This window comes from Rhinoraja longicauda, chromosome 21 (assembly GCF_053455715.1).
Source record: "Rhinoraja longicauda isolate Sanriku21f chromosome 21, sRhiLon1.1, whole genome shotgun sequence".
Lineage (NCBI taxonomy): Eukaryota > Metazoa > Chordata > Chondrichthyes > Rajiformes > Arhynchobatidae > Rhinoraja > Rhinoraja longicauda.
Window position 1 is genome coordinate 19362681 of NC_135973.1, and position 142909 is coordinate 19505589.

The following is a 142909-nucleotide window of genomic DNA, read 5'->3' on the forward strand; positions in this document are numbered from 1 at the left end:
CCACTGGAGATCCATACGTGGGTTGCAAACGGCGCACTGAGCTGGAGATCATTGGCGTTTGGTTGCTTGAAGTTACCTGTGACTTTGTGAATGACGAGCTCCACCTTGCCATACGTTCCCTTTCCCAGCTCCCGAATGAAATCATAATGTTTGTGGATGTCCGAGGTGGACAGGTTTCGCACGGTCAGGCTCTTCTGCGCCTCTTCAGTCACGCCCACCATGGTGTACGAGCTTCGAGGCGGCTCCTGCTCAGCCCCACAAACGCTCATCCTAACACTAAAAGGGCCAAAAGGACAGCAAAGGGTTAGCAGACCTTTGTAGAGTTGGAGAGAGCAGCTTGGTTAAAAGGCTTTAGACAATGACCATCTTGGGCAGTAGCAGTTTCCTCCTTCCCTTCTACCACCCTAGGCTCCTTGCTGCCAACAGACCTTTAAACATTACTTCATCCACAAAACCACATGCATCTGCTGTGGGGGAGTTTACCTTTTGGCAACCATTGTTGTACATGTGCAAAATATATCCTCTGGGGTCATTGGTACACAACATCAGCCTGGTAAAAGCGGGCAGGCAGAAGGACACTAGCCCATAAACTGTCCCAGTGATTATAAAGTGAAGTTGGATTTAACCGTTCGAGCTTCACAATTTTTGAAAATAATTTTAAAAAATAAATGCCAAAAACAATCTGTTGGAGTAACTCAGCAAGCCAGGCAGCTTCTGAGGAGGCAGAAGGATGGCCATGCAAATGATTAGGTATCGACTGGATTTATTTCATTGGAAGACAGAGACACAAGGAACTGCAGATGTTGGAACCCTGAGCAAAACACAAAGTGCTGGAGGAACTCAGCAGGTCAGGCAGCATCTGTGGAAGAAAATGGACAGCTGACATTTTGGGCAAGGATCCTTCTTACCCAAAACAATGCCTGACCATTCCTTCCACGGATGCTGCCTGACTTGTTGTGTTTCTCCAATACTTTGCATTTTGCTCAAGATACCAGCACCTGCAGTTCCTTAAATTCCTCCTCACTTGAGCCAAGATTTCCCAACACTCCACCTGCTTCCGGAAGACTGTCCATACATTGTCCTAGCCTCGAGACACGGAGTAACGACATGGACGCAGACCTTTCCGATGACCGTGTACACGCCAACCATCAATTGTCCACTTTCTCATCCACTTCCTACACAATAGTGGCAATTTACAATGAACCTACAAACCCGCACATCTTTGGGATATGGCAGGAAACTGGAGCACTCAGAAGAAAACCACACGGTCACAGGGAGAACGTACTAACTCCACACAGACAGCATCCGAGGTCAGGATCGAACCCTGGTCTCTGGCACTGTCAGGCATTGGCTCTACCAGCTACGCCACAGGGTTGTCCCTTTGGTCCAGTGACTGGACAAGTCTGACCTACATGGCACTACAAGGATAAAGTGGCTCGGAAAGGAAGGAGGCTGCAACAAAGCCGCTGAGTACAAGGAGAACAGTTTCTATCTCGGTCAAAGATAGGCAAGCATCATATTAATGACTTACCACTAGAAAAGAGACAGGAGTGCAAGTTGGAGCCCCTCCATCTGTCTGTCTCTCTCTCCCCACTTACATTCTCGGAGGACATGGCATAGTTCTATTTCTCGCATCAGCCAGTTTCAATGAGAGTATCTGAAATTCAGTGCATTCATCAAACAGCCACTGATTTAATCGGCCCCATTTACCCTTGGTGCGGTTGACATTTTCAAATATTTTGAACAGTGGCCCCCTTCACCCAGTTCCCAGCTCATCACCCTCCCTCATTGTAGGCGGTGAAAGATGCACTGTGGCAGAGTTCTCTGACTGACATGAGCCTTCCTAGTCGGCAAACTGTTGGGAAATACTCATTCATTCAAATGCAAAGTAATAACAGCGTTCCTTCAGAAAATAACGTCTGGGGAGATGATCGGAGGAATTGAGAGACAACATCTGCCTCATGTTCCAGAGGTTAGAAAAACAGGTGGACCTTTGGCTCACAGTGCTCCACTGCTCGTCTATTGTGGACTCAGTGACCGAGATTGGTGTTAATAGACAATACACAATAGGTGCAGGAATAGGCCATTCGGCCCTTCGAGCCAGCACCACCATTCAATGTGATCATGGCTGATTGTTACTAATCAACAACTCCACGCAGCATGCGACTGCAGATTGGTGTAAAACGGGCTACAAATATTGGGGAGGTGGAGGGGGAAAGCATAGGATGCTAGAAATACTCAACCGATCAGGCAGCATCTGGTCCTCCCTGACCAAGTCCCGTGTCCACTCAGCAAGGCCCTTCCTCCAACCCGAGATGCTGATGAATCTGCACAAGGAACTGCAGGTGCTGGAATCTTGAGAACACAAAGCGCCGGAGGAACTCAGCGGGTCAGGCAGCATCTGTAGAGAGCACAGAGAGATGGCTTTGGGGTGGGGGGGGGGTGAGGGGGGAACCCTTTTGGTACTGCTGTGACTCAGTCTGGTCCATCACAGATAGATACAGCCCTCCCCACTCTCTAAAACACCTATTTGACATTGGTTTATATTGATCACATGTACCGAAACAGTGACAAACGTTGTATGTTATTCAATCAAATTATACTATACATAAGAACAATGAGTATTAGCATGGCACATGCTAGAGCTGCTGTCTTACAACGCTTGAGACCCAAGTTCGATCCGACTACGGGTGCTATCTGTATGGAGTTTGTACGTTCTCCCCGTGGCCGCATGGGTTTTACCTGAGATCTTCGGTTTCCTCCCTCACTCCAAAGAGGGACAGGTTTGTAGGTCAATTGACTTGGTATAAGTGTAAATTGTCCCTTGTGTGTGTAGGATAGAGTTAAAATGCGGGGATCGCTAGTTGGTGCGAATTCAGTGGGTCGAAGGGCCTGTTTCCGCGCTGTATCTCTAAACTAAACTAAAATGAGTACAGTCAGGCCATACTGAGGTACAATAAGGTAGTGCAAAGAGAAAAATAATCAAAATATAATGTTTCAGTTACAGAGAAAGTGCAGATAAAAAAAGTGTAAGAGCTGCAATAGGGTAGGCTGGAAGATCAGGACCACACTCTAGCTTTTAGTAAGTGCTTTTAAGATGTTGTGTCTTCTGTCTGACAGGAGCGGGAATGACCAGGGTGCGAGTGGTCCTTGATTATATTGGTTGCTTTGTTAAGGCACTATGAAGTGGATGGTGCGGAGTGTGTCCCGTGCTACATCTATAATTCTCTGCTATTTCAGTCTCGAGCAGAGCTGTTGCCAGACCAGATTGTGATGCATTCCGATGGGATGCTTTCCACGGGGCATCTGCAGAAGTTGGCAAGATCTGTTAGCAACATGCTAATCCTTAGTCTGCTGATAAATTAGAGGCATTGGTGTGCTTTCTTGGCCGCAGCTTCAATGTGGTCGGGCCAAGATAAATTATTGGTGATATTTACGCCTGGGAACATGAAGTCCCACACCACCAGGTTTAGGAAAAGCTACTTTCTCACAACCCCATTAGGTTCCTGAACCAACTAGCACATACCCAATCCGGTCTCGGCAACCGAACACCTCCGCTCGCTCGCTCACCTCTTTGTACTATGGTGCGCTTTGATTTTTTTTTCTTATTGTATTTTGCACTGAGGTCTTGTTATTTTTTTGCACGGTATTCTTTCCTTTAGAAAATGTTTGTGATTTATGTGCATTAATTGTGTGTGTTACATCAATGTGCTTGTATTGCGGCTGCAAGACTTTCATTGTGCCTGTACCTCGCCACAGAGGTACTTTGGACAACGAACTCGATGTGACACAAGTCGAGGCTCAGTCTAATTCGGAAGACCATTGACAGCGAGTGGTGAAAGCCTCTCGTGAAGCGATGGGGGCATGACTGTGTCGCCGAGATATATCCCGTACAGAATCTGGTCTACATAAACAATCACCACTACCTCTACTTTCAATCTACGGACCCGAAACGTCACCTATTATTTTTCTCCAGAAATGCTGCCCGACCTGCTGAGTTACTCCAGTATTTGTGTGTTGTCTCCGGACAACGCTTGTGTTCGGAGTATTCAACTCTGACCGCGCTTTGTCATTGCTGTTAAACAATAGACTGGGCGAGGGGACACCGTGCTTGGTGCGACTCGGGATGAAGGGCAGACACGTGGTGGAGGGTGTGCCCGGAGGAATACTCCCCATCCCAGGGAAGCAACAAGCCATCCAGCGACGGTCGGGTCGGGGAGGAGGAGGCGAACATGCCGCCGGACCGCGGTTACAGGGACCCGCATCGCCCAGATCAACGACGCTTCTAAACCGTCCCCTTTGTCAATGGCAGCGCTACAAATAACAGCCTCCCGCCGAGAGCCGCTGTCCCGGGCAGTGGCAGAGCCCACAGCCCCGGAGCCCACAGCCCTTAGCCCGGAGCCCCAGAGCCCGGAGCCCACAGCCCCGGAGCCCACAGCCCCAGAGCCCACAGCCCATAGCCCGGAGCCCCAGAGCACAGAGCCCCAGAGCACAGAGCCCCAGAACCCAGAGCCCGGCCGCCAGCAGGTGCGTTGCGGGAGGAGGAGGAGATCCTTTGTACTCGGCGCCAGCACCTGGCGGCGGCTCGGCCGCTCCCCCGCACTCACCTGCAGCTCCTCGACACCCGAATGTCCTCCACATGCTCCCGCTCCCTCGGCTCGTCCAGCCTTTCCTGTCTGTTGCCCAGTTGGAAGTGAGGGGTGCCTCGCTGGGGCCGTGAGAGTGACCGCGCTCCCCCTCCCCTCCCCCGGCACCAGGGTCCCGGCGATGCGCCTTTGTCTGCTCCGACCCCTCTTCCTGCTGACCAGCCGCTGCTGCCCCCCTCTCTCGGTGTCTCTCCTTCTCTGTCTCTCCCTCTCTCCCTCTCTCTGTCTCTCCCTCTCTCTCTCTCTCTGGGGCAAACTTCAGACTTTGCCCTCCCCGTGGGTTGCAGGACAGGTGCCAACCACGCTCCGCTCCGCTCGCTACTCACTGACAACAGCCGCTCTGCTCGCTGTCCCACGCACTGCTTTCACATCGCGTTCCGCCCCACACCATCCCTCCCCATTCAAGAATTAAACCCTCCTTCACGGCACTTGAGTCCTCTCGCCCTGCCCATACAAGTCTTAAACCCATCCTCCAATAACAACGTCGGGTCCTAGTGCCCTTTCCTTTCCCTTCCCATTCCAGTCTAAACACATCCTCCTTAACAACGTTAGGTCCGAGTGCGTTCAAACCTTCTACCCCTCTTCACAGCCCTATGTCCTAATGCCCTTCTCATTCAAGCTTTAACCCCCCGCCCCCGCCGCCTTGTCCCTCAACAACGTTGCCAGTGTTAGTTCCATATTTGATTTGTTAACCTGTAAACATCCAATATCTGTCAACCCCTCGCCAGTGCCTACCTATTACCTGCCCGCTCTGTCCTGCCTCTGCCCTTTTCTAGCTTTCTTCATCTTCCCCCCCCCCCCTCCCACTACAATCTGTCTGAAGAAGGGACTTGACCCAAAACGTCGCCTATCCATGTTGTCCAGAGAGATGCTGCCTGACCTGCTGAGGTACTCCAGCACTGTGTGTCCTTTTTGTGTATTTACCAGCATCTGCAATCCTTTGTTGCAACATCCAACATATTACCGCTCTATCCTTCGCTGCATCACCAGCACTTTACCTTTCAATAAGCAACGCTTTACAGTTGTGCAAAACTCCGGCCCATCTTAAAATCATGTTCACTAACTTGTTCACAAACTCCTCCTCTCTAACTTGTCTTCTCAGTGTACTATTTTTAGGTTTATTATTGTCACGTGTGCCAAGGTGCAGTGAAAAGCTTTGTTTTACATGCTATCCAATCAGAGCAGATGATACCATACATCAATACAGTCAAGTCAAACTCAAGTACAATGGAATGAGCAAATAATCTTTGTGGCCCTTGCACTTTCTCTTATCTGCTCTTTCTCTATAACTGTAACACTATGCACTCTGTTCATTCTCTCTTTTGCACTCCTTGATGTACTGACATGTGGTCTTATCTGCCTGGGTAGCACGCAAAACAAGGGGTTTCACTTTATCTCAGTACACGTGACAGTAATGAACACGTATCAAAGAGATGGTAGATGAAATATATTTGGGGAAATTATTAGTTTAGCTACATTAGTGGAAAGAAAAGCAAAATAGGTCTTGAGAAACTGTACGTTGATAAATAGAAGGATTCCGTGTTCTGATTGATGAAATCCAGCACGTAAATACTGTATAGCAAACAATTGCATAGGTAAGCAGTGTGTTTATTGCAGGGAGGTTAGCGTATCAAAGGAAGTATTGTTAAGAATGTGCATGTGTTTGATGTGGCTACATATGAAGTACTGTGTGCAGGTTTGAACTGTGTACCTAAAGAAGGATGTCATTCCTTTGTGGCCAGTACAACATAGCTCCACACAGGATTGATTCTGGGACTGAACAGAGTGCTGGATGGGGAGGGAGTGAGAAAGCAATTCTTCACCCAGAGGTCAGTGAATTATTGGAATCCTCTGCACACAAGGTGTGAAGGCTCAAGTGCTGAGTACATTAAAGTTGATAAAGGTTTAGACTTCCCACCATTAACTCCATCCACATTTCACGCTGCCTTTGAAAAGTAGCCAATATAATCAAAGACTTTTAACCCACCCTGGTCATTCCTTCTCTCTGTTCCCATCCGGCAGAAGGTACAGAAGCTTGAAAGCGTGCACCACCAGACTCAGGGACAGCTTCTTCCCCTCTGTTATCAGGCTTCTGAACGGTCCTTCCCTAAGCTGGGGTACTGTCCAATTCACCTCTACCCCATTGTGGACATTGGACTTTGTCTAAGGAACTGATGCGCTATAATGCTGAGAACCATATTCTGCACTCTGTATCTTCCCCTTTGTTTTACCTATTGCACTTGAGATTGACTTGATTGTATCCATATATGGTATATCTGTTTTATTTGGATAACATGTAAAACAAAGTTTTAAATTGTATCTCGATACACGTGACAATAAGAAATCTGAACCTAAGATATTAAGGGAACATGATACTAAGGTAAAAAAACTCACCATGAGAAGCAGTGCAAGCAAGGGGGGACCACTGTGAGGGAGGGGGAAGAGCAATGGGGACCTGGTGTGTGGGGGGGGGGGGGGCGCCGTGAGGGAGGGGGGAAGAACAAAGGGGGGACTGGCTTGGGGGGGAGGGGGGGTATTTGTAACTTTGTAAGCGCCTTCTATGGGCGACTATTTGCATACCTTGGGCATGCAAGCAAAGAATTTCACTGTGACTTGTCATACGTGTATTCAATTCAATTCAATTCAACCTCCAGGTTGTGGAATGGTGGCAGGGCTGGACAGCTACTCCTGCTAACACAAGCATGTTAACCAAGGGGAACACAACCAACAACAGACTGAAGCAAAGAGAGTTGTTATGAATGAATGAACTGCACAGCAGAAACGGGTAAAAGTTTGGCCACATTAAGGATCAATTGAAGAGACATTTGGTAGTCGTGTTAAGGACAACCTGCAGTGCCGGCGCCACGGGGCCGAGGTGAGTGGCACCCTCTCCCCTTCCCTGTCTCCCCTTTACGAGGAATGGGCCCAATGGGTTCACTTGGTCCAGTTTAATAAATAAGCTTTGAAATGGTCAGTTTCTGGGAAAATGACCTTGTTAGCTGTAAAATTGCAGATAGAAGATATTACCACATCATTCTTCGGTGAACTAGAATAGACCTTAGAAACATAGAAACATGGAAAATAGGTGCAGGAGGAGGCCATTTGGCCCTTCGAGCCAGCACCACCATTCATTGTGATCATGGCTGGTCATCCACAATCAGTAACCCATGCCTGCCTTCTCCCCATATCCCTTGATTCCACTAGCCCCTAGAGCTCTATCTAACTCTCTTTTAAATTCATCCAGTGAATTGGCCTCCACTGCCCTCTGTGGCAGAGAATTCCACAAATTTACAACTCTCTGGGTGAAAAAGCTTTTTTTCATCTCAGTTTTAAATGGCCTCCCTTTTATTCTTAGACTGTGGCCCCTGGTTCTGGACTCCCCCAACGTTGGGAACATTTTTCCTGCATCTAGCTTGTCCAGTCCTTTCATAATTTTATATGTTTCTGTAAGATCCCTTCTCATCCTTCTAAACTCCAGTGAATACAAGCCCAGTCTTTCCAATCTTTCCTCATATGACAGTCCCGGGGATTAACCTTAAACCGCCTGCAGAGCCCAGAACGAGCAATTGGCATCAATGTAGAAATAAATCACCACAACACAATACTGCAGTGGCATTCACGGTGGCAACAAATGTAGAGCGATATTTACTTGGTTTTCAAGAAGGATTTGGGTTAGTGAACCATTTAAAGACCAAGTCTTGTGAAATTAATTATAGATTAGATCGTTGAATTAAAAATTGCTAGTGAGGAGAAAAAAAGAGGATGTTAATGAATGGGAATGTTCCGGCTGGGAACAGCGACAGTGACATACAGCCGACGTCATTTGACCCAGAAAAAAATAATTTTGCGGAAACATCAGTCCATGTGCATGTTTGAAGTCACAAGGAACTGCAGATGCTGCTTTACAAAAAAAGACACAAAGTGCTGGAGGAACTCAACAGGTCAGGCAGGATCTCTGGAGAACATGGAAAGGTGATGTTTCAGGTCAGGATCTTTTTTTCACACTGAAGGGTCCAGTCTGAAGAAGGGTCCTGACCCGAAACGTCACCTATCCATTTTCTCCAGACATGCTGCCTGACCTGCTGAGTTACTCCAGCATTTTGTGTCTATCTTTTCTTCTTTAACCTGTTGGTCATGGTTTTCAGACTCCTGTACCTTTTGTTCTGGCCAGAGGAAGGGCCGACCCAGATCAGCAGCGTCTCTGTGCATTCACCCGGACTCCACCGCTGTACAGAGTACGCCAGACTGTGGACACTGGGCTCTGAGCCTGGGCTCCAGGGGCCCTCTGCTGTCCTCTAGCTGCATGTGCACCACCAAGCCAGCCCCATCCTTGTTTGTCCCTGACTGTCAGGCGGTCAGACACATGGAAAGTGTCCTCTGGGAAGCCATCGCTGCAGAGCAGCAGAAGACCTGACGGACATGAAGTGTTCTGCAGGAAAGTTCAGAGAAGTTTACAGATAAAGTGCCCCTTAAACAAGCAAAGCTGCAGAGAAGCAGATGAACTGAGCCAAGCCTCAACTGGCTGTGATGGTGTCGGGCAGTGTGCAGTCTGTGACTCTGATGTGATAAGTACAGTGTGTAACATGCGCCCAGCCGAGTGTCATTGTTTGTTATTTACAGCTGTACTAACGGGATATGGTGAGATTAAAAATAAACCACAGTACTGAAAGCAGAGGTAATTTACTGCAACAATACCATTTTAAATGTATAAGGCTGCAAAACAAAATCCCACTGGGAGCCTGCAGTGGCGATGAAACTTGAACTACAATCCACTTTCCACAGATACTGCCTGATCTGCTGAGTGTTTCCGCGGTCTCCGTTTGTAGAGCAAGACTGCAGTTTGACAGCAGGAGCACTTAACTGCATCCTGATTTTTTTTAACCAATGCTCACTCTCGATTGAGTCTGCTGCTTATCTGTCAGTCTGTCCTGGTCCAACCACATTGACGCTATGACCAAGACAGCACACCAACATTTCCGCTTCCTCAGAATATTAAGGAAATCACAATGTTTCTAATGTCTCATCAATTTCTACAAATGCACCATACGAAGCATCCTATCGGGACGTATCACAGCTTGGTTCGGCAACAGCTCTGTCCAAGACAGCTCTGTCCAAGACAGTGAGAAATTGCAGAGGGTTGTGGATGTGACCTAGTCCATCACACAGACCAGCCTCCCCCCCCCCCCCCCCCCCCCCCCCACCGAACTGATTCCATTTACACCACGCTGCCTCAGGAAAGCAGCCAATATTCAAAGACCATTCATAAATCGGTCATTATCCTTCTCTCCCCCACCCCTCCCCATCAGGCAGAAGATACAAAAGCTTAAACACGTAATACCAGATTCAGAAACAGCTTCTTCCCCACTGTTATCAGACTCGAACAGACATTTCACGTGCTAATATATTCCTGATCCTCTAATACTGGACTTGTTGCTGCACTTTTTAAAAAATCTATACTTTTACTATACTTTGTCAAGTCAAGTCAAGTCAATTTTATTTGTATAGCACATTTAAAAACAACCCACGTTGACCAAAGTGCTGTACATCTGATTAGGTACTAAGGAAAAAAAAAGAAACATACAGTAGCACGCAAACAGTTCACAGCGCCTCCTCAATGAGCCTCAAACTTTGCACTCTGTTTATTTTTCTCTTTTGCACTACCTCATGTACCCATGAATGGGTGGATTTACCTGGAAGCATGTGAAACTGTTTTTCACTGTATCTCGGAATAAATGACAATAATGAACCATAAACCTGCCCGCCATGGTGGGCTGGTTGCAGTTACTGGAGTCCAGGCCCACCGTGGCCAGAGCAAGGAGTGTGCTCACTTTGCTCCACTGTTGGCACTGAATGTTCAATCCCTGGAGACAGGCAAATGCGGTGGAGGGGTGAGGTGCTCTGCCACCGGTCCTCATGTCATACGCATGCTCGCCCACACAAATTGTCATGAGCCGTCGAACCGTCCCGCCATAACAACATTTCTGCCCTGAATCATGTCTGGACTCTGCCGGAGCCCTGAGGCAGAGCAAGAACTACTGGCCTTTCATCAACGTCACTTCCGAGCAGCACAACCAGCCCTTGGCCACAGGAAGGCATGCCAGCAATGGGAGTCGTGTGACTACAGGCAAATCTGCTGGAGTTCCCTCTCTGGCTCTGCCGTGGTGTTTGTTATCAGACCAGTAGCTATTGTGGATGATGACAGACAGGTTAAAACATGCCTGGATATACCTACCCACTTCTGAATGTTATGAAGGGTCCGGGCTGAAACATCACCAGTCCCTTCCCTCCACAGATACTGCCTGACTCACTGAGTTACTTCAGCACATTGCGTATAGCTCAAGATCCCAGGATCTGCAGTTCCTTGTGTCTCGGTGTGTGTGGTTGTGTGGTTGATGGGCTCTTCCCTGTGGGATTCCACAGCACTCAACACACAGTTCCCCATGGGTTAGAGTGCATGCTCCTGATTTATGCTAATGATAAAGGGCCACGGTAAAGACGTGTGCTTCGAATCAAAAATGGGCTGTGTGGTTGTCATTGAGGAGGGGAGTGCAGGATGTTGTAGGTGGCCTTGTCAGTGGAACAGAATGGTCAGGGAGGTGTGAGGCACTGCAACGGCAATACAAAATAATGGGCGGAGGCACAGGGGCTGCTTGGAGGATATGTCTAGAGATTACTAAAAGTGCGCAGTCGGCTTGCCTTCATTAGCCAAGACCACGGGGTATGACTGAGGGTAGGAGTGCTGTGGACTGCCCAGACAGCACCTTACAGGAGGTACACTGGTGCTGGAGAGGGTGCCGGGAAAGTTTATGAGAACGATGCTACCAATGGAAAGTGTTAGCTGTGGAAAAGATCAGGTCGGCTGGAGTCATTTTCCTTTGGAAAAGAGGAGGCTGAGGTGAGACTTAATTCACGTACAAAATTAACAGCAACATTTAAAAGACATTTAAACAGGCACATGAATAGGCAGGAATGGAGGGACATAGGCTATGTGCAGGTAGATGGGATTAGTTTACATTGGCGTCATGGTCAGCACAGACATAGTGGGCCAAAGGATCTCTTTCCTTGCTGTATTTTCTATGTTCTAAATAAGAAGGATCTTTTATTCCTAGCAGAGCAGTCAAAAGCTACTGAGCATGGATTTTAAATAATTTGTAAACACAAGAAACTACAGATGCTGGCCTAGAAAATAAAAACACAAAGTTTTTATAAGAGTTGGTCTTGGCATCATGTTTGGCACAGACATCATGGGCCAAAGGGCCTGTTCCTGTGCTATGCTGCTTTATATTCTAAGTGCTGGATTAACTTAACGGGTCAGTCAGCATCTCTGGAGAACCATGGATAAGTGATATTTTGGGTTGGGACCCTTCTTCAGACTGATTGTTATTAGTAGAATGATTCAAGGGGTGATGAAGAAATCTGTTTGGAGCTCAGGGTTTGATTTCTGCTGAGAAACACCTTGATTTAGTGCAGCCCCTCGAGTTTGGTTCTGTACGTTGACTGGTAGTTGAGTGCTGACTCATTAAAGCTAACCGAGTCTGGATCTGATTACAACCTCCCCAAGAACAGCTGTGCTGCCTGTTATGGCCTCTCCCAGCCTTTGCTCAGGGCCTGTGCCAGCAGACCTGACCTTTCGAGAGGCAAGTTGGCCATTCCTGACCTCGGCTCCTCTGCACTTCGCAACGGATGGCATTGCCCTCCAAACAGTGGCAGTGTGATCAGGATGCAGCAATCCAGGCGTTTCCCAGCTTGACGTTGCCAGGCAAGAAGGGGTTCAGTTCACAGCTGCGGATGTCCCTCCCTCCCTCCACACACCGTAACTGCGCTCACACTCCCCCCAGCTCCAGATCTCTGCAGTTCAACATGAGGGGAGCAGAGGCACTGACACACCTCGTGTGACCTTGACATCCACTCAGTAACCCTGTAATGCCCCATTTATCCCCTCTTCCCATTTTAAAGAACAGGACGGTTCAATGACATCATGGGTAGAGCTGCTGCCTCACAGCGCCAGAGTCCCGGTTTCGATCATGACCTCAGGTCTGTCCATGTGGAGTTTGTACGTTATACTGTGATTGCGTGGGTTTCCTCCGGGTGCTCCCAAAGACGTGTGGATTTGTAGGGTAATTGGCCCAAGTGTGTAGGGAATGGATGAGAAAATGGGTTAACATAGAACTAGTGTCAATGGGTGATTGATAGTCTGCGTGGGTAGGAAAAAAAACTGCAGATGCTTGTTTAAATCGAAGATAGACACAAAATGCTGGAGTAACCCAGCGGGTCAGGCAGCATCTCTGGACAGAAGGAATGGGTGACGTTTCAGGTTGAGACACTTCAGACTGATGTCAGGGGAGGGGGCAGGACAAAGATAGGATGTAGTAGGAGATAGGAAGACTAGTGGGAGAACTGGGAAGGGGAGGGGAAAGAGAGGGACAGAGGAACTATCTGAAGCATGGGTATATCTTTGTACTGTGATTGAAATGGCAACATTGATTATTTCACATCCCTGATTTGGAGCTTGTTTTTAATCCTACCGCCGAGGTGCTTTGTGTGATGAGATTTTGGTATTTGAATCCGTGTCTCAGTCATGCCTTTGTGACTGGGGGGAGGGGAGGGGGAGGGGGGGGAGGGGAGGGGGAGGGGAGGGGGAGGGGGGGGAGGGAGGGGGGGGAGGGAGGGGGGGGAGGGAGGGGGGGAGGGAGGGGGGAAGGGGGGGGAGGAGGGGGAGGAGGGGAGGGGGGGAGGAGAAGGGGAGGGGGGAGGGGGGGAGGAGGGGAGGGGGGGGAGGGGAGGGGGGGAGGGGGGGAGGAGGGGAGGGGGGGAGGAGGGGAGGGGGGGGGAGGAGGGGAGGGGGGGGGAGGAGGGGAGGGGGGGGGAGGAGGGGAGGGGGGGGTCAGTGGTGATTGGCAGATGGGTAAAGTAAAAGCGAGAGGTGAATGGGAGACAAAAAGGGTGTCTGATAAGGAAAGAAGATGAGTGAAATGTAAAGCTGAAGGGAGGGATATGGGTGGAAGGAGACAGGGAGATGAGGACCATATAGTGGGAATAATAGATGCGTACAGTGGAAGAGTGGAAAGAACCGCAGATGCTGTTTAAAATCGAAGGTAGACAAGATGTTGGAGTAACTCAGCAGGTCAGGCAGCTAGTCAGTGGGTCAGGCAGGTGAATGGTCTAATCATCATCATATCATCATATATATACAGCCGGAAACAGGCCTTTTCGGCCCTCCACGTCCGTGCCGCCCAGTGATCCCCATACATTAACACTATCCTACACCCACTAGGGACAATTTTTTGCATTTACCCAGCCAATTAACCTACATACCTGTACGTCTTTGGAGTGTGGGAGGGAACCGAAGATCTCGGAGAAAACCCACGCAGGTCACGGGGAGAACGTACAAACTCCTTACAGTGCAGCACCCGTAGTCAGGATCGAACCTGAGTCTCCGGCGCTGCATTCGCTGTAAAGCAGCAACTCTACCGCTGCGCTACCGTGCCGCCCTGAATGTTTTGGGTTTGTTTCTCTCTCCACAGATGCTGACCGAATTGCTGGGTGTTTGCAGCATTTTGCATTGCATTTATTCAAGGCTGAGGTCAATGTTTTTTTTAGACACATATTGCCAGGGAGGACTGAATGAGTGAAAGCATATTGGATGGGACGAATGGTCTCATGTTGGCCTTGCCGTCACCCCAGCTCGCGTGACGTCTGGTCACCTGACCAGCCAGTTGGTCGTCGCAGAGCAGCCAATAACAACAGCGCTTGCGCATATTACCGCATCCGAACTGACCAATAGCGGAGTGCGCTCCACCCGACCAGTCCCGGGGCACGCTGCCGCCAGCCAATAGGGAGGCGCGAGTGCCGCGGCCGGCGGCCAATGGGGGAGCGCGTTGGGATCCGGCGCGATCCGGTCTGAGGCGGCGGCTCGCGCATTGGGCGGTTCCAGGCCGGCGGCGGAAGTGGCGGCGGGAGGCCTGGCTTGTAGGCCCGACAGCAGGAGAGACGTAGCGCGGGTACACCCTGTCTGCGGACACCCACACACCCCGCCGCTTAAAGGGACTGCTCAGGGCGCTCGGAGCATGATCTGGGCCGGGAGGTCATCGCAGCACAACCATGGTGAGTGGGCCTCGGGCTCGCCTGCGCCACCCGCCCCCGCCCCTCCAGTCCGAGACCTTCCCTGGCAGCCTCCGAGCTGCAGTAAGCAGCAGCCCCACTGCGGGGTGAGGCTGACCTGTCCTTGGTCTGTCCCGGCCTGGCGCACAGCCGGGCCCCAGCGCTGCCTTCCCAATAACGGGACGGCGTGGGGCTCCGAGCCTGGCCTTGCTCAGCCGCCGACTCCCGACCACATTGACGGATGTGGTGTGAAGAGGAGGATCCAGCCCTGCCCTGGCGTCCCGCTACTCTGCCTGTGCTCTTTTGCGATCCGGGTGTTTCTCCCGTGCAGTCAGGCTGCAGGTCCCCATTGCCAAACTACATTGCCAAATCATTGCTTCAGTGAAATATGGGCACAAGGAACTGTAGGTGTTGGTCTACAAAAAAAGACACAAAATGCTGGAATGCCTCAACGGGCCAGTCAGCATCTCTGGAGACCACGGTCCACGGACAGGGACATCCTTCCACAGACTGCACAAGTTTTTCATTAATGACCTCTTATATGAGATGCTATCGATCTTGTTGATTTGAACAATGACTTTGCAAATGGTGTGGCTGAATTGGGTGATGTTATCCAGAAGATGTATCTTGCACACACACTGATGTCTATATTGATTGAATATTTGGCATGGAATACACGGCCAGTGAAAGTTAGCTCCAAAAAACACCCTTCAATCCACAGTCTTGACCATTAATCTACACTAATGCTTCTTTTAAGTTCTTCCTTGCATTCACATCAACTTTTAGATTTACCAAGGTGGGGGAAAAAGTCCTGTCCCATGTCGCTGCAGGGATGTTCAGTGATAGATGGCAGTGGCTCTCCCACTGTTGTTGAGCCGCTGGACTCTGGGCAGCCTGGGGAAGGCGCTGAGTGGCTGGGGAGAGGAGGGGGGGACAGGTGAGCCGAGAGCAGGCTCAGCACCAGGCCTCGGCCTCCACCAACGCTCGGCCTCACCGCCGCTCTGCTGCTGCCTTTCTCCTTGGCCCACCTCAGGCTTGCGATTACCTGGTCATGTCCAGGCTCCGGCTGCTTCTCCTGGCACCAAACCTGGCTCTCCCGCCCCCAAGAGACAGGAGGCAGAGCCCTGCTCAATGGGCCCCAACTGCACAGGCACGGACGTGTTTTTTTGTGCACGCGTGGATGGGGTGGCCATGTTACGCAAGTACCAGATCAACGGAGCCCCAACTGTGCATATGCGTTTTTTTAAACTTTAAAATGTGTATAATTTAAAAAATATAGCACCAATTTCAATGAAACTTCTTCCATATGACCACGGGACGACGGTGAGTAGGTGGGCCTAAAATTGTACCGTTTTGGCTGTAGTTCACGAACAAATGAACAAACGAGAGTTTTAGTATATAGATGGAAAATGCTCAGATGGAGGTTACGATGTTGAGAATGTGCATGACTAATATCTGGAGCAAAACAGATCAGTTAGAGGGTGGTGAGTCTGCGGAATTCATTGCCACAGAGAGCTGTGGAGACCAAATCTTTGGGTTTTTATAAAGCGGAGATTCACAAATTTTTGATTAGGAAGGGTGTCAAAGGTTATGGGGATAAAGTAGGAGAATAGGGTTGAGAGGGAAAGTTAGATTAGCCATGATTGAATGGCATAGACTCAATGGGCCGAATGGCCTAATTCTGCTCCTATGATTTATGAACTTATTGAAATCAAGGTAATGCAAAAAAGCAAATGATTTTTTTAATAGGTGTAGTGGAGTCCAATAAGGTTACATATGTAGGCACAAGGAACTGTGGAAGGTTGAATCTTGTGCAAAATACAAAGTACTGGAGGAACTCAGCGGGCCAGTCAGCATCTGTGGAGGGAATGGATCGGTGACATTTAGGTTTGGGCCTCTTCTTCTGACTGAAGAAAGGTTCTGACCCAAAATATCACCTATTCTCTCCTCAGATGCTGACTGGCCTGCTGAGTTAATCCAGCACTTTATGTTGTGCACACTTATGCAATTATTGAATTGGAAGACTGCTTCTGTTCACACAAAATTAAAGATGATAGACATTTAATGTGAAATATGTGTTTAAAGAAGATAGTTCCTTAGTGGATTTGCATCTCTAAAATTAGGTAAATTTTTAGGCTCTGGTAAATTGAATTACATCTGTAACAAGAATTAAGGGAGGAAATGCAGAGGCTCTGATGTCAGGCATGATGCTGGTGGACAGAATGATTGCTAATGGGGTACATTATTTTTAAAAATGCAGAAAGATCCACAGTAATAACAAACCAGCCTAATTCGGAGGGACGTTAACTCATCTAGAAAGGCTCGTTAATCCAAGACAATCAAATGGTTCTCTGGAGAAGATTGCATCCGATTAACAAAAACATTATGAGGAGGTAACATGGTGGATTGATTGAGGGTAGTATTTTTGAGAAAGTATATTTCGATTTTACTAAGGTGCTTAATCAAGTAGACACTCAGAAAAGTGAAATTCCACAGAATGCAAAGGACCAAGCCACGTCCAATTCAAAATTGGCTTCTTAGTTAAAAGAGCATACAATGGTTATGGAGATTTAACACCTGCAATCCAATAACATTTGGGTTCTAGAGCATTTGGGATTAAAGCCAAATACAAAAAAATGCAGCTGCTGGAGATGCTCGGCAGATTAGATGGCAACATTGGAGAGAAACTTTTTGAGCCTCTTAAACTTTTCCCTCCATCCCTCTCTCCCCTTCCCCCAAATGTGCCATCTCTGGATCTTAAGGGCCTGTCCCAATTAGGCGATTTTTTTAGGCGACTGCCATAGTCGTAGCAGGTCGCCGAAAAACCGGCGACTGGACCCCCCACGACAATGTCTACGACAAGCTACAACAACCTACCACCTAGTCAACGTCATGCTACGGTAAGCTACCGACAACCGGTGACCCAGTCGTCGCGAGTAGGACGTCCACCTACGACCGCACCTACGACGACACCTATGATAACCTGCCAGCACTGAGGCGACAACCGAAGTTAACCTACGTCCACCCGCGACATGCTATGACAAACTAAGACCCTGAAGACTGAAGACAATTCACGTTTCACCCGCTTTCCCTATAAAAGGAGGTGTATGGTAGGCATCATGACTATTTGAAAGTGATGCCATGAGAAACTACTCTGAAATACAATAACTTCAATTTTCCGCCAAAATGTCAAAAATTTCCTTTATCGATATTGAAACAAACAAAATTTTTAAAAAGATTGCTAAGAACATACAACAGTGCACACAAAAATATTATAATAAACTTCAATAAATCTCAATAAACTTCAAACCTCAAACTTTAAAATTCAAACTTTAAACAGAATACAAGTGCAAAAACATACAAAACCTCACATCATTTATGGACACATTACACAGATGGGTGATCAGATCAAGTCCACACTTGGAATTCACCGAAGTCAGCACTGGCGACAACCTACATCATCTGGGACAACCTATGACAGCACCTACATCACGATACGTCAGGCTACGCTCATTGACGTCAGACCCACTGTCGCCGAAAAGTTTTCAACATTCTGAAAATCCAATGGTGACCAGAAAGATGCTACGACTCTTTGGAGACTACTTACGACCATACAGGCGACATCCCGGCGACCATGTGGCGACAACCTTGTCGCCTAAGTGGGGCAGGCCCTTTACGTTTTCCTGGGCCTCAGGGATTATAGCCCTGGAATGTTGACCATTTTTTCCTCCACACCTTGGTGCCTGGCTTAATATTTATAGAATTTTCTGTTATATTTCAGTGCTGGAATACCTTGAGGATTATTAATGATGAGACAAAATAGGAAGAAAGATATAGAATGCCTGAATGAATCAATCCATGTTCATCAAATGTAAAAATAAATGCAAGGAAACACATTTTGGGCAGGCAAACATTTTTGTGCTGTGCACTGGTGACTCTGTCTTGGGAAAACACTAGCAATTGCACTCAACATTACTTTCCCAAAGCTTTGAGGTGTTTAGTTTCCACATTAAATTCTTTGAAATTGATTGTACTCCCATGGGGTGACATCAATGGGAGCCATTGATCTATAATTTTCATGTGTGCCCACTAACTTATTTATGTTCTTGTATATGCTGCATACCAGTCAATGTGGATCTGCTTGCCATTGTTGGATTCCTGGAAACATGGTGCTTTACACTTGCCCTCTGGGAAAGTCATGAGGCATGCTAACTCAATTGGAAAAGCAGCCAGGCGTAGTTTACATCACCAATAGCAGTTAATAAATAAGATTCAAGAGCTATGGGTGAGTGTTGAGCTGGTACTGTTGACCAGAGGTGACTCCTTATGGATGCCAGGACTTGTATTGCTAATAATTTGTTTCTATGTTGCTACTTTTAACAGTGAAGCAGATTCGTATCCCTAAAGATTTGGTTTGAGCTCATGGATGTTCGGTTGACCACAGCAAGATTTGCTGTAGATTTTGTTCTTGCAATTGCCTTGAGTTGTGCATCTTTGTTAGTCTATTGTAACTATTTCTCTTCTCACTCACTAGATGTTTGAAGTTACTTGGTTTCTAGTGATTTACTAACACTGTTGGTGACGAAACGTCTGAAATTTATCAAGGCAATAACACCCTCAAGCACATACTACCACGCATTTAATTGGGTGGTCAGCTAGCCCTCTTGGTCTCGCATTGGACTAAAGTGTTTGGCTTCCTGATGAATACTGACAAACTTTCAGAGTATTAAACAGCTTAAATAATTTTGTTGATGAAATTCCAAAATATATACGCAATTCACACAAATGCAGGCTGTGTTCTACACATAGTTTCAAACGTTTACAGTCACACATGGAGTAATCTCTTAAGAACAGGTTACTTTGTGCCCTTGGGTTGATTGGTGTAAATTACTTTTAGTTTCCTTCCAAAGCCCTTTGAATAGATACCAACATGCCTAACACAACTTGCAGCAGCGAAACTGCACTGTGCTAGGTTTGAGTTTATTATTGTCTGAGGTACAGTGAAAAGCTTTGTTTTGCATAGCATCCAATCAGATGAAATAATAGTACAGTAGACAAACGCAATCAATTCATACTCCAGCACAATAGGTAGAGCGAAAGGGAAGAAACAGAGTGCAGAATATAGTTCTCAATATTGTAGCGCGACAGTTCCAGAGACAAAGTTCAATTTTCTACACTGGGATGGAGGTGAATCGGACAGTGCCCTGGTTTGTGGAAGGACCATTCAATTGGAGGGAAGATAGAGCATCCCTCACTAATCTCCAGGCTACATTTTGGTTTCTTTTGGATAATTTCAGCCACACGATTGCTCTGTTAAATGACATCAACCATCTGGTCAGGGAACTGGCCAGTAAAACCTACTATCACTTCACAGAATGCTGAGCGCATTGGAGGCTAACTGTTGTCTCATGGCTTTGTATAGAACTTCATTTGTCAAAGTTCCTATATCAGTGCCTTGGACCAACCTTCAAAATAGGGAATGCTTTCACTTTTATTGTGGGTGTGAGCTTCAGTTTTGTAACTGGTGGTTGGGCAGGATGTACAGCTGGCTCTGGAGCACACATCCTCTCTACTGTAACTGGGATGTTGTCAGTTGCCTTGTCCTTTGCTGTGTCCTATGCCCCCAACTGATTCTTGATATTGTCTGAATTGAATTGATTGAAGACACTCATCTTTGTGTCTGTGGTTTCAGGCACAAGCCCTTCTGGCTGCGAATGCTTCAGTATTGACAGTGCTTGCTCCAAGCCCTGCCGTTGTTCAGAGTAAGGATGTTCTTGCAACTGCTACCTGTTGGTTCATCTATTCGTGACTAGATTACACATTGTTGGCACGGATCAATTAGTTCTGCAGTTTAGCTCACAGAGTTGAGCCGATTTATCAGGTGGGCACCTCGTGTTTATGGAGTCGGGGCTACTCTGGGCCAAATGGTTACAGTGTGCAGATTTCTGTTAATGGTTTGCAGCGCCTTATGGATGTCCACTTTTGAGATGCTTGATCTGAACTGCGTCTGTCACATTTAAAACAGTGGAAGTGCCATGCACCACAAAGTGTGTGCTCTGTATGAGATTTAGGACTTCGCCATAAGGATGACCACTTCGCCAGTGGTCCCTGCTGTCGTGAGACGATAGATCAGCCTGAGGTAGTTTGGTGATAGAGGTAAAATAGATTATTATCTTGCTGATTAATTTTCTGCCTGCTACAGGCCAGCAACATTGAGCCAACTTAGCTAGTGAGATGGGGCCACCCAGGCACTCCAAGTGCACCAGAGTGTGTTCTCTCTGCTACTTTTAGTAGCTTCTACTGTGTATTACTCAGCATGGAGTAGAAGTGATTTGTCAGCAGAGGGAGGACAGTGGGTGGTGATCTCACATAGAGAATGATGTTCTTAATATACAAGGAATTGAAGGGTTGATCAGATGTTGTTTCCATGTATACCTAACACCTATCGTTCTTTCCCACTGGCCCCTCAAAGTGCTAATGACTTGCTTCACTTTCATTTTGTCATTCACTCATGTTTCGAAGAATGTTTCTATATTTTCTTACAATACTGGCCAAAGCAGTCTGTGCTGCCTCTCTGAGCACCACCACCCACTTATTCTCCCACTTGTTTTCCTGCAACCTATTCTCCCTCGTGCTCATCACCTCCTCCACATCCTCCCCCCACCAGCTTGTCTTGGAGATGGGGGATGCACCGGAGGTTGCAGCACTGAAAAAAAAACCCAGGCAGTCACAGAGCCCAGAGCTGTGTGGCAGTAGGGCTTGCTGCTATGCCACGTATGTGATGAGATTCCATCAAAATGTACAAAATACTGACATGGCTCAACAGGCCAGATGTCGGGAAAGGGTTTCTCCTGACTAGTGAGGACTAGAACTAGGGGGTCATGGTCTCAGAATACGGGTAAAGCATGAGAAATTTCATCTTTCAGCATGTTGTGAAAATCTCTTCCGCTGAACGCTTTCAAGAGAGAGCTAGATAGAGCTCTTAATGATAGTGGAGTCTGGGTATGGGGAGAAGGCAGGAACCGGGTACTGATTGTGAATGATCAGCCATGATCACATTGAATGGCGGTGCTGGCTCGAAGGGCCGAATGGCCTACTCCTGCACCTATTGTCTGTTGAACACTATTGAGGCATGGTTGCTGAGGCCAAGATAGGTGCAGCTTGTAGAACAAATGCCTCGCAGGTCCAGTGTACTGTGGGTTCAGTCCTGACGTGCAGCGCTGTCTGTATAGAGTTTGCGTTTCCCCCCTTGGCCTATGTGAGCTTCCACCAACTGCTCCAGTTTCTTGCAACATCCCAGAGACATCCTGGATGGTAGATTTAACCTAAGTTGGGAGTAGGAGGAATGAGGGAAATTAAGATATGGGTGTATAGGATTGCTCTGGGGGCAAACAATGTGAAGGACTATGAGGCGAGCAGGTATTGAGGTGGAGGATCAGTCATAATGGTACCAAAGGCAGAGTACCCCTGAAGGGCCAGGAGGCTGCCCACTGGGCACTTTTGTTGATGTGCTCCAGAATTGATAAAGGATGTACTGGCTGATGATCAGATTCTCTCTCCCCTTGTCATATCAAAGCTCATCCAAAGTGGAACTGCCTTCAGAGATATGTTGGGCAATTCATTTGGGGAGTTGCCTTAGAGGGAGTACAGAGAAGGTTCACCAGATTGATCCCTGGGATGGCGGGACTTTCATATGAAGAAAGACTGGATAGACTAGGCTTGTACTCGCTGGAATTTAGAAGACTGAGGGGGGATCTTATAGAAACATATAAAATTCTTAAGGGGTTGGAGAGGCTAGATGCAGGAAGATTGTTCCCGATGTTGGGGGAGTCCAGAACCAGGGGTCACATCTTAAGGATAAGGGGGAAATCTTTTAGGACCGAGATGAGAAAACATTTCTTCACACAGAGAGTGGTGAGTCTGTGGAATTCTCTGCCACAGAAGGTAGTTGAGGCCAGTTCATTGGCTATATTTAAGAGGGAGTTAGATGTGGCCCTTGTGGCTAAAGGGATCAGGGGGTATGGAGAGAAGGCAGGTACAGGTTACAGATCTGGATGATCAGCCATGATCATATTGAATGGCGGTGCAGGCTCGAAGGGCCGAATGGCCTACTCCTGCACCTATTTTCTATGTTGAAGCCTGACAAGAGTGCGTACTGTAAATGGGAGGATAATACATAGAACATAGAAAAATAGGTGCAGGAGGAGGCCATTCAGCTCTTCTAGCCAGCCCCACCATTCAATATGATCATGGCTGATCATCTAAAATCAGTACCCCGTTCCTGCTTTTTCCCCGTATCCCTTAATTCCTTTAGCGCTAAGAGCTAATATTGAGTAGAGTATGGGAACGGGGACCATGGGGGTTTGTCCACAGATATAGAAAGGCAGTAGAACATAAATGAGGTGCTCCCAAATATGTATGGGATGTTTTATTTTATTAGTTGGGGCAGAGGATATAAGAACAGGGAGGTTATGTCATACAGCACTAGTTTCTTTAATTGTATACTTGACAGCAGTGCAATATCTATGGAGAAAGCAGCGTGCTGAGAGACTAAGGACACATCAAACTATGGTGTTTGGTCGGAATACAATGGATCTCTGCTTGAGGCAGTGATTATCTGGGTTACGTTTCTCAGGATTGCCTTGTGCCTAGCCACTTGCCACACTTCCTACATAAAGAGAGCCGTTGTCACTAATGAATTGCAAGTGAAAGAGCAGCTGAGTGTCATACTCTCTCCAATATATACAACATTCTCATCACATTTGAAACAATCACAAACAATTTTGTGCTTTTGCCTGAAAATCAGTTTTAGGTTGAATAGCGAGGTTATGGCCTGCTATACCTTACTGGCCAAAGAAACACGACTATTTACCCTGTGGAGCGATGATGTTGGCTAACCTGCCAGACAGGGCGCCTCCACTGCTTTAGGTGTAGGTTTATTATTGTCACGTGAACAGTGAAAAGCTTTGTTTTGCATGATAATACTATAGATAAATACAATCAAGTCAAACTCGTACAATAGGAAGAGCAAAGAGGAAGATACAGAGTGCAGAATATAGTTCTCATCAGTAGTGCATCAGTTCCAGAGGCAAAGTCTACAGTCCGCAGTGGGGTAGAGGTGAATCATACAGAACCCTAGCTTAGAAACATAGAAAATAGGTGCAGGAGGAGGCCATTTGGCCCTTCGAACCAGCACCACCATTCATTATGATCATGGCTGATCATCCACAATCAGTAACCCATGGCTGCCTTCTCCCCATATCTCTTGATTCCGCTAGCCCCTAGAACTCTATCTATGCTCTTTTAAATTCATCCAGTGAATTGCCCTTCACTGCCTTCTGTGGCAGAGAATTTCACAAATCACTGGATGAAATTCTTTTTCTCATCTCAGTTGTAAATGGCCTCCCCTTTATTCTTAGACTGTGGCCCCTGGTTCTGGACTTCCCCAACGTTGGGAACATTTTTCCTGCATCTAGCTTGTCCAGTCCTTTTATAATTTTATACATTTCTATAAGATCCCCTTTCATCCTTCTAAATTCCAGTGAATACAAGCCCAATCTTTCCTCATATGACAGTCCTGCCCTCCCGGGGATTAACCTCGTGAACCTACGCTGTACTGCCTCAATAGCAAGGATGTCCTTCCTCAAATTAGGAGACCAAAACTGCACACAATACTCCAGATGTGGTCTCTGGGACCCTGTACAACTGCAGAAGGACCTCTTTACTCCTATACTCAAGCTTATGGAAGAAGCATTCAGAAACCTAATACAGAGGGCACAAAGGTATTCCCAAGTCTGGTGGTGCATCCTTTCAATCTTCTGCACCTTCTGCTGGACAGGAGCAGAGAGAATGAGGTGTGACTGGGTGGGACAAGTATTTTTGATTATATTGGCTGTTTTCTGAAGCAATGCGAAGTATAGATAAAGTCAATGGTGGGAGTCTGGTGTGTGTTATTTACTCTCTGCAATTTCTTGCGGTCTTGGGCACAGCTATTCCCAAACAAAGGAGTGATGCAATCTGATACTATGCATTCTATGGTATATCTAGAAGTCTGTAAGAGTCACTGGAGATGTGCAACATTTCCTCGGACACCTCAGGAAGTATACGTATTGGGGTGTTGCCTTGGCTGTTGCATCAATGTGGTTGGTGCACGACTGATCATTGGTAATATTAAAGCCATGGAACTTGAAGCTCTCAACCATTTCCACTTCAGCACTATTGATGCTGATTGGGCATGTGCTCCACCATTTATTCCCACATCTGTAATGCTTTTGTATTTGGAAGAAAAAGCGCCCACAATAACAGTAGTGCTGTCTTCACATGTGGCACGATAAAAGAGCAAATGATCTGGTGGTGTCAAAGGTGTAGCCCACCTCAACTTTCCTCACTTTGCTCATGTCTCAATATTTACTCATTAGATTTTGACGGGAGGAGCTACAGGCATTGAAAGAATAACAAACTTGCCTGTGGGACTAAGATACTGATTGATAAGGTCTGTTTTTTTGGCACAATGCTGTATGGCAGTGAAGCTTGGAATACACGTGGTTACCAACCTCCAGTGTCCATGGTGTATTCTAGGCCTTTTATGTTAGGTAGTTTTATCCTGATACATTAGATTGATTGCTGGGGGCCTGGAACACCCAGCCAGGGTTGGTGGTGGAGGCAGATATTGTAGTAGTATTTAAGAAAGTGCAGGGAATAGAGAGATATAAATTATGCACAGGCAGATGAGATCAGTTTATTTTGACATTATGTTTGGCACAAACATTGTGGGCCGAAGGGTCTGTTCTTGTGTTGCACTGTTCTAGGATGTTCTATGTACCTTTCAAATGCAGAAATTTCAAGCAACCCAGCACTTACCAGGCAAGAACACAGCAATGGAGTAACTCAGTGGGTCAGACAGCATCTCTGGAGAAAATGGATTGGTGAAATGTAATCGGTGAAAGAGTGAAATGTAAAGCTGGAGGGAAGGATAAGTGTGGAATGGCAGGGAGCGGAAAGCGCTTTGTGGTTTCTTCTGCTGCCATTTCTGCTCTTGGCTGTGGCTCTAGCGATTAATTTAAGAGAATGCTGGGAGTGAAGCTTAAGTGAGAGTGTGTGTGTGTGGTTAATATATTTTGTGTTTGGTTGACATCATGCAGTTGGACTCATCAGTCATCTGAAAAATGTACAGGATAGAAACATAGCTTGAGTATGCGAGGGGTTTGGCTGTGTTGATTAAAGCAGAAACCCAGGCACTGTCTTGGTTTATTATTACCGAGATATAGTGGGCAAAATTTGTTTACGTACATCCATTCAAATCAGACTGCACACGAGTACTATCGAGCCCTGCACAAGTACAACAGGTAGTGTGTGGAGAAAAACGCTGGAGCGCAGAACGTACTATAATATACTCGGGGCGAACAGTGGTGCAACGGTAGAATTTCTGCTTAATAGAGCCAGAGATCTGGGTTCGATCCTGACCTTGGGTGCTGTCTGTACAGAGATTATATTTTCTCCGGTTTCCTCCCCACACTCCCAAGACGTGTAGTTTTGTGGGTTAATTGGTTTCAGTAAATTCTAAATTGTCCCTAGTGGGTAGGATAGTGCTAGTGAACACTAGCATGATTGCTGGTCGGCATGGACTCGGTGGGCCGAAGGCCCTGTTTCCATGTTGTATCTCTAAAGTCTTAAGACCATTCAGCATTTATGGCATTACAAGTAGGCTGGAAGATCAGGATTACACCCTAGATTATGGAAGGACGGCTCAGCGGGGAATAAACTGTTCTTCAATCTGGTGCTACATGCTTTCAATCTTTTATATCTACTGCCCGACAGGAGAGCGGGGAGATGGAATGACTGGGATGTCAAAGTTCCTTGTTTATGCTGGCAGCATGAAGTTAGATGCATTTAATTGGGGGGGGGGGGGGGGGGGAGAGTCTGGTCTGCATGATGAACTGTGCTACATCCAGGTCTCTGCAATTATTACACCCTTGGGCAGAGCAGCTGCCAAACCATGTAGTGATGCATCCCAATAGGGCACTTTTTATGGTGTATCTGTAGAAGTTTGTGAGAGTTGTTGGAGATATGCTGAACTTCTTTAGTCTTTTGAGGAAGCAGAGGCGTTGGTGTGCTTTCTTGGCTGATGCTGTAATGTGTTTGGTCCAGGAAAGGTTGGTGATATTTTGCCTTGGAACTTGAAACTCTCAACCATCGCCATTTTGGCACCATTGACGCTCATTGTGCCCTTTCCTTGTAGTGTTAAGCAAGTGAAATTCTCCATCTGCGTGAGACTGAGGCTGCAGGAAAGTGGCAATGCACCAGTACTTTGTTGTTAAAAATGAATTGGGATCAGTAAGTTTCCATATTGTAGATAGACACAAAATGCTGGAGTAACTCAGTGGGACATGCAGCATCTCTGGAGAGAAGGAATTGGTGACATTTCGGGTCGCGGCCCTTTTTCAGAGATGCTGCGTGTCCCGCTGAGTTACTCCAGCATTTTGTGTCTATCTTCGATTTAAACCAGCATCTGCAGTTCTTTCCTACGCAGTTTCCATATTGTGCTGCCGTGGGTAATTTCAGGAGACTGCAGCTGATTGGGATGAGGATTAAAAAAAATTAAAAGTTTTTTTTCTTCTATACAATCTGTACTCCAAATCTTCCATGCACAGTAGAGCTCTAAACAACTATGGTCTTTTTCTACATTTGAACAATGGAAGAATGGAGTAGAATTCAGCCTGTAAATGGGTGCGACCAGATACTAAGATCAATAAATTGTTTGAAGACCGGAATAGTTATGGACAGGTAATATTGCTGCTTTGATTAGTCAGGGATGTGAGTCAATCAAATCGAGCTCTGTAAAGCGTTGTACTTTGCCCCTGTAATGTATGTTAACCTCTGCCTTTGATTGTTCTGTCAGGGTAATATTATTTTCCTTGTTGTGAGGAATTTGAGAGTGCTGACTGATAAAGGAAAGAGGAATAAAGGAATGTAAATCCATGGGATGGGATTAAGGTTTGGTTGGCCCCATTGGTCAGTTTTGCTATGCAATCTATGCATTGTCAACAACTAGAAGGCAGTTCTGTGCTTTGGGCTCATGCCTGTTTGGAGCTGGATCAGATCTCTGGATGAGGGGGGGTTGGGCATTTCTGCTTGATTGTAGGCCAATACAGCTTCATGTAGAGGCTGAGGCTGCTCAGGATCACTGTGTAGACAGTTATTGGTAACGTGAGAGGCAGTGATTTCTTTGCCATTTGTTTACAGGTCACCTAAGATTGAGGAAGGGAAACTGAATTTCAATTTTACTGCTTGTAATAGTACAATATGTAGGCCCACAACCAGCAAGAGGGTATAGAACTGATGTTTTAAATTCCCTTGTTCTATATAATTTTATTTTTCTTTGCTACATTCAGATAAACCAAACTGCACACCTACACTTCTGTGTGAGTTAGTGAGAAAGAGACCCTTGAGTAATTTGGGGCTGCCAGCATGTAAATTTAGGTAAGAGTGTGCCTGGACTTGCAGTCATGAATGCTGATTGAAGCTGGCAGTTTGTGGTGTTGAACAGGACTGTTTTCAGATGTTTACAGTGAAACTGCCTTTGGCACACAAATATTCTGAATAACAAGATGGCTTCAAGAACACTTTGAATGCACTGTGATGTAGCAAAGGCAACAGGTTGGGGAAAGTTTGAATGCTGGATTTGATCTTGTCGCAGTTTCACTTATTTTAAAAAGAATTTAAACCTCCGTTCTTGGACACAAGTGTTGGAATGTTCAATGTAAAATTGAGAGTCAGCTGCAAATATGAGGCAGTTGAGTCTGGTTGTTCCTCTAAACAGCTCCTTCCCCCGTGTCTGTGTACCTTCTCACTCCCCTACTCCGTCTTCTATTTTGCCATTTCTTTACCATTTTCCCTTTCCAGTCTGACTTGGCACCTGCTGACTCCACTTCTACTTTATTTACTGAGTTTTTTGTGTTCATTTTTTTGTTGTAGGCTGCACTTGCTTTGACTCATCAATAAAATCAGGGACTGAGACAAAAACTAAAAGGGTCAGGCAGCATCTGTAGTAAAAGAAACAGTTAAGTGTGTTTACTTGTTGCGTGTACCTGCAATGGAACAATAATATTATTTCTTACTGCAGCGTTACAGGTCCATTAATGCAATAACGTAGATATAGAAACAAGTGGACCCATTGGGCGCAAACCTCCTGCATTGATGCAGCACCCACTCCCCCTCCATCCCCCACCCCCTCCCTCCCCCACCCCACTCCACCTCCCCCTCTCACCCAACTCCACCTCCCCCTCTCACCCACTCCCCCTCCCCCCCCTCTCGAACTCCCCCTCCCCCCCCCCCGGGAACAATAATATTATTTCTTACTGCAGCGTTACAGGTCCATTAATGCAATAACGTAGATATAGAAACAAGTGGACCCATTGGGCGCAAACCTCTCCTGCACTGATGCAGCATCCACTCCCCCCTCCCCCACACTCCCCCCTCCCCCCCACTCCCCCCTCCCTCCCCCCCACCCCACTCCACCTCCCCCCACTCCCCCTCTCGCCACCACACCCACTCCCACCCCCCCACTCCCGCCCCCCCTCCCCCCACACCCCCACCCTCTCGAACTCACCATCTCCCCCCCCCCGGAACAATAATATTATTTCTTACTGCAGCGTTACAGGTCCATTAATGCAATAACATAGATATAGAAACAAGTGGACGCATTGGGCGCAAACCTCTCCTGCACTGATGCAGCACCCACTCCCCCTCCCCCACACTCCCCCTCCCCCCCCACTCCCCCTCCCCCCCCACTCCCCCTCTCCCCCACTCCCCCTCCCCCCCACTCCCCCTCCCCCCACTCCCCCTCCCCCCCACCCCCCTCTCCCCCCATTCCATCCCCCTCAACCCCCATTATCCTCCCTCCATCCACCCATCCCCCCTCCCTCCATCCCCCCCCCCCCCTCCCTTCCTAGGAGATAGATTTAAAATTTTAAATGTGAATAACTTAAAAAATACAATACCAATTTCTATGAAACCTTTCATTAGGTCCAAAGGGACGACGGTGAGTAAGGTGGGCCTAAAGTTGTCACGCTATCGTGTACCGTTTTGGCTGTAGTTCAGGAACAAACAAACAAACAAGAGTTTTAGTATATAGATAACATAAATTAATCATCAGTAATACCCTGTCAATGTTTATAGTCTGTGAACCTCCTTATTTGTTAACTGTTTTTATCTTTAGTTTCAGATATCATATCATATGTGCAGCACCCGTAGTCAGGATCGAACCTGAGTCTCCGGCGCTGCATTCGCTGTAAAGCAGCAACTCTACCGCTGCGCTACCGTGCCGCCCTATATCCTGCATGTGCAGGTTTTTATTTCCAGAGATTAATTTCTTCTCCAGTTCTAAGGCCTGCCAGTGCACCTCTTGCCCCCTCAAGATTGTGCCAGTATGTTTCAAGATGCCAAAAAGAAATACTTTTTAAGTGGCTTCAGGCTGCATTTTGTGTGAACTGAACGTTGAATCTGATGAAGCAATATCTTTGCATCAACTTTAAGGTTAATGTTATCTGTTTTGCTTTGTAGTTTGCTGCATTGTGGTGTATTGTAGTGTCACTTAACTACCATAAATTATTGCTTACTGTTACACATTTAAGGGGGGAAAAATGAGTTCTAAAGTAGTTCATTATAAAGGAGGAGCAGTGTGATCAGAGAGTGAAGGGTGTTGTTCATACTATCTTTGCTTTATAGCCGAAAGATGGAGTTGATCAGCAGTCGAACATATTGGAGGCCACATTAGATATAATTTTGTGAAAGTTTGGTTAAGTCTTACAGTGTGTGAACACTTATAAAATAGCAATCATGATCTACTTCAGTGTAGTGTTGAAAAGAGAGATGTGAAACAGCTACCCGGCTTTCTAAACTTTTTATTGTAAACTAATTTTTCTGACTTATTTTCTATGTAATGAGATGAAGAACATCATGATAAATAAAGAAAATCACCTTTGAATGTAAATATTGTAGAGTTGAGAGAGTTGTTTAAAATAATTTGTGATGTGGAAGCCTGAAGGATAAGATCTTTGATTGGTGTGGAAAGCCATGCAGATTCTGATTTTCAAATTGCGATGAGTTATTGTCCTGTGCACCAGGGTACAATGAAATTCCTTGGTCCTATGAAGCTCACAGAGTAAACAGTATACATACAGTAATGATAAATACAACAATCATACATACGCTTGCAAGGCAGCAGATGGTGGAAGATATCCGTGCAATTCAAAGTAACAAAAAATATTAATGTTTATCATGGAATAAGTGGAGGTGCTGCCATGTACCAGCTTTCTCCCCTATTCTATCAGTCTGAAAGGTCCTGAATCGATATGTCATCTCCTATTTCTCTCTATAGGTGCTGCCTGGTCCACTGAGTTTCCTCCAGCAGGTTTTTTTTGCTGGTGTTTAATTGCAAAGAGAGATTACACAAACCAAGATATTCTCTGGAATTTAAAAGGTTATCAATTTGATATTCTGAATGTAAAATAATCTGATATGGTATTTATAGAAAGTATTTCCACCAGTGGGTGTCAAGGAATAGGTGGTGCATTGTAAAGATTAAAGCCAAGCCTTTTTAGGAATAAACTTATGGAAATAGCTCTGAAGTGATAGAAAGAAAGAAGTCTTACACAAACAATAAACCCTAATTACTAATTTTACATTAAGAATTGATTTTCATTAACAGATGTTATTAAAAGATATCAAACAATAGTAGGCGGAAAAAACTGCAGATGTTGGTTTAAATCGAAGGTAGACACAAAATACTGGAGTAACAGTGGGTCAGGCAGCATCTCTGGAGAGAAGGAATGGGTGATGTTTCGGGTCGAGGCCCTTCTTCAGACTGATAGTAGATAAGTAGAGTGGATGGCAGATTGACAGGTTTATTAAATAGCTCTGGAAATACAAGGGGCCAGATACATGATCTCTGTTGTCTGGTTCTGGTGTGTAGAGCTGTGACTGTGAGACACCACCAGGTGAGTGGCTTCCATTTCATCCAATGTTTATAAAACTAGAGAGTTTAATATGACAATGTAAAATGTGTAAGCTGGAAGAGGGTAGAAGTGTTGTATGTATTGTTGTTTGGCCTTTTATTGGCTTGCTGGAACACCACACAAGTAATGTTTTGATAAAGGAAATAGCTTGTCTGGTTTTATGGTTTCACTATAACAGGAATGTTATTGTTGAATATTTGTCTACTTCTGATCATCAGCAATGTGATATCGAAGTAATCTCCAGTGCCCATGTGGGTATTGCCTGAACCACGCAGCTCCAGCCAAGGCTTTATCACAGCCTTAGACCAAAGATCGGCCAAAAGGCTAAGTTCCAAAGTGAGTGAAGTGTGAGCACTTGAATGTGTGTCATGGAGCCGTGGGAAAGTGAAGGTCATTGGGCATCAAAGTGAAGCTCTCCGATTAGAGCTTGATCTCTTTTGGTTAGAATACTGTACACAGCTATGGTCAACCCACTGCAGGAAGGATATGATAGCATGAGAAAGGGTGCGGAGGAAATAACCAGGATGTTACCTGGGAAGGAGAATGATGGTTATGAGAGACTTTAGGTTATTGTTTCACAACGAAGGAATATATGTTTTGGCAGGTTTAGCTGAGAGCGAGAGTGAAATAGAGAGCTATTTCCCCTTGGAGAGATCCTAAGCAGGGGACACAAATTGAACATGCAGTAGACAGAGGGTGAAAGAATATCACCTGATGGGGAGTAGAATCGTGGATCTCTGCCCCTAAAGGCTTTGGATGCAGAACACTTCAGGGCAAGATGCCTGTGTAAGCTGAAATTGGTGGGGCTCTGTCTGGACAACGAGCTAGCAACTGGGGTTACCTTGAATAACATGCCTTTCAGACTACATAGATGTTGTGGGCCCTCTTGGCTCATTTAGGAGCCATTGGATGTATCATTCCCACGTGGATTGCAGTATGTGTTTTGATGGCCCAGGAGAAAGTTTCAGCTGACCCAGTCTCTGCTTATAAGCCCAGTGGTATGAACGTTGACTTCTCCAACTTTAGATAGTTCCTCTGTCCCTCTCTTCCCCTCCCCCTTCCCAGATATCCCACTGTCTTCCTGTCTCCACCTATATCCTTCCTTTGTCCAGACATCAGTCTGAAGAAGGGTCTCGACCCGAAACGTCGCCCATTCCTTCTCTCCTGAGATGCTGCCTGACCTGCTGAGTTACTCCAGCATTTTGTGAATAAATACCTTCGATTTGTACCAACATCTGCAGTTATTTTCCTACATCATCTATAATGGAAGAGGGGAAGCCCCGTTTCCTGAAGAATGAGGACATCTCTGATGCCTTAGCGTGAAAAACCTCATCCTGGGCGCAGATGCGGCGTAGACGGAGGAATTGGGAGTAGGAGATAGACATTTTGCAGGAGACAGGGTGGGAAGAAGTGTAGTCCAAATAGCTGTGCGAGTCAGTGGGTTCATAGTAGATGTAGGTCACTCGTCTGTCTCCTGTGATGGAGATGGTGAGGTCCAGAAATGGTAGGGAGATGTTGGAGATAGTCCAAGTATATTTAAGAGCAGGATGGAAATTGGAAGTGAAGTGTATGAAGTCAGTGAGTTCTGCATGGGTATAAGAGGTAGCACCAATGCAGTCGTCGATGTAGCGGAGGTAGGGTTTGGGGATGGGGCCAGTGTACGTCCGGAAACAGGGATTGTTCGACGTACCCGACAAAGAGGCAGGCATAGCTAGGGCATGCCCATAGCCACGCCTCTGGTTTGGAGGAAGTGGGAGGAGTCAAAGGAGACGTTGTTAAGGGTAAGAACCAGCTCTGCTAGGCGGAGGAGAGTGTTAGTAGATGGGGATTATAGTCGAGGAAGAAACGGAGGGCTTCAAGACCATCCTTGTGGGGGATGGAAGTGTAGAGTGACTGGACATCCATGGTAAAGATGAGGGAGTGGGGGCCTGGAAACCGGATGTTATCGAGGAGAGGGAGAGCACGTGAGGTGTCTTGGACGTAGGTGGGGAGGGATTTGACCAGGGGGGATAGGATGGAGTCAAGGTAGGTGGAAATAAGTTCGGTGGGACATGAACAGGCAGAAACAATGGGTCTGCCGGGACAGTTCTGTTTATAGATTTTGGGAAGAAGGTAAAATCGGGCCGTGCGGGGCTGGGGAACTATAAGTTTGGAGGCATTAGAGGGTAGAGCGCCGGAAATGGTGAGGTCCGTGATGGTGTTGGTGATTAAGGTCTGGTGTTTGTCGGTGGGGTCATAGTCCAAGGATAAGTAGGAGGAGGTGTCTGAGAGTTGTCGTCTGGCCTCGGTCCGGTAGAGGTCAACACGCCAGTCTACCACAGCACCTCCCTTGTCAGTGGGTTTGATTACTAAGTCAGGGTTGTTGCAGAGTGAGTGGAGGGCTGCACGTTCAGGAGGGGAGAGGTTAGAGTGAGTCAGGGGAGTGGAGAATTTGAGGTGGTTATAACTGCAGTTTTTCAGACTGGAGTGTTCGCTTCCTATTTCATGTGTAATTCGCACAGACCACACTGTGATCATTTCACTCTGCATGAAATTAGCCCAGCTTCTCAAATGCCTGATGGCTGAGAAATGTCCAATGGTTGTGAAATGCAACTGCCTAGTTTGTAAATAACACTTGATATGCAGAAGTTGCAGAATGTTATAAACAGCTTTGGGGGAAGAAAGGAGGGTTTGAGTGTTGTAAATATGTCCATGCTTGAGAATCTTAACATGGCTCACTATTCTTTTGTCCTGGCACATTAAATTTTCTTGACTCCTAATGTAAAGTATTTTTCTTTTCATCTGTATTGCAATTAAACTACATTTTAACTGTGGTATTTTGGGGTAAGGCCAGCATTTATTGCCCTGGAGAATGTTAGTATGCCACCACCACAAACGGCTGCAGTACTTGGTAGAACCTTCAGCACAGACTGCTGTTGGCTCAGGAGTTACAGAAATTAGCAACAATTATTATAGTTCCAAATTTATCTACAGTACATGTAGTTGAGCACTTGCCATTCCTATGTTATTCTATTATGCTCTTCCAAGTAATGGAGATTACTGGTTTAAAACTTTGTTGTTAGAGGAGCCTTGGTGAGTTGCTTCATTGCAGCTGCAGTGTCACTGGCGAAGAGAATGTTTTGGCTGCACGATTGCCTGCAGCTTTAACCTGGATGATGAGTATTTGATATTGGTGGGACTCATTTATTATATAGCATGAAAGTGGTACCTTCAGCCCAAATACTATTCAGTTACATTCTTGATTTGTCTTATTCATTTGTAAGTTGGAATGGGCCTTTGTTTGCAGTGTCCAGTCTCTAACCTGCTCTTGTAGCCCTAGGTCACTGTTCTACAACACTTCCAGCTTAAGTAAGATTTGCTTTCCTAAAGTACATAAGAACCACCAGGGCAGGGTCGTAAGTCGAGCCATCTTCACCTGCAAATTCAGTGATCTTTCCCTACTGTCGGGTCCAAACTGGTTAGAATATAGAACAGTACAGCACTGGAACTGGCCCTTCGTCCTACAATACCTGTGCCAAATATGATGCCAAGACCAACTATTTTCTGCCTGCACATACTCCAGATTCCCTGCATATCCACATGCCTGTCCAAAAGTCTCTTAAATACCAGTATACTCAGTGCCCCGTCCAATGAAGACAAGCATATCATGTGCCTTCTTTAATACGGTTGTTTGATAATTCTATATGTTCAGTTATATTTACATTTCTTCAGTAAATGAAGCATCTGTACCGGTACCGCGAGATTATAGGCAGCAATCAAGTTGCCCAGCTGTGTAGCAAGTATCATTTACGCCAATGAAGTGCCAAAACCTGGTTGAGAATCCAATTGTCTTGAGCTCACTATTTTTGATACTAGACACCAGGTGCTGGAGTAACTTAGTGGCTCAGGCAACATTTGGATATGGATAGGTGACTTGAATCTGAGGAATTTTCCTATCCGAAACGTCGCCTGTCCATGTTCTCTAGAGATGCTGCCTGACCTGCTGAGTCACTCCAGTAGTGTCTTTCTTTGTAAACCAGCATCTGCAGTTCCTTGCATCTGCAAACATTTATAGTTTCAGAGGGCTTGACGGCCAAAAGCTCCAATATTGAGTTCTGTAATTCAGAACAGGGAGCTGAGGCCTCACAAACCAGGCCTTGCACCATGTGATGATGATACCAGCGTAGTGCAGTTGTGCTTCGATGCTGTTCGTGGTGTGCAGTCCCTAAGCTTGGAAATGCTCCCCTGCCAAGCACTGTTCAACTAGGTGGCTCATATCTATTGCTAAACTCCTATTAATCTAATGGTGTTCTGTTGTCATCTTCACCCTTGGAACTAATTTAATAGTTAATGTGAGCAAGATCCCAGAAATGTTGAGTAAACTTTGCAGAAGCCAGATGCATGTGATTCTGTAATCTAGCCAAATCTTGTTCTGTGAGGCTTCTCTGGTTTGTGTTTAAGGGATGGGTTAGACCAGGGGCCTCCAGACTTTTCAGCATAAGGGCCACATTATATATTTGGCACATTTTTGCAGGCCGTAGGAAAAAATAAAGAAATGTCAGTTTTATAAATGTAATGAACTAAAAAAAAAACTTAAGTGAAACAAATGGAAGAAATTCAAGCCACCTGGAGTACATGGCAGCTTCCAGCATACACTAGTAACACATGGAACATGTACGTTCTTACCTTGACAAAAACGCCAAAATGGTCAAATTTTGTGCTGTAAAAAATGGGGAAGAAGCTGGAGGATCCAGCGGAGGAAGAGGAACTGGGAGAAGGGCTGCAAAGCCAGCGGGAGAAGGGGAAACGCAGCCGGGAAGGGAGGCAGGAGAGCAAGGCCGAGAAGCAGAGGGATGCCAACCGGGGGGAGAAGAAGGAGTTGGAGAAGGAGGAAAGGACGGGGTTGAGCGAGCTGGGAGAGGAGCAGCGGGAAGATCCTGAGCCGAGGGGCCTGGAGGGTCTGCAGGGGCAGAAGCAGAGAGCGCTGGAGGTCGGCGACCCACCGGGGCCTGAGGGCGAAAGGCCCAGGGAGCCGTGCTCGTCCGCCTTGGAAGAGGAGGCGGTGGAAGAGGAGGAGGAACGGAGTGTCGAGCCCGACGAGGAGGAGTAAGAGGAGGCCGAGCAGCAGCGAGAGCTGGGCCGGGTGCTGGGCAAGGGCACTGCTCTGCTCGGCGGCCCCAGCCTCAAGGTGTTGAGCACGGGCCAAGTGGAAACGGAGCCTGGCTGATGGAGAGGGCGAGTGGGGAGAAGGGCTGGAGGGCCAGCAGGAGCAGCTGAAGAGCTGCAAGAAGCGAGGCACGTAGCAGGGGCGCCGAGTCTGGAGGAACGGGGAGAGGTGTCGGGACACTCGGAGCGCCGGGAGGGAGCCGGAGATATGCTGATGGGGGAAGCTGAGCTGCAGCACGGAACGTGTTAAAATCTCTTGGCCGGCCGGATAAAATCTCTTGGCCGGCCGGATAAAATCTCTTGGCCGGCCGGATAAAATCTCTTGGCCGGCCGGATAAAATCTCTTGGCCGGCCGGATAAAATCTCTTGGCCGGCCGGATAAAATCTCTTGGCCGGCCGGATAAAATCTCTTGGCCGGCCGGATAAAATCTCTTGGCCGGCCGGATAAAATCTCTTGGTGTGCTGAATGTGGCCCATGGGCCATAGTTTGGAGACCCCTGGTTTAGACAACACTAACATGGGCTGTTTGCGTTTAGTTGCATTGCCATGCCAAATGAGTAGGAACAGTGTGTGCCAGTGAAAGGTTTTCTGATGACTGCATGGTGGTATTCAGCCTCGCCCCAAATCTCTTCCCACTTTTGCAATGCACTCTAGCATTCAAGTAAGAAGGGAAATTTGCTCCCCTTTTGATGTGAAGAGGAAATGAGGTGTTAAACCTCAATTGAAAAAATAGTTTCATTTCAGACTTCTTTCTGGCAATGGGTTAAGTGTTCGAGTTTTTCAAAGTGCCTGACCTAATCAAAAGCTGGAATGCATTCATTCGTATGGCACATTGTAAGTGGCTTGAACATTAGTATGATTTGTGTGATTCTTCTCTTGATATAGTTTGAATTGTGAGGAGGTCGTCACTTCCCTTCTCTCTCTCCTTGTTTCTGCTGCCCCCCTTTCCCCAGCCAGTGTCAGTGAGGCCACATTCACACTGAAGTCTTCTGCTGAAAGGCAGATTTATCCAGGCGTGTTGTGGTATGCCCACTGTTTTGTGGTTTGTCTCTCCAGAATGTTTTTTTTTATTTCAATTGAAGATGGTGGCTATTCCTCTTGATTTGTTTTTTACTCTGATTCCACAAGAAACCAGGGTTCTCATTTAAAACTTTTCGGTGCATTCTCTAGTTGGCATAAAAAAATATTAAATCTGCATGGATGTGTAAAGGTGGTGAGTGGATGAGTAAATGAAGGAAAATACTTTGGGGATTGCTTATCCTTCATACATTTTAACTATGAGTTTATCCATGTGTGCTTTTAACTAAATGTTACCTGCTCAATACCATGTCGACTGAGCGCCTTGGCATGAGCTGTGACATTGATCCAGTCCTCAGAATTAAAGTGAAATCTTAGCAAATTGTGCAGTCTGTTTGCGCAATAGATAGTTTTCCAATATGCTGCTACTCCAGACCATATAGAGAGTTGTGAGTAAAATTGGGGCATTGTTGATGGTAGATGAATGACCCCAGCTTTCTGATAAAGCTTTTCAGCTTTTGGATATGGTCAGGATCAATAATATAGGTTGCAATTCTTGCAGAAATTTTAGAATCGTCAAGTTGCACAGCACAGAAACAGGCCCTTCAGCCACCATGTCTATGCTGCCCATCATACCTGTCTATACTAATCTCACGCGTGCATTAATTCCATATTTCTCTATGCCTTGCTCAATTATGTACCTGTCAAGATGCCATAAATCTTGATGATTATCTCAAACGGTTGTAACTATTTGCTCATTTCACTTGTATTCCAAGTGTTCCAAAATTCCAAAAGACCCTGCCTCCATATTTTGTCACGCCTCAAATTCTTAAGTCAACTGCAGGTCATCCTCAGATTACATATCTTCTGACTTGTGTACATGGGAAGAGGTGTTTGGGAGAGGGACAGAGTGGATTTGCTGGCTACTGCGGGGCTGCTAGCATCTTCTGCCATGTGGGAATTTGGTTCATAGTAATATCTGAATGATTGCGTTAACACCCTGGTTACCCTTGGTTGGGCTATGTTTTTAAATCTATAACCGGATGACTGCATTTCCAATTTGCAACCTGTTTAGATTATGAACAGCTCTCAGGAACACACTTCACCATGTGGAGGATGGTGTTGCCTAATCTCTATTTTCTAGTTTAAATCTTCCAAACTCATCTGAACTTGCCAATAAGCACCATCCATCTTTGTTTCAGGCACTGTTTAAGAGATATGCATTGTCCTACATAATGTACATTGGGAGGTTTTTTGAATAATTCTCAATAACTCAGCTTGCACTCTAGATAGCTCCATGCACTTACTGTTTGTTTTCCCCAGGCATCTGAAGAGGCTTCTCTGCGTGCGCTGGAGAGTCTTATGACTGAATTTTTCCACAGCTGCACGACAAATGAACGGAAAAGGGAAATCGGTAAGTGCCTGGAGATGTCAGATGATTCTAGCTCATGTCACATTCTTCGGGAGTTCTGATAATCTGACGGGTTACTTCGTATATAAAGAAACCTACACTATCAGCCTGTTTTGGATGATGATGTCTTTCCTGTCTGGCAGCTGCTGTGATACTAACAAGTGCTTGTTGTGAACAGAAAACATGCCTTGGTGTGTGGAAAGTTCAGGAGGTGGGGCAGCATCTGATGTACAGTTATTGTTCCGGGTCAGTAATCTTTCATCAACTATGTCAGCAATAAACTGGTTGCGATAGAAAAAGGAGAGAAAAGAACGGGGTGGATGATCTATGATTAAATGACAGAAAGAAGACGGCCAAGAAAAATGGGTTTAAAATCATGATCTACATTTTCTGGTTCTGATGAAAGATCATTGCTCTGAAATGTTTAACTGTGTTTCCCTCTCTACAGATGCTGCCTGACCTGCTGAGTGCTGACAACATTTCTGTTTTTGTTTCAGATTTCTTATGTCTGCAGTTTGTGTCTTGTTAATTACGTTTGAGGAAACTAGGTAACAGGGTGGTGCAGCAGGTAGTTCCAGCAATCTAGGTTCATCCCTGGCTTCGGATGCTGTCTCTGTGGAGTTTGCATGTTCTCCCTATAGAAACAGAAATTTAGAAAAATAGGTGCAGGAGTATGCCATTCAACATGATCATAGCTGATCACCTAAAATCAATACCCCATTCCTGCTTTCTCCCCACATCCTTTGATTCCTTTAGCCCCAAGAGCAAAATCTAACACTCTCTTGAAAACATTCAGAGAATTGGCCTCCACTGCCTTCTGTGGCGGAGAATTCCACAGATTCACAATTCTCTGGGTGAAGAAGTTTTTCCTCGTCTCAGTCCTAAATGGCCTACCCCTTATTCTTAAACTGTCACCCCTGGTTCTGGACACCCCCAACATCGAGAACATTTTTCCGGCATCTACCCTGTCCAATCCTTTAAGAATTTTATATGTTTCTATAAGATCCCCTCTCATACTTCTAAATTCCAGTGAATACAAGCCCAGCCGACCCATTCTTTCATCATATGTCAGTCCTGCCTTCCTGGGAATTAACTTGATGAACCTACACTGCACTCCCTCAATAGCAATAATGTCCTTCCTCAAATTAGGAGACCAAAATTGCACACAATACTCCAGGTGCAGTTTCACCAGGTCCCTGTACAACTGCAGTAGGACCTCCTTGCTCCGAAACTCAAATCCTCTCGCAATGAAGGCCAACATGCCATTAGCTTTCTTCACTGTCTGCTGTACCTGCGTGCTTACTTTTAGTGACTGATGTACAAGCACACCCAGGTCCCGTTGCACCTCCCCTTTTCTTAATCTGACACCATTCAGATAATCTGCCTTCCTATTCTTGCCACCAAAGTGGATAACCTCACATTAATCCACATTATCCTTCATCTGCCCACTCATCCAACCTATCCAAGTCACCCTGCAGTCTCATAGCATCCTCATTGCAGCTCACACTGCCACCCAGCTTTGTGTCGACCACAAATTTGGAGATATTACATTTAATTCCCTCGTCTAAATCGTTAATATATACTAGACCAAGTGGACCCATTGGGCCTAAACCTCTCCTGTTTTGGTGTAGCACCCTCTACTCCCCTCCCCCTCCCCCCTTTTTGCATTTCATCCATGCGGTGTTTAAATCTTTGCCATTGCATCTCCACCGTCAACCCTTTAAGTACAATTTGTCCGTCTATCCTAGCCAATTTTCCCATCTCATACCTTCAAAGTCTCCTTTCTTTAAGTTCAGCATCCTAGTCTCTGAATTAACCGTGTCACTTTCCATCCTAATGCAGAATCCCACCATATTGTGGCCACTGTTGCCCAAGGGGCTTTGCACAAAAGATCGCTAACTAATCCTTCCTCATTACACAATACCCAGTCTAGGATGGCCTGTCCTCTAGTCGGTTCTTCTACATATTGGTTTAAAAAACCATCCTGTATACATTCCAGGAAATCCTCCTCAACGCTGCTTCCAATATGGTTGGCCCAATCTATATGTAGATTAAAGTCACCCATGATAACTATGATTGTATTTCTTTCTCCTGGTGCTCTAGTTTCCTCCCACATCTCAAGGACTGTAAATTACCCCTCATGTAGGTGGATGCTGGGAGAATCAGGATGGAGTTGATTGGCATATAAAAAATAGTCAGCAGGGATATATTCGGGGAATAGGATTGGCTGAGAACAGACATAGACTCAATGGGCTTAATGGCCCTCAAGATAGTAATGAATTATAGTATGAAATGACATTGTGAGTTTACTAAATTGTAAGACGCTTCGACTGGAGGAAATATTTGGAAACCTTATGAATCTGGGATGGAGGAAAATGATCCATGAAAATAGAATAGATAATAGAGAGGAATGGTAGAGCAGTAAGGCTCGGAATACATTCTCCAATATTATCTTGGAAGGTGGTGTTGTTGCTCATTGATGTTCACCCATGTAACCACCATAGTCTCCAGTGACTGCATTCCTGTATGTTAATTCTCTTTGTTAACAGTGTATTCACCAGACTTTGTCTTCATCTAAACTTCTTTCCCATTCTGTCTTTCTAGGTTTTACACACTATTTGCATTTGCCTACCTGTTCATTGGTTAATCTGCTTCAAAACTACTGGCTGGGCTATTGTGATGGGGATGTGTCATATCTCTTTGTCTTGTGTCAAATGCTTGCCTCACTGTGAATATTCTTTATCCTACAGAAGAGTTGTTGAATAATTTTGCACAACAGATTGGAGCATGGCAGCATTGTATTTACTTCTTATCCAACACTCGCAATGAGTACGTCATGATGTACAACTTGACTGTGTTTGAGGTGAGTTTAGACTGTTGGCCATACACCACAGAGATGTGCAATAGCCCTTTCTCTCCAAAGGAAATCTGTTGAAGTGTAAGGTCATTGGGTAACCTGGGCCTGATTATTGATTAGTTACGTTGCAAAAGGAAAAAATTATGTGCGAGTTACAAAATGGGGCCTGGGGATTGTGAAAGAAGGGGGAAAGAGATCTTCTGAAATAGATGATGTCTCTGGTGTAGATAATAACAAATCATTTGGTATAAAATGGCGGATTCATTTTATTTTACAGTACTATGGATAAAGGTGTACAAGGTCATTTCAGTTACACCAGTACCAATAGTGCATTTAATGCACAAAATGTTCCACAGCACTATACAATTCTCTGGATGCTTTCAAGAGAGTTAGATAGAGCTCTTAATGATAGCGGGGTCAGGGGGTATGGGGAGAGGGCAGAAACGGGGTACTGATTGTGGATGATCAGCCATGATCACATTGAATGGCTCGAAGGGCTGAATGGCCTACTCCTGATGGCACCTATTGTTTATTGTCTATAAAAGCATCCTTAAATGGGACAGCGGATAATGAAGTTGCTAGTAATGCTACTCTGTAGTAGCACCTTGTGATGTTTGCATATTTTCATGTAAGGTCATGGCACATAAGTTATTTATACATATTTTACGTAGGTTAGAGGTTTGTATAAATTTTATATTTGAAAATCCCATTGCTCTTTCCCATCCAGAACCTGATTAATAAGATGTGGCTGGGAGTTCCTTCTCAGGACAAGATGGAGATTCGAAGCTGCCTACCTAAGCTTCTGTTGGCACACCACAAGACAATGCCATACTTCATCCGCAACAAGTTATGCAAAGTAATTGTGGATATCGGTCGGCAGGACTGGCCAATGTTTTACCATGACTTCTTCTCCAGCACGTTGCAGGTAAAGGGGAGAAATGAAACGCGCTCCCTCGATATGCCTGCACCTGTAATTACTGGTCAAAAAGGCAATCATTATTTTGTGTGTGGGTAATTTATTATGAGAAACTGCTTCCTTGTTTCTCTCCTAAATGACCTCGCCAAAGGAATGTCTCCATATTCTAAATTTCCATACAAGAGGAAATATCTTCTACACTCTATGGAATTGATTGACTATTTAAAACTTTAATTAAATTGTCTTGCAACCTTCAAGTTCAAGTGATGGGAAGTTAAGTGTGTGCAGCTTGTCCTCGTAATTTAACCTTAGTATCGTTCTGCTGAATTTGCCCTATAATGTATCCAAAATCAGTGTCTCCTTCAGGTCTGGATAAAGTCATAGTTATACTGCAGTGAAACAGGCCCTTCGCCCTACTTTGTCCAAGCAAATTGCCTAAATGAGTTAGTCCTATTCACCTGTGCTTGGCCCATGTCCCTCTAAAGCTTTCCTATCCATGTACTAGTTTGCGTGACTTTTAAATGTTGTTATAGTACCTACCTCAACTACTTCCTCTGGAGACCCATCCATATACCCACCACCCTCTGTGTGAAAAGGATGCCACTTGGGTTCTTTTTAAATATTCCCCTCTCACCTTGAATTTGTATCTTCTAGTTTTAGATCCCCCTACCCTGGGGGAAAGCTTCCTATGCGCATAGCCTATTCGGACACCCACCCCTCCCCCTTCCAGATCAACCCCAGTGACCTCCTTGTAAATCTTTCTTGCTTCCTTTACAGTTTAATGGCATCCTCCCTGAAGCAGATGTTCAAAACTGAACGTGGCCATCAAGATGGCATCTGAAGAGATATCTGAACTGCAGAATTGATCCTTTTTTGTATTTTTTCGTGTAGACTCATAGACATAGAACTGAAACTGGCCCTTTGGCCCAGGGAATCTGCACCCACCATCAGTCTCCATTTATACTAACCATACATAAAAACCCACTTTTCTTCTTGAAATGGAAGTTAGACATTGGGCGGCACGGTAGCGCAGCGGTAGAGTTGCTGCTTTACAGCGAATGCAGCGCCGGAGACTCAGGTTCGATCCTGACTACGGGTGCTGCACTGTAAGGAGTTTGTACGTTCTCCCCGTGACCTGCGTGGGTTTTCTCCGAGATCTTCGGTTTCCTCCCACACTCCAAAGACGTACAGGTATGTAGGTTAATTGGCTGGGTAAATGTAAAAATTGTCCCTAGTGGGTGTAGGATAGTGTTAATGTACGGGGATCGCTGGGCGGCACGGACTTGGTGGGCCGAAAAGGCCTGTTTCCGGCTGTATATATATGATATGATATATGATGATATATTTTCAAAAACAAATCTGGGTGTTGTTACTTCTAACTTTATTATTTGAACTGACAGGTAAAACTGCCAATTACCTGCCAATGTGTTGCAGGCAGTTCTGCTAATACATAATTATTATCTTCCTAAGAAACCTTGAGTTATAGAAAGTCAAGTTAGAAAAGCAATATGTCAATAAGGGACAGGGGGTCAGGGGGCTGTAGCGTTTCTGATTCAAAATAGTTATTTTCTCCGCACAGGATTTCAAAAAATAATGGTCTTAGTAGCTAGTTGTAGTTTAAGTTCATTATTCCAGTTGACACTTTAGCGTTTCCTATCATGGTTAGCCACATCCTTATTGCCTGTTGTCGGGAACTTTTAGTTTGCAGCTGATAAAGTTAACATTAGGTTGTTTCCAAGACACTTTGATTTGCAAGAAGGTGTGGTATTTTGTCAAGTGAGCTTTGTATTCTATTGAGATGAATTAGTAATGTACATCATTTAGATCCGGTAATCTTTGATGTTCTAGCCTCTATTGCCTGTTTATCTTATTCTGCCATAAATTAAAATGTCTTCCCACTTCAGTTAATCCAGGCTCCTTCCACCACGCCTTTGGGTCTAATCATGTTGAAGACTACCTCGGAGGAGTTGGCGTACCCACGGGAGGACCTCAGTGTGGCACGGAAGGAGGAACTCCGAAAACTGCTGCTGGATCAGGTGCCAGCAGTGTTGGGTCTTCTCACAGGTCAGTATCAGAGCGGAGGTGGTAGAGCAATTCTCTAGGTCCTCCATTTCTGACTGGATAAATTAATGTAGCCAAATTACAATTAAAACACAAAGTAATTGTGCTATAACACCAGGATAAGCGCTCAACTAAGAAAATCAAGCCCAACGCCAAAGTACTATCTAAACTTGTACCAACTTATGATAAAGACAATCACTAACTCTAAATGTAATAAACAGCTATTTTCATGTTAACAAGCTCATTAAAAAAACTGATCGTGTAAGTACAAGTATATCATTGGGGTTATCAAGTGGGCACCTCCTTTGGTGTATCGTTGGCTCACGACACCTCGGGATGGCTCAACAGTTAGTTCTGGCGTCCCAGAACAACCCCCCTCAATACCACCTGTCAGTATCTACTAAATAAAGGAAACTGATGACTATTAAATCACTATAACAAATGCTAAACACCTGCATCCTATCTTCCACTTATCCTAGCCCATCATTAAACTCGTAACACCACAAATATCAACCTTGCATAAAACCGTGATACGCTTACACAGACTACACTTTCAAAGAAATACACATACTGCATGTTATATATGTTCTTTCTACCCCCAACTGACACGATTTCCTTTCCACCAAATCCACCTACTGTCCTGCTCTGCTGCCTCTGAGATCTGCTTTACGGCCTGATGCAAACACTGTCCGCAAATTCCTAGCTCTCCAATAGCGACGTGCTTGATCTCGCTATGAAACCTCTACAACTCACCTCTACCTGACATACTCTTGCTCTCCATCCTCACTGCTCAACTTCTGCTGCCAACTATATATCTAAGCTTTTTCCTTTCATAAGCCTCATCCACTTTCTCCCAAGTCAGTTCTGTAAAATACACTATCCGCTGACTAACTGAACATAACACTAGATCAGGCCTCAAACTAGTAGTAATTATTTCCTGCGGAACAAGCTTTCCTCCTAAATCTACCCGCATCTCCCAATCATTGGCTGCCCGTAACTGGCCTAACTCGTACCTTTCTGAAAACTTCCCTCCTTTCCCTTTTTCTCCTTCGTGAACAAAATGAATTGCTACACTCTCAGTCCTGTTGCCTACTGAATTCACTTGTGCTCTCCTCTTCTCAATTGCTGCAGCTATGCACTTTAAGACCTGGTTATACCGCCAAGTATACTGACCCTGAGAAAGATTAGTCCTGCATCCTGACAAAATATCCCTCAACGTTGCCACCTCTGAACACGCCGGGTCCCCACTATCCAAGTGTCAGCCAAATTTATCCGTTCAACTTCTGAAAATCATCTCGGGGGGGGTTTCCATATTTTCTCATGCATGAATAAAAATACATCATGAAATATTTAAGGGAGTCCAAATAAATTTGGTTTCATAAATTTTCATAAATAGATTTTGTCATTTTCCTAGTTATGTAGGTGTATCAAATGTATAAAACATGGGAATTATAACTCTTATATTTTCAAATCATTCACGTTTTAGTAGTGTTTTGTGGTGGTGGGAATGTATCTGGCAGTCACTTGTGTACCACTTTACCTCGTGTAATAGAATAATTGATCTCAGCCAAAGAAACCTACTGGTATTTCATCTCATTGCTGTTTTTGGAGATTCTTTATATCAAATGATTACCATTTTTTACAGAATGAATGGGATTGTAATTCATCCCGTTAAACAGTGTGGGAGACTCCACAATACACAAGTCTAGGCAAGTGAGAATTCCCTTCCACTTCCACCCCAACATCAGACAATAAAGGCATGTTGTCGAGTTTTTAGAAACTTCATTGAATGACTGGAAAATCGGGGGGAAAATAGATTTTCAGTAATCTAGAAAGGAGTATTTGAAAACTGATCAGAAGAGCTGCTGCAATAAAAGAGAAGAGAGGAAAAGAACATCAGTCCTTTCAGGGCCGATACCAGGAATTAATTCTTAAGGGATTGGACAGGCTAGATGCGGGAAAAATGTTCCCCATGTTGGGGGAATCTAGAACCAGGTGTCACAATTTAAGAATAAGGGGTAGGCCATTTAGGACTGAAATGAGGAAAAACTTTTTCAGCCAGAGAGTTGTGAATCTGTGGAATTCTCTGCCACAGAAGGCAGTGGAGGCCAATTCACTATGTATTCAAGAGAGAGTTAGATATGGCTCTTGGGACTAATGGAATCAAGGGATATGGGGAGAAAGCAGGAACAGTGTACCGGTTCTGGATGATCAGCCATGATCATATTGAATGGCGGTGCTGGCTCGAAGGCCCGAATGACCTACTCCTGCACCTATTTTCTATGTTTCTATGATAATTCTGCTTAGTAATGAGATGGCCGAGATTGTGAATGCATTCCTGGGGATGATAGGCATTTGAGGTGGAGCCCTGTCGTGCCCTGCGCCTGCATGACCCCGTAGGATCTGCTCGATTTCCAGCTCGCTGTTGGGAGACCTGATGCGCGGCCCTTTTTATTTCTAAGCTCTGCGTAGATGAGGGTGTGGGCATCACACTTCAGTAAAGATGCTTTGTTGAGGGTACAGAAGAGAGTTAAGAAAATAATTTAATAAAATACATGGATATGTTGGAGACTCCTTGTAACGGAAGTTGTGAAGAAATTGGATGTTAAAATTACTAAAGGGCTCAGACAGAGTATCGATAGATAATCGTCTCCTGCGTACTGGTGTATAAATTGGGAGAACTGTCCGGCAGACTACTCGTGCAAATCCTGACATAGTTGTACTCCGAGAATCGTTTCTGGCAAACAATATGCTAGGCTTCTCCATTGCTTGTGTACTGGTAGTACTGACTTAACAAAAAGATTAGACAGGCAGGAAGGAGTAGCCCCAAGAGTTCCCAGCATTGATTGCAGAAGCTTTCCTCAATTGATGGATCTGCTCCTTGTGTTGAATACTTGGAAGCAGAAATGAAAGTGGAGAGGGTATAGAATATTGTTTGGAAGGGGGACCTCGTTATTGATCATCAGGAATGTACGGCAGCACCAGTGCTGACTGAGCAGAATCCTGAACGGCACATCTGCCAGATTAGGTCAGTGTCAGGTGGTGCGTGAACCAGCTCTGATTATAAACATCTTGTGGCCCATCTATAGCTGGTGCATCTGTGCTTGATGCCACTGGTAGAAGGGACCACGACACAGCCCTTATGGAGGAACCTCACATCTCAGGCACTCCATGTTGTGTGGCATAACAGTTACAGACCTACCAACCATTCCAAATTTGGCGGAAAGTTTCCACTTTCTTATTTCATTTCCGCCATTCCGATTTCGCCTCACATTTTTCCGCAAAACAGACAGTTCAACAGTTCAACAGAGCTGGACTCTCTTCGCCTCGCTGCTGGCCCGGCCTCACCGCTGTACTCGCATCACCTCGCCACTGGTCTCGCCTCGTCGCTGTACTCGCCTCGCCAATGGTCTCGCCTCGCGCCGCTGGCCCTGCCTCGCCTCTCGCTGCTGGCCCGGCCTCGCCGCTGGCCCTGCCTCGCCTCGGAGCGTGAGGCCCGTTGATGTTGAGAGGGGATGGGGGAGGGGACGGGGGAGTAGGGATGGGGGAGGGGGTTAGGGTGCGGAGGAGGGGGGAAGTGGAGTGGAAGGAGGGAGTGGGGGTCGAGGGGGAAGGAGGAAGGGAGGGGGAGAATGGGGGTGGGAAGGGATTGGGGGAGGAGGGGTGGATTTGGGGGAGAAGGGGGAGGGGACGGGGGAGTACTGGGGGTGGGGAGGAGCAGGGGGAGGGGGTGGGGAGGAGATGGGTTGGGGGGGTCATGGACCATTGTGATTTGCTGTTGAAGACCACTGGAGCAAGTATGTCTTCAATTAAATTAGGTTTGTGCAGTTTTTGAAGTGAAACTCTTTCTTCATAACTTAGTCATAATTTTATGACCATTGTTCTTTTATTCAATACCTAGAGAATTGGGATGTGTAAGGAAAAAGCAAAATAGAAAAAACAAAACAAAACAATTTTTTCTTTGTTGTAAAAAGTATTTCTGTTCAATAACCTTTCTATAATAGTAGAATATACTCATGATAGGCCTGACATTGTACATGTAGTCCAAGAACTACAGACTGATGGAAATAATAGTCGTTTTTCACACGGGAATGTAGCGCAACGCGTACGTGCATTTGCCGTGCATACTTTTTTTTGCTGAAAAGTTGCATTACACGCCATATTATTGATTTAAAATTCTGAATTTTGGACATCAAAATTCTGAATTTGTAAAATCAAATGTTGGGAGGTCTGCAGTTATGTTAAATGAGATGGATTCAGCACAGATCTGACACCTCAAAATCAGGCGTCCACAAGGCACCACAGGCCATCAGCAGCAGAAGTATAAAGCACAGTAATTTGTACCCTCGTGGCCCAGAATATGACTCTGCCATTATCATTTCCAGCTAACCAGTGGATCGAGCCTGGTTCAGTCAAGTGTTGGTTTGTTGTTGTTATGTTACCAATGCAGTAGAAAACTCTTTTACATGCTATTCAGGAAAATCATACCATACATGAGTACAACAGGTCGTGTAAAAGAGAAAATAGAGTGCAGAATATACTGTTAGAGCTGCAGAGAAAGTGCAGATTTTTTTTTAAATGGTTCAAGGGTCACAGTGAGATAGATTGGTAGATCGAGAATTTATCCGTTGCTTATGAGAGGTCAGTTCAAGAAATGGATAACAGTGGGGAAGAAGCTGCTTTTGAATTTGAAGCTTTTGTATCTTCTGCCCAACGGTAGGGGGAGAAGGGAGAATACCTTGAATGTAACGGGTCCTTGATTATATTTGCTGCTTCCCCAAGGTCGTGTGAAGTAAGGATGGGGTTGAAGCGGGAGGCTAGTTTGTGATATACTGGGTTGTGATATCAACTCTGGCATTTCTTCCGTCTTGAGCAGAACCGTTGCCAAACCAAGCTGTGATACATCTGGATAGGATGCTTTCTATGGTGTGTCTTATAGAAATTGGTAAGAGTCATTGCAGGAGGTAGAGGTGTTAGTGTGCTTTCTTGGACCTAGTCAATGTGGTTGGACCAGGACAAATTGTTGGTGTTTGCACCGAACAACTTGATGTTCTTTGTCATCTCCACTTCAGCACCACCGGTACAGGCCGGGGCGTGTACTCCATCCTGCTGCCTGAAGTCAATGACCAGCTTTGCTTTGCTGACATTGAGGGCGAGGTGTTGTTCTGACACCATGTTACTTTGTGCTCTTTATCTCCTTTCAGTCTCGTCATTGTTTGTGAACCAACCCAATACGGTGGTGTCATGTGCAAATCTGTAAATGAATTTGGAGCAGAATTTGGTCATACAGTCATGAGTGAAGGTATAGTGAGTACAGTAAGGAGCTGGGAACACATCTTTGCAAGGCACTGGTGTTGAGAATGATTGTGGAGGATGTTTTGTCACATATCCTAAGTGGAGCTAGGGAACTTGCGGAAAAGATTCATAAGGATGTTGCCTGGATTGGAGAGCTGTAATTACAAGATTAGATAGACTGGCTCTGTTTGAACAAAGAACTGAGGTGACATGATCGGGGTGTATAAAATTGAGGCATAAATAGAGTAGATAGTCTTTTTTTTTCCACAGCTAAAATTAGATGGTAAATTAGATGGGGAGGTTTAAAGGGGATCAGAGGGGTAAATTTATCTGCAAGAGGAGTTGGTACCTGGAATGAGCTGTCAGAGGAGGAGTGGTGGCAGGAACAGTAGGAACATTTAAGAGGCATCTGGACAGGTACTTGAATGAACAGAGCTTTGAGGGTTTAAAGGTTATGGAATTAATGCAGACAAGTGGGATTAGTATAGACAAGCAAGATGGCTGGCATAGATGCAGTGGGCTGAATGGCCCATTTCTATACTGTGCAACTGATTCTGTCTCAAAATCACCCTTTTCCATTTGACTTATTTGGGTCTCGTAAATGTAAATAAGGTTTTTTTCCCTGAGTTCAGCTGAGGCTATCTACATTGAGGTCAGCTGTGTGGTTTTCCTTCCCCATTCAATAAACTTCCTATTTTGCAACATTCTACTGCCTGTATGGAACTTATGCAGGCTTTTCTGGGAAGCACCAGGATATTGGTCTGCAAAAAGATTCCCCGTGGAGCTGTTGCAGCCACTGGCTGTGTGCACTCGTACTGATCCAGTCATCCAGGTCAGCAAGGATGTACCCAACATGGAACACATTTGTAGACAGTAATAGGAGACTGTCAGCTGGCCTTTTGTGATGAATGCCCATTTAGTCTTTCACAAGGCTTGCTGAAATAGAAAGGATTTGATTACTGTTTCATGTGCTCTTCTGCTTATCATTTCTAGTAAACGCTAAGTATTGTGTAAGTGAAGCTGCTGCTCTGAAGTGTTGATTAAAGCTCTTTCCATTGTGCTTTGAGGAAGGTGACTGCTAGTGAATATTGCAATTGGCCAGGTTTTCTTCAGTAAATATCTCCGCTGTTTGAGCTATAGAAATGAAATGTGTAAACACGGCACACAATCATGAGTTACAGAAATACAGAAATGGGCTGTCGCTTTGTGTGGAAGATAAAAAGCCTAAATCAAGGACCGGAGTGCAGAAGCTTCACAGGGCATTGTTGCAATTGAAATAACATTCTGCAGCAGGAAAGCACTGTATCCTCCTGGTTAGTGCTCATTTGGAGGGTGAGGGGCAAAATAATCCACACAATAATGGCTGCTCTTGTTACTGTTCTATGTTTCTGCCTATTGTAGATCATTCATCACCTGAAACTCGGGGTTACGCTAATTTTGTGGCGCTAGTTAATATTCATGAGTAAACTCTACATGCAAGGGTTAGAATTTCTCAATATTATTTTTCTTTGCAGGTATTTTAGAGACCATTTGGGATAAAAACAGTGTTACGGCTGCTACTCCACCTCCCTCCCCAACGTCAGGAAATAGTGGTAGGTTTTGCTATTGGTTGTAATTCTTGTCACTTGGCCATGACCAGTCAGTCTGAGCACAGGAAGTAATTCTCATTAAACACGCCCATCTTGCTGCCAACCACGTGTTCTGAAGTTGGGATGGTGTCTCTCTTTCTCAAATAAATAGCTTGAGATGTATAACAAGCAGAGGGAAAGTAAAAAGGTTACGCTGTAGTAAGCTCGGAATGCAAAACTACTTTGTCATATTATTGTGTTTTGCGCAAGATGTATTGTCTCGAAGAAGCGGAGTCTTTCTAACTTTTCCCTCCCTTAACTTTGGGATTTAAAGCAAGACCACTAACCAGGAACATTAACTAAAATCAAATAAAAACTGCAGGTGTTTGAAATCTGAAATATAAACAGAAAATGGTGGAAATATTCAGCGGGTCAAACAGCATCTGGGGAGAGAGAGAAATGGTCCATATTTCAGACTTTTCATTGGAATGAGAAAATAAGATTTTTTTTAAATTGCAGAGGAGGAAGGGTGGCAAGAGCAAAGTGTTTGTGATAGGGTGGAGGAAGTACAAATAGAGGGAGATGAATGAGGAAAAAGAATAAAGAAAAGAAAATAATTGCAGGAACTGAGGGAGAACATAGTAATTGCTAAAAATCTGAAGAGAATGCGGGGCAGCAACATTGGTGAAGAGTTTAAAATGGAGCTGACATTACAAGTAACTACCTTGCATCATAAATGGCCCGTTCTGACAGGCAAACACTGGTTGTAATCTGTTGAATTGAAAATGTGCAATGTTTCTTGAAGATGCTTTAACCTCTGGAGCACTAAGAGATCAAAGACAGGTCAAAATGAGAGTGGGATGGAGACTTGGCGATGGGTAACAGAGGCTCAAAGTCGCATGGTGAATGAAAGAGTTCTGCAGGTGTTCATCCAATCTGCAACCGGAAGAGAAAACGAAGCAGTGAGCTCTGAATGCATTAATTAAGTGGATGAATCATTGCTTCATCCAAAGGATTGTGTGGGTCACGAAAAGGAGGCGTAGGACAGGGTGAAAGGCCAGGTTCTGCCTCTACAGTTGTGTGGGAAGGTTCCATGAGAAGGGGAGGTGAGAGATTGAAGCTGGCTTTTGGCATTCTCTCTGACTCCCTGCTTCACTCTTCCATCTCCATTAGCAACCACTTCTCTTCACACCACTATCACATCCAGTGTCTCCTTTCAAATCCCATCTCCTCCCAGCATCCTGCAGGTGATTCAGTGTTTTACTTGCACTTCTAATTTCGTGTAGCACATTTGGTGCTGTACATCGGAGAAGCCAGAGGTGAACTGGGTGGCTGCGTTACAGACCACCTCTAGGTCCACATGGATAACCCAAGCTAACTGTTCCCTGTCACTAACTCGCACTTCTGTCTGATCACTTACTCAGTTCGGGATGTGCATAAGAAACAGGAGCAGGCCATTCAGCCGCTTGACCCTCGGTAACATCATGGCTGATCTTGGCCTCCACAGCACTTTTGTGCTCTTCCCCCATACCTTGTAGTTTATGTCTGTCCGTTTCCGCTTTGAATATATTTAGTGACTACCTCCACAACTCTCTGGGACGGTGAGTTAGAGATTTATGATCCTTTGATATATTTTTTAAATCTCGCTCTTTTTTGATGTGTGTGTCACCTAGTTCAGAAACTGTTCCCTAATTGTATATGACCTCATGAGAGAAAACATCCTCTCGGCATTTCACCCTACCGATTTCTGATTATTTTTTCCCTCCCTCTATCCTGTGCCCTGGTGCATGGATCAGTTCTGCCCTGCAGTGTGTTGCTTCATTATGGTCTCTGGGCCCTGTCATCTACAGATGCACAGTCTGTAGTCACCACTGAGCTTGTACAGTGGAGAAATCTCTGGCTCGGGGGGTAGGGGGGGGGGAGATGTACAGCTGAACAGAGGCTGAGGAGATGGCAGCTCCCATTGCACCCAGCAGGAGTTGATGAGAGACGTGGGATCTGGGCAGTCCGTCAGCATGGAGCTGTCATTGCTCAAGCCCAGCAATGACCTGCACCAGACTCGACCGAGATAGCATTTCCTCGTGCTGATTAGAAAGCAGACCTGAGCCTGGATCACAATACTGAGTGTCTGCACTACTTGTCCAGCTCTCTCGGCCTGTCTCAGTCTGTCCCTCTGTACTGAGCCATGCCACAATGAGAACTTTAACTGTTTCATTGCTGTAGCAGTGCCCACAGAGGGCAGAGCCACAGCCGAGTTCCCAGGCAGCAGGGGCATGTGTTCATGCCAGTTACCAACACGGCAGCATTGTCAGCTACAATTACTCATTTTAGCACTACTTCCATCAGCAGAATTCAGAGTTCAGAATGAGATCGCCTCTCATTCCAGTGTGTAGACCTAACCTGCACCACTTCTTCAAGGGTCACTCATTTCATTCTGGGATCAAGCAGGTGACCCACTGAACTGCCTCTGATCCTTAAATCCTTAAAATCCTAAATCCTTTAGTGAAACACTAAAATTGGTGTACTCCAGCATCAGCCTTGCTCCATAAAATTATCTCAAAATTTCTTTTTTTTTAACCATACTCTATAAAATGTCTTTGCAGTCAAGACCACCATTCCATTCACTTCAGTAATTACTTGCTGAACCCCTATACCAACTGTCTCTGTTTCATGTACTAGGGACACAGTTCTCATTGTGACACAACATCTTGTAGTTTTATTCAGTGTTAAATACGTTTTTAATAATTCTTGTTCTAACAGAGCTTAATATAAACTTAAGGAAGAGCATCTCATCTTCTGAGATATTTTTGATGGTGAATTCTGCAAAGGTGAATTTCTGTTACCCGAACTGGCATAAAGCGAGGGTCGCCTGCACTGATTTCAAAAATTTCAGCTAACCAGCCTTTCTGGTTTCTTTCAGTCTGAAGAAGGGTCTCGACCCGAAACGTCACCCATTCCTTCTCTCCTGAGATGCTGCCTGACCTGCTGAGTTAATCCAGCATTTTGTGAATAAGCCTTTCTGGTTTTATCAGTTCTGATGCAAGGTCATTAACCTGTAACGATAACTCATTTTTACTCTCTCCCTGATGCTGTCAGATCAATCAAGCATTTCAAGCATTCTCTTTTATGCCAGACTCCCAGCAATTGCTGTGTTCTGCATCTCATGGTTCCAGCTTTGCTTTTCCTGTTCACATTTATCTCCATCCATCTATACCACCTTCAGACAGACCAACTATGATCAATGAGCCTTTATCGCCCTACCTCAGAAGACAGCAGCACCAGCTGTTATCTGAATTCTCCACTCTTATCACAGATACTCCCTTTTTGTTCTGTCCACTATTTGCCTTTCTCTGCAATTGAAAACACCCTTGTTTATTTAATTTTTCAAATTCTGATGTAAAGCCTTTGATCTTGAAACATTAATTTTATTTATACCTTCGCAGATTCAGTCTGATTGCTGAATATTTCCATATTCTGTTTTCATTTTGGGAGTTTAAAGTAAATAGTTCAATGATTACCTTCTACAGATATCAGTGCTGATTCAATAAATGAGTTCGGTATCTCGACTCAGCATGCGCCGGTCATAGGTCGCAGGGGCTAAACATTATCATTGGCTGATCTGCTGCATATATACAGACCTGCGTTTCATCGGTATTTTCCAGTTTTGCTTCGTAGAGGTAAGAAAATACGGCTTTAAAAAATATTAATTAGGTGTGTTTAGGTTTATTTGTACTCCGGTAGACACAAAATGCTGGAGTAACTTACCGGGACAGGCAGCATCTCAGGAGAGAAGGAATGGCTGATGTTTCAGATCGAGACCCTACAGGAAGGGTCTCGAGCTGAAACGTCAGCCATTCTTTCTCTCCAGAGATGCTGCCTGTCCCGCTGAGTTACTCCAGCATTTTGTGTCTATCTTCGGTGTAAACCAGTGTCTACAACTCCTTCTTACACTTTAAAAAATCCCCACGCTTGGTGCTTCATTGTGGGTTACAGAGCTCCCTCCCACCCTAGGCAGTCACTTGTGCCGCCTCCCAGAGGAGACACGGGCGATGCACAAACTCACCCTCATTCCACACATACCTCGCTCCTCCCTTATGCCGATCCTGGGGATGGTGGTGCCAGCAGAGGCTTTGTTCGCCAGCGCTGGCTCCCTGTAGCTGGTTGGCTGGGTCTTGTTCCCTCGATCACACCCCCGCTGCGCGTTTCCGATTGCAACACCTGTAACCTGACGGAGCGGCACCCGACAAGTATATGCCCGCCTGTCCCGGGGACCACTCTCACGGCAACACTGGCTGAGGATTCAGCCGGTCAGGTGCCGCTCCGTCAGGTTACAGGTGTTGCAATCGGAAACGCGCAACGGGGATGTGATCGAGGCAGCAAAACCCAGACAACCAGCTACAGGGAGCCAGCGCTGGCGAACACAGTCTCTGCTGGCACCACCATCCCCAGGATTGTGTGGAATGAGGGTGAGTTTGTGCAGCGCCCGTGTCTCCTTTGGGAGGCGGCACAAATGACATTGCCTGGGGTGGGAGGGAGCTCGGTAACCCACAATGAAGCCCCCAGCGTTGGGGATTTTTTAACATGTAAGAAGGAGCTGTAGACGCTGATTTACACCGAAGATAGACACAAAAATGCTGGAGTAACTCAGCGGGACAGACAGCATCCCTGGAGAGAAGGAATGGCTGACGTTTCAGGTCGAGACTCTTCCTGTAGGGTCTCGATCTGAAACGTCAGCCATTCCTTCTCTCCAGAGATGCTGCCTGTCCCGGTAAGTTATTCCAGCATTTTATGTCTACCGGAGGACAAATTAAACATAAATACACCTAATTAATATATTTTTAAAGCAGTATTTTCTTACCTCTACGAAGCAAAACTGGCAAATACGGATGAAACGCATGTCTGTATACACGCAGCAGATCAGCCGGCGAGAATGTTTAGCCCCTGCGATCTATGGCCGGCGCATGCTCAGTCGAGATACCGACATCGCTTATATACAAATTACTTGAACTACTTCCAAATTATAAACAATCAACTTACAGATAAAACACAAACTGTTGGAGTAACTCAGCGGGCCAGGCAGTTTCTCTGGAGAACATACACAGGTGACGTTTTGGGTTAGTGTCCCGACCCAAAACATCATCCATCCATAATCTCCATGGCCTGCTGAGTTACTTCAGCACTTTGTCTTTTTTTGTAAAGCAGTGTCGGCAGTTCCTTGTTTCTATCAATTTACAGATCCTCAGCTCGGCTGAGAGTTGTAGTGTATGATGGTTCCTCAGACATTTGACGCCAAACATTCATTTTCACCTTGACTGACCAGACTAGTGATCCTGACTCCTCCAACTGTTGTTCTGACTGCCTCTGACCACAGTAGCATGGTGGTAAATGGTTTATCCTCCTTGTCCCCTGCTGCAGATGTGCGACCATTACCTGACTAGCCATCTTTGGTGTTACATCCAAATCTTGTCTTTGTCCCAACAACTAGGCCTGGATTATTAATTCTACTCAACAATATTGTTGTTGATAAAACATGAGACTCTACTTTGTCTACCTTCTCCTTTAAGTCCCAAGCAACTTGCTGTAAAATAAGCTCTTCCAAATTCTTGCTCACTATGTTTCCACAACAGTGTTTTTCTGTGCTTTTTCTCTAAAGGTTTTACTACTTTTGGGATATAAATAATCCAAAGCCAGTTCTTCCCCAAATATTATTCAAGTAACCGGGCCTTATCGAGTAGATCTGAATGGAGCCTTTTCTGGCCAATATCTAATTAAATACTGATGGGATTTGACTTGTAGGAGAATACCCACTGCTTGTGCCCACCACTGACATCATGCATGTTTTCAGAAGGTTTCAGAAAAGTGTTCATTATATAGTTTCAGAATAAAAACACCTTTATGTTGCATTAGAATGTTTAAGTGCGCTGTTCATAGATCAAAGAACAGGCCCTTTGTCCCATAATGTATGGGACAAACATGATGCCAAGACCAACTCTTAACTCCCTGCCGATAAATCAAATCCCTCCATTCTCAGCATATCCATAAGCCTATCTAAAAGTCACTTAAACGCCACTCCAGCACCGACCCCAGCAACGTGTTTGCGGCACTTACCACCCTCTGTCTTGTCCCACTCATCTGCTTTACACGTAAGCCCCTTAAAACTGTGCCTCCAGTATTTGACTTTTCTACTCTGTGGAAAAAGGTTCTGACTGTTTACGTTATCTATGCCTCATAGATAACGTAAACTTCTATTTCTCATGTGCATGAGAAATAGAAGCCAAAGTAGGCCACTTGGCCGTTTATACTTGCTCCATATTTAATAAGGCCATTGATTTTTTTTTAACCTCGTGCCACTTCCTGCACTAACCTCATTTCCCTCGATTTCATGTGCTCAGCAGCCTGATTCTTCACAACCCTCATTGGTCACCAATTCCTCACGTTCTCAGCTATCCTCAATAGTTGACCTCTTAATTTGAGACTGATTCCTAACCTGCTAAGACCTGCAATAATGTTGTAAATTTCAATGAAATTACCCTCAATTTTCAAATTCCGAGTATACTTCTCATTCTTACACTCTGTCCTGCAACACAAACTCCACCATTGTGGGAATTGATCTGGTGAGATTTGGTTGCTCGCCCTCTGTCACAAGTCAATGATCCCTTGGGTAGGGAAGCTTGGCCTGTATGTGATCGAGGTGTGATCTCTTCAGACCCCCATGTAGTTGCAGTTACAGCATCTTGTAGGCTCATTCTCTTGCAGCAAAGGCCAACATGCCATTTGTCGCCCTGTTGCTTACTGCACTTGCCGGTTAACTTCCGGTGATTAATGTACAGGGACACCCAGACCCTTTTAAACCCCATCTTTAAACTACTTAAAAAATACTTTGCCTTGCCTACAAAAGTGGACGACCACGTTGTTCTACACTGCTGTCTGCTCTGTCCTTGCTCATTCACTTGGCCTTGGTACTTTGAAATCTTTGGAAACCATGACACACTGCTTTGGATCATCTGAAATTCTGTGTTATGCTTGGTTATCTCAATATCGTTGATGTAGATTTTGAACAGCTGGGCCCCGGCACGGCTCCCTGTGGCATCATGCTACCTACTGCCTCCAGTACAAAAACAGCCCACTCTTCTTTTGTTTACGGATTAATTGATTGTTGTGTGAAACCTTATCAAAGCCCGCACAGTCCAAAGATACAGTATCACTATTTCCTTTAACCTTACTCTTAAACCTCAAACTCTTAACATATTTGTCAAACATGATTTCCTTGTCATTAATCCATGTTGACTCTGTCCAACATATTTACTGTTTTCTAATTAAAATGCAGGCTGTTAAAAGACTCGAGTGCGTTCCAGGAGCAGATCTGGAACGGACTGCTGGGCCCTGTGAGTCCACTCATTCATTCCATGACATTGTCTCAACTCCACCTTGCCCTACCCCCACATTCCTGTGTTCCTTTAGCACCCATAAATCTATTTAACCTCTGTACTAAATGGTTGGTCATACTTGCTCTTAGATATAAACCCTTCCATCCTGCACATCCTCCATGGTTTCTGCCCTGTTAGTCCCCTTAAGAATTTTGTTTTGATGAGATCACTGCTCAATTTCTGTACTTTAGGGAGTATTGATCGGTCATCTCTCCTCATTGGGCAGTCTTCATAGCCCAGCAATGGAAAACTATATCACACTCCCTGAAAGGCAGGTATCCCCTTCATTAGCAAAGGAGATCATATTGTAGAGTTCTGAGAATGGTCTCGTGAAAACGACAGTGGCGCAGCAGTAGAATTGCTGCCTCACAGGGCCAGATACCTGGGTTCGATCCTGGTTATGGGTGCTGCCTTTACAGAGTTTGTACGTTCTCCCTGTGACTACGTGGGTTGTCTCTGGGTGCTCCGGTTTCCTCCCACATTCCCAGGTGTACAGGTTTGTAGGTTAATTGGCTTCGTAAATTGTCCTTAGTGTGTAGGATAGTGCTAGTGCGTGGTGTGAATGCTGGTCAGCGCGGACTTGGTGGACTGACGGGTCTGTTTCCACTATAAATTCTAAACAAAATACTATATAATAGCAATATAATTTCTTCTCTTTTATACGAAAGTCCATTTTGAAATAAAGCATAAAGTGCCATTTTCCCATGTTCAAATCAGAAAGCCTTCCCATCTCAGTATCAGCTGGAATCGGGCTGTGGCAGTGGAATACAACAAGACATGGCCTGTTTAGCCTTGCAGAGAATATTCGCTCAATGCCAAGTTCGAGGCTCTCCATATGTTTTCCAACTGAATAGCTAATTAAATTTTTGTTGAGATTTATGTCAAGCAGTTGGGAAGAGGCACTAACTGAGCATAGTTGAGGAATGCTGTGCAAATTGCCTTAGCTCTCACCAAAGCATACCCTAGTTTGATGCCCCTCTAACTTTTTTTTCTTCAATCTCTCTCCATAAATAAGTACCTTTACTTCATATAATCAGCTTCATGATTACTGTCAATGGGGGTTGTCTAATGATTATATCATGTTAAATTGTTGCTGTACTTCAATGGACCAAGTTCAGTGCAGTAACGTGCAGTAAAACATGCAAATCCCGATGACTCAGTAACCAGCTCACCAGCTCTGTAACTTGCTGAGATTCGTGCTTGCCCTGGGTCTCTCCAAGTTCAATGGAGAATTTATTATTATATTCTGACATTATAATAATCTAATGACCAATGTGCTGGGAAAATAATATTTGAATAGCATCTAACGGTCCATAAAATCAGCCAGTCAGGCACCACCAAAGATGCAATGATGCCGGATTATCAGAGTTTTGCTGTAGTCTCTTAGCTGCTGAAGAATCCATTGGGTGTCTGCTACTTTCCAACAGGTTAATGTAGCAGTAAATATCACTGATAGAATCTATTAGCACGGATAACTGAGGTGCTCCCTACAATGTCAAATTATAATCAAAAAATAAATAGCAGTGCACTCAGAAGTGACTAAGATTTAATTCACAAAGGTTATTATGCCACTTCAGAATTTCATTTCAGGCATTCTTTGTCCTCAAATGAATTGATTAAACCATGTGTTTGTTGGGGAAACTGGATGTGTATCATCCACAGAGTTGATGTTTACTCCAGTCTGGATATCCAAAATCAGAATATGTTTGGGATTCTCACAAAATTGGATATATGAATCTTGGACCAATCGTTTCCATATGCTGTCATTATAAATTTGAAGCATTTCAAGACTATCACAACTGGAGGGGATGTTCTAGCGTTAGCAAAACCATAGCCAAATGATAAGACCTGTAATAGTGGGTGTATTCTAGATTTATCCATCATTCAAATGCTGCTCATTTCCAAGGAATTTGGATTTGATTTTTTTATTTGAAGCATAAAATAAAATGGGCATTCTTACCAAATCTATAAAGCAGTTGTTAGAACCGAAATGCTTACAGTCCATCCCCAGGTAACGAACAGATTCCACTTTATAAACGTCCATTAGTGATAAAATACATAAAAATCACCCACGTGCCAAAATCACCAGCTTTGGTGGTGCCACACTGGCAGATTTTACAGACTATTGGATGTTCTTCAGCTGCCAAATGTCTATAAGAAGAAACAGTTACTGAAAAGTGGAGAGAGTGGAGAAATTAGTTCTGCTGGGTGTACATACCTTTGTTACTGTCACATTCTCAATGTTCACTATTAAGGAGGCTCAATTGTATGTAGAGGTGCACATAATTTGGGCTTTCGGAACCTGGGACAGCGTGTATTGAGTTACAATATTTGTGTCTCGCAACACTAGTATCTGCTTTTGTGCATTTTGCTGAGCGTATCTATGATCCTTGAACTGTGCAAGACTAATGGTTTTCTTTTCTGTTAGGTGATTTGCTTAGCAGCCTATTGCATGCTCCCCTAGCTGCCAAATTATTAAACCAGCCAATTCCAATCTTGGACCCAGAGAGTGAACACGTTTGTTCTCTGGCTCTGGACTGTCTCACTCATCTCTTCAGCTGGATCCCGCTCTCCACCAGTATCACCCCTGCGCTCATCACCACCATCTTCCATTTTGCTCGTTTTGGCTGTGACACACGTGCCAAGAAGTTAGTTGCTGTGAATGGAAATGGCCACAACAACAACCTGATGCCAGAGCGAGGCAAGCTGGGTGTGCTGGCCATGTCTTGTATCAATGAACTCATGTCGAAGAACTGTGTCCCTGTGGAGTTTGAGGAGTATCTGCTGCGCATGTTCCAGCAGACCTTCTACTTGCTGCAGAAAATCACCAAAGAGAACAATGCACACTCCATAAAGAGTCGTTTAGAAGAGCTGGAGGAAAGGTAAGCTATGTAGTGAGCATCATATAGTCTCAGTTCTTGGAAACTAAGAATGTGGATTGGCTGCAGGGTAAGCAGCCAGTGTGTGGGATTTGAGTGACCCATGTGCACAAGATTTGAACATTGCTTAAATTTGTGTAGGCCATCTTTGTATTCCTAGCCAACCATCGATAACCCGTTCACACTAGTTCTACGTTATCCCACTTTCTCATCCCTCCCTACACACTAGGGGTAGTTTATAGAGGTCAATTAACCCATATCTTTGGGATGTGGGAGGAAACTGGAGCATCCAGAGGAAACCCACACAGTCACAGGGAGAGAATGCAAACTCCACGCACACAGCACCGGAGGTCAGGATCAAACCCAGGTCTCTGGCGCTGTGAGACAGCGGCTCTACCAGCTTTGTCACTGCCGCGGATGTTATACCTGCAGTCAAAAAAGCGCACAAAGATAAGTGTGGGTCTACAGGCCAATCAGTATAGCTGCAGTTGTGGGAAGGTTCTAGAAACAGTCAGTTGATTAGGTGTGGATTGACTAGAGAAAGTCGGTGTGGATGTGTAATATCAACGGCAAATGTGTGTAATTAACAATCAAGTTTCTTGATGAAGTAACAAGTGGATTGATGAGAGATGTAGTTCAGGCAGTACATGTTGATATTTAATAAAGTGCTACCTAATTGACTTTGCATCAAGTTAGAAAGCCATTGAATAAAGGCATGGAAAGGAAATTGGCCCAGTAGATAGTACATAGAACAGTACAGCATATGAGCAGGTCTTTTGGCTCACAGTGTCTATGCCAAACATGATGCCAACATAATCTAATCTTCCCTGCCTGCATGTGATCTGTACCCCTCAATTGCCTGTATATCCACATGAAGTAGTCATGGGGAAACCGACTGAAAGGTTCAATGAAAGTTTGTCAACTTGAAACATTAACTTGATTTTACTCTCCACAGGTACTGCTTGACCCTGCTAAATATTTCCTGCATTGTTTTGACTGTAATTGTGAAATATTGTTTTACGACTAAAGGAAAGTGTACAGTGATTTCCCTGGCGGTCAGTACGAGGACTATTGCTTTGTTAAACGGAGCAAAATCTTCAAAGCAGCTGTGACACAGAACTAGGTGGTGAAGAAAGGGCTTCAAGAGATAGAGACAGGCTGGTAATATTAACGGTGAATGTTTAATTTTGAGTGGTGGGAGGTGTTGCATTTTAGTAAGAAAAATGAGAAAAGGCAATATTAACCGTGCAATTTTGCAAGGGTTACGAGGGTGCAAGATCTAGGGAAAACTGCTCATTCAAACTGACTTGATGAGGTAAGAAAATTAACATTAGCACACTGGGTCGCCTGACCATAAGACATACGAGCAGAATTAGGTCATTTGGCCCATTAAGTCTGCTCCACCATTCAATCATGCCTAATCTAATTTTCCCTCTCAACCCTATTGTCCTGCCTCCACACCTTTGACGCCCTTACTGATCAAGAACCTATCAATCTCCGTTTTAAAAATACCCAATGACTTGGTCCCCACTGCCTTTTGTGGCGATGAATTCCATAGATTCACCACCCTCTGACTAAATTCCTCCTTGTCCTTGGGGTCTGGCGAGGATGGGAGCCAATTCAATTACATGGTTCAAAGTGGAAATGGTTACGTTCTCTGAAAGGAAAGAGATACAGGACTGGGGAAGTGGGACAAGCTATAACTGCATTGTCATGGAGTTAGTATGAACTTGGGCTAAATGTCCACCTTCAATGCAGAATCATTCTGGGATTCAGTTTCAGCAGGTTATATTTGCAAGACTTTATTCATTATAATGTAAACAACCCCATAATTGGTAGCAATAACGTTGTAGCTCCCTCCAAAGCATATACTGTTATTGTTGTTAAATCTCTCTCATCATTTCCCGTGTAGCTATGTGGAGAAGTTCACAGACTTCTTGCGCCTGTTTGTCAGCGTGCATCTGCGGAGGATCGAGTCCAACTCACAGTTCCCAGTGGTGGAGTTCCTCGGCCTTCTCTTCAAGTACACCTTTCATCAGGTGAGACTGCTCTCGTATTCCAATGTCACTGCCCTCTCCTGTAGCAACACTGTGGCGTCGGTTTCATGGCCTTCTCTTTGTTACCTAACTCATTTGTGGAAGCAACAAAGATATTTTCTGCTGTTGTGTTTTCCAGCCTAGTCACGAGGGTTATTTCTCTTGCCTTGATATCTGGACGATATTCCTGGACTACCTGACCAGTAAAATCAAGAGCCGGCTGGCTGATCGGGATGAGGTGCTCAACAGGTCAGCTGCTGCTGCTTTCTAGTACTCCTGCAGCTTCTGCATCGCCAGAGATCTGTGCGTTAGGCAAGATGGCATTGCTATACAATTGTCCAGTGGTTCAGCAAACTGGTGGTGACTTTTGTGAAACTGCCTTCCTCCCCGTTGAACTTCTTTCTCAACCTTTTTATTTTCTGCATGAATATTCAAAGGTATCTTGATTTGTATTTGTTGAATAAAAAACATAACTTGGTGGTAGTTTCTATGTGACGATGGCAGGAAATAACAATCACCTACGTTGCTGGTGTGACTGAATTAAGAGAAGAGCATTTGGCTAGGGCCAGCCCTGTACAGTGTCTTTTTGTTCTTATTGTGTGAAAGAATATCACAATTTTTATCACTAAAAGTTGATAGAATCCAAATATATCTGAATCGTCCGATTGGAAAATGTTTTATTTATAATCTCTAATGATGTAGTTTTAAATGTTTGTTTTAATCAATCAACATCCACTATGATGTAACCCCTCCTTGTCTCTAACTTCTGCAATCTTCAGGTCTGTGTTCTTCTAATTCTGGCTTCTTGTGCATCCACAATTACCCTTGCTCCATGATAGGTGAGCACGTGATACATTGTCAAATCAGCTGAATGTGGTCACTGCTGACCTTCTGTTAAGATGTTTAAATTGGGGAGAGGGACAGGTTCAGTCTGGGTTTCACTGCCGTCTTCTTCGGCAGGTGTGTGTGTTGGTGATTGATGTAGAGCTAGGCTGGGAAATGCAAAGGATATAAGTAAACACTGGGCTAGATCTGGATTGGGACAGGTTTGCAGAGCTGAAGTGAACATGATTTCCTCTAATTCCAGAGCCACAAACCCAGAATTGCTTCAAGCTTAGGCTGTCTATCCCCTTTTGCCTTGTACCATCATTCGTTATCTCCCAGGTATATGGTTCCATACATACAAACAAGTGTTTGGGAGACGGGCAGGATGCATTTGCCATCTGCTACATAACTGCAGGCATCTTCTGCCCGGAGGGAATGGGTTATTCTGCGTGCCTTCTCTTCCCATGCCAACAATAACAGCGATCCAGGAAACGTGTTGCTTGTTGTTATTTGTAGAATGTAGGTTCTGCATGCACCTTGTGAACCAGAAACTCTGCTTGAGTCGCACCAAGTGTTCTGTTGATGCCTTGTTAACTGCAGATGGTGGTTTACAAAAAAAGACACAAAGTTCTGGAGTAACTCAGCAGGTCAGGCTGGTCAGGCAGCATCTCTGAAGAGCAGCAACTGGGTGGGATTGGAGGAATATTGATGGGCAGTCGTGGAGCTGGCAGAAAGAAGGAAAGTGAGAAGTGTTTTTTTTAAAAAGGTGAATTTGCAACAATATCTCGGATTACTCGAGGGCAGCCACCGTGAAAAACTCCTGACTCTATTTGAAAAGTGTATTTTTGAACGTATATTAAGTGCATGTAGACACAAAGAACTGCAAATGCTGGAATATTGAGCAAATCACAGAGTGCTGGAGGAACTCAGTGGGTGAGGCAGCATCCATGAAGGGAATGGACAGACATTAGTTTTAGTTCGGGGCTCCTTCAGACTTGTAATCTGTGTCATATGAATTGTTAAAGTTACTTGTTCAATAAATGGAACAGATTCTCCCATCTCTCTCACACAAATGGGAGAGATGAAATTTGTCTGCAGAAAAGCATTGTTTTTGTTCAAAAATGCAAAGATTTAATGTAGAGTAAACCTCGCCTTCAGAGCTACAGTAAAATGGCCAGAGCTGTCAATTGGAAGAGCAGCGCCCTTGCTGTGCTCTCACTGCCCCAGGGTATGTAACAGCACTTTCCTGAATCCATTGCAGTGCCTGCTGGAAGTGAGAGGTTAATGAAGTGGTCTGAGGCACAGGAGCATATCGGAAACACCCAGCAGCCTGGGGAACCCGGGCATTTCTGACACACTTGGCAAGCTGGGTATCTGTAACACTAAAACTACTATTATATGCCATTGTTGACAAAGATAGATAAAACAAGAAATAGTTTCTGCAAAAGACCACAGCATGATTTCTCTGTTGTTATGAGTTGTGTGAAACTGAAAATAATGCACCTTGGGATGTCAGTGATAGTAAAGTCCAGAGGCAGCGGCTGATGTGCGCATTCCCTTATTGTGTAGCCAGTGGATTTAGTTGTTCTGCTTTGTAAATTGGTGTGCAAGTGTTATGAGTAATAGATGACTTGCCAACACTTCTTCCTCTTGCAGCTACATTCCACTGCAGTGAATTGTTGCATTGTGTGGAACTCCTGGCAAGCATGTTGTATCTGCTTGTCAGAGCTCCCAGGGGAATGTAGAGGCTACACTGAAAGTGACGGCCATTAACCATCAGTGTTCTGAATTATTTGTTTCTTTTATTCAAATATTTATGAAACATTTTGTTCCAGAATGTATTATTTTTATTGCTCATAGCTGCTCTCTTGTTTATGTACTTGAAACTGCACTGATAAAAGGGCCTGAAGTTTTTAATATGGCACAGTGAGTGGAGCCACAACCTCTGTATCAGAGAACCAGGTTCAACCTTGACCTTGGGTACTGTCTGTGTGGAGTTTACACTTCCCTGTGACTCTGGTTTCATCCCCAAGGCATGTTGGTTGGTTAATCCTAAATCGTGCCAAGTGTATTGGGGAGTGATAGGAGTTATGGACAAATGTAAAAACATGTGATCAGTGGTTGATGGTGGATTGAAGGGCCTGTTCTCTGGAACTAACATTACGCTTCAATGTTGTGAAACTATATTCTGCACTCTGGTGTTTTTCCCTTTGTACAATCAACCCATATACATGTACAATCTGTACAAATTGTACAAATTATAGCATAATCTGATTAATTGTATAGCATGCAAACAAAAGCTTCTCACTATCTCTGTGCATGTGATAACAATAAATCGGAACAAAAACCAATACCAAAATGTTTTTGTGTACAGGGAACACAATGTCCTTTGAGTAGTTGAAGTGCTGGTGCCTGCTGCAGCCAGAAACCATGCATGGTCCCATGTTCTGGGTCCTGTTCTGGCAACAATGTCATATCTCATGACTTCATTCTGTTTTCTCTCTGAACCTACTGATCGACAGTGAGTAACACTAAAAATAAAGACACTTCCTAGAAGGTCCATTGCTGAGAGGGAGATTTTGGCTTTTCTGTGGCAGTGTATCTGTTACTGGGCTCCACTTCGAGCAGGTTACTGTTACAGAACAAGTAGGCAGAGCTAGTGAAAGTCAAACTTGATGTGTAGTGATGGCAGCCACCAGGCTTCCTGCCTTAATTTATTGAGTGCCAGAGTTTATTGCCTTGCGAGTCACTGTCTGCTGTTTCTTTCACAGGTACAAAGGTGCATTGGTCATGTTACTGACTGAAATCTTGCATCGCGTACAATTCCGCTACAACCAAGCGCAGCTTGAAGAACTTGATGATGAGACACTGGACGATGATGTGAGTGAACTGGTGAACCAGGGTGCGCAGTGTTGTTCAGCTGTTCAAGTGTTGTTCAACTGTTCCTGCAGTTGTTCAGCAAGTTGTTCTTGTAAAAGAAACAAGACCTAATCTAGCAAAACACAAAGTGCTGGAGGAGCTCAGTGGGTCAGCAGCATTTGTGGAGGGAATGGTCATGACCCAAAACGTTGTCTATCCATTTCCTCCACGGATGCTGCCTGACCTGCTAAGCTCCTCTAGCACTTTGTTTTGCACCAGATTCTAACATCTGCAATTTATTGTGTCCCCTAATATAGAAAGTTTCTCAAAGAAAAATAGTTTATTTTTATAAGCAGCTTCCCATCCACCCACTGCCAATCTATGCAGGGAGATGGATGTACAGTCTGTGCTTGGGTGGTTTATATCTTTGCATGTTTGTGTAACCTGACCAACATCTTGTTAAAGTTCATTTTGACACAGCTCGTCCCTCTGTCCTTCTCTCTTCCTTTGTATCCAACCCGAATCTCCTCCCCCCCCCCCCCCCCCCACACACACACACACGTTACAGTTTCAGTAGGACTGCTGGCATTCTGGTGTGTGAGTTCAGCTTCTACGTTTAGGTTTGTTGTTGTCACATGTACCCCCAAGGTATAGTGAAAATAGTTGTTTTGCATGTTGTCAGATCAGATACTATACATAAATACAATTAATTCAAACTCAAGTACAACTGGTAGAGAAAAGGGAAAGATACAAAAGTGCAGAATATAGTTCTCAGCATTGTAGCACATCAGTTTCAGAGATAAAGTTCAATGTCCATCATGGGGTAGACGTGAATTGGGCAGTACCCTAGCTTATTTACGGACTATTCAGAAGCCTGATAGCAAACACTAAGCAGCCAACTGGAAATGGATAGTACTGCATTTAGCTGCTCCAGCAGGCTTGAGGAGCTGTCTTGCCTAGTGCTGCTCCAGGGTTTAGGTGCTAGCTGGATGTAGCCATCCCTGAGTATTTGTTTTCTGGGCTCAGGCACTGTTACTACAGAGTCAAGTTGGGACCTGCAGGAGTTGCAGCAGTTAAAGGTAAAAGGTGTGGCAGGTTTGCATTCCAAGATATTTGATGCCTGTGGCGGTAATAAAGTTGAGCCTTTAAGCGCAGTAATGTGGATCAGACATTGAGTCTTGTGATTCCGCTAAAAAGTGAGCCCTGCACTACTACCTGTCGGGTGATTTTGGCCAGCAAATTTTAGTTTAGCATCAATTCTGACGGCATTGAACTGTGTCAATAGACAATAGGTGCAGGAGTAGGCCATTCGGCCCTTCGAGCCAGCACCACCATTCAATGTGATCATGGCTGATCATTCTCAATCAGTACCCCGTTCCTGCCTTCTCCCCATACCCCCTGTCATGAAAGATCTGCACGTTGACTTAATATTCCAACACTCTTGCCTGTGTCATTCTTAATTCCTCCCAGAAAATAGGACCTGCAGCCACATTAACAATAGTAGGCTTGGTTAGTAGCATGTCGGCACACGGAACTGCAGGTGCTAGTTTACAAAAAACAAACCGTGCTGGAGTAACAGCGGGTCAGGCAGTGTCTGTGGAGAATATGGAGAGGTGATGTTTCTGATCTGAAGAAGGACCCCAACATAAAATTATGCCTATCCATGTTTGCCAGAGATGCTGCCTGGTCTGCTGAGTTACTCCAGCACTTTGTCTTTTTTGTTCAGTAGAATTCTGCAGTGTGTTTCCTGATTAGTGTACAAGAGTCAGCAGTATGCTTAATGTAGTCACTGTGGCAGGAAATGAGGGAGCTCGTTTGCACATGAAGCTCCCATACCCTGTTGAGGCTGCCTGCGGGTTCTGAGGAAGTTCAGCATCTATATCCTTTCCTTGCAGCAACAGACTGAGTGGCAGCGCTACCTGCGGCAGAGCTTGGAGGTGGTGGCCAAAGTGATGGAGCTTCTCCCATCCCACGCCTTTTCTACAATTGTAAGTAGCATTGCAGAATATTGCATTAACACACCAACCCACGGTACTCCCTGTGCTGGCCAGACAGAGCCCCACTCCCTACACCCTCCGGGTTGGGACCACCCCACAAGTTGTAAACCAGAGCAGAAATAGGTCAATGGTCCTTGAAGCCTGCATTGGCATTCATTAAAGTCTTGGCTGTGCCACCACATTCTAGCTCTTGTGCCTACCCCTCAAATCCTTTGTAGACCTCAGTGAGTGGATAGAGCCACTGCCTCACAGCACCAGAGACCCGGGTACAATCCTGACCGTAGGTGCTGTCTGCGTGGAGTTTGCATGTTCCCCCATGAACCCGCATGGGTTTCCTCCCACACTTCAAAAACGTGCAGGTTGATTGGCTTCTGTAAATTGTCCCTAGTGTGTAAAAATGAATTAGTGTGTGGCGTGGACTCTGTGGGCCTCAAAGAGCCTGTTTCCAAACTGTATCTCTAAACTAAACTAAAGTTGGATAAGTCCCCAGGGTCTGATGATTGTTAACATTTTTCATCCTGTGCATCAGGTCTATCAGACTAATGGGCCTTGGTCACCCAGGGGATTGAAACTGGCCTAGGTTTAACTATGCATTGGTGATGTCGGCTTACTGGGTCGGTCAGTCTCTTTGTCCCATCTTTGTCACAGGGATCAAACTAACTTTCCACAGTTAAAGGGCCCTTGACTCGCCACTCTACAGTCCCTGCAATAAGATTAAGAATGGGCAATACTTTGTACTTGTACTAAAATTCCTCAATAATTGTTGAGCTGCTTTCATTGCTTGTTTGCTTTCTGTCCCTAGTTTCCCATCTTGCAGGATAACCTTGAAGTTTACCTGGGTTTGCAGCAGTTTGTTGTAACCACTGGACAAGGTAAGTGGCTGGACTGCTGCGAACATGCAACTGCAACATTGGTATTGGCTTGTGTAGGAAACATCTGTAAATATGAAGATATCACTTGTAATCACTAGAATGATAAAATGCTATTAAAATGTTAATGCTGCAAGAAAAAGAGAGAAAATGCTGGAGTAAATCAGCAGGTCAGGCAGCGTTCATGGAGAACGTGAATCGATGACGTTTCTGTTCAGGACAGTTCTTCACCCGAAACGTCGTCTATCCATGTTCTCCAGGGATGCTGCCTGGGCCGCTGAGAATGGTCCCAACCTGAAACGTTACCTATACATGTTCTCCAGAGATGCTGCCTGACCTACTGAGTTACTCCAGCACTTTATCTCTTTTTTTTGCAGACCAGCACCTGTGGTTCGTTGTGCTATTTATTGCTGCAAGAAGCTGATTTGTTAAAAAGTGATGTTAAATTTGTCACAATTTGTGCAAGTGAATATAAAAGGAGTTGAAATACAAGCACTCTTAGAGAAACGTGTTCTAATCTTGCATCGGTTCTAGGTAGATTTGCAGATGAGCTGTGGTTACGCTGATTAAGGGGAATTGATGCAATATAAGCACACCAATAGCATTCGAGACAGAGGCATGGAGTTTTTTTAGCACAGTAGTGGCTCTTTGGCTCAACTCATCCATGCCTAGCATAGTGCCTGTCTACACCAATCTAATTTCCTGCATTAGACCCATATCCCTCTACTCCTTATCTATGTACCAGCCCAAACCCTTTTTAAATGTTGTAATTCTATCTATCTCTACCATCTCTTCTGGAAGCTCATTTCATATTCACACCACCCTCTTTGTGAAAACACACCCCTCAGATATCCTTTAAATTTATCCCCTTCTATTTTAAAAGTATACCCTCTAGTTTTAAACTCTTACATTGTGAAAAAGACTCTGGCTATCTACCTTTATTACTCCCCTCATCATTTTATACACCTCAGCCTTGTACATTCGAGTGAGCATAAACCTATCCTTTACAATCTGTCCTTATGGCTACAGCCACCTTTGCTGGCAGTACTGTGGTGATTGTTTTCTGCATTTTCTCTGATGCTACACCCTCCTTCATGTAGTGTGGTGACCAGAACTGTGCACAGTCTGATCAAAATTTGGTACAGCTGCAACATGACATCCCAACTCTTATTTTGGTTTGGTTTAGTATTATTGTCGCATGTACTGAGATATAGTGCAAATGCATACCACACGAGTAGTATCAAACCATACATGACTACAACAGGAAGTGCAAAAAGAGAAAGGAAACAGTTCAGAACATAGTATTACAGTTACAGAGAAAGTGTAGATTTAAAAAAAGTGCAGGGACCGACCGCAATGAGGTAGATTGGGCGATCGGGAATATATTCAGTGTCCTGAGGGCAAGCATGCTGAATGCTCTCATTACTGCCCGATCTACCTGTGTAGTCGTTGGTGAGCTTAGACTTGGAATAGTGCGTGCAGGTTTGGTGCTCAGCTATAGAAAGGACATCATTAAATGGGAAAGGGTGCAGAAGAGTTTCACCAGGATGTTAACTGAGCTTGGGGACTTGAGTTATAGCAAGGGGTTGGATAGACTGGGATTTTTTCTTTGGATTGTAGGAGGTGACTTTATTATGATGCATAAGATCATGAGGGGCATGGAGAAAGTGACCAGTCTCTTTTTGCCAGGATTGAGGATTCTAAAACTAGAGGGATAAGGCTTACGGTGAGAAGGGAGAGATTTAAGAGGGATCTCAGGAACAACCTTTTCACTAGGATGGTAGTCCATATCCGGAATGAACTGCCAGGCAAAGCTATAGAAATTAATACAATTATGACTTTTAAACGATGGTTGGATATATGGATAGGAAGGATTTAGAGCGCTATTGGGACTAGCCCAGCAGGCCAATTGGTCAGCACAACCAAATTGGGCCAAAGATCCTGTTTCTATGCTTTAAAGCTCCACTTATGAGCTTATACCCCAAGGCCCCTCTGTACACCAGCACTCCTGAGATCCCTACCATTTACTGTGCATGTCTTGTTAGTATTTATCATCCCAAAATTGCATTATCTCCTGCATGATTGGATTAAATGCCAACTGCCACTGCTCTGCCCAACTTTCAAACTGATCTATGTCGCCTCTATCCTTTCACAACCTCCTTCGTTGTCATCTACTCCAATCATTTTTGTGTTGTCAGTACGTTTACTAATCTGTCTGGCTGCATTCTCATCCAAGTCATTTTGATAAACAATGGTCCAAGCAGTGATCCCAGCAATACACCATTGGTGTTGGAAAGAACTGCAGATGCTGGTTTAAATCGAAGGTAGACACAAAATGCTGGAGTTACTCAGTGGGACAGGCAGCATCTCTGGAGAAAAGGAATGGGTGACGTTTCAGGTCGAGACTTCACCATTCCTTCTCTCCCAAGATGCTGCCTGTCCCGCTGAGTTACTCAGCATTTTGTGTCTACTTTCAAGATACACCATTGGTTACAGACTTCCAGTCTTGACCGTCTGAACATAGGGCTGCGACCTGAAACGTCACCTATTTTCTCCAGAGATGCCTGACCCGCTGAGTTACTCCAGCATTTTGTATCTATCTTCCAATCTCTACCACAGTCCTTGTCTTCCTACCACCAATTTGGATTTATTTTGCCTGCACACCTTGTCACAGTCCATCACCGGTTACACCAGTAAGTGGGGGATAAATCAAAGGGTGTGAATGGTTGTATTGGCAAGATGGGAATGTCATCAGTATCTCCTCACAAGGACCTGGTGACTCGGGTAGTGGATTCAACTGAGATTAGTTGTTAGTGTGACACTGGCGGTATTAATGAGGAGGTATCACAGTGCATGCTGGCTGTAGCAATTGGGGGGGTTGCACGTTGTGGCACTGGCTATAGTGATGGCAAGGGTGCAGGGCTTTCCCCTTGCTTGGACTGATGTATATGCACAATGGTTTAACATGTGCCTTGGCATTTCATCACAGATGCATTGTTCTTTAGTTCACAGACTGAATATCACAGCAGAGAATGACTGCCGCCGTTTGCATTGTTCTTTACGTGATCTCAGCTCACTCCTTCAGACCAGTGGTCGCCTGGCGGAGTATTTTATTGGGGACGTATTTGCTGGCAGGTTTAATGATGCGCTCAGAATAGTGGAAAGGTAAGACCTATTTAAACTGCTAGCTGAGTGTTACAAGATCAATGAGATCTTGTGTGCTGCCTATTTCATTTTAAAAGCTGTTGCAAATTTGGAAAAAAACAACAATGTTTAGCAAATACAGCTAGTAAGAATTTCAAGGTCTCAAGGTCAGTTTATTGTCACATGTACCAAGGTACAGTGAAATTTGAGTTACCGTACAACCATACTAAGTGAAAAGCAACAAGGCACACAACCACATAAAAGTCAACATAAACATCCATCACAGTGGATTCCACATTCCTCATTGTGATGGAAGGCAATAAAGTTCAATCTACTTCCTCTTTGTTCTCCCGCGGTCGGGGCAGTCAAACCATCCGCAGTCGGGGTGATCAAAGCCCCCGCAGCCGAAGATCGAAGCCCGCATCGAGGTGGTTGAAACTCTCCGCGGCATGGAGCTCCCAAGTCGGCCTCTTCTCACCAGAGACCGTGGGCTTCACGCAGTCCACAGGCCCTGCGGTTGGAGCTTCCATCCCTGGCAAAAGGATCACAAGCTCCGCGATGTTAAAGCCCCGCAGACTCCTGCAGCTTGGAGTGCCCGTCTGTCTCCAGAAAAGGCGGCCAACTCCACGATGTTAGGACGCAGTGGGGACGGAGATACGATATGAAAAAAAATCTTATCTCCGTCGAGGTAAGAGATTGGAAAAAAAAGTTTCCCCCAACCCCCACGTAAAACAAACCATGGAACTCTCATACATACTTTTAACACATACTAAAAATAACAAAAAGAAGAAAAGACAGGCAGACTGTTGACGAGGCAGCCACTGCTGGTGGCTATTGAGGGAGAAACAATTAATGGTACAAGACATTAAAGGTCAAAAACCTGAAACATCTTCACAGTTTCTCTCTCCATTGATGGTATCTCCATTGATGGTACCCGACCTGCTGAGCATTTTCAGTTATGACTTTATTAAATGATGCCATTGATTTATTTACAATTGAATTTTCAACTCTCAAGTTTTGTTTGTGCCACTTTAAAAATCCTCTTGATGATGAGCCAGAATAACAACATATTTTTTACTCTCCGCTAACTGAGTGTTTCACCCATGGAGTTCGGTCACCGAAACCTTGTGCAGCCTGGACTGTATTCATGCTAAAACCAAATTGTCAATGGGTTTCATACTGTCTCTCCTCACAGGCCTGGCTCTGATTTTGATGTCTTCAGCTGTTTTTCTTGACCAGAAGAGAAAGAATCCAACTTTACTATAAATTTCTATACATTCCTTACACCCTCAGTCTTCTGCTCTGTAGGGAATGCAAGCCTAGTCTCTAATCAGGGGGTTCGCTTGAGAATTGCAGACAGTCCCTCCCTGTTTAGAACTATCCCTTTACTGCTACACATACATTTCTTTTTTATTGCAGTCCTGCTCCAAATGTGTGAATGTTCAATGTGTTCTAACATGTGTACATTTATTGCTGATTTCTCAGGCTAGTGGAAGTGACGTCGTATGGGTCCCAAATCAAGCTGTACGATATGGAAACAGCAGTGCCATCTGTGCTGAAGCCAGATTTGATTGATGTGTGAGTACACAGTAGATCCTGTCGGCTAAATCTGTTTTGTATGTTGATGTCAAGGATGGACAAAATGGCACACTCCTGGTCATGCCCTGACATACCAATGGAAAGAAGCTAAACTGATCAAAAATGTGCTGCTGCTTGGCTTTGTCCTGCACTTAGCAATGGATTTGCCTGATTGAATAGGGTTGTGTCCACTCAGCAGACAGTTACTGAAAACTTTAATTTGAAAACCCGTTGACAATAACTGTCCAGCAAAAGATTGCCTCTTTGCCAGTCCATGCCAACTCAGTGCACCATAGAGAGTACGCCTGGACAACCTGCCCAGTTACTCAGTCCAGTGTGATTTCCTCCTCGTTGGGGACGGTGTTGGTTTCAGGCTGGCAGGAACGTGTTGAGGCAGAACGTTCGCCGTAACCTGAATGTATGGTGAAGCAGGATCAATGATCCTACCTTTCATGGCCACAGGGTGTCTGGCCCAAGGGCTCTACAACCCATAGTTTGCTACAATGCGGAAATCTTGGTAACCAATCATATAGGAAAATCGTGCTGAGCAATATAAAGTCACAGTTAATCTGTTCTCAATGCCGATTGAACAAATAAATACTTAGCCATCAAAGCAGGGTGAGTTTGCATTCTGTCTGCACAGACACAACTATTCATGCTGTTACCTCACAGCTCCAGAGACATGGGTTCAATCCTGATCTCTGGTGCTGTCTGTATGGAATCTGCATGTCTCCCTGTGACTAAAGGGTGATGAGCAAACTCACCCTGCTTTGTTGGCCAAGTATTTATTTGTTCAATTGACATTTCTAGAACAGATTAACAGTAACTTCTTCTTTTGCTCTCGGGTTTCTGGTTTCCTCCCACATCCCAAAGAAGTGTGGGTTAATTGGCCGCTGTAAACCACATGCGTGTGGGATGAATTATATAATTTTGGGGACGAACAACTGATGGGAATGTGGGGGGGATAAAACTGATCAGGAGAGGATGAGTGTGAAAGTGGGTGTTTGATGGTTGGCACAAAGGGCTGTTTCCATGCTTCATTGCTCTGACCTTGGGTTGACGATGGCTCTTCTGGCAGTGCCGCAACAGCTCATTACTTGAAGCCCCCACTGTGGTCTGTCTCTACAATGGGACTCGACCTGCCCACTGAACCACCCGTGTTCCCGAGTGAGCACAGGGTTGTGTCGACTTGCACGTATGATGAAGGACAGGTCAGGATGGAAGTCTCTGGGCTGCCTTCACCCAGGGCCCGTGTGGACTCGGAGTGGAGTTGGGGCCCATCATAAATCTGCTTTACAAATCCTTGTTGAACTACTTCTTGTCTTGCAGCCATGCCCAGTCACTGGCCGCGTTGCAGGCCTACTCCCACTGGCTGGCTCAGTTTTACAGCGAGGTTCAGCGGCAAAACCCGGAGCAATTTGTCTCTCTCATCTCCACCGCTATGGAGGCCACTGCTCCCCTCATCAGCTCAAAGGTATGTCAGCAGCTTCACTGATCTCTGACAACACACAAAGCAAGTACTCAATGAACCAACACTTTCAGGGCTACTGTTAATAAGATTAGATTTTTTTTTATTGCAATTTTTTTAATGTAATTACTGAAAGTTAAATTTCCCTTGCTGCCATTGTGGAATTTGAATTGTGTCGCTGGAGTGGATATTGAGAACTCGTACAGCAGTGCAAGACTGCGTGAGGTTGCCTTGTTGAGTGGGGCGGTGAGGGGAATGAGCCGGAATGCCTTGTGTTTCACATTGAGTTGTCTCGGCAGGTGCCAGAGAAGCTGCTGCTCTCAGCATGCCATCTGCTGCTGTCGTTGGCCACTACCGTACGGCCCGTCTTTCTGGTCAGGATACGAGCTGTGCAGAAAATCTTCGACAGGATCACCGACGGCTCTGCTCGCCAGCTCCCCCAAGAGGTAGGTGGGAGAATCTGACGAGCTGCTCAGAATGAATTGGCAGATCTTGGGGCAATCAAAACTGCTCACTGAGGCATGTCACTGATAAAAGATGCTATCAGTCAGAAAGGTTCCTAACTGCTCTGCACAGCTGTTTGTAAACTTCAGGATATAACCTTGGCTATCTGAATACAAAATGTATTTGTGTAGGAAAGAACAATGCCTGGCTCTTTGTAGGGTACGTCGAACAGCCACTGTTCCAGGCGTACTCTGGCCCTATCCCCGAACTCTACCTCTTCTACATTGACGACTGCATTGGTGCTACCTCCTGCACCCATGCAGAACTCACTGACTTCATCAACTTCATGACTAATTTCCATCCTGCACTCAAATTCACTTGGACCATCTCCGACATCTCCCTACCGTTTCTAGATCTCGCTGTCTCCATCACAGGAGACAGACTATTCACAAATCTATTACAAACCCACTGACTCCCATGTCTACACTTCTTCCCACCCTGCTTTCTCTAAAGACTCTATCCTCTGCTCCCATTTCCTCTGTCTACGCTGCATCTGCGTCCAGGATGAGGTTTTCCATACCAGGTCATTGGAGATGTCCTCATTCTTTAGGAAACGGGGGTTCCCCTCCATGAAAGATGAGACTCTCACTAGGGTCTCCTCGATAACCCACAGCTCCGCTCTTGCTCCCCCTCCCCCCCCCCCCCAATTCGTAACAAGGACAGAATCCCCCCTTGTCTTCACCTTCCACCTCATCAGCCGTTGCATACAGCATATATTTCTCCAACTTTTTTGCCAATGGGATCACACTACTGGCCACATCTTCCCATCTCCACCCCTTTCTGCTTTCCCCAGAGACCGTTCCCTCCACAATTCCCTGGTCAACTCGTCTCTTCCCACCCAAACCACCCCCTCCCCAGGTACTTTCCCCTGCAACCGCAGGAGATGTGACACCTGTCCCTTTACCTCCCCCTCGACTCCATCCAAGGACCCCGACAGTCTTTCCAGGTGAGACGGGGGTTCACTTGCACCTCCTCCAACCTCATCCACTGTATCTGCTGTTCCAGGTGTGAACTTCTGTACATCGGCGAGACCAAGCACAGGCTCAGCGATCGTTTCGCTGAACACCTCCGCTCAGTCTGCCTTAACCTACCTGATCTCCCGGTTGCTCAGCATTTTAACTCCCCCTCCCATTCACAATCTGACCTTTCTGTTCTGGGCCTCCATTGTCTGAGTGAGGCCCAGCGCAAATTGGAGGAACAACACCTCATATTTCGCTTGGGTAGCTTACACCCCAGTGGTATGAACATTGACTTCTCTAACTTCAAATAGCCCTTGCTTTCCCTTTCTCTCCATCTCCTCCCCCTTCCCAGTTCTTCCATCAGTCTTACTGTCTCTGACTACATTCTATCTCTGTCCTGCCCACTCCCCTGACATCAGTCTGAAGAAGGGTCTTGACCCGAAACGTCACCCATTCTTCTCTCCAGAGATGCTGTTTGTCCCGCTGACTTACTCCAGCTTTTTGTGTCTGCAAAATGTACTTATTCAGTTCAGAGATACACCTTGGAAACAGGCCCTTTGACCCATCGGGTCCACACCAACCACCGATCACTCATTTACACACTAATTCTATGTTATCCTACTTTCACATCCACTCCCTGCACACTGGGGGAATTTACAGATGGCCAATTAACCAACACACCTACACGTCTTTGGGATGTGGGAGGAAACCAGAGTACCCGCAGGGAACTCGCACGGTTATAGGGAGAGCATGTAGACTGCACAATGACAGCACCCGAGGTCTCTGGTGCTGTGAGACAGCAGCCCTACCTGTTACTGTTGATTTGGTTTCTGGTTATGATGTGAGGATTGTGGGGAGATGAGTCACCTCTGCTGCCTGTGTGTATGTGTGTAACTGGGTTGATGTTGTGCTCCCCCCCCCCCCCCCCCCCCCCCCAGGGTAAAGTACTGGTGTGTCGGGCCTTGTCCAACATGTTGCTGTTACCGTGGCCAAACCTCCCTGAGAATGAGCAGCAGTGGGCTGGCCGTTCTACCAATCATGCCAACCTAATCTCCACCCTCACCAGAGAGTATCGGCAACTGAAGGACACCGCGGGACTGTCGCAAAGCAAAGTGGCTCTGGGGGCCAGTGAGTATATCCCTGCACCTCTCCTGCACATGCTGGCAGCTGCTGGATTTAATTGCTGCAGCAATTTCTGCCCTACTGCTTGAACAGTGCGCTGTGTCGAGAACTACACAAGTTCCTTCCTGTAAACAGCAAACCCATTGAGGAAACATGTTCAAATCTTTAATAGCAACAGGATGAATCGGAAACAGGAAGCACCTTGTTATGCTGGAGTGCAAGATTTCTGGTGCCGTGAGTAACCTTGAACTTGGGCTGTGCCTTATCACAGCCTGGCACTGATTAATTGCCTTGGGCATGAGGGTACAGGCAGGCAGTGGAGCTTCAGAGTCCACCACCAACCTCTGCCCAGAGAGGCTGCTAGCACCAGGCTGGGCGGAAGATGCTGGCCTTGCTAGTGGCCCAGATCCTGTAAAAGGAAATTTAAACATGTTAAATGCTCCTTTTCTTTTGAGGCATTGGTGAACATTCGGCAGTGGTTCCAGCTGAGTTTCTAGGATGTAACTATTCCGCATTTATTTAATTGTATAAATTATCCCTGTGTGTTTCAGCAAAAGCAATTGTGCAAGACACGCTGAGCATCCTGAGGTACATCGTGGAGAACGTGTCTGGGGAGGTGACCAAATCCCGCCAGATCTGCTACCAGTCCCTTCAAGAGTCGGTGCAAGTCTCCCTGGCCCTCTTCCCAGTCTTCATTCATCAGCCGGGTACGGCAGTCTTTAGTCTACAGTGATAAGACCAGAAAATGGTAGAAATGCTCACGTTGTGCGGCATCTGTGGAGAGAGGAATAGTTCGGGTTCAGATCAGTACCATTCCATCAGAGCTGAGCATACGCAAACATGCCCTGAGTTACAGAGGTGGGTGAGGTGGAGGGGACAAAGGGATTCATGTGATGGAAAGGAGGCCACGGAAGAGTGAATGACACGGGTGGGGGCAAGTGATGTGCTGGTGCGGGTTGGTTGCAGATGATCTGTTGGGGATTGCAAGTTGGAGACAGATGCTGCTTGACTTGCCGGGTGTTTCCAGCACTTTCTGCTTCCAACGTCTGCAGATTTTTGCCCTTTACTTTCCTGTGCTAGAGTTTTAGTGAGCCGTGCTACCCCTGGCTTCAGGGGCACGTTGTTTGGGTTCCACTTGCGATCTGCCTGGAACTACCTCGAGTGGTGGAGATGGAGACACAAGGAACTGCAAATGCTGCAATCATGAAACACAAAATGCTGGAGTAACTCAGCGGGTCAGGCAGCATCTCTGGAGAACGTGGATAGGTGATGTTTTGGGTTGGGTCTGAAGAAGGGTCCTTACCCGAAACATCACCTCTCCACATTCCCCAGAGACACTGCCTGACCCACTAAGTTACATAGAAACATAGAAAATAGGTGCAGGAGGAGGCCATTTGGCCCTTCGAGCCAGCACTGCCATTCATTGTGATCATGGCTGATCATCTACAATCAGTAACTGTGTCTGCCTTTCCCCCATATCCCTTGATTCCACTAGCCCCTAGAGCTCTATCTAACTCTTTTAAATTAATTCAGTGAATTGGCCTCCACTGCCTTCCATGACAGAGAATTCCACAAATTCACAACTCTCTGGGTGAAGAAGTTTCTACTCGCCTCAGTTTTAAATGGCCACACCTTTATTCTTAGACTGTGGCCCCTGGTTCTGGACTCCCCCAACATTGGGAACATTTTTCCTGCATCTAGCTTGTCCAGTCCTTTTATAATTTTATACGTCTCTATAAGATCCCCTCTCAGTGAATACAAGCCCAGTCTTTCCAATCTTTCCTCATATAACAGTGTTTCCATCCCAGAGATTAACCTCTTGAACCTACACTGCACTGCCTCAATAGCAAGGACGTCCTTCCTCAAATTATGAGACCAAAACTGCACACAATACTCCAGATGTGGTCCTACCAGGCCCTGTACAACTGCAGAAGGACCTCTTTACTCAAATCCTCTCGTTATGAAGGCTAACGTGCCATTAGCTTTCTTCACTGCCTACTGTACCTGCATGCTTGCTTACGGTGACTGGTGTACAAGGACACCTAGGTCTTGTTGCACTTCCCCTTTACCTAATCTGACACCATTGAGATAATAATCTGCCTCCTTGTTTTTGCCGCCAAAGTGGATAACCTCACATTTATCTACATTATACTGCATCTGCCCACTCATTCAACCTGTCCAAGTCACCCAGCAACCTCCTAACATCCTCTTCGCAGTTCACACTGCCACCCAGCTTTGTGTCATCTGCAAACTTGCTGGTGTTACTTCTAATTCCATCATCCAAATCATTAATATATATTGTAAATAGTTGCGACCCCAGCACCGAGCCTTGCGGCACTCCACTCGCCACTGCCTGCCATTCCGAAAAGGACCCGTTTATCCCTACTCTTTGCTTCCTGTCTGACAACCAATTCTCTATCCATGTCGGTACCCTACCCCCAATACAATGTGCTCTAATTTTGCTCACCAACCTCTCATGTGGGACCTTAACAAAGGCTTTCTGAAAGTCTAGATACACTACATCCACTGGCTCTCCTTCATCTATTTCACTTGTCACATCCTCAAAAAATTCCAGAAGATTAGTCAAGCAGGATTTCCCCTTCATAAATCCATGCTGACTTGGACCAATCCTTTTACTGCTATCCAAATGCGCCGTTATTACCTCTTTAATAATTGACTACAGCATCTTCCCCACCACCGATGTCAGGCTAACTGGTCTATAATTCCCTGTTTTCTCTCTCGCTCCTTTCTTGAAAAGTGGGATAACATTAGCTACCCTCCAATCCACAGGAACTGATCCTGAATCTATTGAACATTGGAAAATGATCACCAATACGTCCACGATTCTAGAGCCACGTCCTTGAGTACCCTGGGATGCAGACCATCAGGCCTTCAGGGATTTATCAGCCTTCAGTCCCATCAGTCTACCCAATACTATTTCTCGCCTAATGCAAATTTCTTTCAGTTCCTCTTGTCTCCCTAGATCCTCTGTCCTCTAGTACATCTGGGAGATTACTCCATCACTCTGTGTTTTGATCGTGAATGTAGGTGTTACACCCCCAGCTTTGGCGTCGTCCCACTGCCCAGTCAAATCAAGTACAAGATCCAACTAAATTGCATCCCATCTGACCCGCCACAAAGATACACTGCAATTAAATCGATACTGAGAGGCGTCGGTTTTTGTTGGCTAACTGTTATAGATTTGGGATAAAGGTAGGTAAGAAAGATTCAGATAAAGATCAGCCGGTTGAATATCAGCAGGAAGTAGAACCTCCTGTTCCTATATATATGACCCTGAGTACAACCAGTGAGGAACATGTTGTAGGATGTTCCCTTAATAGGAGGTTGGTTCCTTCTCAATCACATAACATGGTATCCTGACTTCATTCTTATCGGGCAATCCCTCTTACCAGTGAGGTACTCTGCTAGTATCAACCTGCTTTATCTTGCAGAACTTCTACGGCTGACGTGCCTGACTGATATCCAGTCTTGTAGTAACCTGCACAGTGGTGCAGCGGTAGAGTTGCCATGCTGTGCCAGAGACCCGGGTTCGATCCCAACTATGGGTACTGTCTGTACGGAGTTTGTACGTTCCCCCCGTGACCTGCGTGGGTTTTCTCCGAGATCTTCGGTTTCCTCCCACACTCCAAACAAGTACAGGTTTGTAGGTTAATTGGCTTGGTAAATGTAAAAATTGTCCCTAGTTTGTGTAGGATAGTGTTAATGTGTGGGGGTTGCTGGTCGGCGCGAACCGAAGAGCCTGTTTCCGAGCAGTATCTCTAAACTAAACTGCAAGATGTGTTATGTAGTTTCATTTTAGGGATACAGCAGGGAAACGGGTCCTTCCACACACCGACCAACGATCACCCATTCACACAAATACCATGTTATACCACTTTCTCATCCACTCCCTACACACTAAGGGCAATTTACAGAGGCCAGATAACCTACAGACCCACACGTCTTTTAGACGGAGGAAACCGGAGCACCCGTAGAAAACCCACGCGGGAGTACGTGCAAACTCCGCACAGTCAGCACCCAAGGTCAGGATCGAACTTGGTACTCCAGTGCTGTGAAGCAGCTGCTCTGTTGGGGCTTGGAAGGTGGGCTGGAGGTGTGGGGAAGCCACATTCAGTGAAAGCCTGCTATCTCATGTTCCATAAGAAATAGTGCATTGTTTAATGTGTTTTCAAGGATATATTTGGGAATACTGGAATATCAGTACTTTTGTGATTGGCGCCTATGGAAATGTCATAAAGTGAGGAAAGCTGATCAGATCTCCGTGTCGGGAAAGGATTTCTGTTGCATTCGTTGTGGTTGCAACTTTAATTTCAATTACCTTTACGAGCACGGAGTGAAACAAGCTTGTTGGAAGCCCTAGCAGTAGTTTGCATCATATCGACATCATATAACATTAGTCCACCCGTGGTAGATGTGTGGTGTCCTAGGTCCAACTGAGCACAGGCTGATGTTGGTGTCCCCTCTCTCTTCCAGGTATCACGGATGAGATGCTCAACTTCTTCCTCACTTTGCTTCAAGGCCTCAGGGTGCAGATGGGGGTTCCCTTCACAGAACAGATCATCCAAACGTTCCTCAACATGTTCACCAGGTAAAAGGCCTTGTCGGGGTGAATGGTGAGGCATTGGGCTTTCAAAGATGGGTCGTGGAGTGAGAGGAGTCTTTCCTGCAAGTGGGTCAGTTGTGGCTGGAAAATTGGTGGTGGCCCAGTAATTTGCGTTCTCAACCTCTTTTCCAAAGTGACTGCGTTCACATTTTCCTCCTGCACTGGCTGTGAGATCACACATGGTTTGTAGATGTGATTCCTCTATCTTGCCACGAGCCCTGTGTATGACGTGGGACTTTCCTTCTGTTCCACAGGGAACAGTTGGCCGAAAGCATTCTTGAGGAGGGCAGTGGGGGCTGCCGAGTGGTGGAGAAGTTTCTGAAAATCCTGCAGGTGGTGGTCCAGGAACCAGGGCAGGTGTTCAAGCCCGTGCTCCCCAGCATCATTTCCCTCTGCATGGAGCAGGTCTACCCAATCGTAGCAGAGGTAAGGCTCTCACTCTCGCACTTCTAAAGCTGCTCTGGTGAGCTATGCAGGTGTGTCACGAAATCCTGAAGGCAGCCTTGTCATAAAAATATATGGGGTTTCTGCACCTCGCAGATCTGTAGATGTGCCATTGCAGAGTATTATCAGCTGTTTTGAGGGGTGGAAGAGGAAAGCAGCGGTGATGTTAAAGATCAATCTTAATCTTTTTGAATGAAGAAGCATGTTTAAAGGACTGGATGTTGTGTGCTGTGTTCTATTCCATCTGCTCAACTTATGTTGATATTCTTGCACACCAGCGGTCCTCGCCCGATGTGAAGATGGAGCTGTTTGAGCTGCTTTACCAGATTCTGCACAACAACTGGCGTTTTTTCTTTAAATCCTCTGTCTTGGCGAGTGTTCAGCGTGGAACAGCTGAGGAACTGATGGAGAATGAAGCCCAGTTTGTTTCTGCCATGCAGGTAACTGAGGTTGCTGGTTGTGGTCCTTGGTAGTTTGTCCGTTGTATCAAGATTGCTCTCCTTAACTAACTGGTTAACTTAATTAGTACCAGGTAATGGAGAATTGCAAAGATCCTTTGCTTCTGTTCAAGTCAATTCACCTGTGAACATTTAATCATTAATCAATGTGGCAAACTGTTTGGGAAGCAAAAAAAAACTGCTGGAAATCTGAAATAACAACAACATGCTTGATGATCTTTCATCAAGTTGCTCATTGTCATACACCCAAGTATGGCGAGGTACAGTGCAATGGAAGCCTTGCTTCACTGTCAGTGTGAAATAATTGCATCTGTAACCAGAAAAACGTGGTATCATTTCCACTCCGCATATCTGATATTTTCTGTTTTTAAGTCGCAAACTATTTATCCAGTTAAATTTCAGTTGAATAATTTATTGAATTGTTGATTTGTTCAACAAAACCATTTGCTGAATCATGGTATGAGCACGTTGGCTGCTGAGATTTCTATATGACAATGATGCTGCACCTTAATTGGTACTTGCGACAATTAACAGATCTTGAAAACTTGACCTTGCCCAGTTGTCAGCAAGTACTTGGCTATAAGCTGTTTTCTGGAAAAGTCTGGAAGATTGGGTCTGCGTGAATGCCCATTCTTTGCACGGTGCAGCTTGCTGTGTACAGCCATAAGTTGCCCCCACCTCTGCATGCGGAGTTAATTGCAGTGAAGTGGTGTTAACATCACGCACGTGGCCTTACTCCAGAGGGTTTACTGATGCACTCGGCTGCGCACTGGTGCTGAAACAGCCAAGAGTGCTGTGATCGTATCATGAGCAGCCGATGATGAAGCCTTGCATTCAGCACCCTAATGCTTCCTGTTCTTTTGCCAGGCCTTCGGACAGTCCTTTCTCCAGCCCGATATTCAGATCTTTAAACAGAACCTGTTTTACCTGGAGACGCTTAACACCAAACACAAGCTGTACCACAAGGTAAGTGCTGTTCAGCTGTACTATGTGCAGTTGTATAGGACGGGTCTCCTCACTCTGACATTTTGCCCCTCATCCTCCTGGCGCAGTTGCCACACCTCCCAGACAGAAGGGAACTGTGCACAGCCTTAGAGAGGCATTGGGTAATACAGCAGGGCCTTCAGACCAACGCCCATGCTGGCCAAAGTGCCCCACCTACACTGGTTCTACCTGCCTGTGTTTCAACCATATCCCTCTAAACCTTTCCTATCCGTGTACCTGTCCAAATGCCTTTCAAATGTTGTTATTGTACATGCCGCAGCTACCTCCTCTAGTGGCTCGTTCCATATGCCCACCACCCTCTATGTGTAAACGTTGCCCTGTTAAATCTTTCCCCTCTCACCATAAACCTGTGTCCTCTGGTTCTTGATTCCCCTGCTCTGGGTTTAAAGACTGTACATTCACCCTACCTATTCCCCTCGTGATCTTATACACTTCCATAAGATCACCTCTCAGCTTCCTGTGCTCCAAGGAATAAAATCCCAGCCTGCCCGACCTCTTCCTACAGCTCAGGCCCTCGAGTCCTGGCAATATCCTCGTAAATCTTCTCTGCACGCTTTCCAGCTTAAGCCTGAAATGCTGCAAGTCTGTGACAGTTCATAGCAGTTGGAACTGCAAAAATTCTTGTGGCATGCAAAGGAATATGTCATGAGCTCTGCTCAAACGTATACTTTCCCAATCAATACAAAACCAAATTACAGAGGGATGCAGATTATTTATAAACCCAGCTGGAGTGCTAAAAATAGATTACTCAAGGTGGGGGAGAGCAGATGACACGTACTGAACTCCATGCAAATACCCTTGAATCAAGCAAATTTGAGTAAAATACATCCCGAAGTGTGATCATAATATAATTGTGTGTGTGGAGTTTGAGAATAAGTTGGTTAAGTCTGTGACATAGAATCTGAATGTAAATGCAAAACACTTTAGCTACAGTGGAACTGGATAATTGGATTAAAAGCTTTAGTTCAAGATGACCAACAGAAACCTTTGAAAGAAATAACTTGGCTGTAGTTGCCATCCAATCCTGGCCTCTGTGTGTGTCAAGCTACTGAGTGCTGAGAGGCCAGTGCAATGGATTTTGGGAGCTTAAACCAGGGCAGAACATGCCCAGGACCCTGGGGAACATTGTTAAGCAGAGAGACCACAGGGGTTCAAATACATGGTCCCCTGAAAGTAGCAGCACAGATGTGCAGGGTCATGACATTCATTGGGCGCAGGAGTTGGAAGGTCATGTTACAGTTGGTCAGGCCACACGTGTGGAATATTGTGTGCTGTCTCTTTGCTACATTATAGGAAGGATGTGATTAAGATAGAAAGGGTGCAGGGAAGATTCATAAGGATGTTGCATAGACTGGAGGCCTTAAGTTATACAGAGAACCAGGAAAGGCTGGATCTTTTTTTCCCCAGGAGAAAAGGAAGGCAAACAAGTGACACGATAGAGGTATATAAAATCAGTCAGGCCTGGTGAGAGATTGCAGATCCTGGAATCTTGAGCATAAAAATAGACAGCTCGAGCAACTCAGCAGGTCAGGCAGCATCTGTGGGGGGGAAATAAAATGGCAACATTACAGTCTGGTTTGGGAACAGCTCTGCCCAGGACAGGATGGCCCTGCAGAGAGTAGTGCGTTCGGCAGAACGCACCATGGGAACTACACTCGTCCCCTTGCAGGACCTATACATCAGGAGGTGCAGATCCAGAGCAAGCATGAGGGACCCCTGCCACCCCAGTAACGGACTGTTCCAGATGCTACGATCAGGCAAACGTCTCCGCTGTCACGCTGTGAAAACGGAGAGGATGAGACGGAGCTTCTTCCCACAGGCCATCAGGACTGTCAACTTTTATAACCCCAGAGACTAAATTTTGGTCGACACTTTTTGTGCTATGTTTAGTAACTTATTAACTTTATTTATATGCTGTAACTGTAATTCTTTTTGTGCACAACCCGCAGGCATTGCCACTTTCATTTCACTGCACATCGAGTATGTGTATGTGACAAATAAATTTGACTTGACTTGACTTGACATTTCAAGTGGGGACTCTTGAATGCAGATAGATACACCAGAGAGTGCGGGTTTAAGATGAGGGAAGAGGTTTAAAGGGGGATCTGAGGGGTACATTTTTCACACAGTATTTGGTGTCTGAAATGAGGTGGTGGAGCCAGGAAGAGTGACAGCTTGTCAGAGGCATCTAGACCACAGGGTCACAGGGGAATGTGAAATTAATGCAGGCGTGAGGTTAGTGTAGGTGGGCATGGTCAGCATTGTTGTGATGGGCCAAAGGGCTGTAAATCTCTATGACTCACTCTTGCAAGCAGTAACCTTATAATTGCCAGTAGTGTGTTGTGTTCCTTCTATTGCTTACTTATCTTCTTGCAGACAGCAAGGAACTATAATTGTGGTACTTAATGACTGCAATGTTGGAGGGTGTCAGGAAGAAATCCTTTTATATTTATGTAACAACTGAAAGCCCTTTCCGCTGTGATCCATTTTAGCGTGCAGCCACTGCAGCAGCCTGCTCACGGCTATTTGGTTCTAAAAATAACATTGACTGCCTAGTAATTTATAAAAAGAATATAAACAGTTGAGAGACAAAAGAGACTGCAGATGCTGGAATCTGGGGCAGCAAACAACTGAAGGAACTCAGCGGGTCGAGCAGCATCTGTGGAGTGACAGGAATTGTCGATGTTCCTGGTCAATTCCCTGGTCCAGCAGAGTGGAGGCGTTAACAGTTTCAAAGACTTTGCTGCATTTGTATGCAAAATCAGTAATTTAGTTTAATTTAGAGATACAGCATGAAAACAGGCCCTTCGGCCCACCAAGACCGTGCTGACCATCAATCACCCATTCATACTAATTCTATGTTATCCCACTTTCTCATCCACTCCCTACACAATAGAGACAATTTACAGGAGCCAATTAACCTACAAATCTGCAATGTCTTTGGGATATGGGTGGAAAACGGAGCGCCCGGTGGAAACCCATGAGGTCACAGAGCATGTGCAAACTCCACACAGACAGCACCTGGGGTCGGGATCGAACGTGGATATCTGGCGCTGTGAGGCAGCAGCTCTACCTGCTGTGCCCATGTGCTGCCCATCTGCCTGAAGGGCAGTGGTGTTCAGTAGCAAGTGCAGAATATCTAAATTGCTGTGTGTAGCGAGTGGTGAATCCTGCAGTGCAAGTGGTACTCGTCTGCCCGACCCGCTGAGTCCCTCCACCATTTTGTTTTTTGCTCATGGTTCCAGTACCTGCATAGCTCTGTGGTACTGTCCCAGCCTGCTTGCTGTGACAAGGGCAGGGCCTTGTTGGTCTCCACCAAGGTCAGGCTTTCAGACTCTGAAGTTAACTTTGCTTGTGCTCACTGTTTGTTCTTTTTTGTTTCTCTGCCAGAAAATCTTCCGGACAACCATGCTCTTTCAATTCGTCAACGTGCTGCTGCAAGTGCTGGTGCACAAGTCTCACGACCTGTTGCAGGAGGAGATTGGCATTGCTGTGTACAACATGGCCTCTGTGGACTTCAGCAGCTTCTACGCTGCCTTTTTACCCCACTTCCTGGCCAACTGCGATGGTGTTGACTCCAATCAGAGAACAGTGCTCGGCAGAAACTTCAAAATGGACAGGGTTAGTTCTTGGAGTGCCTATGGAATCGCACAAAGGCGCAGGAATGTCAAATGTTGCTGCAAGTCTTGCCACCACTGCCAAAGGGAATGCTTAACCATTACATAGTGCTTAGTCAATGCGATATTGTAGTGTGTTCTGTTTAGTGGCTGTGAATTCTCTCCGTGGAAAGTGATCTGAGAAAAATGATTCACGTACACTTCCTCTGAAACAAGGAAGAAGATGCATCTCCTCTGAAGGCTGTGCAGTGTTTGACTGGGGATGGTGTGTGACCAGCTCAAAACAAGTTGCTTTTCAAGATTCTGACGTTGGTTATCAGGAAAAGACAGAACTCCATTGTTAGCCAAGTGATAACACAATGTTTAAAGCATAATGTGATTGGCCAGAGTGGCATCATTTGAGGAAGAGAAATGTAACTGCTGAAGGAGATAAGAGAGAACCAGAGGATGTAGTGTATTTGGATTTTCAACAACTAGTTACTACATGGGGATTCATGGGGTTGAGGACAATATTAGAATAGATAGGTGATAGGTTAACATGGAACATGGAAGCAGGTCCTTCGGCCCACAATGTCCATAGCAAACATGATGCCAGGTGAAACTAATCTCCTTTGCCTGCACGTGATCCATTCCCTCCATACCTATGTGCATATATAAAAGGCTCATAAATGCCACGATTGAATCTGTTTCCACCACTACTGGAACTATGGACCAGGTACCCACCACTCCCTGTGTAAAAAAAAAAAAAATCCCCGCACATCTATATACTAAAACTCTCGTTTGTTATCTTGTTTGTGACTGAACTTCAGCCGAAACAGTACATGACAGCGCGACAATTTTAGGCCCACCTTACTCACCATTGTCACTTTAGTGATAATGCAAGTAGTTTTATTGAAATCGGTCTTATATTTTTTAAGTTATTCACATTTTAAAGTTTAAAAGGAGGGGAGGGAAGGAGAGGGGGAGAAGGGAGAGGGGATTGAGGGGAGGGGGGAGGACGGTGCTGCACCAATGCAGGAGAGGTTTGGGCCCAACGGGTCCACTTAGTCTAGTTTCCTTTAAATTTTGCCCCTCTCACCTTAAAGCTATGACCTCTAATCTTTGACTTTTCCATCCTGGGGGGAAAAGGTTCTGACTACCTCTATCTGTGCATCCCATAATTTTATATACTTCTATCAGGTCCAAATTTATCCAACCACTCATAATAGCTAATACCCTCTAATCGAGGCAACATTCTGTTAAACCTCTTCTGCACCCTCTCCAAAGCCTCCACACCCATCCTGTAATGTGGTATCTGGAACTGGACACAATATTCCAAATGTGGCCCAACTAAAGTCATATAATGCTGCATTGTGGCTTCCTGACTCATATACTCAATGCTTTGCCCTGTGAAAGCAAGCATACCATATGCCTTGCTTACCACTCTATCTACTTGTGTGGCCACTTTCAGGGCAACAGGTTAACTGAAAGCAAGATAACTGGGTTTTTGGCAGGTTGGCAAATCTTACTCAGTGGGGTGCCAAGGGGATCCGTTGTGGAGCTTGGCATTTATTCTTGATCGCAATGATCTAAATGGAGGGAGCAAGTGCAGTGAAGTTTACTAATGGCATGGAGATCAATGAGAAAGTAAGTTATGAGGAGAGCACATCTGGGGGAGCACAGGCCCGGCCTCTAGTGGAGTGTGGTACTCATTCTAGGAATGATGTGAAGGCATTGGGTAGGGGATTTTAAGTTTATTGTCACGTGTACTGAGGTACAGAGAAAAGCTTTGTCATGCATGCTATCCAAACAGATCAGATATACCATACATAAATGTAATCAAATCAACTCAATACAATGGCTACAGCAAAGGGGAAGATACAGAGTTCAGAATATAGTTCGCAGCAATGTGGCACACCATCTCCAAGGACAAAATCCAATGTCTGCAATGGGGTAGAGGTGAATTAGACAGTACCCTAACTTATGGAAGGACTGTTCAGAAGCCTGATAAAAGGGTCGAGGAAAGATTTTGGAGAATTGTTCCTTGGAATAAGTGACAACAATTACTTGGACATGTTGGAGTGGGCAGTTAGACATGTTGGAGAGAAGTCTGAAGAAGGGTCTTGACCCGAAACGTCACCCATTCCTTCTCTCCTGAGATGCCGCCTGAACTGCTGAGTTACTCCAGCATTTTGTGTCTTATCTTTGGAGAGGCTGGTCCTAGTTTCTTAAAAGAAGGGGTGAGGGGATATTCTGCTGGTATATAAACGATGAGAGGACTGCACAAAATGGACAGAAAGCATGAGAGAATTAAGAGTGACATGAGTAAAATCCTTTTTGTAGACATTGAGCAATGCAACATAGGAACAGTCACTTCGGCCTGTGATGTTGGTTGGAGCCTGGGATGTATGCGCTGGAGATGTGGTAGAAGTTGCTTATAGTGTGGCCATTGAAGGAAAAGTTTGCAAATCTATGTAGAAGGGGCTGGGGTGAAAAATGAGTTCAACTTGAGATAGCTGGCATGGAGAAGATGGGCAGAGTAGTCAACAGCAATTCTGTAGCCGTTTTATGATTCGCCCATTAAAGACAGATCAAGGCATTTTTTTTCCTGCGGGCCCTATCTTTGGATTTTTCTTCCTTATAGGATGGTGGAAACAGAAAGTTTGAATATATTTAAGACAAGGTGTGGTTGGTCTTTGAGCAAGGGATGGAAGTTTACAGGGTGGATGGGAGTGTGGGGTTGGAGTTTCAGTCAGAGCAGGTGTGATCTCAGTGAATGTCAATGGGCTGGAGCCCACAGGCATATAGGGGTCCGTTTGCAGTGTTAGCCTCAAGGTCTTGTACCTCAGGGTGATGCTTTAATGTTTTTCTGCTGTTCAGCACGGTGAGCTAGTTGTTGACTGGGCTGAGGTCTTCACACTGGGACTTGAAGCCGTGATGGTTTCACTCAGAAGGAAATGCCACCACTTAACAGCTGTCCATCTGAACGCTCTCGGCATCCCCATGGATGGCGCAGTGAATGGTCCAAGATCCACACTGGTCCTCTACTGGCCACGAGGATGGGAACTCCATTCAGTCAGCCTTCCTGCAGTTTTTCTGGCTCTTGTGCGCACCAGGCTCCCTGAATACTGACAGCAGGGATGTAATGCTGAGGCTCAGGGATGTAATGTTGAGGCTTTATAAAACGCTGGTCAGACCACATTTGGAGTATTGTGAACAATTTTGAGCCCCATATCTGAAGGATGTGCTGGTGCTGGAGACCGTCGAGACGGGGTTTATGAAAATGATCCCAGGAATGGGTGAGATCCCAGTGATCAGCGTTTGACAGCACTGGACCTCTCCTCGCTGGAGTTTAGAAGGATGAGGGGGGACCTCATTGAAATTTACCAAATAGTTACCAAAAGGTGAGTTCCAGCAGCCAGAGTGCGCATTGTGCCACTCCCTGGCCTGCTTGGTGGACCTTCTCTCTCCCCTTCATTCACCAAAGCATCACGTTACAGTCCAATGGGCTGCGGGGTGTAAATCACAGCTGTGACTGCAGCTCTCCATTTCTTCGGAGTCGTGGGTTCAAGTCTGGGTCCAGAGACCTTGCTGTAGCCAATGCCTATAGTGAGGGAAGATCAGTCTCTTGTGAAGAAGGCCCTTTGTCACCACTTTGGTAGAGAACCATCTCCCCAATGTTCTGGCTTTCCATGGCCTTGCACAACATTGTTTTTCTCATGAATTCGTGCTCTCTCAATATTCCTCATTCAAGCTACGGAATTAGTATTTTAGCATGTGGAGTTAAGAATGTATGTGGCAGAGAATTTGAAATTCTAACCATAACCCTTCGGTAAAAAACAAATGCATCTTTATCATGCACCCTCTGATTACAATCTCGCTACTCCTGATAACACTGAATCATGATCTCCATCAGGTCCCCACTTCTTTGTCCCGACTGCACTGTTTCAATGGTACTTTTATTGTCACGTACAAACGCACAGTGTGCAGAAATAGTCCACTGAGCCCGCATGCAAGAAGCACCAGGTTTTGATGCCATTTTCAAAGTCCAGTCTGTGCTCTATTTTTTATGAGCTGTGTCCGATGCAGGCTAGCCCCAGGCTGCTGTGTGCCTCCAACCTTCGCTTTGCTTGGACGCAACGTCCCACTCCATGCCCGTCCACCTTTTGTACCCTGGGTGTGCCTCCCGTTAGAACAGCCATTGCACTGAATCTGCACCCATCTCTAGTAATGGCATGTAGCAGCTCTGTTTTCCACATGGTCTTGAACAGATCACGACTGTACACTGCACCCAGCTGGACACAAATGTTCCTACAAATCTGGCATGTTTTTTTGTATCAGTACTTCCAGGCATGGGGCCAAATATTCATTTTCCTATCATGTGTCTTTAATCTGTACTGCACTTTAACTAAGTTTTTTTTTGATTCACTTGGCTTCCTCGTCCCTGTTCCATGCTGCTACTTCTAAATTGTTACTTCATGTTTTTGGCTCAAGTAATTTAATATCTCTGACTTTTCATGCAGTTAGTTGAGGTGAGGAACTAACGACCCTTGGGAGAGCAGGGGCGGCTATACTTGCTGAGGTAACACCACCCTGGCCTGTCTGACCATGTGGATTTATCAGTGGACTTCTAGTGAAATGTGACTGAATCCTTTGCTGTGTTGGTTTGAATGGAAAGATGCCTCACTGTACGATTTTAGAAAGTCGCTCTGCTGACACCAGGGCAAAGTTTGCGTGACAGTGAAAGTGACCAGTAAGTCTTGCACCCAGGGGAAGGAAATCAAGAAGCAGAGGACATGGTTTCAGGAGAGAAGGGAAAGATTTAATAAGCACCTGTGGGTAACCTTTCCACACAAGGTGATGGGTATATGGAATGAGCTGCTACAGGAGGTAGTTGAGGCAGGTGCTATTACAACATTTAAGAGACTTGGACAGGTACATGAATAGGAAAGGCTTAGAGGAATGTGGGCAGGTAGGACTAGCTTATGGAACTAGCTTAGATGCAGCATCTTGGTCGGCATGGACACATTGGGCCGCAGGGCTGCAGTATTACTTACTCTAAGGAAGTGTTTCAGCTGCTGACAGAAATGAAAGTCTACTTTATTCCGTCTGTACTCAAAGTCAAATAAGTTGCTTTCTGATAAACAATCAGTTATAGAAGATGATAATAACCTCTCTTTTTCTCTCTCCCTCCCCCCACCGGTACTAGGATTTGCCTTCGTTTACACAGAGTGTTCACAGACTTGTCAATGACCTGCGATACTACAGGCTCTGTAACGGCAGTTTACCTCCGGGGACGATCAAACTATAGCCTCCACGACTGAAGCCTTCTCTCTTGTCCTGTCGCCAGGCTGCCCAGAGCACGGTGCTGCCTGCACCCTCCCAATACACTGCTGCAGCACTTTGTGTCTTTGTCCTGCAGGAAGATGTTAGTCACATTCAGTAGATTGACATGATGCAGATCAATCATGTAACCTGCACTGAATAGACATCCGTCGTTTGCACCTTTGCGTTGATGTGCTCCTCTCAGCTGTTTCATTGCATTGACCAGGGAGTGTGCCGTGGTCAGCACTTTGTTTCCTCGTCTGAATTGCCTTGAACATTTCTGCTCTGTGTAAGCAGAGGACTCTCCATTCTAGGTCATATCATTCCAACGTGATACTATTGGCACACGATCGATGAAGAGTTTGTGTTGAAACTGTGTTCAGGTCCATCAATCACCCTCTCCAAATATATGCTGGATTTTTTTAATGAAGATTTTAAGTTGAGTAAATTTATTTCATTGTTTTCATTAGACTTCCACTTACCTTTGCATAATTTCTCCTGTGATCCCTTCCCTACAGAAATTGATCCTGTTGGTCCCTGTGTCTGATTTACTGAGGCTCTGTCAGATGTAACTGAATAAGGTAGAAGAGAGAATGAAAGAAGCAAATGTTTGAAACTTGTTGCCAAGTATTTGGTTTAAACATTCAGGATTTAGCATTGGCTGATGGTTCTACATTCGGTACTGATGCCTGAACTGCATCCGTTAGGTTCTGATAGGAAACCTGATCACTGGCCCTCTGCCATCCTGTTCCTGAGCCACACTCTGCCTCGCCTCCAGGAGTCTCAGCCCCACTCTTGTCTGAAGCTGCTGCCCACCCACCGCTGGAGAGATGTGGGCCGAGGCACAGCGGCCTCTGGGCTGCTTTCACCAGGGGTGGGGTTAGAAGAGATGGAGATCAGACTGCACCATTGTGGCGCCGCGATGGGGGAGATGGGGAGTGGACACGTGACTAGTGTGAGGTTCTGGAGCAGCAGAGAGGAGCAGATCAGCAGGGAATCCCCAGCAACCCTGAGCCATAAGCGGGCTGGCCAGTGAGGGCTGATGCCCCCTTGCTCACACCTGCCAGCCACCCCTGCATTGCCAGCTATAGTGTTAAAGTGAGGCCGCTCAGGCTGAATGTATTACATAGATGGGCAAGCCTCCACTGTACTTGAACATTAAACCTTTCCTCCCCTGAAGAAGCAGTTGTCCCACCCTTAAATTTCTAGGTACAAAAATGCCAGGTCTCTGGAAAAGGGGCTTGTGTTAAATTAATTCATGTTGAGCCCAGTTCTCAGTCCCCTTTGGTCGAGCAGCAGGCTGAACTTCCGCAGTCATCGCTCCAAAGCTGAGCTGCCCAGCTGATTTTCAGTTTTCTTCAGTGGGAATTGAGGCTTGTTCCAGGGATCGTAGAAATGAAACAGCTCCTTCGCTGCGGTACATCATTCCTCGTTAAGCTCGTAACTCTGGCCCCGATCTGTCGTCACATCAGTTCTCAGCCACAAAACGCTGCATTTTTCGCAGTTGCTTTTTTTTAAAAATCCATTAAGTTTGCCTCACGAGGTGAAATTTCTCGACATTTCATTTAAAAAGCTGCTAGTGACTTTTCAATTGCATTAAAAAAATTTGGTCTCTGATTATGTAGTGGAATAAAATGGGGACAAGATACTATCCGAAGCAATGACCTGCTCCAGATCCCTGATGGCAGCCCAGTACGTGGTCCCTTGCAGCAACCCGCCTTCCCTGGGTTGGCAGCACCTGAGGTGCAAACAGGAGCAAAGCAGAGGCCTATTGTCAGACTCTGGACAATTCAGCCTTGCGCTTAGACACTGGTTGTTTAGCTTCTTTGGATCTTATGCTACCTCCTCTCCCTGATTCCAGGGAATGGAAACAATGCTTGTGCTGACTTAACACACCCGACGGGTCTGGTTCAGTCGGTCTGGGTCTGGGTGTGACACTCTTCGCACTGTCTCGGACTCGCCTGAAACCGCTGCCGTTTGTGGGTTCCTGATCCGCCTAATATCCAGGCATGATCTCTGGGCTGTGTATGTTGGTCCAGGGCTATGCAGAACCTGTCTTCCATTTATATTTTAACCTTTGTTTTGACCCCCAGGCTTTTTTTTAAGAAAGGGTTCCTTTACATTTTGCTGCATGTTGTACAGAAACCAGTGGTACTCTGCAGCTGGCCACCTGTTGATAGTTTTCCTGCCCATTGGACTTGGATCACACTCCTCTCTGCCGTGGATGATGTGGATATCTTTGGATTGGTTCACCACCACTATGGGTGGACCTGGTCTCGCGGGTTAGGGCTGTTGCCAAAGCTCCTGTAAGCCCAGTCAGCTCCTGCGTCTTTTGTTGGGGTCAGGGTGCCATGCTGTGCCTTGTGTTGAAGGATCCAATCTCCCCATTTCACCCATCGCTGGGATCGGCTTTGTTCTTCCCCAGGCTGCAGGGCCAGACCACATGTGCTGTGTCTGCAAGGTGTCCCTACTTCGTCGGGCTTTGTGCTGAGGGTAGAGAGTTCTACCTCTGCACAGCGTCTAAACCTGGCTGAGGCTTTGAGTGGAAGGTGTTGCTCACCCATTGTCCTGGGCTCTGGTGTTGTCACTGGAGATCAGCTTGTGGCGATGTTATGCTTCCCTCAAAGTCCGAAGCACGAGCCCCTGCAGCCCATGGCCCTCTGGCCCTCCTCTTTACAGGTCAGTGATGGTCACATCGCGTATGGCGCCTTCTCCCCGCTGCTCCCCTTCCCCATCAAAGAATGCTTCACCTGCAATGTGATTTGAACTACGCTGTGGTTTTTCTATCAGGCACTTGTACCCAAAAGGGAATTCCTTGCAGCGTACAAGGTAAATGACTGGTACCACAGCTGGCAGCACTGGTCCCACCCTCGTACAACGTGGCTGACCGGTTGTGTGTCGAAATTTGATGCTCTGTTTACAATGTGTACTGAGGACGCCCACCTTCTTGGTCACCGGTGTAAGACCCGCTCTACAGCTAACTTGCACCCTGTACAAAGTGGACTCTTGTTTATTTTTTTAGGATTATGGTGATACTTTGTACAAGTGTACATTGATGTGATTATAAACAGGTTCCAGCTTTCACCAAGGCTGTGTCAGTGTTTCTGGATGTAAATATGAGACTCTGTATTGTGCCTGAACACTTGCAATGAAAAGTGTATTAAATCTACACACTGGTTTTACTCTTGGTGTTGAACCCATTTTGATTCTGTGACATTCCACTGCAGAATTCAACTCTTTTATAACTGCATTTTTAAAAATTGTGTAGATATGACTTTTAAATAAATAATGATCCAAGTGCGTGTTTGACCTCAGGCATTTGGGAGTTAATAGGGGTCAAGGAACCGAGGAAGAATTCTGTACAAAATCCCTGTGCAGAAGTATCAGTGGGCAACCATCTCAACTAAAGCTGGGGATTGTAGCATCTTGGTTCTTCCTGAGTTACAAGTGATTTGTTTAACGTGAGGAATACTGATCCTCAGGCTGAATCTGGACTCACTCGGGGGTTTTGACTTCTCTCACAAGAAGTGAGCAGCTCACCCAGTCTTCACTCCTCGTCCCACCAAACTCCAAGCTGCTGGCTGCAAAGTCATGCTCAAGAAGAGGTACAAAAGACTGAGGTGCCAGTGCTGCCGTGCTAATACTTCTCACATCAGTCCTTATTGTCCTGCAGGTTTGTCCTTTTCACATGTTTAGAGTTAATTGATCTGCCTCCACAGACAGTGGTGAATGCAGATCACAATGAAAAATTCCTCCCCAAAGGTTCCTTTGCTCTATATCCATGTAGGTTGTTCTTGGGTTTCAATGAAACGTTCATTTAGATTGTGATTGATCTATATCTCAATCCAGTTATAGTCACTGAGCTTTACGGCACAAAAACAGGCCCTTTGGCCCACTTTGTCCATGCTGACCAAGTTGTCATTCTCAGCTACTTCCATTTGCCTTTATTTGGCCCATTGCCCCTAAATTGTTCCTATCCGTATATCTGTCCAAATCTCTTAAAAGCATCCACTCCCACTGCTTTCTCTCGCAGCTCGCAGGACTACCCTCTGAGCGAACAAGTTTCCCCTGAAGTCCCTCTTAAATATTCAGTTTTACAATTATCTACCCTGGGGAAAAGGATTTGAGTGTTCATTTATCCATACTCATAGTTTTGTATGCCTCAAAAACACTCCTCAGCCTCCCACACAAATAAAAAGTCCCAGCATATTCAACCTCTCCCTATAATTCACAGCCAGGCAACATCCTGGTAAATCTGCACCCTTTCCAACTTAATGACACTCTTCCTGTAGCTTGGTGACTAGAATGTCTTGCACTATTCCAAGTGAGGTCTCACCAATGACTTGTACAGCTGCATCATGATGTCCCAACTCTTGTACTCAATGCCATTCACAATTAAGGCAATAGTGCCAAATGCCTTCTTCACCACCCTGTCTATCTGACTGGCCACTTTCAGGGAAACATACACCTGTACTCCCAGATCTCTATTCTGCCACACTCTCCACTCTACCATTTACCGTATTAAGTTTTGCCCTGGTTTGACAAAGTGCAACATCTCACACGTCAGAATTAAATTCCATTTGCCATTCCTTGGCCCATCTTCCAACTGATCTAGATCCCATTGTAACGTGGACATCTTAGAATATTTTCCCAACAAAAAAAAATCCTCCTTGCTCTTGAATCTTTTAAAAGTGGAGAGTTCCAGCTGTTCTCTAGATTTATCATCAAGCAATAGAAGCTACAGCACAGGAGGTAATTTGGCTCATCACATCTGTATTGATGGAAGAGCTATCTGCCTACAAATCACCACCCTTCATGGGCACTTACAAGTGCTGTTCAAATGTGTTTGGGGGGGCCTGTCTCCCACCATTATAGGCAGTCAGTCCAGACCCCCCCAGAGTGAAAATATTCTTCCTTACCTCCCCTCAACTGCCGTTGGATCATACAGCACGAAATAGGCCCTTTGGCCCATCTTGCCCCTGGCAACCAAGATGTCCCCTTCTAGGTTAGTCCCATTTAGTCCATATTCCTCTAAATCTTTTTCTATCCAATTATCTTTTAAACGTTGTTATAGTACCTTCTCTGGCAGCTCATTCAAAAACCCAACACGTTTATGTGGAAAAAGTTGCCCCTCGGGTTCCTATTAAATCTTTGCCCTTTCACTTTAAACCTGTGCTCTGATTCTTCATTTGCCTGCCCTGGATAACAGACAGAAATTATTCTGAACCTCTGTTTCGGCGAAATAAGACCTTTTTAGTTATGATAATTGTGTATCCCTTAGATAACTCTTCCCTCTGATTCTTTTCCAAAGGAAACAACTCCAGTATCCTCATGGCTACAATGTTAGTTCTCCTTGTCACGCTGCTGATTTCATCGCAGTGACCAAACACTCAGCCTAATCTGTATGTTTCCAGCATAACTTCCCTGATCTTTTCTTCTCCATCTCAGGTAATGAAGGAAATCCTCCGAATGCACTTTGACCATCCTATTGGCCTAAAATAACAAAGTGCTGAAGGAACTCAGCGCGTCAGACAGCAACTGTGGAGGGAAAAGTACAGACAACCTTTCTCCAGATTGATGGGAGTAGAGGGGAGAAAGCTGAAAGAGATGTGAGGGGAAGCGATGTATTGTCACATGTTCCAGGATACAGACAGAAACTTTGTGTGCTGAACGGGAAAATCATTCATTAGGTGGGTCGAAAAGAGAACGGGAACAATGGAGTGTCAAAGCTGCAGAGAAAGTGCAGATTGAAAAATAGTTCAAAGACCACAACGAGGCCAACCCAACTCTTCAATTCTTTTGTCTCACAACTTCTGTCTTTTCATCCCTGACCCTTGTCCAACATTTGCCTATCAAATGCCACCCTACCCCCTCACCTGTACCCACCTCTTACTTGCCAGGCCTTATCCTGCTGCTCCTCTCTTCCAGCTTTCTTCCTCCCCTACAATCAATCTGAAGAAGGATCCTGGCCTGAAACATCACCTATCCATGTTTTGTTTCGTTTGGAGATACAGCGCGGAAACAGGTCCTTCGGCCCACCGAGTCCGCACTGATCAGTGATCCTTGCACACCAACGCTACCCCACACACACACACACACACCAGGGGCAATTTTACATTTATGCCAAGCAAATTAACCTACAACCCTGTACGACTTTGGAGTGTGGGAGGAAACTGAAGATCTCGGATGAAACCCACGCAGGTCATGGGGAGAAATACAAACTCCGTACAGATAAGCACCGTAGTCAGGGTGGAACCCGGGTCTGGCGATGTAAGAGATGCTATCTGACCCGCTGAGTTACTCTAGCACTTTGTCTTTAGCTCTTTGTTTTGCTTCCCGTATGCAAATTGGCTGCCAACCTTCCTGAATTACAAAGTGGCTGCAATTGTTGTAACAACCCTGGGATAATCTGTGGTTATGGAGATTGTTTTGTAAATCCAAACGTCTGAACTCTAATTTCCATTCGTGCTTTTACTTTTAAGATCTTATGCCCTTGGTCTCGATTCCCATGCGAACAACCCAGGTGATGCTACTTTAGGTGACATTTCTCTGCTTTCAGAGCCAGTAACATTGACCTTTTGACGGTGTCAGATCTTGTGCTGACAGTGAGAGGAAGACGTCCTTATCTTGGTGTAATTGCACCTCCACCAGCCTGACTGCAGTGTGTGCAACTCAGTCATAATCCAACAAATCACATTGTCAAATGATGAACAAACAACGGTACGGGCCAATTGATAATAAGATCGCTCGATTATCCTCAAACATTTCATGAGTGATAATTTGTCAAATGTACCAAAAACAGAACGATGAAATTCTTACTTGTAGCAGCTTAGCAGACATGTGAATACAGTATTCAATAGATAACATAGTAAAAAAAGTTCAATATTTTTAAAACAATATTAATGTAAACAAAGCCCCTTAAAGTCCCTTAAGACAGTTCAGGGTCTGAAGGAACCTGATGTGAAACGTCACCCATCCTTTTTTTATCCTAAAATGCTGCCTGACCTGCTGAGTTACTCCAGCATTTTGCGTCTACCAGTTTGTTGTTTCTACTCATAGTTTGTTGTTTAGTTGGTGTTTGTAGTGTTTAGTAGACTGATGGTTATTGATAAGAGGTCACGGTTTTCATGCTCCTGTACCTTCTTCCCGAAGGTTGGAATGAGAGAGAGAGAGAGAGGGAGGGGGGGGGGGGTCAGGGTGGTGTGGGCCTCTCATGATGCTGACTGCCTTTTTTTGTGACAGTGCCTTCTTCATGCTGGGGAGGTCAGTACCCGTGACTGGACCGGGCTGTGTCCACCACTTTTTGTAATTCCATCGTTCCTGCGCATTCGAGTTGCCGAAACAGGCCGTGATGCAACCAGTGAGAGTGAGAGCGCTCTCTACCGTGCACCTGCAGAAGTACAAGAGAGACTCACATAATCTCCAGGGAAGAGATATCCCACGAGGAGGCCGCATGAGTGGCGAAGGTGGATGTGTGTACATATAGTGGCTGTGTGTAACCACTCATGCGGCTACATATAGCGGCTGTGTGTAGAGATGTGTGTAGAGTGGCTGTGTGTAGAGATGTGTGTAGAGTGGCTGTGTGTAGAGATGTGTGTAGAGTGGCTGTGTGTAGAGATGTGTGTAGAGTGGCTGTGTGTAGAGATGTGTGTAGAGTGGCTGTGTGTAGAGATGTGTGTAGAGTGGCTGTGTGTAGAGATGTGTGTAGAGTGGCTGTGTGTAGAGAGGCTGTGTGTAGAGATGTGTGTAGAGATGTGTGTAGAGTGGCTGTGTGTAGAGTGGCTGTGTGTAGAGATGTGTGTAGAGTGGCAGTGTGTAGAGTGGCTGTGTGTAGAGTGGCTGTGTGTAGAGATGTGTGTAGAGTGGCTGTGTGTAGAGATGTGTGTAGAGTGGCTGTGTGTAGAGATGTGTGTAGAGTGGCTGTGTGTAGAGAGGCTGTGTGTAGAGATGCCGCCACTACTGGGTCTGGCATTAGCTATATGGAACGTGGAAACACAGAAAATGTAGACGTTTTTGTTCTGTATATATATTTTATAACAAATAAAGTTTATTTTTAGAGTAAATCTAAACTTCTTGAGCCAGAACCAAGTTAGGAATCTTAAACATTGCCAAAAAAATGTTATATATTAATAAGTGAAAATATGGATGATGGGGGCCACTCAACAACAGACAGAATGATGTTCAGGGAATTGTTTGTTCGGGAACCGAGAGCTCCGGGCAGGAGGGGTGTGGGGGGGAGAGGGAAGAGGAGGGAGATAGGAAGGGGGGGGAGGGGAGGGGAGGAGAGGGGAGGAGAGGGGAGGGAGGAGAGGGGAGGTGAGGGGAGGAGGAGGGGAGGGGGGGAGGAGAGGGGAGGGAGGGGAGGAGAGGGGAGGAGAGGGGAGGAGAGGGGAGGGGAGGAGAGGGGAGGTGAGGGGAGGGGAGGTGAGGGGAGGGGAGGGGAGGGAGGGGAGGGGAGGGAGGTGAGGGGAGGGGAGGGGGGTGAGGGGAGGAGAGGGGAGGGGAGAGGGGAGGGGAGGGGAGGGGAGAGGGGAGGGGAGGGGAGGGGAGGGGAGGGGAGGGGAGGGGGGGGGGAGGAGGAGAGGAGAGGGGTAGGGAGGGGAGGGAGGGGAGGGAGGGGAGGCCGGGCGGAGTGGCCCCGCCCTGTGGGCCGAGCCCCCAGTAGTTGAGTCGGGCCAGGCTGAGCTGAGCTGAGCCGAGCGGCGATGCTGCTGCTGCGGGGACTAAGCCGCCTCCTGAGGGATTGTCGGGCCGCCGGCCCCGGGCCGCGCTGGGCCTCCGGTAGGTGCCGGCTCCCAGGGGGAGGGAGCGGGAGCGGGAGCGGGTCCCGGGCCGGCGACACACCGGTAGCTGCAGAGTTTGTGGAAACTTTCATTACGATTCACAGAGAAACAGAAGCGGCGGGGAGAGGAAAGAAAGGAGGGAAGCGGAGGGAGCTTCCCCGGGCCGGCCCGGAGTGTGTGGGGTGGGGGGGGACAGAGGAGGGAAGGTGATTCCCCAGTCCCGGGGTGAAGGGGAGAGAGGGATAGGGGTGGGTGGGTGGACGGGAGGGAGGGGGCAAGAGAATGCATGGGACGGGGAGGGAGGGAGGGGGCAAGAGAATGCATGGGACGGGGAGGGGGGGCAGAGAGAGGGGAACGTTGGGGGAAGGGTATGTGGAGAACAAGTGGGACAGTGGGTCGGGCAGAAGGGTGTGTGGGTGCAGAAAGAGAGGTAACCCCCCCCCCCCCTCCCACCATCCCTTGAGAGGAGGGAGGGGGAGGGAGACCCCGTCCTGCCCCCTCCCCATGCCATGTGTTGATCCCCTTTCCTAAGCCTGAGGATGGAACACACGTACATGGTTACATTGAGTGGTGCAGCACAAGAACAGGCCCTTCGGCCCCCAGTGTCTGCGCCATGCATAGTGCCAGGTAAACTAATCTCTGCCTGTACATGGTCCACATCCCTGCATTCCATGATCTTCCAAAGCCCATCTAAAAGCCTCTTGAACACTATTATTGTATCTGCCTCCCGGAAGGTTGTGTTTCGAACTGGAGACCCCTAACCAGTGGTGTGCCTCAGGGAGACCCCTAACCAGTGGTGTGCCTCAGGGGAGACCCCTAACCAGTGGTTTGGATGAAAATGCACAAGGCCAGATTAGTACGTATTCAGATGATAATAAAATAGGTGGCATCATAGACAATAGGTGCAGGAGTAGGCCATTCAGCCCTTCGAGCCAGCACCGCCATTCAATGCGATCATGGCTGATCACTCTCAATCAGTACCCCGTTCCTGCCTTCTCCCCATACCCCCTCACTCCGCTATCCTTAAGAGCTCTATCCAGCTCTCTCTTGAAAGCATCCAACGAACTGGCCTCCACTGCCTTCTGAGGCAGAGAATTCCACACCTTCACCACCCACTGACTGAAAAAGTTCTTCCTCATCTCCGTTCTAAATGGCCTACCCCTTATTCTTAAACTGTGGCCCCTTGTTCTGGACTCCCCCAACATTGGGAACATGTTATCTGCCTCTAATGTGTCCAATCCCCTAATTATCTTATATGTTTCAATAAGTGTAGGAGTTTATCCAGAATTATAGTGAGAATTTAACCAGCTGGGCAAGGGGCCCGAGGAATGAATGAATGGCACATGGAGTTTGAAGCAGATAAGTGCGAGGTGTTTTATTTTGAGAAGTGAAACCAGGGCAGGACTTTCACAGTGAACGAACGGTAAGGCTCCGGTGAGTGTTGTAGAGCAGATCTAGGTGTACTAGGTGTTCATTCCCTGAAAGTCGGTCGCAGGTAGACAGGGTGTGAACAGGCTTTTGGCATGCTAGCCTTCATCAGTCAGGGAATTGAGTATAGAAATTGGGACATTATGTTCTAGTTGAATAAGATATTGTAAGGCCAGACTTGTGTTCAGCTTTGGTCACCCTGCTAGAGCAAATAAACATAGCACAAAAAGTAAGGAAATTTGTGTTTGGTGGATTATTTCTTTTTTGTAACAATGCTTCTTGGCAATAAATCTTATACCGTTGGAAAGCCTGTTTATTTCCCTTTTAAATGGTGCCACATTTGTAAGGAATATGCATTTGTGAGATGAGCAGCAGAGCTGAGTATGTGGGTTGCGCCCATGAAAAATCTGCCAAATCTAATCTGCCAATGCCAAACAGCTTATTCTGCCATTGACTCTTGTTCGGTGTTGTTTGGTGGATTGGATGATTGAAGTCTGAAGAAACAAGACATATTGGCAATTTAACAATTTATTCATTTAATAAACAGGAGCCTCAGTAGCGTGTGGAAGAACCATACACAGCCACAACAGCCTGGCACCTCCTCCTCATGCTGGTCACACACTGTTGTGGGGTGGCATCCCATTCTTCAACCAGCATTTGTCGCAAGTCAGCCAACGTGGTTGTGTTGGTCACTGGCACGAACAGCACGCCCAAGCTGATCCCACAAGTGTTCAATGGGGTTGAGGTCAGGATTGCTGGCAGGCCATTCCATCCTCTCCACTCCCAAATTCTGGAGGTAGTCTCTGAGAAACCCTGCTCTGTGGGGGCGAGCATTGTCATCTTGGAGGATAGAGTTCGGTCCCAGACTGTGGAGATATTGGATTGCCACTGGTTGCAGAATCTCATCTCGATATCTCTCTGCATTGAGATTGCCTCCAATGATGACAAGCCTCATTTTTCCAGTGAGGGAGATGCCGCCCCACACCATCACACTGCCTCCACCAAAAGATGTTACTCTATCGGTGCAGCAATCAGCATAGCGTTCTCCGCGTCTTCTCCACACTTTGACCCTATGATCCAACTGCCGTAGGCAGAATCTGGACTCATCGCTGAACATAACGTTCCTCCACATGTTCAGGTTCCAGTGCACGTGTTGCCGACACCAGCGCAAACGGGCCTGACGGTGAAGGGCAGTCATGGCAGGCCTCCTGGCAACCCTATGAGACCGGAGATCGGCTGCGTGCAGTCTGTTCCGAATTGTCTGGGCAGAGAGCCGTCGGCCATGTCGTCCTGCAAACCTTGACTGCAAATCTGTAGAAGACAGCCTACGGTTCCTAAGTGATGACAGGGTGAGGAAACGGTCTTCTTCGGGTGTTGTCTTCTTGGGACGCCCACTTCGCGGCCTGTCTCTGTCATCCCCCGTTATATGGAACTTGGCCTTCACTTTGGAGATGGTACTAGGGCTCACTCCAAATAATGCCGCAACTTGGTTTTGCGGAACACCAGCTTGAAGTTGCCCTATCGCACGGGCCCTATCCAGATCAGTCAAACGTGGCATGCCGATTCTTGGAGCAGACACCTACTGACCACTGTAGCAGGGCCCATGCTCGCAGATGCTGCCAATCAGGTGCCAATCAGGTACCTGATTGTCAGCACCTGGGGGTACCAGAATCTCAAAACAAGAGTCAATAGCAACAGCAGAATAAGCTGTTTGGCATTGGCAGAGAAGATTTGGCAAATTTTTCATGGGTGCAACCCATATACTCAGCTCTGCTGCTCATCCCACAAATGCATGTTCCTTACAAATGTGGCACCATTTAAAAGGGAAATAAACAGGCTTTCCAACGGTATAAGATTTATTGCCAAGAAGCATTGTTACAACAAAGAAATAATCTACCAAACACAAATTTCCTTACTTTTTGTGCTATGTTTTTATGTTGTTAATTTGGAAAGAGTGCAGAGAAGATTTATGAGGGTGTTGGCTGAAGTTGAGGGCCTGAGGTACGGGAGAGGGTGAGCAGGCTAGGACTTTATTCCATGGAGCAGAGGAGGCTGAGGAGTGATTTTATAGAGGTACGTAAAATCATGAGGGAAGTAGAAAGGGTGAATGCACAGAGAGGTGGAATCCAGAACCAAAGGACATGAATTTACCTGGAGGGGCCACAATTTCACTGAGAGCATGGTTGGTTTGTGGAACTTGCTGCAGAGGAGGATGTTGAGGATGGTATAAAAGCATAAAAAAGATATTTGGACAGATACATGGATAGGAAAGGTTTAGAGGAATATGGGCCAAATGCAGGCAGGTGGGACTAGTTTAGATGGGGCTTGTTGGTCGGCATTGATGAGTTGGGCCAAAGGGCCTGTATCCGTGCTGTACTGTCGACTCTGTAGGGAGAGAGTGCTCTGTCCTTGCGGTGTGGAATTGATGACGTTCATGAGTCTCCTGACTGGTTCGGTGATAGGAATTTCAGGACGATTCACATCCTGCCACACACTAAACCAGCACAACTGAAGGCATTTAATTGAGTCAAAAATCCAAATGGAATTAAAATAAATTGATTTAAATTTGTTTCAGTCATTTCAGTGATATAACTGCTTGCCTTGCTGTGCTGTGGATTATAAGATTGATTAGAGAGCCCTCGTGATATCAGTTATAGAAACACAATCAGGCCTTCAACCCATCACCTCCCTGCCCACCCTTTGGCCCTTCCACACCAATCTGAAAGTTTATAAACTTTTGAGAGGCATAAATAGGACTTTATTTCCCAAGGTGGAAATGGCAAAGACTAGAAGGTACAACTGGAAGGTGAGGGGGGCGAAGTTTAAAGATGTGCGCATCGTTTATTTTACACAGAGGATGATCGGTGCCTGGAACATGCTGCTGGGGGTGGTGTTGGAGGCAGATACGAGTGGCGTTTAAGAGGCTTTTAGATGTGTGCATGGATATGCAGGGAATGGAGAGATATGGATCATGTGGAGGCAGAGGAGATAGGTTTCTTAGCATCTTATTCGGCATGGGCCAAAGAGCCTGCTCCAGTTGTTTAGGTTTATTATTGTCACATGTACCGAGGTACAGGGAAAAACTTTGTATTGCTTGCTATCCAAACAGATCAGATAATGCTCTAAATAAATGCAATCAAGTCACACTCAAGTACAATAGGTGGAGTGAAGGGGAAGATAAAGTTCTCAGCATTGTAGCGCATCAGTTCCAGAGACAAAATCCAATGTCCACAATGGGGTAGAGGTGAATCGGACAGTACTCTAGCTTATGGAAGTACCGTTCAGAAGCCTGATGACAGAGGGGAAGAAGCTTGTTCCTGAGTCTCTTGGTGCGCGCTTTCAGTATCTGTAGTTTCTGTATCTTCTGCCTGATGTGAATGTGAAGAAGGAATAACCGGGGTGGGACCAGTCTTTGCTGCACTGTGCTGTCCTGTATTAACTCCCCCCCTCTGCCGGGACCAGGGATCGCTGGGATTCGTGAGCAGACACTGGTGGCGGTGAAACCGGACGGTGTCCAGAGGAGGCTCGTTGGAGAAATTATCCAGAGGTTTGAGCGAAGGGGCTTCCAGCTGGTGGGACTGAAACTGGTGCAGGTACAGAGTGAGATTGCAGGCTTGACTGCTTGACTAACCTCCTTACCTTTACCGGGTGTCTCCGTTGTGGGTTGTAGTTAGTTTAGAGACAGAGCATCGAAACAGGCGGTTCGGCCCACGAGTCCATGCTGATCATTGATCACCCATTCACACTTGTTCAATTTATCCCTTTTTCTCATCCACTCCCTACACACTAGGGGCAGTTTACAGAGGCCAATTAACCTACAAACCCCCACGTCTTTCTGGGATGCTGGAGGAAACCGGAGCACCTGGAGGAAACCCACACGGTCACAGGGAGAACGTACAAACTCCACACAGGCAGCACCCAAGGTCGGGATTGAACCCGGGTGGGTCTGTGGTGATGTGAGGCAGCAGCTCTGCCCTCTTACCCACCTTGTTTCCCGGGTTACAGGGGTGTACTTCAATAAGTTGACCAATCACTTTCCGTTAATGAAAAACAGCAAATAATTGCAGATGCTGGAAAGCTCAGAGAAAACTGGGATGTTGGAAACATTCAGCATGTCTGGTGAGAGAAAGAGGTCACCCGATAGAAGTTTATAAAATTGATGCAGGTGATGGTGGTGGAGGCAGATATAACAGTGGATTTTTACTTGCTTTTGGATAGGCACATGGATACGCAGAAAATCCCAGAGTGGATTATCGAGGATGTTGCCAAAACTTGAGGGCCTGAGATGTAGGGAGAGGTTGGGCAGTGCACGTGATAATGGAGTGTGGGAGGCTGAGGGGTCATTTATGGAGGTGTATAAGATCATGAGGGGTATAGATAGAGTGAATGCACATCCTTTTACCCAGAGTAGGGGAATTAAAAACTAGAGGAAATGGCTTTAAGGTGAGCTGGAGAAAATGTAACATGAATCTGAGGGGCACCTTTTTCCACACAGTGGGTGAAATGAGCCTGAGCAGGTACTATAACAACATTTAATAGATATTTGGACAGGTTCATGGATGGAAAGGTTTAGAGGAGTATAGAGAAAATGCTGGCATGTGGGACTATCGTAGATGGGGCATCTTGGTTGGTGTCGGCAAGTTTGGCCAAAGGGCCTGTTTCCAGGCTGTATGACTACCGTAGTGTTTCCGTGGCTGTGGTCTGCTTGTACCACCACTCACAGTGACTGCAGCCATTGGCAGGGCTGGAGGTGTGTGGGAGGGAGGGCTGTCACCCTCAGCTTGTGGAGTGTCATCCATCCCTACTCAACACCTGGCCAGCAGACCGTCCACAGGAGCTGCGTGGCTTCCCCTGGACCTCGAGACAGGGATAGGCAGCTCTGCCCAACTCAATGAGGAACTCCATGGTACAGACAATCACGTTATAAAACAATTGTATTTTTCCTGTGGGATGTTCAAGAATATAGATCTTTACAATAACTAAGTTTATTAGTTTTGCAAGCTAAAGGTACTCAGCGCTGCATGTTACATTGTTTATTCGTCTCGTTACATGAAGCTACACGGTGGTGCAGCGGTAGAGAGGCAGCTTTTGGGGTTTGATCCTGAATACGGGTGCTGTCTGTAGTTTGTACGTTTTCCCAGTGATCGCGTGGGCATTCTCTGTGTGCTCCAGTTTCCTTCCACAGTCCAAAGATGTACAGATTTGTAGGTTAATTGGCGTTGGTAAATTGTAAATTGTTCCTAGTGTGTAGGATAGTGCTAGTGTACGGGGTGATCGCTGGTCGGCATGGACTCGGTTTGCCTCGGGGCCTGTTTCCATGGTGTATCTCTGAAGTCTAAAGCATGTCAATGGAAGCTTTCACATCGGTTCCGATAGCCTCCTGTGGTGAAACAGACCGGCTGATGTTGATAGACTGCGGGGAGGTTTCTCTGATATTGTTGAAATCTAAGACAGCTGTTTTTCCTGTTTGTCAACTTCCAAATAAACTTTTAAGTGGTTCTCTAGTTTCTGATTGAAATCACTTTATAACCATTTTGGTCAGCGTAATGCACTGCTCCTTAATTCATCGATCACGCTCTACCTGACTATGTTACGGAAAGGCGTTACCCGAGTGGAAGTAACAGTTTTGCCCCTTCTGATTGGAATATGCAAGGGCTAGTGTAAATGCCCCCGACTGAGATTTTGGGATCATTGGACAGACATTTATCAGGGATCAGAACCTGGGGAAACACATCCCCTCCTTAGAAAGGTGAGTGGGGAGTGCTAGTTTAGATTAGTTTATTATCAGGTGCACTGAGGTACAGTGAAAAGCTTTGTGTTGCGTGCTATCCAGTCATTGAAAAGATTATACATGATTAAAATCATGCGGTCCACAGTGTATTGATATAGGATAAAAAGAATAGCGTTTAGCGCAAGATAAAGTCTGATTAAAGAGACACAAAAAGCTGGAGTAACTCCGTGGGTCAGGCAGCATCTCAGAAGAAAAGGAATAGGTGACTTTACGGGTCGAGACAAGATGGGTCTCAACCCGAAACATCACCTATTCCTATTTTCCAGAGATGCTGCCTGACCCGCTGAGTTACCCCAGCTTTTTGTGTCTGCCTTCGGTTTAAACTGCTGTTCCTCCCTACACAAGGCCTGATTGATAATAGTTTGATGGTCTCCAATGAGGTAGATGGTGTTATGGGAATAGCGCACCCGGTGGTGCAGTACCGGGGATATATTACCCATGAGGCTGGAGCCAGAGGGATCCTGAATTAAAATGGCTGAACCCAAGACTCGAGTGTAAAGCCTCTGTTAATTAGTTGTGTAACTGTACTGTAGCAGGTTACAGAAAGGAAACACACTAACAAAACATGGTGTCAGATCGGGGCCTGCTTCAGGATCAATCGAAAGGACGACAGCAGACGACGTTTGTGAGTAATTACTGCTGAGAGACGACTGGGGCCTACATTGTTTCCATTGATAGAGGGGTGGATTTATCAGGAAAATGGAGCAGCTGAAGCCCCCTAGGCAAATGAATTTTGAGGCAAGGGACCTGCCAATGGAGTGGAGACAATGGAGGGAAGAGTTTGAGCTCTATGTTGATTTGAGCATGGAAGGGAAGGAGGACAAGACAATGAGGAAACTGCTAATGTACCTAGTTGGACCGCAAGGGAGAGAGCTCTACCAGACGCTCGAGACACGGACGCCGGAGGGCAACGTACAAGAGGTTACGCTAGCGCAGGTACTCGATGCTTTCGAAAAGCATTGTCAACCCGTGAGGAACGAGACCGTCGACAGGTATAGATTCTTTATGCGGAGCCAAGAGAGAGGGGAGACTTTTGATTCGTTTTTAATAGAACTGAAGCTCTTGGCAGCTCATTGCGGTTTCAGAGTTGAAGGATTCACTGATACGTGATAGAATAATATGCGGCATAAGGGATGACATGCTGCGGGAAAGACTTCTCCGAGAAACCTCACTTGACTTAGAAAAGTGTGTGAAGGCATGCCAGGCTTCGGTGCTGGCCAAGGCCAGAGTTGATGTCCTGATAGGGGACCAGCGACAAGATGTCTGTGCAGTGAGGCAGGAGGGGAAACGATACCAGCCAACCATAGAGTGCAAATACTGTGGATACAAACATGAGAGAAAGAAGGAGAAATGTCCGGCATATGGCAGGGAGTGTTTCAAATGCCATCAGAAAGATCATTTCGCCTCACAATGCATGGAAAAGCAGGGGCAGCAGAAGAAAGAAAAGAAAGGGAAAAAACCTGTGCATGCAGTGGTGGAAGTGGAGAGTTCCAGTGATGAGTATGATGACAGTCAAGAGGTTGATGAAATTCACACAATGGAACTGCAACCAGAAGCAGGAAAAGCAGAAAGTGTGCACAGGGTTGAGGAGACTCAATTCCCAAATAAAATCTTTGCGACCATGATGCTGAAAGGGAAGGAAGTAAAATTCCAGGTGGACAGTGGAGCCACATGTAACATAATTCCCAAGATGTATGTAAAGGATGTGGATGAAACCAAGCAAGTATTGTCCATGTACAACAATACGACCGTGGTGCCTCTTGGGAAAAGCAAAATGAGACTGGTAAACCCAAAGAATGGAAAGAAATACAAAGTAGAGTTTGTAGTCCTGGAGGAAGACTGCATTCCAATCCTGGGAAGTAGGGCAGCCCAGCAGATGGGGTTCATCTCAGTGTGTACAGAGAACATAATGACACTGAATGGCAGTGAAATCCCTCTGACCAAGGAAAGATTGATAGTGGAGTATGCTGATGTGTTTGAAGGGACAGGTAAATTTGAGGGCAAGTACCATCTGCTGGTAGCTGACAGCATAACGCCGGTGATCCACCCACCACGAAGAATCCCTGTAGCCTTACGGAGTAAGCTGAAAGAGGAGTTAGGCAGACTGACAGAAGCGGACATAATTGCCCCAGTAGAGACCCACACACCATGGGTATCCAGCCTTGTGTGTGTAGAAAAGCCCAATGGGAAGTTGAGAGTGTGTTTAGACCCGAGGGATCTGAACAAGGGGCTTAAAATAAGTCATTACCCAATGACGACGATCGAAGATGTCCTCACCGACCTGAATGATGCCAAGGTCTTTAGCACGTTTGATGCCAAGAATGGGTTTTGGCATGTGGAACTGGATGATGAGAGTTCTCAGCTTACAACATTTAACACACCATATGGTAGATATAGGTGGAGACGCATGCCATTTGGTCTGTCCACGGCCCCTGAGGAGTTCCAGCGACGACAGAACCAAGTGCTGGAGGGCCTGGAAGGAGTGAGGTCTGTTGCTGACGACATCCTAGTGTTTGGGAAAGGAAAAACGGCAGAGGAAGCAGAAAGAGACCATGACAGGAACGTTAAAGCTCTGATGGAGAGATGTCGTGACCGTCACCTGAAGCTGAACATAGAGAAAGCAAAGCTGAAGGTGAAGGAAGTCACTTTCATAGGACATAGAGTCTCTGCTGCAGGACTGAAACCAGATCCAGGGAAGGTAGAAGCAGTGCTACAGATGCCTAACCCAAAGGATGTCCAAGGAGTTCAGAGATTTATTTGCTTTGTTAACTACTTGAGCAAATTCCTTCCTGGATTAAGCGGTCTATGTGAACCGCTACGCAAGCTGACGCAGAAGGATGTAGTTTGGTGGTGGGCACAGGTGCATGACAGGGCGGTGATGGACATAAAGAAGCTAGTGTGGCGGCTCCCAAGGGTCGGGCCATACTACTACCGACCCCTCGGCACGGGAATGGACCAGTCCAGGGGGGCGGTCCGGTACCATGTATATAAGGACAAGGTTTTGGGCGCGAAGCCATTCCGGCAGACTCGACCCGTCTGACAACCTTTGTCTTGGACATGGGGGACCGGCCGGAGGCCGTGTCAATTGACCGCCTGAAGCCGTCCCACTTAGACATCGACCAACCGGTGCGGGTTGCCCAGCCTCGGCCACGAGGTCGCCCACCCTTTTGGGACCCACCACCTGTCCCTCCAACTGTGCCTCCGCCGGCCCCTCTGTCGACTGATTACCGTACGCGGTCCGGTCGGGTTGTGCGACCACCAGTGCGTTTCGTGCCTCCGGTTCTGGGGGGGGGGGGGGTCCTGTGGCGGCTCCCAAGGGTCGGGCCATACTACTACCGACCCCTCGGCACGGGAATGGACAAGTCCAGGGGGGGCGGTCCGGTACCATGTATATAAGGACAAGGTTTTGGGCGCGAAACCATTCCGGCAGACTCGACCCGTCTGATAACCGAGGTATAATAAAACATAACGCCCCCGAAATACCTGGCTCCTTGCCTTTATTTCGGGCCTCTATCGACGCGCCACACTAGTAACTGCCGAGCCAGTACTCAGATACTATGATCCATCCAAGGAGCTGACAGTACAGGCCGACGCATCAGAAACTGGACTTGGTGCGGCGCTGATGCAGGAGGGCCATCCAGTTGCCTATGCCAGCAGGGCCCTGACGGATGCAGAGACCAGATATGCACAAATAGAAAAAGAATTGCTGGCAGTGATGTTTGGTCTAGAGAGGTTCCATGTGTACACATATGGAAGGCCAGTGAATGTGCAGTCAGACCATAAGCCACTGGAGATAATCGCCACAAAACCACTTCATCGGGCACCAAAGAGATTGCAGAGGATGCTGGTGAGGATGCAGACCTATGATGTGACAATAAGATACAGACCAGGGAAGGAGATGCAGCTTGCAGACACGCTGAGCAGAGCATATATTCAGACTGGCAAGACTGACAAGACCATGAGAGAACTGGAGACTGTAAACCTGGCAAGGCACATCCCAATAGCACAGCCTCTGCTAAATGGCATAAGGGATGCAACAGGAGAAGATGAGACTATGCAGAAACTGCAAGAGGTGATCAAACGTGGCTGGCCAGAGAACAAGAAGGATGTTGACCCAGAGCTCATCTCCTATTTCCATGTGAGGGACGAGCTGAGTGTTGCAGATGGTCTCATATTTAGGGGAGAGAGAGTAATCATCTCTAAAGCCAGGAGACGCGACATGCTCACAAGAGTACATGATTCCCACATTGGTGTGAATGGCTGTCTAAGAAGGGCAAGAGAATGTCTGCACTGGCCCGGAATGAGTGCAGAAATCAAGGACTTCATACAAAAATGTGAGACATGTCAAGCTCAAGGGAAAGAGCAACCAAAAGAAACGCTGCATTCCCATGAAATTCCAGAGAGACCATGGGCGAAGGTGGGTGCAGATTTGTTCCACTTGGATGGAAGGAACTATTTGATCACTGTGGACTATTTCTCAGGATATTGGGAAATAGACTATCTAGAGAAAACACTGGCAGTGAATGTCATCCATAAAATGAAAGGCCAGTTCGCAAGATATGGAATACCAGATCAGCTCATCACAAATAATGGGCCACAGTTCACAGCTGAGGAGTTCAAGAGTTTTACCAAGAAGTGGCAGTTTGAACATACGAGCACATCACCCTATTATCCACAGAGTAATGGAAAGGCAGAGAGCAGTGTGAAAGTTGCGAAGTCATTGCTGAGGAAGGCTAAGGCTGCCGGAGCTGACCCTTACCTGAGCCTACTAGCTTTTCGCAACACACCAACACCTGGCATGAGTAGCAGTCCAGTTCAAAGATTGATGAACAGACGTACCAGGACCATTCTACCGACTACTCAGAGGCTGCTCAAACCTGAAATTCCGAAAAAAGTAAGAGATGAGTTGAGAGCAGCTAGAGACAGACAAGCAGACTACTACAACAGAGGATCTCAAGATCTGATTCCCCTGAAAGCTGGCGATCCAGTTCGAGTGAAGCCGACCGATAATCGACATCAGTCCTGGAGGAAGGCTGTGGTTGTAGGCCGTGTTGCGCAACCCAGATCTTATGAAGTCAGAACCGAGGACGGCGTCATCTATCGTCGGAATCGGCGCCATCTGAGGAAGACCAACGAGCCATTTCATCGCGTTGATGTTGACCTAGATGACCTGGTGACGTTGCCTGAACCGGAGCGAGAAAATCGACATATGAGCCGACCACCAGTCCCCAGAGAGCATCAAACCCTGACAACAAGATCTGGTAGATGCGTTCGAAAACCACGCTATCTGCAGGATTATGTGCCCACATAAGGATAGGGCCTGTACATGTAGTTGAATATAGATGTAAAGGATATTAGGTTATGTTTAAAAAGTTAATGTTATATTTTTGGTTATAGTTTGATATGCATTGTTTTATGTAGAAGTAGTGGTAATGGCTAATAAAACTGAATAAATAAAAAGGGAAAGGGAATGAGGAACCAGACATGTGTTGTTCAAAGTTTAGATAATTCCGAGCACTGAACTAAGATGCCATGGAAGAATTTAATTTATGGCTATACATGTAAAGTTCCTGTACATATATATCTGTTTTGTAAATAAAGGGGGATGTTATGGGAATAGCGCACCCGGTGGTGCAGTACCGGGGATATATTACCCATGAGGCTGGAGCCAGAGGGATCCTGAATTAAAATGGCTGAACCCAAGACTCGAGTGTAAAGCCTCTGTTAATTAGTTGTGTGGCTGTACTGTAGCAGGTTACAGAAAGGAAACACACTAACAAAACAGATGGGAGGTCTAGCTGGTGAGAGGATGGTTCAGTTGCCTTTTGCAATGCTGACTGTAACGTCATTAACATTCCACAACGGATGTGAAGGGAAGAGGATGCAAGTGATCGGTGCGTTGCGAGTGAGTGGGTATCTGTTTGTGCCCACCTGTAGCTTCAGAGACTTGTCACATTGACCCTGGAGCCAGGACTGGTGCAGAATTGTCCAGCTCCAGGCTTTGAGTCCGCAGTTCACAAACGCAAGGCAATACGGGGAGAAAAGATGAGGTACGAGGGTAAACTAGCCAATAATATAAAGGAGGATAGCAAAAGTTTTTTTAGGTACGTGAAGAGGAAAAAAATAGTTAAGGCAAATGTGGGTCCCTTGAAGACAGAAGCAGGGGAATTTATTATGGGGAACAAAGAAATGGCAGAGGAGTTAAACCGTTACTTTGGATCTGTCTTCACTGAGGAAGATTCACACAATCTCCCAAATGTTCTAGGGGCCGGAGAACCTAGGGTGATGGAGGAACTGAAGGAAATCCACATTAGGCAGGAAATGGTTTTGGGTAGACTGATGGGACTGAAGGCTGATAAATCCCCAGGGCCTGATGGTCTGCATCCCAGAGTACTTAAGGAGGTGGCTCTAGAAATAGTGGAAGCATTGGAGATCATTTTTCAATGTTCTATAGATTCAGGATCAGTTCCTGTGGATTGGAGGATAGCAAATGTTATCCCACTTTTTAAGAAAGGAGGGAGAGAGAAAACGGGTAATTATAGACCAGTTAGTCTGACATCAGTGGTGGGGAAGATGCTGGAGTCAATTATAAAAGACGAAATTGCTGAGCATTTGGATAGCAGTAACGGGATCATTCCGAGTCAGCATGGATTTACGAAGGGGAAATCATGCTTGACAAATCTACTGGAATTTTTTGAGGATGTAACTAGGAAAATTGACAAGGGAGAGTCAGTGGATGTGGTGTACCTCGACTTTCAGAAAGCCTTCGACAAGGTCCCACATAGGAGATTAGTGGGCAAAATTAGGGCACATGGTATTGGGGGTAGGGTACTGACATGGATAGAAAATTGGTTGACAGACAGAAAGCAAAGAGTGGGGATAAATGGGTCCCTTTCGGAATGGCAGGCAGTGACCAGTGGGGTACCGCAAGGTTCGGTGCTGGGACCCCAGCTATTTACGATATACATTAATGACTTAGACGAAGGGATTAAAAGTACCATTAGCAAATTTGCAGATGATACTAAGTTGGGGGGTAGTGTGAATTGTGAGGAAGATGCAATAAGGCTGCAGGGTGACTTGGACAGGTTGTGTGAGTGGGCGGATACATGGCAGATGCAGTTTAATGTAGATAAGTGTGAGGTTATTCACTTTGGAAGCAAGAATAGAAAGGCAGATTATTATCTGAATGGTGTCAAGTTAGGAGGAGGGGGAGTTCAACGAGATCTGGGTGTCCTAGTGCATCAGTCAATGAAAGGAAGCATGCAGGTACAGCAGGCAGTGAAGAAAGCCAATGGAATGTTGGCCTTCGTAACAAGAGGAGTTGAGTATAGGAGCAAAGAGGTCCTTCTACAGTTGTACCGGGCCCTGGTGAGACAGCACCTGGAGTACTGTGTGCAGTTTTGGTCTCCAAATTTGAGGAAGGATATTCTTGCTATGGAGGGCGTGCAGCGTAGGTTCACTAGGTTAATTCCCGGAATGGCGGGACTGTCATATGTTGAAAGGCTGGAGCGACTGGGCTTGTATACACTGGAATTTAGAAGGATGAGGGGGGATCTTATTGAAACATATAAGATAATTAGGGGATTGGACACATTAGAGGCAGATAACATGTTCCCAATGTTGGGGGAGTCCAGAACAAGGGGCCACAGTTTAAGAATAAGGGGTAGGCCATTTAGAACGGAGATGAGGAAGAACTTTTTCAGTCAGAGGGTGGTGAAGGTGTGGAATTCTCTGCCTCAGAAGGCAGTGGAGGCCAGTTCGTTGGATGCTTTCAAGAGAGAGCTGGATAGAGCTCTTAAGGATAGCGGAGTTAGGGGGTATGGGGAGAAGGCAGGAACGGGGTACTGATTGAGAGTGATCAGCCATGATCGCATTGAATGGCGGTGCTGGCTCGAAGGGCTGAATGGCCTACTCCTGCACCTATTGTCTATTGTCTATTGTCCTGCTGCAAAACTCCACAGCCACCTCTTGTGTCCTCACACAACAAGCAGGTTCTTTAACAAGTCCAGTCAAGTCAAGTCAAGTTTATTTGTCACATGCACATACACGATGTGCAGTGAAATGAAAGTGGCAATGCCTGCGGATTGTGCACAAAAAAGAATTACAGTTGCAGCGTATAAATAAAAGTTAATACAGAGAAGACAAAATTTAGTCCCTGGAGTTATAAAAGTTAACAGTCCTGGTGGCCTGTGGGAAGAAACTCCGTCTCATCCTCTCCGTTTTCACAGCGTGACAGCGGAGGCGTTTGCCTGACCGTAGCATCTGGAACAGTCCGTTGCTGGGGTGGCAGGGGTCCCTCATAATCTTGCTTGCACTCGATCTACACCTCCTGATGTATAGGTCCTGCAGGGGGACGAGTGTAGTTCCCATGGTGCGTTCTGCCGAACGCACTACTCTCTGCAGGGCCTTCCTGTCCTGGGCAGAGCTGTTCCCAAACCAGACTGTAATGTTGCCGGACAAGATGCTCTCTACAGCCCCAGAGTAGAAGCAATGAAGGATCCTCAGAGACACTCTGAATTTCCTCAGCTGTCTAAGGTGGTAAAGGCGCTGCTTTGCCTTACCCACCAGTGCGGCAATGTGCGTTGCCCATGTCAGATCCTCTTTGATGTGGACTCCCAAGTATTTAAAACTGCTCACCCTATCCACAGTAGACCCATTTATCTCCAGTGGCGTGTACGTCCTTGGATGTTGAGCCCTTCTAAAGTCCACAATCAGCTCCTTAGTTTTTTTGACATTCAAGAGGAGGCTATTGTCCTGACACCAGAGTGCCAGATCAGCCACCTCCTCCCGGTAGGCCTTCTCATCGTTGTCGGAGATCCGGCCCACCACCACAGTGTCATCAGCAAACTTGATGATGGAGTTTGAGCTGAACCTGGCCACGCAGTCATGTGTGTACAGGGAGTACAATAGGGGGCTAAGGACGCAACCCTGGGGGGATCAAATGTTCAGGGTGAGGGGGCTAGATGTGTGTTCTCCCATCCTGACCACTTGGGGCCCGGCCGTGAGAAAGTCCAGGACCTAGGCACACAGAGGGGTGCTAAGCCCCAGTTCCAGCAGCTTCTCAGCCAGTCTGCTGGGGACTATTGTGTTGAAAACTGAACTAAAGTCAATGAACAGCATCCTCACATAGCCCCCCTTCTGGCTGTCCAGATGAGAGAGCGGTGTGCAGAACCTGGGAGACCGCATCATCTGTGGACCTGTTCGGACGGTGTGCGAACTGTAGTGGGTCTATGTTGCGAGGAAGGAGGGCACAGATTAGTCTCTCGAAGCATTTCATGACAACCGAGGTGAGGGCCACCGGTCGGTAGTCATTTAAACACGCTGGAGAGGCATTCTTTGGCACCGGTACAATAATGGATCTTTTCAAGCATGCAGGGACCACGGACTTTGCCAAGGAGAGGTTAAATATTGTGGTGAGCACTGGAGCAAGCTGAGTAGCACAAGACTTTAATACTCGCCCAGATATACCATCTGGGCCTCCAGCTTTCCTCATGTTCACACGTGTCAGAGCCCATCTCACGTCATGCTCGGACACCGAGAATGTGTGCACATCCCCGGCGGTGGATCCCCCTCCAGCCTCGCTAGCCAGTTGTTGGTGTTGTTTTTAGACGGCGAGCTGGGGGTGTTACCCATCTCGAACCGTGCATAAAAAGAGTTCAGGTCATCAGCTAAGGAGGTGCCGGCACTTCCGGTTGAGGGGGGGGGGGGGGGGGGGGCTGCACCGGTAGCTAGTTATAGTCCGTAGCCCCTGCCAAAGGCGCCTGGTGTCCTGCTGCTCCATCTGTAACTCCATCCTGTCCCTGTACCTCCTTTTTGCGTCCTTCACGGCCCTTCGCAGTCGGTAGGACTCTCCCTTGTAGTCGTCCATATTGCTAGGTGCCAGGCCAGAGTTGTAAGCAGCAGTGCGAGCACCAATTCAACCAGGAACTGCCTTGGATGCACCAGGGACTTTGCCTTTTTTTGCACCAATATCATGTTTTTATAATTTTTTTAACTTTTTATTTATGTTATGCGAGTATTGTGTTTACAGGCTAGTTATGCTGCTGCAAGTAAGAATGTAATTGTTCTGTTTTTTGGTACATATGACAAGTAGACATTGACTCTTACCTGGTTCCAACCCCTCTCCCCTTTCCATCACTTAAAGCTGAGCTGGCAGGGAGGGGGGGAAAACATCACCATGTCTGGTTCATGGACACAAATGGTGGATGGTGTGGGGAGTGGACAGTGCATCGGGGAGAGCGGGGTGTGGGGGAGAGTGGAGGAGGGGGGGTGGGGGCTAGTGGAGTGTGGGGGAGTGGGAGTGTGGGGGAGAGTGGAGGGTGTGAGGGAGGGGTGTGTCGGGGAGAGGGTGTGTAGGGGAGAGGGTGTGTGGGGGAGGGGGAGTGTGGGGGGGAGGGGTGGTTGGGGAGTGTGTGTGGGGGAGGGAGTGTGGGGGGGAGGGGGTGGTTGTGGTGTAGGGGAGGGGGAGTGTGTGCTGGGGAGTGTGGGGGAGGGGGTGTGTTGGGGAATGTGGGGGAGGGGGTGTGTTGGGGAGTTTGGGGGAGGGGGAGTGTTGGGGATAGTGAAGCTTGGGGAAGGGGAGGGTGTGTGGAAGAGCGGGGTGCGTAGGTGTAGGGGATGGGTGGGGGTGGGGGTGTACAGGGGAGTGTGGGCTCACTGTGCTGTGCCGTGTTGCAGGCTCCCCGTGAGGTGCTCTCCGCTCACTACCATGACCTGGAGGAGAAGCCCTTCTACCCGGCGCTGATTGAGTACATGAGCTCAGGACCCATCGTCGCCATGGTGAGTATGGGGGGGGGGCAGGAACCCCGACCCTTGAGTGAACTCTTCACCTCGCCCAGGGGAATACTCTTGCCGGGATGCCAGTGAACGTCTGGAGCCCTGGCTGCGAGCTGCACCATCAATGGGAGCGGAGATGAGGAGGAAAGACCAGCCTGAGGGTGGTGAATCTGTGGAATTCATTGCCACAAGCGGTAGTGGAAGCCAAGTCTTTGGGTATTTTGGCAGGTTCTTGATTAGGAAGGGAGAAGGTAGAATGGGCAGGACAGCTGACAGATAGCGAGAGCCCTTTTGTCATACACGTTGCACTTGGCACTTGGTCCTTGACCTGTGCCCAGGGCAGCAGTGGCGCTGCGGTAGAGCTGCTGCCTGACAGCGACAGGCACCTGGGTTTGATCCTGACATCTGGTGTTGTCTGTGGGGAATCTGTACATTCTGCGTGGGTTTTCACCAGGTACGCTGGTTTCCTCCCACATTCCAGACTTGCAGGTTTGCAGTTTACTTGGCTTCTGTAAATTGTCTTTATTGTGTGGGATTCTGCTCCTTTGTCTCATGGCCTCCTCACCCACTGACGTGGGCCGTTCTCGCGGCCTGTAGCCATTGCTCCACTGTTGTCGTCTCTCTTCTTGCAGGTCTGGGAAGGACACGACGTGGTGAGGGTGTCTCGTGTGATGGTTGGCTCCACCAACCCTGCCCACGCCCTGCCCGGGACGCTCCGCGGAGACTTGTGTGTCCACATCAGCAGGTACGTGTGAGGGGGCTGGGACCCTCTGCGGGGTTTGTGTGTCCACATCAGCAGTCCCTGAGAGGGGGGGCAATCCTCTCACCTCCCTGTGACCCACGAGGGACAGACCAAGTCATTGACCTGTACAGCTTACAAATAGGCCCTTCGGCACACGCCAATCATGTTTACCTATCAGACGAGTCTCATCTGCATGTATTCAGCCCATATTCCTATAAATCCATTCCTCCAATGCCTTTTGAGTCATAATTGTTTCCGCTTCTATAGCTTCCTCTGGCAGCTCATTCCAGATATGAACACCCTCTGTGAAAAGTTGGCTCTGAGGTCCCTCTTAAATCTCTCCCCTCTCACCTTAAGCCTGTGCCTTCTAGTTTTGGAATCCTCTACCCTGGGAAAAAGACAGCAAGCGTTCACTTTCTCCATGCCCCTCATGGTCTCGTACACTTCAATAAGGACAGCCCTCAGCCTCCTACGCTCCAAAGAAAAAAATCCCAGCCTATCCAACCTCTCTCTAAACTAATACATGCATGCTCAGGTAACATCCTGGTGAATCAACTTCTGCACCTTTTCCAACTTAGCTGGGCGACCAGAACTGCTCACAGTACTCCAAGTCTGACCAATGGCCAGCTGCATCATGATGCCCCAACTCAATACTCTTCCCAATGAAGGCAAACATGCCTTCCTCAAAACCGTGTCCAGCTGTCTCAACACTTTGAGGAAACCGTGCGCCTATACTCCCACATCTCTGTTTTACAACACACTCCAGGGCTCTACCATTTACGTGCAAGCCCTGCCCTGGTTAGACAAACCAAAGTACAACACCTCACACTTGTCAGAATTAAATTCCATTTGTCATTCCTTGGCCCACCTCCCAACTGATCGAGATCCTGTTGTAAACTTAGACACCCTTCCCCTGTCTGCTATACCGCCAATTTTGATGTGATCTGTAAATTTATGAACAATGTTAACTACTGTCATCCAAATCGTGAATGTTGATAACGAACAACAGTGGTCCCCTGGCACTCCACTAGTCACAAGCCTCCAATCAAGAAACAGCCTCCTCAACTACCCTTTGCCTCCATCCTCTGACGAGCTCACCTCAGATTCCATGGGATGCCACCTTCCAGACCAGCTTACCACAGGGGACCTTGTCAAAGGCCTCGCTAAAGTCCATGTAGATTTGTCCACCACCAATCCCTTCAGTCACCTCTTCGACAAACTCTTATCTGTTTTGTGAGGCACGGTTTCCCACACACACCCGTGCTGACTGTCTGATCCAGGGTGGGGGTGGGGGAGAGGGGGGAGGGGGGGAAGAGTTCAGGGCTTTGGGGCTTCGTGTCAAGTGATCCCGGCTTCCTCACTGTGCCTCCTGTAACCCGCCATTCCTCCTCTCAGGAACGCGGTCCATGCCAGCGACTCGGTTGAAGTTGCCAAGAAGGAGATCAGCCTGTGGTTCCACCATAGTGAGCTGGTTGAGTGGCAGTGTTGTGCCCACAGCAACCTCTACAAGGTATGAACATCCAGGAAATGCCCACAACGCAGCTACCTCTGACAGTGCGGCAGCGAGATACTCCTCCTGCGGCCACACACTTCACTAACACCCTGTAGATAACAATCTGCAATAAAATGATTCCACACCAGCTGGACATCAGTGCCCTGAGTGGAAGGATTTTTTATCAGAAGTGAATTGACTCCTCAGCTTCCAATTCAATAAACACCACTGACTGACGTGTGAAAGTGAGAGCTGGAGAGTGGAGATGTGGTCGGGGTTCAGGGCCTGTTTGTGCAGCAGCTGCCTGGGGAGGTGCTGGCGATAAACGAGGCCTGACGTGCAAACGCCCTGCAACTTGCTTCAAGCGGTGGAACGTAGTGCAGTTAAGGAACAGGTTCTTGGGCCAAACACGTTGCCACGATAAACTAATCTCCTAATTTGCCTGCACGTGATCCATATCCCTCCATACCCACATCTAAAAATATTTTAAATGCCACTATTGTTTCTGCCTCCACCACCATCCCCAGCAGCGCACGCCAGGCCCCACAACCCTGTGTAAAACAAAACTTGCTCCGCACATCACCTTTACATTGTACCCCTCTCACCTTAAAGCTATGCCCTCTAGTCTTCGACATTTCCACCTTGGGGGAAAAAAGTTGTGATTGTCTACCTCATCTATGCCACTTATAATTTTAAACACTTCTATCAGGTCTCTGCGGGCTGCAGGAACTGATCCGTGTACCATTCCACTACACGCCACCCTTTCTTTGTCCAACCAGAACTAGACACCCTGTGGAAATAAGGAAGATACAAAATTCTGAGTAACTTAGCAGGTCAGATATCAGCCCTGGAACACGTCTGAAGAAGGGTCCTGACCCGAAACATCACCTATCCATGTTCTTCAAAGATGCTGCATGACCTGCTGAGTTATCCCAGCACTTTGTCTTTTTAAAAAAACTAGAAACCCTGTCCCATTCTGCCTTTACCTAAAGAAACCAAAGCCCCAGTCTCCTCTCTACACTCGCCAATCCCTGGCAACAGGCTGGTGTGGCACTCCACTACTCCCCTGGGCTGTAGGAGGTGGGGGAGTTCACAGCGAGCCACAGCGCTGCATGCATCTGCCCATTCACCAGGTCCCTGCCTGCCCCGTGGCTGAGACGGGTACCCGAGCTCCCTGGAGGAGAGCTGGATTTAGGCGCGTGACCCGCTGCACTTTAGATGTGGAGTCGCAACGGGGCAAGTCCCCAGCCGGCCGGCCCACACAGGGACACGAGACCGGTGGTGGGGACAAGTGAGGCAGCTGGCTGTCTGTTACTGGGCCCCCACGAACTCTGACGACCCAGAATCACGAGTTCAACCCTGCTTTGTCAGCAAAGGAATGTACATTCAGTTAATTAATCAAATTAAAACAAATCAGATTAAAACCACAGTATCAGCAAAAGTGATCACACAGTGGGAGTGTGTGCCAGGCAGGAAGTGCCCATCATCAGTTAATAAAGCCCTCACTCTCTCGTATACTGATTCTCGGTTTATTGAGATACAGAACTTATACACAAAATGGTACAAATACAGCAAATGGTCAAAATAAAAAGCAATACAAAACTGGACCGAGTGACTGTAGTAACCCAGCCTCCGTGAATAACGTAATGGTTCCCAACCCACAGTTTGAAGTGGAGGAACCGTTGAGGGTTTAGACCACCCCACCTTGTTGTCAGGCCAGTGTGTGTCAGACCAGTGGCCATGTCCTCCTGCACACACGAGGACTGCCTGAGGCACTGGCGGAGTGATCCAAAGCCCGTGTCATCTGCAATGCCCCCACACACGGACGCTCTCTGCACTTGCACCGAGCCACAGCCTCCGGCACCACCCGTCACCGTGAATCAGGACGTTCTGTGTCGGTGACACACGGGAACACAACGTTGAAGCTCCTCTCGCACCCAAACCCGGTTCAAACCCCGGCCCTGCTCCGCACACTTTGTGTGCAAAAGTGGAAATATTTACTCCCTTGCCCTGCCCCTCCCCCCCTCCCCTCCCCTCCCCCACAAAAAGTAAAACACAACCTGAACAGAAGTAAAGATGGGGAAAGTTTGCTACGTTTCTGATGCATGAGACGGCTGTTCTCCGTGCCGTGCCGGGACGCCCGCTCCCCGTCCTTACCGCGAGGAGTTGGAGCTGGACCTGCTGCGGTGCCGGCGGCGGCCAGGGGACCGTGAGCGGGTACGCCGGCGGATGGGCGATCGTCTCCGTGGTGACCGGGACCTGCGGGGAGTTACCGAAAGGTGGCATTAGATCCGGGGAGGATCCCGGTAAGCTCGCGGGCAGTACCGCGCGACGTGTCACCCACACTCACCTCCTCCTCATACGCGGGGGTGTCCTGCGCCACATGGGCATTGGCGGTGGCATCCGGCGTGGCGGCGTGATGCGGCGGGGCAGCGGCCGGGGCCGCGGTGCAAGCACCGCCGTGGCCGTCACTTCCTGCCCGTCAATCTGACCTGTGCAGGGAGAGAGCACCGTGAGGGGGGAGAGAATGGTGAGGGGGAGAGAACCGGGGGGGGAGAGAACGCTGAGGGGGGGGGGGGGGAAGAGAACGGTGAGGAGGGGGAGAGAACGGTGAGGGGGGAGAGAAAACAGTGGGGGGGGTAAGAGAGCACCGTGAGGGGGAGAGAGCACCGTGAGGGGGAGAGAGAGGGCCGTCATGACCAGGGTGCCACAAGGGGAGCTCCTCTACTCTCCGATGAGTTGGAGTTAAGGTCGTGGCACAGGCAGCAGCTCCTCATTCCTCCTCCCACCCACCACACAACAGGACAGTACAGGAACAGGCCCTTTGGCCCACAATGCCTATGCCAAACATGATACTGAATTTAGTATAAGAGATACAACACGGAAACAGGCCCTTCTGACCAATGAGTCGATTCCACCCATCGATCACCATTTCACACTAGTTCTATGTTATGCCAACTCTGTCATCCACTCCCTACACCCAAGGGACAATTTACAGAAGCCAATTAACCTACAAACCTGTACGTCGGTGTGGGAGGAAACTGGAGCACCAAGGGAAAACCCACGCGGTCAGAGGAAGAACATGCAAACTCCACACAGACAGCGGAGGGGTTGAGGATCACCCAGGTCTCTGATGCTGTGGGGCAGTGGCTCTACCAGCTGTGCTGCCCATGTTAAGGCTGGTTAGCTCCTGCCATTACTGGTGGGCTGAGTCGGGGCTATGACCCACTGACCACTACCTCCGTCCATGTGCTTCAGAGCCTTCTCTGTGTCATCGGGGTTCTCAAACTCCACATAGGCGTAGCCCTTGGACAGGTGTGGATGCAGTCGATCCAGGGGCATGTCGATCATCTTGATTTTGCCGTAGGTTGAGAAGATCTCCATGATGTGCTCCTGTGGGAGGGGTGGGGAGAGAGGGAGAGCAGAGAGTCACGGTCACCCACAGAAACCAAACCACTGCCAGATCGGTTAAAGCCCATCATTAAAAGCACTTCATCAGAGGAAGGCAGGTTTTGGTAATCACACAGTGGCCAAATCCAAACCTGCCATCCTCTGCCTCTGTAATCACCAGCTTTCCCCTCCCTTCCCCTTTCCCCATCCCAATCTCACAACAGCTCCCTAACAAATGTTACTTAAACTTTAAGCACCTTTACTGTCTTTTCCCTCCTTTGGTGCTGCTCCCTTCCTCCAGAGGGGGCTGAGGTGCTTTCATTAATCGACAGAAGGTTTACAAGGATGTTGCCAGGCCTTGAGAGGCTGAGCTACAGGGTGAGGTTGAGCTGGCTAGGACTCTATTCCTTGGAGCGCAGGAGGATGAGAAGTGATCTTATAGAGGTGCATAAAATCATGAGGGGAATAGACAGGGTGAATGCAGAGTTTTTTACCCAGAGGAAGGGAATCAAGAATCAGAGGACATTGGTTTAAGGTGAGAGGGGAAAGATTTAATAGAAACATGAGGGGCACCTTTTTAACAGAGGGTGGTAGGTATATGGAACAAGCTGCCCGAGGGGGTAGTTGAGACAGGTACTATAATCAACATTTCAAAAACCTTTGGACAGGTTTAGAGACATATATGGGCCAAACACAGGCAAGTGGGACTAGCTTAGATCGAGCAACTTGGTTGACATGGACGAGATGGGCTGAAGGGCCTGTGTCCGTACTGTACAGCCTCAGCAGTTGTAGCCGACACCCGAGATCTCTCAGAGAACATATCTCAGCAGAAGGTGAGAGGCACAAAGTTTAAAGGAAATGTGAGGGGCCGGTTTTCGTTTTACACAGGGTGGTGAGTGCCTGGAATGTGATGTCAGGGCTGGTGGTAGAAGCAGATACAAAAATGGTGTTTAAGAGTTTTTCAATAGGCACATGGATATGGAGGGATATGGGTCACACACAGACAGAAGAAGTGCTAGAGTAAAGTAAAAAGTGTTGGAGTAACTCAATGGGTCAAGGAGCATCGGTAGAAGGAATGCATAGGCAACGTTTGGGTCAGGTCCAAAGATATTCGAGGAACAAGATGGACCACTCCGTTGAAAACGCCTATACTGAAGTGTAGAACGCAAATGGGCCATTTTAGTAGGCAAAACCCGCCGTTCGTTATGCCTCTCGCAGTGTAATCAGTGTTTTGGGGGAACAGTATGTGTGATGATACTATTAAAATGCAAAATATATCTCATCTATCAATTCACAGATTTTTGTTATTTTTCTTTTTAAATGTTTCTGCAAGTTTCTGCCCACTAAAATGGCGTCATGACGTACTACGGTTTTTAGGGTCGAGTGGTCTATCTTGTTCCTCTAGTATCTTTCGTCAGGACCCTTCTACTGAGTCGACAATCTGTCTTAAATAAACAAATAGACATAAATAATAAATGAACATGGACAATGAATAAATAAGTAAATAAATAGAAGGATGTATACACACACAAACACACAAGTAAATTTTAAAAAAGATCTTGGAGCATAAATGGAAGGAAATCACTGTGCAAACAGTTTTAATCTTCCTGAAACCTGCAGTTGTTGGGATGTGGGAGGAAACTGGCTCACCTGGGGGAAATCCTCGCGGTCACAGGGAGAACATGCAAACTGCACACAGACGGCACCTGAGGTCAGGATTGACCCCTTGTAGCGCTGGGAGGTTGTGGCTCTACCCGCTGGGCCACTGCTACTGACCAACAGCAGGGGCCAGAGGGGCTGAGTGGCCAGCCCCTGCCTTTTGGTTGCTAGATTTTAATCCAGGCCAGTCTGCGATGTGGGATGGACCCCAGGATCCTAGTGCTCCTCTTCAGCATGAATGTGGATGGTTAGATGTGAAGCCCAGCATGAACCAGGTTGCCCCTTCACCCCCCCCCCCCCTCCGTGGTACAGCGGCAGCGACGGGTTACAGAGCACAGGCCGGGCACCTTGGTGACGTTGCGGGTCAGCCGGCCGATGTGCACCTTGGTGGGCCGGGGAGTGGGACTTCGCTTCTTCCTCTCTTTGTCATCCCGCTTCGGTGACTTCGACCTGTCAATACAACGATGAGCAGGTTAAAGGCCACCACACTGCAGCGACCCGAGGGACCGCGCACACCGCACGAGGGACCGCGTCATACCGCAAGGGGGACCGCGCACACCACACGAGGGACCGCGCCCGGCTCGCTCACTGAATCTGCCTCCAGTTATCTATGTTACATGTCAATGCTCCGTCTCAGAACACACAGATCTGTTCATGTCACTCTGCCCAGAGCACCCCCAACGCACACAGGGACGTGCAGGGAGCAGAGGGAGATGGATCCAGGCAGAGGAGATCCATAAAGTATCATTGAATTAGTTTCATCATGTTCAGCATGGACACTGCGGCCAAAGCGCCTGTTCCTGTGCTGTTCTATGCTGCCTATCCCACTGAGTCATGTAGCACGGAACCAGGTCCTTCAGTCCAACTTGGCTACACCGACCAATGTACTAGTCCATATCCCTTTAAACCTTACCTATCCATGCACCTGTCCTAGTATCTTTTAAATACTGTTATAATTCCTGCCTCAACTACCTCATCTGCAGCTTGTTCCATGTAATCACCATCTTCTGAGTGAAAATGTTGCCCTTTAAGTTCCTATTAAATCTTTCCCCTCTCACGTTAATCCTATGTGCTCTGGTTCTTGATTCCCCTCCTCTGGGTGAAGCACTGTGCATTCACCCTATCTATTCCCCTCGTGATTTTATACATCTCTAGAAGATCACTCCTCATCCTAGGTAGACACAAAATGCTGGAGTAACCCAGCGGGACAGGCACCATCGTTGGAGAGAAGGAATGGGTGACGTTTCGGGTCGAGACCCTTCTACAGATAGTCCTATTTACAACTAGACCAAGTGGACCCGTTGGGTCCAAACCTCTCCTGCATTGGTGCAACACCCACTCCTCCCCATCCCTCTCCCCCCTCCCCATCCCTCTCCCCTGACCCCCCTCCCTGCCGCCCCACTCCACCCCCCTCCCTCCCTCTCCCCCAATCCATCCTCCTCAACCCCCCCACTCCACCCTCCTCCTCCCTCCCCCCCAATCTATTCCCCTCAACCCCCCTTATCCCTCCACCCTCCCTAGGAGATAGATTTAAACTTTAAAATGTGAATAACTTAAAAAATATAACACCCAATTTCCATGAAACTTCTTCCATTAGCAGCAAAGGGACGACGGTGAGTAAGGTGGGCCTAAAATTGTCGCGCTATTATGTACCGTTTTGGCTGTAGTTCAGGAACAAACAAACAAACGAGAGTTTTAGTATATAAAGTCCTAGCCTGCCCAACCTCCCCCTATAGCTCAGCCCTGGTGAGTCCTGGCAACATCCTCGTAAATCTTCTCTTCACTCTTTCCAGCTTAATGACATCCTTCCTACAGCAGGGTGACCAATACTGAACACAATACTCCAAATGCGCCGTCACCAACATTCCTCCGGCATTGTGTTTTTGCATTAGATTGCCGATGTTTCATCTGCAGATTACTTGATGCAAAGTTCAATTATGGATTTGTAGATGTGAATTAATAGTTTAGTAATTAATCCTCCAGCAAGTGAAGAAGATGCCCCAGGCTTAAGCCTAGCAGGAGGGGCTTACTGGACGAGATGTCGCCTTGCGGAGGAGCCTGACTGCCGGGGACTCACTTTGAGCGGCTGCGCCTCCTGTTGGTGTGTCTGCGCCGGGATGGACTCGGTGATCCAGAGGAGCTGCTGGAACTGGAACTGCGGGAACTGCTGGAACTCCCAGAGCGACTGGAGGCTGATGAGGAGCTGGAGCCACTGCTGGAGGCTGAGCTGGAACTGGAGCCGGAACTGGAGCTGGAGCTGGGGAGACAACAAGGGCCGTTACCTGAGGAGAGGGAGAGGTGGGGAGACAAGAAGGGGCATTACCCAGGGGGAGAGAGAGAGAGAGAGAGAGAGAGAAAGATGGGGAGACAAGAAGGGGCATTACCCAGGGAGGGGGAGAGAGCTAGAGCAAGAGGAGCCATTAACCAGGGTGAGGGGAGAGAGTGAGAGGCCTGGGAAGACAACAGGGACCATTACCCAGTGAGAGGGGGGTAGAGAGTGAGAGCCAGGGGGGAGAGGGGGAAGGTGAGAGGAAAGGGAGAGAGAGTGGACGAGCGATCACAGGGAGACGAGATGAATGAGAGGAGAGGGTGTGACAAGAGGGATAACTGCCCAGAGAAGGTGCCCACAGCTGACAAGCCCACCAGAGGCTTTGCACAACACACACATTCCAACCGCCCGCCTCCGCCCCTGACCCCCGTTCCAGCCCTCTTACGCTCATCCCACCTCGGCCCACCTGATCCCCCCCCCATATACCTGGTGCTGCTGCTCCCTGTCGAAGCACTTCTCCTCTTGCGGTTCTTGTCGCGTCCTCGTTCTTTCTCGCTTGCCTCCTTGACGCCGGCCTTCTCCTTCGTCCTGTCCTTGGACTTCTCTTGACCGTGTTCTTTACGCTTGGTCGGTGACGGAGCCCTGGCCAAAACAACCCACAGCAGGAATGAACAACGGGCACGGTGGGGCAAGGAGGAAGGAGGAAGGGTCTGATGCCAGACCAACCTGATGGAGAGCGGCACACCTTTCAACTGCAGTGACCACCAGTGTAATCTGCACATCAAACAGGCAGGAGTGGAGCGGTAGGGGAATTGTGGACCGCATTAGGGTTTGTCTCTTACAGAGTCAATAAATCTTACAAGAGTCAATAAATTGATTTTGAGAGTAAACTAACAAGTACTAACAAAACAAACAGTGAGAGTTGCGCTGATTTATGAGAGGGTGGCCAAGGTACATGTGGAGCAGGGGATTCTTGACCTGAAGCAAGGAAAAGACAGGTCATTTTTGAACCAATGACTGGAATCGGACTACATGGACCAGACACTGCATATATCCTAAGGAGAACAAATGTGCTAATTTCAGATAGAAGGTGAAAAATTTGTAATAATCCTACCACGATGGACAAAGCATTGGGACAACTAAGTGGAAGTAAGACAGAAGTGTCCCGGTGGCCTGTACCCAAGGGTGTTAAAAAGCAAGAGGCTCCACAGATCCATTTGTTGAGGTATTTCAAAACTTAAAAGCAGAGCTGTGGAATCAATACCCAAAACATCCGATTCCTTGATTTCTTGTGTACCCAACTCCAACCCCTAGGTATAATAATTCTAAATCTGCGATGATGACATTACACAAGATGGCATTTCATAAGAACTACATGAATCATCAGGCTACCTTTTAAACCCATGTTCTTAAAGTGTGGAGTCTAATGGTTGCAGCTATGCTATTGTGGCCTTCTTATTGTTTAATCTTGGAAAAAAAACCATAATTCATTATGCTAAAAGAAAAAAAAATTACATATAGGACCATGACAAAATTAAAATTCCATTGAATTAAATAAATATTATAAAAGCATTACTCCAAAATTTATTAAACTAAGGCCACAGGTTGGAGCTAAATGGCTAAATTATGCCAAAACAACATTCTCAAGTGCAATAGAAATTAAAACGAAATGCATCGGTAGTTAAGTTTGCTACAAAAGTACATACCTAAAATTTATCAGTAACGTCCTGAGGAATAGAATTGCTTCTGCCAGATCCTCTTTCATTGAAGCCCTTAAATCTGATTAAATTATTTTCAGTGCGGAGAACAGTCTCTCCATGCTGACCTGGGTGGGTGGTATGGCTGTTACTATCAGAGCTGCAAATTTTACTATTTCTGGATTAGCAGGGATGACTTCTTGTACTGTATGTTTAGATGAGCGATCAATTTCTCAAGTTCTTTTAAACCACCAAGAAAATCTTGCTTAAATTCCATTAGTTTAACATCAAAAGGCTGACTTTGCACGTTTAAACAGGAACGCTTTGGTTTTGACTGTTCAATTTTATCTAAATATTTTTCAGTCTGACTCTTCATCATTTGAGGAGGATATTAAAAAGCAGGATTTTTTCCGATTTACATAGTCTCTGAAATTTATGTTACGGTCGGAGTCGGAGCCGGGACATTTTTACCGACTCCGACTCCAGCAGCACGAAAATTGTTCCGACTCCACAGCCCTGTTTAAAAGTCATAGCATCATACAGCATGGAAACAGGCCCTTCGGCCCGACTGGTGAATGCCAACCCAGATGCCCTATCTACACCAGGCAATCATGATGTGTGCGTTTATTTCTATGAGTTTGCGTTTCTGTGATAGTCCCTGCGAATTGGAAAACAGCAAATGTTACTGCCCTTGTTTGAGGAGGGAGAGGGGGGAGACAGGAAGCAGGAAACTGTCAACCATTAGCTTAATATCTCAGTTAGTAAGATACTAGAATCTACAATCAAGGAATAAAATAGCTCGCTATTAAATAACAATACTAGCAAACTGAGTCTGTAGAAGAGTCCCAACCTGAAATGTTATCTATCCATGTCCTCCACAGACCCGCTGAATTCCTCCAGCACTTTTGAGTTCAAAGCAAGTGAATGTGATTTTGTGAAAGATATGTCACATTTGACCGATTTGCTGGAATTCTTTGAGCAAGTGCCAGGCAGAGTGGATAAAGTGGCCGCAGAATGAAAGTAAGCATTCAGGGACAGCAGGCAGTGAAGAAAGCTAATGGATGTTGGCCTTCATAACGAGAGGATTTGAGTACAGGACCAAAGAAGTCCTTCTGCAGTTGTATAGGGCCTTGGTGAGATCACATCTGGAGTATTGTGTGCAGTTTTGGTCTCCTAATTTGAGGAAGGACGTCCTTGCTATTGAGGCAGTGCAGCGTAGATTCACGAGGTTAATCCCTGGGATGGAGGGACTGTCATATGAGGAAAGATTGGAAAGATTAGGCATATTCACTGGAAGGATGAGAGGGGATCTCATAGAGACGTATAAAATTATAAAAGGACTAGACAAGCACGAAGCAGGAAAAATGTTCCCAATGTTGGGGAAGTCCAGAACCAGGGGACACAGTCGAAGAATAAAAGGGAGGCCATTTAAAACTGAGGTGAGAAGAAACTTTTTCACCCAGAGAGTTGTGAATTTGTGGAATCCTCTGCCACGGAAGGCAGTGGAGGCCAATTCACTGGATGAATTTAAAAGAGTTAGATAGAGCTCTAGGGGCTAGTGGAATCAAGGGATATGGGGAGAAGGCAGGCACAGGTTACTGATTGTAGATAATCAGCCATGATCACAATGAATGGCGGTGCTGCCTCGAAGGGCCAAATGGCCTCCTCCTACACCTATTTTCTATTTCTATGAGGGGACCTGTAGACACAGCACCCTTGCATGTCCAGAGGTCATTTGATATAATCACATAAAAGGCTCAGTGTTAGCATGGATCCAAGCTTAACTATTACACAGAAGACAGAGAGTTGGAATAAACACATGTTTTTCTGGCTGGAAGTATGCAACCAAGGTTATTACTTCACCCTCATTGATTTACTATCTGCATACAGAGCAGGGAACAAAGTGTGAGGAATTGAAGTTGGTTCACCACCTGAAAATAACTAAGTTGGCATGTTGTGTCCCTGCTACAGAGCATAGGTAGGTCGAGTGCAAGGATGAAAACTTAGCACATGGGGGCTTAATGTGCTTTGTGGGTTGGAATCAAAAGGCAGACCGTGTGAGAGAGCAAGAAGCAGGAAGTGGAGAGGGAAGGGGGGTGGAGATAGAGATAGATGGAGGGGAGGGAGAGAGAGCAAGCATGTGTAAACAAGCAAAGCACAGAGGGATCTTGGTGTTCTTGTATTTGAAACAGTAATTAAAGCAAACATCATGCTGGCCTTTATTGCCACGGAGTTGGTGTTTATAAATAGCGAGGTATTGTTACAAGGGTACAGGGTGCTATAACGGTCTCCTCCTTCCCTGACAGGGAACGATAAGGTAGATGTCAAGATATTTGGACAGATATATGGATAGGTGTTGTTTAGAGAGAGGTACGCCAAACACAAGCAAATGGTACCTGCCCAGTATGTTAACTTGATGGGCATGGGCAAGGTGGGCAAAAGGGTCCGTTTCTTTGCTGTACAGCTCTATGACTGATTCCAAAAGTGGGAGAGTTGTAAACAAGGGGACTGTTACAAGTTTAGGGGGTACTCACTTATAACTGAGTACATAAAACATTTTCTCACACAAGGCGATGAATCTTTACCCCAGTGGGTTGCAGAGGCGAGAACACCGAGGTTGGTAACTTTTTGACAGATCGAGGAATGGAGAGCAACGGAAAAAATGCCCAGAAGAGGAGACCTGGGGCAAATCAGCCATGATCACATTGAATGGCAGAGCAGACAAGAAACCATGCTCCTGTTTATCTACTACACTGCACTCACAAGTTGACTGGCTTACACTATGGACACCCCAAATATTTCCAATTAAATGTTTTTGTTCAATAATTCACGGATTTTCCTTCAAACCTATAATTAAAAGATAATTGAATATTTATAACTGTAATGAATGTCAAGTGTGTATAAATGTAATAGCCACATTTTATGAATGCAAGCCATTTTAAAAAACAATTGAAAGTGGAAGCCAATGTGTAGAGGAAAGTGGACAATGTTTTGCATGTCAACAAATTTCTCCCCCCTTATCCCTTGGGGTGGGGGGGGGGGGTATAAATGATGGAGGGGCAGCTTCTATATAAAATAAATCACAATATGCTGGTGTAAAATTACACGACACACAGATGTTACGAGTTGTCACACTCTGGCTTCTGGAGTAGGTTGTAGGCGCTGTACAAATGCAAATTGTTGTTATTGCTGCTGCCAGCTCAATGCCAACATTAGCCGGCCTTTTGGGGGGGGGTGGGCTGGAATCACAGCCCGGTCCATCTTAGACCCCGGGTCGGGAACTGGCTGAGGATAGCCGGTCCGCAGGGAGGGCCGGTGGGCCCAGGCTCCGGGGCCGGCCTCACCTCTGACCTCAGGCCCCGCTAGGCCTCAGGCTTCAGTGTCCGCTCCGACTCCATTCTCTCGCAAAGGAACATTCATCCGGTAGTAAGTGGTCACGGCGCCACGGCCACAGTTTGTGGGTGATGCGATGGCCCGGGTTCCGCGGCCCTGAGCCACCCCCGACCGCGGATGGAGGCGGATTTGCATCCACTTACATTCCTCGGTCCTCGGTCCCCGCCGCCACCTTGTCCCGCTGATTGGTCGTCACCGACCCGCGCCGTGTCATCACCCGCGCCGTGTCATCACCCGCGCCGTGTCATCACCCGCGCCTAACGTCAGCACGTACGCTCGGCGTCACTGCAGTCCTTCTGGTACTCGGTAGAGGGGGGCAGTGGACCGGCCGGGACACATGACAGAGGTTGTGTTGGGCAGTTTACAACCCAACGGTATGAACATTGATTTATCTAATTTCAAGTAACCCTTGCACCCCCGTTCCTCCTCCACTCTCGTCGTCGTACAAGCTTCACTGTCTGAAGAAGTGTCTCGACCAGAAACGTCACCCATTTCTTCCCTCCAGAGATGTCAAGTCAAGTCAAGTCAAGTCAAATTTATTTGTCACATACACATACTCGATGTGCAGTGAAATGAAAGTGGCAATGCCTGCGGGTTGTGCACAAAAAGAATTACAGTTACAGCATATAAATAAAGTTAATAAGTTACTATTAGTGTAGACAAAAATTTAGTCTCTGGGGTTATAAAAGTTGACAGTCTTGATGGCCTGTGGGAAGAAGCTCCGTCTCATCCTCTCCGTTTTCACAGCGTGACAGCGGAGGCGTTTGCCTGATCGTAGCATCTGGAACAGTCCGTTGCTGGGGTGGCAGGGGTCCCTCATGATCTTACTTGCTCTGGATCTGCACCTCCTGATGTATAGGTCCTGCAGGGGGATGAGTGTAGTTCCCATGGTGCGTTCTGCCGAACGCACTACTCTCTGCAGGGCCATCCTGTCCTGGGCAGAGCTGTTCCCAAACCAGACTGTAATGTTGCCGGACAGGATGCTCTCTACAGCCCCAGAGTAGAAGCAATGAAGGATCTTCAGAGACACTCTGAATTTCCTCAGTTGTCTAAGGTGGTAAAGGCGCTGCTTAGCCTTACCCACCAGTGCGGCAATGTGCGTTGCCCACGTCAGATCCTCTGCGATGCGGACTCCCAAGTATTTAAAACTGCTCACCCTATCAACAATCGACCCATTTATCTCCAGTGGCGTGTACGTCCTTGGATGTTTAGTCCTTCTGAAGTCCACAATCAGCTCCTTTGTTTTAGTGACATTCAAGAGGAGGCTATTGTCCTGACACCAGAGTGCCAGATCAGCCACCTCCTCCCGGTAGGCCTTCTCATCGTTGTTGGAGATCCGGCCCACCACCACAGTGTCATCAGCAAACTTGATGATGGAGTTTGAGCTGAACCTGGCCCCACAGTCATGTGTGTACAGGGAGTACAGTAGGGGGCTAAGGACGCAGCCCTGGGGGGATCCTATGTTCAGGGTGAGGGAGCTAGATGTGTGTTCCCCCATCCTGACCACTTGGGGCTTGGCAGTGAGAAAGTCCAGGACCCAGGCACACAGAGGGGTGCTAAGCCCCAGTTCCAGCAGCTTCTCAACCAGTCTGCTGGGGACTATTGTGTTGAATGCTGAACTAAAGTCAATGAACAGCATCCTCACATAGCCCCCCTGGCTGTCCAGATGAGAGAGAGCGATGTGTAGAACCTGGGAGACCGCATCATCCGTGGACCTGTTCGGACGGTATGCGAACTGTAGTGGGTCCATGTTGCGAGGAAGGAGGGCGCAGATGTGCTTCTTGACTAGCCTCTCAAAGCATTTCATGACAACCGAGGTGAGGGCCACCGGTCGGTAGTCATTTAAACACACTGGAGAGGCATTCTTTGGCACCGGTACAATGATGGATCTTTTGAAGCATGCAGGGACCACGGACTTTGCCAAGGAGAGGTTGAATATTGTGGTGAGCACTGGAGCAAGCTGAGTAGCACAAGACTTTAGTACTCACCCAGATATACCATCTGGGCCTCCAGCTTTCCTCGTGTTCACACGCGTCAGAACCCACCTCACCTCATGCTCGGACACCGAGAATGTGTGCACATCCCCGGCGGTGGATCCCCCTCCAGCCTCGCTAGCCAGCGCCCCTTCGGTGCTGTTTTTAGATGGCGAGCTGGTGGTGTTACCCGTCTCAAACCGTGCATAAAAAGAGTTCAGGTCATCAGCTAAGGAGGAGCCGGCACTTCCGGTTGAGGGGGTGCTGGACCTGTAGCTAGTTATAGTCCGTAGCCCCTGCCAAAGGCGCCTGGTGTCCTGCTGCTCCATCTGTGACTCCATCTTGTCCCGGTACCTCCTTTTTGCATCCTTCACTGCCCTTCGCAGTCGGTAGGACTCTCCCTTGTAGTCGTCCATGTTGCCGGATGCCAGGCCGGAGTTGTAAGCAGCAGTGCGAGCATTCAAGGCCTGTCTGTCTGTCCCGCTGAGTTACTCCAGCTTTTTGTGTTTATCTTCACTGTCGTCCTGTTGAGCTTCATTGTGTGACTTATATCATCTAGCTAGCCCACAGCCAACGATGGACCATTTTGGGCTCCACCTTTCCTTGATCATCGTTACTTTTTGCAAATCGTTCATTCATTTGTGCTATAGGCTCTATAAAGGCTATTCTGATTCTGATATATTGTCAGAATATATCAGAATCACTGATAGCTCTATATTGTCTATTGCCTATATCACCGTCTATACCTCTCGTTTCCCTTTCCCCTGACTCAATCTCAAAAAAGGTATCGACCAAAACGTCACCTAGTGAGTTACTCCAGCATTTTTGTGGCTATCCACAGTCCTTAATGTAACCAAGGCTGTCAGTCCATAAAGGGACATTTTTTTTGATGAGGTTAGTGTTGAAGAGCGTAATGGTTGTTGGGGAGACACATCTATACAAAGATGGCGCCACTCTTGTGTAAAGGGCTCCGGCTCCTTACAGAGACGGCGCCCAATCCTAAACACATTTGGGGGCGCAACATGTACAAAGATGGCGCCGGCTCCTGTGCACACATTGGCGGGGGCACATGTACATAGATGGCGCCGGCTCCTGCACAACATCGGCGGAGTACCTGTACAAAGATGGCGCCGGCTCCTGTGCACATATTGGCGGGGCACCTATACAAAGATGGCGCCGGCTCCTGTACACACATTGGCGGGACACCCATACAAAAATGGCGCCGGCTCCTGTACACACATTGGCGGGGCACCTATACAAAGATGGCGTTCTCATGCAACATCCAGTCTTCTATACTCCCACGTGATTTTTCTCGGCCAATGAGGCTGAGAATTTTCTCAGCCGGCGTGCATTCTGGGATTGCAGGGGGTAGATCTCAGAAATACTGTAAATCATAAAGGAAAGCGCGCCTTGGTTTCCACCGCTAAACATGCCCGGTGCAGCGCTGGGCTGAGATTGTGTGTGAAAGTGCGGCAGGTAAAATATCCTCTCGCGTATTGAGTTGAGAGAAGGGTGAGGGAGAGAGGGAGGATGGTAGGTGGGAGGGGTGGATGGGGGAGGACGGTGAGAGTCGGGGAGGGGAGAGAGAGGAGGGCGCTGGTGGGGAGTAGGTGAGGGGCATGGTGGGGATGGGGATAGAGGAAAGTGAAGGAGAGAGGGAGAGAGGAGTGTGGAAGAGAGATGAGGGGACTGATGCGGAGGGGATTTGGGTGGGAGAGGGATGGTGGGAATAGGGGATGGGGTGAGCGAGGGAGTGGTGTTGGGGATGGAGGTCGAGGAGGTGAGGGAGGGCAAAGCTGGGGAAGGGAGAGTGATGGGGGTGAGGAGGGGTTAGGGTAGGTGGAGATGGGGGGTTGGAGGGGTGGGGGTAGGAGAGGGGCAGTCTGCCGCAGAGTTGATGCTTGAAGAGGACAATAAAGACCTTGTATCCACCACACACCAGATGTAAAATCCCAGAATGAAGAGGGAGTGGTCTTCTCCTCTCTGTCTTACCCATGGCCCTTCTGCCCCTCGATGTGAGGGAAACAAAGCCCATCCTTGATCACTGACGTTTTCAATTTCCGTTGCACCATCTCCATTGCAGTGAGACGATCAGATGTACACACAGCCCTCTAGATGTACCCTCACCAAAATTTTATAAAGTCAAAAACAAAGTGCTGGAGGAAGTCAGTGGATCAGGCAGCATCTGTGGAGGGAATGGACAGGTGACGTTTTTGGTCGGAATCCCTTTTCAGACTGATGGGGAGGCAGAGGGGGAAAGCTGGAAGAGAGGAGGGGCTGGGAAAAAGCCTGGATAGTGATCTCTGGATACAGGTGAGGAGGGGGTGATTGGCAGGTGGGTTGCACAAAACACCAATCAGTCTGGAGCAGGGTACCGACCTGAAATTCTCATAACAGATGCTGCCTGACCCGCTGAGTTCCTCTGTGTTTTGCTCAAGATTGCTGCATCTGCAGTTTAATTTAGAGATACTGCATGGGAAAAAGGTCTGGTCCATCAAATCCAAACCGATCACCTGTTCACACAGAAACAGGCCCTTCGGCCCACTAGTTCATGGTGACCATTGATCACCATTTGCATTTGTGCCATGTTATCCCTCTTTCTCATCCAGTCCCTGCAAACCAGGGGCAATTTACAGAGACCAATTAACCTACAAACATGCACGTCTTTGGGATGTGGGAGGAAACCGGAGGAAACCCATGCTGTCACAGAAGAAACATGCAAACTCCACACAGGCATCACCTGAAGTCAGTATCGAAGCCTGGTCTCTGGCACTGTGAGGCAGTGGCGCTACCTGCTGCGCCAGGTTTAGATTATACCCGTGGTGCCTGAGGCTGTGGGTCCCTGTATCTGGGTGTGTGGGGCTGCTGAAGTGCCGTAGCATGGGGACCGTGTACACTGTCATAGAGTAGTAACAGCACAGAAACAACTTGCCACGCCAACCAACATGTCCCATTGACACTAGTCCCACTTGGCCCGTATCCCTCTAAACCTTTCCAATCTGTGTATCCGTCCAAATGTCATTGGTTCAGGTTCCGATTCAATGTCGTCCCCCCGCCCACCTTAAATTTATGTCCTCTGGTTCTTGATTCCGCTACTCTGGGTAAAAGACTCCCGCCTTGTGAAGTAAGAGAGGGGAGGGAGGGAAGATGGTAGGATAGTGTGAGGGAGAGAGAGAGATGGAGATGGGAGGGAGAGGGAGGATGGTAAGAAGGAGGGGCTGGTGGGTGGGATAGAGGGATGAGGGCACTGATGGTGGGAGAAGAGAACATGTAAGTGCATTTACCCGATCTATTCACGGGCAGCACTGTGGCGCTGCGGTAGAGTGCCAGACGGCCTGTTTCCACGCTGTATCTCTAAACTAAACTAAGTTACCCTTGTGATTTTATCCGCCTCTTTAAGACCACCCCTCATCCTCTAGGGAGTAAACCCCAGCAGTGACTCTACCCCCCCCCCCCCCCCCCCAGGCTCCCGACGATGGAGACGGATTTGGCGGAGCTGGGGAGCTTGGTCCGCCAGGCAGTGGCCACCTTGTCCTCATCCGGTGACGGTGCGGAGATCGCCAGTGCACTGGGGGTGGCGCGGCAGTGCCTGGGCTCGGTTGCCGGGAAGGGGAGCTCGGGTCGGGAGCAGCGGGCATTGGCGACGCTGCACGCCGGCCTCCTGCAGACCCTGGCCGCCTCCCCAACCGGCGGCTGGCTGCGCCTGCTGCCCGCTAACCAGCAGCTCGAACTGCTGCACGGCTGCTTCCTGGCTACCTCGCCGCGCCTGGCCTTCCTCACCATGGTGGATGCCATCGCTGTACACAGGTAACTGTGGCAAGGGAGGGTGGGAGGGCGCAGGTTCCATGTGAGATCTGTGGGGAGGCGTTGGGTCCACAGAGGTGGGAGGCTGATTCTGTATGGGGGTGGAGTCCACGTAAGGACTATGTGATATGCCCACCCCGTATGGTCTGTCCAGGCGTAAATGCACCCCATTCTCCCTCACTGCTCCTTCCACATTATCCATCCTCCCCTCTATACACCCCATTCCTGCCTCCACGCTCTCCTACCCCACCATCCCAACTCCTGGGGTCCTCTCACGCCTGAACCCTCCCAACCTCTGCCACCCCTCCCCTCCTTTCCCCTGGGTCCACTCGTCAATAATGCTCTCCCCCCGCCTGGCAGTCTATGCCCCTCTCACACCCCCTCCTACTGCACTCACTCGTTCCCCTTGGGAGAATCCACAAGGAATGCTTCACCTCTTTCCACTCCCACCGTACTGTCCGTTGCAGAGGGGCTGTGTCTGGGTTTTGAACCTGGGTTGGGTCGGGATAGAGCTGGGTTGGACGGGTGACCGTGCCCTGCCTCCTGATCTCCACCCTTCCG

The 142909-nt window shown here is 46.8% G+C and overlaps 5 protein-coding genes across 12 annotated transcripts in view; 3 read left to right on the forward strand and 2 right to left on the reverse strand.

Moving 5' to 3' along the window:
* Positions 1-5045, reverse strand: part of sbk1 (SH3 domain binding kinase 1) — a 22779-nt gene extending 17734 nt beyond the window's left edge. The window contains exons 1-3 of one of the 2 annotated variants that reach the window (XM_078417967.1): positions 4608-5045; positions 2244-2401; positions 77-276 (exon numbers count right to left, since the gene is read on the reverse strand). In XM_078417967.1, coding sequence (XP_078274093.1) covers positions 77-276; positions 2244-2401 — 358 coding nt within the window. In that variant the 5' untranslated portion in view covers positions 4608-5045. The remainder of the gene's footprint in view (positions 1-76; positions 277-2243; positions 2402-4607) is intronic. The other variant, XM_078417968.1, reaches the window with a different exon arrangement.
* A 9511-nt stretch (positions 5046-14556) lies between these two features.
* On the forward strand, positions 14557-98388 carry xpo6 (exportin 6). Of its 3 annotated transcripts, none has more exons than XM_078417970.1 (24): positions 14557-14750; positions 39248-39338; positions 42086-42198; positions 42920-43117; positions 45013-45172; positions 51979-52056; positions 61888-62341; positions 64251-64377; positions 64514-64623; positions 67971-68079; positions 69960-70046; positions 70858-70927; positions 73930-74089; positions 75554-75646; positions 76976-77120; positions 77414-77560; positions 79516-79705; positions 80251-80406; positions 84194-84308; positions 84578-84749; positions 85046-85207; positions 86093-86191; positions 89621-89851; positions 95036-98388. In XM_078417970.1, the coding sequence occupies exons 1-24, from the start codon at positions 14748-14750 to the stop codon at positions 95135-95137; spliced, it is 3372 nt and encodes a 1123-aa protein (XP_078274096.1). In that variant the 5' UTR covers positions 14557-14747; the 3' UTR covers positions 95138-98388. The 3 variants fall into 3 exon arrangements, with proteins under 3 accessions (XP_078274096.1, XP_078274095.1, XP_078274097.1); XM_078417969.1 differs by having other exon boundaries at positions 69954-70046; positions 95036-98387; XM_078417971.1 differs by lacking the exon at positions 51979-52056 and having other exon boundaries at positions 69954-70046; positions 95036-98387.
* A 5417-nt stretch (positions 98389-103805) lies between these two features.
* Positions 103806-124302, forward strand: nme4 (NME/NM23 nucleoside diphosphate kinase 4). Of its 2 annotated transcripts, XM_078417974.1 has the most exons (5): positions 103806-103932; positions 108825-108955; positions 121831-121932; positions 122562-122674; positions 124067-124302. In XM_078417974.1, exons 1-5 carry the CDS (start codon positions 103857-103859, stop codon positions 124185-124187), a joined length of 543 nt encoding a protein of 180 aa, XP_078274100.1. In that variant the 5' UTR covers positions 103806-103856; the 3' UTR covers positions 124188-124302. The 2 variants fall into 2 exon arrangements, with proteins under 2 accessions (XP_078274100.1, XP_078274102.1); XM_078417976.1 differs by lacking the exons at positions 103806-103932; positions 108825-108955 and adding an exon at positions 111629-111778.
* Positions 124303-125678: 1376 nt separating this feature from the next.
* rnps1 (RNA binding protein S1, serine-rich domain) lies at positions 125679-136849 on the reverse strand. 2 transcript variants are annotated; one of them, XM_078417972.1, is made up of 7 exons: positions 136715-136849; positions 131968-132123; positions 131290-131469; positions 129560-129662; positions 127403-127556; positions 126514-126655; positions 125679-126422 (listed from the first exon to the last, which is right to left on the reverse strand). In XM_078417972.1, exons 1-7 carry the CDS (start codon positions 136783-136785, stop codon positions 126317-126319), a joined length of 912 nt encoding a protein of 303 aa, XP_078274098.1. In that variant the 5' UTR covers positions 136786-136849; the 3' UTR covers positions 125679-126316. The 2 variants fall into 2 exon arrangements, with proteins under 2 accessions (XP_078274098.1, XP_078274099.1); XM_078417973.1 differs by lacking the exon at positions 136715-136849 and adding an exon at positions 133188-134387.
* A 3055-nt stretch (positions 136850-139904) lies between these two features.
* Positions 139905-142909, forward strand: part of telo2 (TEL2, telomere maintenance 2, homolog (S. cerevisiae)) — an 18947-nt gene continuing 15942 nt past the window's right edge. For 2 of the 3 annotated variants that reach the window (XM_078418524.1, XM_078418525.1), the window contains exons 1-2: positions 139905-140020; positions 142010-142351. In XM_078418524.1, coding sequence (XP_078274650.1) covers positions 142020-142351 — 332 coding nt within the window. In that variant the 5' untranslated portion in view covers positions 139905-140020; positions 142010-142019. The remainder of the gene's footprint in view (positions 140021-142009; positions 142352-142909) is intronic. The other variant, XM_078418526.1, reaches the window with a different exon arrangement.

What these genes read in the sequence shown, in the direction of transcription:
- xpo6 (XM_078417969.1), top strand. An exon ending in GCGCTCAGAATAGTGGAAAG is followed by an intron (nt 74,090 to 75,553) that starts GTAAGACCTATT and finishes CTGATTTCTCAG; the next exon opens with GCTAGTGGAAGTGACGTCGT. An exon ending in TTCCTCAACATGTTCACCAG is followed by an intron (nt 84,309 to 84,577) that starts GTAAAAGGCCTT and finishes TCTGTTCCACAG; the next exon opens with GGAACAGTTGGCCGAAAGCA.
- nme4 (XM_078417974.1), top strand. Translation starts at nt 103,857, where the DNA reads ATGCTGCTGCTGCGGGGACTAAGCCGCCTCCTGAGGGATTGTCGGGCC. An exon ending in CGGGCCGCGCTGGGCCTCCG is followed by an intron (nt 103,933 to 108,824) that starts GTAGGTGCCGGC and finishes TGCCGGGACCAG; the next exon opens with GGATCGCTGGGATTCGTGAG. An exon ending in TTGTGTGTCCACATCAGCAG is followed by an intron (nt 122,675 to 124,066) that starts GTACGTGTGAGG and finishes TCCTCCTCTCAG; the next exon opens with GAACGCGGTCCATGCCAGCG.
- rnps1 (XM_078417972.1), bottom strand. Translation starts at nt 136,785, where the DNA reads ATGACACGGCGCGGGTCGGTGACGACCAATCAGCGGGACAAGGTGGCG. An exon ending in ACAGGGAGCAGCAGCACCAG is followed by an intron (nt 131,470 to 131,967) that starts GTATATGGGGGG and finishes TTGTCTCCCCAG; the next exon opens with CTCCAGCTCCAGTTCCGGCT. An exon ending in AGGAGGCGCAGCCGCTCAAA is followed by an intron (nt 129,663 to 131,289) that starts GTGAGTCCCCGG and finishes TTGTATTGACAG; the next exon opens with GTCGAAGTCACCGAAGCGGG.